This window comes from Giraffa tippelskirchi, chromosome 10, assembly GCF_054371585.1.
Source record: "Giraffa tippelskirchi isolate mGirTip1 chromosome 10, T2T-mGirTip1v1.2.pri, whole genome shotgun sequence".
Taxonomy (NCBI): Eukaryota; Metazoa; Chordata; class Mammalia; order Artiodactyla; family Giraffidae; genus Giraffa; species Giraffa tippelskirchi.
Window position 1 is genome coordinate 39,918,042 of NC_137284.1, and position 137,357 is coordinate 40,055,398.

The window sequence follows — 137,357 nt, forward strand, 5'->3', positions numbered from 1 at the left end:
CATTTCCTCCTCCCGGAACAGAACTCTTACGTCTCCTGCACTGACAGGCAGGTTCTTTACCACTAGCACCACCCAGGAAGACTTTATTTTTGAAAGCTCTTTGTATATTAGGGAGCTTAACCCTTAGTAATAAGTGGTGAATATTTTTTTCCCCACTTTGTCCTTTTGACTTTGAGATATACTCCTTTAGCTTGTCTATGAGATGAGGATTCAGCTCGCCATCTGGAGAACCTGAAAACAGTGTCATCCAAGAGAACTTTCTGTCATGGTAGTAATGTTTAATACGTGTGGTGTCCAAGAAGGTTGCCACTAGTCACATGTGGCTGTGGAGCGTTTGAAATATGACTAGAACAACTGAGAAATGGTATTTTTATTTAATCAATTTATATTTAAGTAGCCACTTACGGCTAATGGCTGCCCTTTTGAACAGTGCATTCCTAGAATGTATACAAAACAATATTACAAAATGTGTTGCCACAGTCTGTACTGTAATTATTGTTACATACCTTCCCAGAGTTAAAAATATACTCTCCCACCAAAGGGAACAGAATTACCATCTCAAGTCACCTAGGTGTGACTCAGCTGAAAACGGGTCAAAACACAGACTGCCAGCGAAAGCAAATTGAGACCGTAGGGTGGCTCAGTGGTCAAAATCCCCATGCCAATGCAGGATACACGGATTCAATCCCTGGGTCAGGAAGATACCCATGGAGGAGAACATGGCAACCCTCTCCTGTATTCTTGCCTGGAAAGTTCCTTGGACAGGGGAGCCTGGTGGGGTTCACTCCATGGAGCTGTAAAGAGCTGGACATGACTGGGGGACTGAGCATGCACCCCAGGTACACAAGTTTGGGCTGAGTTTTGAAGAATGGGTAGGAATTGAGCACACAAATAGGAAGGAGACAGTGACTCCAGGAAAAGGGACCCATATATGAGACAGCTTATTTTCCAGGGACCACAGAGGATTCTGCACCACCAGAAAATCAAAGGGCCAGGGGTCCTAGAAGTGCAAGCCATGAAGCTGGAGCACTCAGCTGAGGCCTGGACTCCAGATGGAGACCTCTGCAGGGTCTGGCAGGCAGAGTCAACCCGAGTTTGTCACAGGATTGCTGAAAGCTTCAAGGGGTGATAAACAGGAAATCCTTGATGCAGCGATACCTGGCACACAGTTTGCAAGCCCGAAAAAGGAGCAGTGGGGAGCAGGCAAAGCTTTTTAATAGGCAAGAGAGCTGCTCAGGTTTCCATTATAGTAAGATACCCTGCCCTTCAGTGTGGAGAAGAGTCCCTTTTCTGAGACCTGGGGGGCTGGGAGAAGGGCTGAAGTCCCTACTTTCTTGTTTTTTTCTTAGCAACTCTTGCTGCCACTGGAGAGAAATCTGGTGGCTCTGATCTGAAACCAAGCCTCAGATTTCTGACCTTAACTCAAGGGGAGATGTGAATAGAAACCCAACAAGAGGGAGGGGAACACTGCTCTCTAGAACTCTGTCCTCCCGGCTGTCTTCTTGGCCTTGCCCCACAGTGGCCTGAGGCACCAGGCTGCTGCTAGGGGGTGGTGGGCAGTGGGGATGGGGCAGAGGACAGACAGGGGTCACACTGGTGGTGAGTCCTGGCCTGAAGACTGCAGTGGCCTCCCACTGGGCTCCCAGTGGCCACTGTGTCTCCCCCAGAGGGCATTATTATTGATCCCCAAGGGATACGGAAGAGTCCCTTGGCTAGCAAGAAGATGAAACCAGTCAATCCTAAAGGAAATCAGCCCTGAAGATTCATTGGAAGGACTGATGCTGAAGCTGCAGCTCCAATACTTTGACCACCTGATGCGAAGAGCTGGCTCACTGGAAAAGACTCTGATGCTGGGAAAGACTGAGGTCAGGAGGAGAAAGGAGCGACAGAGGATGAGATGGTTGGATGGCATCACTGACTCAAGGGACATGAGTTTGATCAAACTCCAGGAGATGGTGATGGACAGGGAAGCCTGGCGTGCTGCAGTTCATGGGGTTGCAAAGAGTCAGACATGACTTGGCGACAGAACAACAACAGCAAAGGGATGTGACCCCTCAATAGGTCCTTTGCCAGAAGTCACAAATGCCAATCAAACAAAACCAGGCTCCATATGGCAGAGCAGAAACATAATCATTGAACTAGGATTGGAGAAGGGAAAGCTCTGCTCTAAAAACAACTTGTTCCCAAAGGGAGGGGAGAAAGGGAATTTTAAATGTGTAGGAGGCAGGGCTCAAGGAAAGGGGCAGAGATTTTCAGGGGCAGCCTGGGACAGCTGGGGCATGCACAGTCTTCGAGGCTTCTTTGCACACAGCATGGATTGTGCCTCAGTTCAGTTCAGTCACTCAGTTGTGTCCAACTCTTTGCACCCCCATGAACTGCAGCACACCAGACCTCTCTGTCCATCACCAACTCCCGGAGTCTGCCCAAACCCGTGTCCGTCGAGTCGGTGATGCCATCCAACCATCTCATCCTCTGTCGTCCCCTTCTCCTCCCGCCCCCAATCCTACCCAGCATTAGGGTCTTTTCCAATGAGTCAACCCTTTGCGTGAGGTGGCCAAAGGATTGGAATTTCAGCTTCAACATCAGACCTTCCAATGAACACCCAGGATTGATCTCTTTTAGGATGGATTGATTGGATCTCCTTGCAGTCTAAGGGACTCTCAAGAGTCTTCTCCAACACCACAGTTCAAAAGCATCAATTCTTCGGCACTCAGCTTTCTTCACCGTCCAACTCTCACAGCCATACATGACCACTGGAAAAACCATAGCCTTGACTAGACGGACTTTTGTTGGCAAAGTAATGTCTCTGCTTTTAAATATGCTATCTAGGTTGGCCATAACCTTCCTTCCAAGGAGTAAGCATCTTTTAATTTCATGGCTGCGGTCACCATCAGCAGTGATTCTGGAGCCCAAAAAACTAAAGTCTGACACTGTTTCCCCATCTATTTCCCATGAAGTGATGGGACCAGATGCCATGATCTTAGTTTTCTGAACGTTGAGCTTTAAGCCAACTTTTTCACTCTCCTCTTTCACCTTCATCAAGAGGCTCTTTAGTTCTTCTTCACTTTCTGCCATAAGGGTGGTGTCAATCGCATATCTGAGGTTATTGATATTTCTCCCGGCAATCTTGATTCCAGCTTGTGCTTCTTCCAGCCCAGCGTTTCTCATGATATACTCTGCATATAAGTTAAATAAGCAGGGTGACAATATACAGCCTTGACGTACTCCTTTTCCTATTTGGAACCAGTCTGTTGTTCCATGTCCAGTTCTAACTATTGCTTCCTGACCTGCATACAAGTTTCTCAAGAGACAGGTCAGATGGTCTGGTATTCCCATCTCTTTCAGAATTTTCCACAGTTTATTGTGATCCACACAGTCAAAGGCTTTGGCATAGTCAATAAAGCAGAAATAGATGTTTTTCTGGGACTCTCTTGCTTTTTTGATGATCCAGCGGATATTGGCAATTTGATCTCTGGTTCCTCTGCCTTTTCTAAAACCAGCTTGAACATCTGGAAGTTCACGGTTCACATATTGCTGAAGCCTGGCTTGGAGAATTTTGAGCATTACTTTACTAGCATGTGAGATGAGTGCAATTGTGCGGTAGTTTGAGCATTCTTTGCCATTGCCTTTCTTTGGGATTGGAACAACAACTGACCTTTTCCAGTCCTGTGGCCATGCTGAGTTTTCCAAATTTGCTGGCATATCGAGTGCAGCACTTTCACAGCATCATCTTTCAGGATTTGAAATAGCTCAACTGGAATTCCATCACCTCCACCAGCTTTGTTTGTAGTGATGCTTTCTAAGGCCCACTTGACTTCACATTCCAGGATGTCTGGCTCTAGGTGAGTGATCACACCATTGTGATTATCTGGGTTGTGAGGATCTTTTTTGTACAGTTCTTCTGTGTATTCTTGCCACCTCTTCTTAATATCTTCTGCTTCTGTTAGATCCATACCATTTCTGTCCTTTATTGAGCCCATCTTTGCATGAAATGTTCCCTCGGTATCTCTAATTTTCTTGAAGAGATCGCTAGTCTTTCCCATCCTGTTGTTTTCCTCTATTTCTTTGCTTTGATCACCGAGGAAGGCTTTCTTATCTGTTCTTGCTATTCTTTGGAACTCTGCATTCAGATGGGAATATCTTTCCTTTTCTCCTTTGCTTTTCGCTTCTCTTCTCTTCCCAGCTATCTGTAAGGCCTCCTCAGACAGGATTGTGCCTAAAAGAATACAAAATCCCACCTTGAGAGGAGATCCTAGCATGGTAGTCAGCAGAAGTAACTTGTAGACACCTCTAGGCCTTAGGTGTGCAGACAGTTCTACGGTCAAGTCAGAGCTGGGTCACGGATCACTGCATGTCTCTCTAAGAACAGCTGCAAAACATATCTGTCAAATAACAGGTGGTTTTGAAACAAACACAGAGATACATCAAGGCAAAGATCCTTTGGTTCAAAGAGGCTGATACAGGTGACAATGTCTACACTGATATTCTTCTTAAAATAAAAAAAAAACCTTTTATTTTGTAGGTTAACAAACAATGTTGTGACAGTTTCAGGTGAACAGCAGAGGGACTCAGCCATACATATACATGTATCCATTCTCCCCCAAACTTCCCTCCCACCCAGGCTGCCACATAACATTGAGCAGAGTTCCCTGTGCTATGCAGTAGGTCCTCGTTGGTTATCCATTTTAAATGTAGCATACACTGATATTCTTTAAAACAAACCAAAATATTTTATATTACACAGAAACACACACACACACAAAAGGGAAAGACACATTACATGGTTAGCTGTAGTCATTTATAAATAGTAAAAATGGATATTTTTTACTTTCTTTATTTCTATAACTTCAAAAATGTTCTTTGATGATAGTCTATTTGTTTCATAATAGGAAAATAAATGTTTTTTAAAAGAAGGAAAAATGGGAGAGAGAGGGAGGAAGCAAGGAAGTAGAAAAAGGCAGATATAGCAGCACTGCACACATTTCAGAATGCTAAGTAAATTATCCATCAGTTTACTGAGCTTGCCTTTTTTCTTGTGTAATAAAAGTCACCCATATGTCTCCCATTTATAGCCAAAGTCAGTTAATTACAGCATTGTTTGTGGTTGCTTCTGGCGAGGATCAATATGGGTAATTAGATCTTTTACAGTCTTTAGAAAGTTACGCTCATTCCTCGTGAAACATTGATGTCATATGCAAACGCACATTAAGAAGGAAACACGATGAGTATCGTGGACAAATAACATGATCCCAAGGTCAGTGGAGTGAATGACTGAGGCAATTAGATAACTCAGTCACAGTTCATCATCCCTGAATAACCAGGAACAATAACTTGTTTAGAATTATTTAGAAAAAAGTCTCAATTCTGAGGTCTAACAAAGCCAGGTGCAGTAAAGAATCATACACTCTTAGAGCTAGATGGACCTTTGTTGTTGTTGTTTAATTGCTAAGTCATGTCCGAGACTCTTTTGCAATCCCAGGGAGTGTAGCCCATCAAGCTCCTCTATCCATGGGATTTCCCAAGCAAGAATACTGGGTTGCCATTTCTTTCTCCAGGGGATCTTCCCAACCCAGGGATCAAACCCTCATCTTCTGCATTGCAGGCAGATTGTTTATCACTGAGCCACCACAGATACCCAGATGGACCCTTAGGAGTTGTCAGACTTTGCTCTAGTACTGAAAGCTTTTCTTAAGTCAACTCTCAAATAAAAGCTCAATACCATAACCTTTGGATAGTACGCAGAAAAAGCAGGAGTTAGTAAATAACCCCGGGCTTGAATTCCAGTTCCATCATTGGAACAAGTAACTTGACCTGAACATCTGCTTGCTTATGAATAAAATAAGGATGATTAATACTGACTTCAAAGATTGGTTGTGAGAACAAATGAAATCACAGCCTCAATATGGCAGGTGGTATTAGCAAGTGGGGAGGTGGTGTGGTTTGTTAGTCCTTTCAAAACCAAATACTATGGAAATGAATTTGCCCCTTGGAAATTAAAATTGGGGCTGACATATGCAAAATCACTGAACAAGTCTGAATAATTTACAGCCCAGCAGAACTGCTCCTGTCTGATTGAATTTATTAACATTTAAAGGAAGAATGTGAAGATCAGAAGGAGGTGTTGAGAATCTTAGAGGCATTCCACTTGTAAACATTTTTCAGAGGAGTTTTGCATTTAGCCAATAATCTCCTCTTTCGAAAAGACCGTGGGAAAGATTGATGGCAAGAGGAAAAGAGGATGGCAGAGGATGAGATGGTTGGATGGCATCATGGACTCAATGGACATGAGCTTGAGCAAACTCTGGGAGATAGTGAAGAACAAGGAAGCCTGGCGTGCTGCAGTTCATGAAATTGCAAGGAGTCAGACACGAGTTAGCGACTGAACAATGCACAACAACTCTGTGTCCTACACATAAGGAGATCTCCAGTGTGGAAAGGTTGGAGGGGTTTTCTGCCAAGGAGTTGGAGATTCTTGTTTTCACAGGCACTGTCACTCTTACTTGCGGATGTGGGTATCAGGGTGTCTGAGACTAATGCCTTTAGACCTGGGTGCCTCCGGCTCCCTTTGTCCTGATTCCATGCCATTCATGAAACCTCTGCTGCTTATTTGGAATCTCATGTGGGTCAGCCTCTGGCAACAGTTTGCAGTGGTCACATGGAGGTTGGGTATTCCAGTCCCTGTGGCCATTATTTCTAACGGTAAATTCATGAGTTGGTATTTAAGTTTTATCCATCCGTTCTATGAACGTACTAGATACGACCCTGCCCAAGAGATGAATCTGCTCTTTGTGCTGATAAGATCAACAAGGTCTTAGACTTGGGAAAATGCACCAAGGCAGTCAGTAAGTGGCCTCTAATGAGGGAGAGCCTAGCTGACAGCCTCCTTTGATGGGACAACCCAAAATCACTTTGTGGCTACATTAAATATTCTTCAGTTTTATTAATAGTTTCCGTATTAGTCACTCATGAAGTATTCATTACCTCCCTTTTCTATCCCAAGGAGTTGTCTGTGGTTGCATACTCCCTGAAGTAGTCTCTGAGACAAATACTTGTGTGCAAATAATTTATTTGGGGGGTGGTTCCGGGAAACCCCAGTAGCAAAGTGGGGCAGGAGACAGGAAATGGAAGAAAGCCAGTGAAGTTTACGATAATAAGCAAATCAATGTTGAGGGCAGCTGGGACCCACTCAATTCCAGTGGGAACTCAGGGAGACAGTGGAGGGTATGGCACAAGGTTACTCACCTCCTTGTTTCCGAGGGCACAGAAGAGGTGACTTTATCTTCTCCTTCCCCTCTCTCTTTGCCTGACTTTATTTCCTGGTGCATCAGCCCATGGCACTTCTGGTTGTTAGGGCCTGGAACCTAGAGAGTGCTTTCAAGTGGGAATCACAAAGGTTTCCAGTAGAACTGTGTAGGCATGTGCTAGAAAGGGGAGTGCCCAGAGGAGTGAGGGTGATGGATGGGGCAACCATTGGCATCTGCTACCGGAGGCAGGCCATGAAGGAATAAAACACAACTGGTAACTCTCACTCAGCATGCTGATACTAACTAGTAGTAGAAGCATGCATGCTCAGTCATGTCTCAGGCTTTGCCACCCCAAAGGCTATAGCCTGCCAGGCTTCTTTGTCCCTGGGATTCTCCAGGCAATAATACTAGAGTAGGTTGCCATTTCCTTCCCCGGGGGTCTTCCTGACCCAGGAATGGAACCCACATCTGCATTGGCAGGCAGATGCATTACCACTAAGCACCCAGGGAAGCACAATAATGATTAGACATCGTTCTAAATGATAATTCAGTTCACTCGGAGCGGTAAAAGCCACGCAAGACTCTTCTCTGTTGTTTAGGATCTGGCTCCCCAAAAGACACTGGAAGTAAGGAAGGAAGATTTGTGATTTGTTTCTTTGCATCTACTGATGAAAAGCTATTCTATCTGCATTGAGGTATCCAGAAAGTGAAGCTGCATTTGGGGCACATTATACATGAGGGATGATCCGTATGCAGTGAGTACAAAAATTAACTGCAGAATTATTCCCTAAGTCCTTACCAAGTGCTCCATTAGCAGTACCTAATTGAAAGTAAAACATGGTTTGCCACACTAAAAGGCTAAAAGTGAAATACGACAGAATTTAAACCAGCAGATATAAATGCAGCACCTAACTGTAAAAAACAGACAAAACAAAATAAAGACTGGAAAAATCAAATACTGAGGAAGAGCTGCCTCAAGCACATCTCACCTGAAGTGATGAGTGAAATGATGACTGTAGCAAGTTACTCCCGCAAGCAATGCTAAATCACCATGCTACAACCTCGCCTTCTATTAACATTCCGTTTCAGTGTCGGCAGAAATCAAAGCATGGGGGTCTGCCAGCTGACCCCAGTATCACTCAGGCAAGTTGATGGGTTTAGCACACACGTCCAAACTTCTCAGTATTCAAAGGACAAGTAACATCACGTTTGTTTAAATGTTTCTGTTTTATTTAAGATCTGCTAAAGACTTCCCCACCTACCCCAAGTCATAAGAAATCCAATACCAGTTATTTGTTGGCATGGGTCCCTTTCTCTCTTCTTGTGTGTGGTACAGAACACCTGCAGAACAGGAGGGAGGGAGGCAGGGCTCACGGAGATCTGAAACGGTGTCCACCAGACTTCATAGTCTTGAGCCAGGAAAAGCGAGATCGTTGTAGACCCGTCTCTCTGTCCTTGCTCCTTGCAGCTGTGTGATGCCTTGAAGGAGTAGAGGAGTCCCTACCTATTCTGACCCAAACAGTAGCGGAGTGTCCTTGTCCAGCTCTGGGCCCAGGAGGGCAGCTCTCTGGGGCCTCCAGGACCTCAAAGCTGAACCGAGCCCTGATGCTTCTTCACACAGTGGTCTCAGGTCACAATGCCCAGCCCTGCTTTCCCTCTAACCCTTTCTCCCAGATCCTTCTGGCTATGGGTTTCCCACCCCCACCCCACTCTCAGACTCAAAGTCAGAAGTGCCCTTCACTCACCTGTTTTGGACAAGATAGGCCAAAGGCACCATTAAGACTCGTTAGCCTCTTCCTTGGTTATTTCTACCTTCTCTTTTTTTTTGGTCTGTAAATATGCATATATATAAACATAAACTCAGGACGAGAGGAGAAGTAGAGAAAGTGACTTGGTGATTAGGCGGTTGGAAGGGTCACACATTTCCAAAGTTACTCACCACAACTAAAAAGCACAGCAGGTTAGCAGGGTTCAAAGGCATCTGAATTATTAAAAGCAACAGAAATAAAATTTCCAGCCTAGAATTCCACCAGAAAGTTTCAGGAGTTATTTCTGTGTATGCAAAGGGGTTTCTGAGAAAATTGCCCTTGCCTTGATCTCCTTGACTGTCACTCTCATTTCATAGGCATCTGATTTGAGTCAGTCTTTAAGTCCCAGACTGCCCCCCCAAACCTGATTCTCATCAGCAAAGATTACTTTAGTCAGACTATACCATTCATGTGATACTTAAAGACACAAAGAATTCACAGGGATTTTTCTTTTAGATGTCACGGCTTTGAAGTATGTATTGTATTCCCCCAAATCCTCTCGTTTTGATTTATATACAGTTGAGCTCATTTTGATTTATCTACAGTGCAGTGAGTGATACTTCTGTTGGTTCTAAGATCATCTGAAGATTCTCATTGGAGGCTTTTCTGGTTCTCCAAGATAATATATATGTGTGTATATATGAGTATATATATATATATATATATATATATATATGTCAGCAATATTTAACATTTGTCTAGTACAATTATTTTCAAATCTCAGGGAAGAATTGCTAGAGGAGTTTGTTAAAAATGTAGATCACAACCTAAGATTCTAATTCAGTAAGTCTGGTATGGGCCTCAGGAATCTATATTTATAAAAATGACTTTCAGATGCAGGGAGTTATAAAAAGATATACTTCCTGTAAAACACTTATTTGATACCATCTATGTGTCAGACAATTTGCTAAAAGCTTTACCAGCCTTATTTTATCAAACCATTACATCAATGCTGTGACAAAATATATTACTAGCCTCATTTTATAGATGAGTAAACAGGGGCTGAAAAAGAGAAATTGAAACTCAAGGTTATTAAACAAGTATGGGTTAGATCAGAGATTCAAATTAAATTATGTATCTACATGGTTGCAAAACCCAAACTCTTTCAATTATATCATATTATAAAGTAAATTCTAGTGTTAAAAGGATATTTCAATTCTAGCAAAAAATGGCAGTTCCCTACTAATTTAATACATTTTTTTTTTTTGCGGGGGGCGAGGGGAGCATACTGTACAGTTTGGGACCTTCTAGTTCCCCAACCAGGGATCAAACCTGGGCCCATGGCAGTGAAAGTACTGAGTCCTAACCACTAGACCACCAGGGGATTCCTCCTACTAATACTTCTTAAGTTAAAAATTAATCTGTTCTTTAGTCATAATTTATGAATTAGTCAAGTAAGGTTGCGTGCATGCGTGCTAAGTCGCTCCAGTCGTGTCTGACTCTTTTTGACCCTATGGACTGTAGCCCGCCAGGCTCCTCTGTCCATGGGGATTCTCCAGGCAAGAATACTGGAGTGGCTTGCCATTCCCTCCCTCAGAGGATCTTCCCAACCCAGGAATTGAACCTGCATCTCTTACATCTCCTGCATTGACAGGCAGGTTCTTTACCACTAGCACCACCTAGGAAGGCCCACATAAGGTTAGGCCATGATAACAAACAACCCCTGGAGAGTAGTGACTTAATGCAGATTCCTTTTCACTTACAATCCACGCTCATCTTGAGTTGTGCTGGGGGCTCTTTTCCATGTTGTCTTTACTCAGGGGCACAAGGTGGCAGAGCCACGAACATCTGGAATGTCACTGCTCCCTGTGGCAGGAGGGGGCAGTAAGGCAGAAAGGAGCCATCTCTTCTGCTTCCATTCCATTAGCCAAAGCAAGTGGCATGGCCATGCTTAACATCAGTTGGGTAGGAAAGTCTGTTCTGCTTTTTATTCAGAAGCCAGAGAGCTGGAAACACGTGTAAATAGCACAAAGCATCACAGATGGACTGGAAACTACCAGACTTGGAGAAAGAAGAACTGAGTTCAAATTGTGACTTCTTGATTTACTAACACTATGACTTTAACCAAGTGAGTAGCTTTTGGTTCTTCATTTCCTAAACAGGTAGAATAATACTTAGAATAATACTTATACACTATGCTGGTTGTGAGAATCAAAACTAAATATGTACATTCAAACAGTTTAGTGCCTGAACTGTAATAAATAGATGCTTTCACTAAAACAACTGAGCCATCAGGGCTTCCCTTGTGGCTCAGCTGGTAAAGAATCCTCCTGCAATGCGGGAGACCTGGGTTTGATCCCTGGAGTGGGAAGATCCCCTGGAGAAGGGAAAGGCTACCCACTCCAGTATTCTGGCCTAGAGAATTCCATGGACTGTATAGTCCATGGGGTCGCAAAGAGTCGGACACAACTGAGTGACTTTCACTCACTCGCTCACTAAAACTAGTTGAATTAGAAAAGATCACTTTTCTGCCTACAGTTACATATCCACATACCAATGATGTTTCTGATTCACAGAGTTGTTACCTTATTTGCATGTTTAAATTCAGAGATGGTGTCTAATGAAACTTGGGAAATCATTGCATAGGGCAAATTGAAGGCAATTAACTTGCTAGTGTGAGAAGCTATCATAGGCTGGGTTCCTCAGTACACAGATTCTGGGGTAAAGACTTGTTTGTAGGAATGGCACCCGAAAAGGGGTGAGAGAAGTTGGATTGGGTAAGAAGAAGGTTGACTTGTGATGCAGGAATTATGGAGTGTCTACCCAGTAGCTGGGGAGTTGAGATGGTCTTTCAAGGGCCTTCTGGATTATGGCAAGGGAGCCAGGTCTGACTTTGGCCCAGGTGGTGCCCTTAGAGGGAAGTTTCTGGAGAGGCACTTAAGTAAGATCCCTCACCAGGGGATGCTCACGGCAGCTGGGGAAACTAGAGAACTCAGGGCTTCAGGCCTGAATCAAGGGCCCTAAGTAACATGCCATGGGATTGACCTTTAAACGCCAACCTGGAAATGGAACAGGCTATAAAACTGGAAGATCCCGGACTATGATTTATTATTTCTCATTAAACTGTGCTTTTACTTGGATAGTGAGTTAGATGAGGTTTTTAATGTTTAATATTCTAATATATAAACAATGAAATTTATAGACATATATGTCATTGGCATAGAACCTGAATCATTTTCCTCTTGCCTCTCTGTCCTCATCCAGGAATAATTGGCCTCCCAGGGACCATCCCACCTGACATCAGAATGTTAGGTCTAATGTCAGAAAGGAGCTTATTCTCATGACAATCACCTCAGAAACAGTTCATAGAAGGCAAAAATTCTTGTTTGGTCTATTTCTACCTTGGCTGAAATACTTTTCAAACTTGTACTTCCTAGACTGAATATCAGATTTCCCCCAAAACTTCTTAGAGATGTTTCTATGAAGCATAGACATATATAAATATGATACACCTTTTGGAGCATGGACATGGCTGGATGACTTGAAAAGGTGACAGGTAGAGGAGTAGACTTAATAATTCTTTTTCAAATAAAACAGCATGTATACTAAGGGTTACAAAACTGCACATCTTAAAGATTAAATGATATTCTTTAAATAAGACGTAAAGGAGTGTTTAAATCTATACTAGAGCATTCAAACCACATAGATATATAAGTTCATTCTGCCACGACTTTAAGGGGACATCACTGGAAAAGCTTGAGAAGCCGACTCTAAACCTTTACTCTTTTCCCATTATTGGCTGATCACGCTTTTAAATTTCACAGTTTTTATACTGAAGAGACATGTTGACAGCAATTGTTTTCTTGGTAAATAGAACAAATAACGGAGGCCTATTATTTCCGTAGAACACCAAAGATGAATGACAACATATCGTACCCTTTGAAGGGGCTTTGTGTTAGCAAACCCAATGATACTGCAAAGAGGAAGAACGCTCCATCTCAAGGTGTCCTCCGAAATAGGATCACTGTGGAATGTAAGTGAGAATAAGATATGAAATCGTATTTGTCAAGCATTTTCCACAAGCTGAAAATCTTTTCACAGAGGTTATCCCATCATCCAATTTTCAAGAAATATTTCTCACCCTGATCTGATAAATGAAGAAACTGAGGCTTAGAGAAGTTAAGAAAATGGGAAAGAGTTTAAACTCAACTTTGCTTGTCTTCAAAGCAACTGTGCTTGTCTTCAGCTCATTAATCCCTGTAAGCAAGCTGTTGGCCAAATGTTAAATTCTTTTGACTAACACAGGAGAGGTGGGGAAAGTTGTCTGGGCTCTGGGATTAGACAGATGTTTAAGTCCTTGTTCTATTGTGTACTAAGTCTATGACATTTGTAAAGGACTTAATATTTTTGAACATCAGATTTTTTATCTAGAAAATGCAAAATAGCCATGTTGTTAGGATTAGAGTGTTATATAAGTGCACAGCAGAAATCAAACAAGTAATAGTAATTTTGTTATATATTATATTTGAGATACATAAATCAATCTTCTAGGAGATTCCACATGTAGTTTTATATAATTCCTTGAATGATGAATTCAGTGAATGTTTCTAAATGAATGTGCTACTCCTCCTTACCACTCTACTTAGAAAGAAATCTAGTGGAGCCTTGGCAGTCACTCGGGGACCCTGGGCAGGGGAGGGAAACATTCCGACTGAGAGACCCTGTGTCCATGGAATTCAACCCGGCCTGAAATGCCTATGCTTCTCTCAAGCAGTTGGTGAGAAACAGTTTATCAAATTTCCTCCTTTAGTTTTCCTAAAGAAGACTCAGTAATAATAGTCCCAGTATGATTCTGTTTCTTCCTCTTTTTTATTAAATCTTCCTTTTTCACCTGACCCATTTTTGTGTGGGATATTTTCTCCGCCAATTGAGCCAGTTTTAATTAAAGCTGATAATTCTGGGGTGCCTTCCACATGCTCCCTGATGAGTGTGATATAAATGGACACAATAAACAGACCATCTAATATTGATAGAGTCTACAGCTGCATCTGCTAATTAGGGCCAGTAAAGGCTTTGGGGGCAAGAGTTCCCATGTGACATTGTTTAATTAAAGCCTTTGTATGCCCTACTCAGAAGGGTGAAAAATATTCCACTTAAAATGTACTGAAAACAAACATAGCCTTTAGAATGCTGAACATTCCATAACAGTCTCTCCTGGGCTCCAAGAAGGAAACTTTTAAGTCAAAGTAATATTTTTTCTTGATAATGCATATCATGCTGTTGTTTTAATTAAACTAGATAATTTATTCCATTTCCCAATGCGCATGTTTACATAGAAGTAGGTCCAGCCAATAAGCTCTAAGTTGGGAATGGGTTCAGAAACAAGCCAGGAAGGATTGGGGCAAGGGTCATGGGGCCCGTTGGCACACTGAACGTCTTGTATATCACCCTGTGCATGATAAGCTGGCCTTGATCAACAATATACGATGTTTGCTCTCCATAACAGGCTGAGCTGTTTACTGTGGATTTTTAGTCATCTGTTGTAGGTCAAGGAATAAGATGCATTGTGCTAGGAGGACACAGGAAGTGTGAAATTGGAGATTAGGAGAGACAGGAAATGTGGATTTCAGTCCTGACTTTGCCTTGAATGTAGAAAATTATTCTTGAAATCTTAGTTGCTTTATCTTGAGGAATGGAAGTATGGCTATTTGGGGAGGACTTTAACTTACTTGATTTCAAGACTTCCTTGCTTCCGTTTCTTTGATTACACTTTCTTTGAGGGGATTTTTCCAAATGTGGCTCATACAGATTGTCGATTTTTAAGTAATCAAAGTACAAAAACTTACATTAACAATAAATTGGAAGATTGTGCTGTCACGATGTATTCTAAGGTTTTTATCAAGCTGCTTTTAATTCACTGTGAAGAATTTAGATTATCAATGAAATGTAGATATAGGGAATGAATAAATAGAAAGCATTGCCTATTAGAACCCTATACTAGGGGAAAAATGTTTTTTGCAGCATAGGTAGAAATCTCCTATCTCTACAGCTGTCCCCACCTCATGATTCCATTCTATATTTGGCTAAAAACAATAAATACCACAGTGTTTGGATTCTAAGGCCTTATTCCTTCTCCACATTTTAATGTTTCTAAAATCAAGACACTTCACAAATCAAATTCAAAAGGGCCAAGCCTAAATTGTAACATAGCTGTCATTATCTACAGGCCTTCCCATGTGGCACTCGTGGTAAAGAATCCTCCTGCCAAGGCAGGAGACAAGAGATACAGGTTTGATCCCTGAGTCGGGGAAATCTCCAGGAGCAGGAAATGGCAACTCACTCCAGTATTCTTGCCTGGAAAATCCCACAGACAGAGAAGCCTGGCAGGTCACAGTCCAAGGAGTGGCAAAGAGTCAGACACAAATGAGTGACTGAGCATATTATTTTCAGGTGCACAAATATAGCTCTGTGTGTGTACGTGAGTGACAGGAGATAACTTTTCATCTGACACTTATTTAAGTTTAGTTACTTGCACTATACCATGGACTACATTTCAACTTTTAAATTTGGAACCCAATTGTTACTAATGTGTGTGTATAGTCAGTGTGTCCATCTCTTTGCAGCCCCATGAACTGTAGTCCACCAGACTCCTCTGTCCATGGAATTTTCCAGGCAAGAATACTGGAATGGGTTGCCATTTCTTCCCCCAGGGATCTTCCTGACCCAAGAATTGAACCCACATCTCTTGCATCTCCTGCATTGGCAGGAGGATTTTTTATCACTAGTGTCATCTGGGAAGCTCTGCTAGTTAGATAAGGAGAACAAACAAATCTCCTCTGCAGAAGAATTCTAAATAATTTATGTACATACTTCACCCTCAAAAAAGTGAAACATAACTCTCAACTCTTACGTGTGGGTGGTGTATTTACTTCTCTCTGAAGAGCAAAGTATGAGAAGTGATGAAAAGAAGACCTTTACTGTGAAGAGAGCTGACAACCATGACCTCAGCCAGGTGGTTGAAGTTAACAGTGATCAGTCATGTTGACTGCGGATCCTCCGTATAACATGATGAATATGGCAATTTACCCTTGGGATCTTCCTCCCCCAAACCCATAACCCCAGTCTAACCAGGAAAATATATCAAATAAGTCCCAGCTGAGGGACATTCTATGAAATACCTACAGTATTCATCAAAATGGTCAAGGTCATCAAAACTAGGGAAGGCTGAGAAACTGTCAGAGCCAATGAGGGCCTAAGGAGATGTGATCACTTCATGTAACAGGAAAAGACATTGGGTAAAAATGAAGGAACTTTGACTAAGGAATTAAAGTATGAACTTCAGTTAGTAGTAATGATCAATATTGATAAATGTACCATACCAACATAAGATGATAATAATAGGGGAAACTGGCTGTGGGGGTAGATGACAATTCTCTGTATTATCTTCATGATTTTTCTATAAATCTGTAACTATTCTAAAGGGAAAAAGGTTAGTTTTAAAAACTAAGTGCATCAAGAGAATTATTGTATTTTTGAAGTCTTTTTATATCCCCAGAGGTATTTCCTAAAATATATTTCTACTTATTACATATACACTTAATGTTGAGATGTTAGAGTCACGTTTTTTAAAGTATTTTTTCAACTTCAGGATCTCTACTAACTGCCATCTTTAATAGGTGAAAAATTAGTACAATTATATATTATTTCTTCTTCCTTTCTTCAAGCCCATTTTTTTAATATTTATATTATTACACTTAAAATATTTTGGGAATTCCCTGGTGGTCCACTGGTTTGAACTACAACTTTCACTGCCAAGTTCACTCCCTGGTTGGGGAGCCAGGATCCCACAAGCTGCTCAGGACAGCCAAACAAATAAATAAATTATATAAAAAAATAAAAGTGAAATATTTTATGTTTATAATATATAAATTCTGTCCTGTAACAATAGCCTCTACAGATGTTTAACTATACTTCTGTATTTGAATAATTCAGTGCTAGCACTTTTATACTATTTTTTTCATTTCCGATATTTTTATTTTAAATACATCTGTACATACTCTAGATCTCATTTTCAAGTTGTTTTTTTGTTTGTTTTACAATAATAACTCATAGATTTCATATTTCCTGAAATCTGGGATGCTTGAAAACATCTCTGGGTAGTTTTATGTATCAAGAAATTATAGCTAGGGATGAGATTGTTGTGTTGCACTTTTTATCAGTGCTTTTTCTATATATTTTTAATGCAAACCATATATGCGTGTGTTGCATTAAAAAATAAGCTTAGATTGTTTTCTTAACTGACTCTGTTAGCCTATTTGTATCTATGTAGCTAAATAACATCACCTTTTTCAGTATCACAGAGTTTAAGGGTAAGACTTTTTACATTCAGAATTCAAAAATCCTACTGAATCAATTTATTTGGAGTTATGTATATATATGCAAAGAAAAGAAAGCTAGAATAAGGGAAGAGATAAAATAAAATAGGTGATATGAGGGGAAATGGAAAACTCAAAAGAGCATGCCTTTGTTTTAAGTCATCAACAATTATCGAAGAGACTAGTATTCAGTTTAAAATATGACTTTCCATATGGAAGTCTAGAAATTAACTCTTTTCCTGACATAAAATCTGAGAACACTTTGTATGGGGCCAAGCAGAACAAAGGTTTCTAATGGGAACTGGTGGATGAACACTGACAGAACATTTATAGTCACGATGCCCATTATCCCTGCCAACCTGGAGAACAGCCTCAGTGCCCCGGGACCCTGGCTTGTTCTAGCATTATTACGATTCTTTCTGAGACCTTATCAATTCTGTATACTCATCCCAGCATTTATCTCATCACTAGTATGTGGCCCACCTATTAGGCATATGAATTAGTCATGGAGCACAATATTCCAGGGAGATAGAAATAAAAACTCATGTCTAGAATTGGAGGCTGCAAGTCCACTTCGAGTAAGTTTTCAGTATTATGGACAGAAATTTTTTCAGTAGCAGCTGCTCTATGTGTAAATATAAACTGATCAGGCCTCTATCATCCATTGAATTAAGTGGTGAAAGATGAATAGGATCTCTTGAGGTTCAGAATAGGCTGTCCCTTTAAGTACCCTTTGGTATACGGAGCTGATATCTGTCTCTTGTCCTCTCCATTATAAAGCGAATTCCTTGTTCAAAGACCATCCATCACACCAAATCTGAGACTTTAATCCTCTGAATTCTCTCATACAGTAAGTTGGACTTTGTCCTTTACACAAAAAAACATCACTTTAGACAAAGTGGGAATGTGTTATAAGGACACAGGGTAAATTAAGAGAAATTTTAGTGCTGCTGTGTCTCTAGAAGATATTGGAACCAAGATTAGAAAACGAAATGGTCTGTCATCTCAGTTCCTATTAACAGATATTCTCATTCTTGTTTTCACTCTCTCTCTCTAGCTTAATGTCTTGTGTTTACATCATCAAGTTCATATGAAGGAATTACTTGCTGTATAGAATGGGAATAATATATGATGGAGAAGGATGATAATGAAGATGAATCTACTTTTTAATATCTGAAAATCAGGATAAGATCTCTCCATATGATTGTTATAAATACTGGACAAAATTACATGTGGAGAAATCCAGAAAAGCCCCTGGACTAACATACTAAATTGTTCATAAAAGTCAGATAAGGATCCAAGCATCTTTGGCAGCCATATTTTTTGGCCAAAGATTCTTCGCAGCCAAAGATAGAGAAGCTCTATACAGTCAGCAAAAATAAGACTGGGCTCAGACTGTGGCTCAGATCATGAAATCCTTATTTCCAAATTCAGATTTAAATTGCAAAAGTAGGGAAAATTAGTAGACCATCCAGGTATGACCTAAATCAAATCCCTTACAATTATACAGTAGAAGTGACAAACAGATTCAAGGGATTAGATGTGATAGACAGAGTGCCTGAAGAACTATGGACGGAGGTTCCTGACATTGTACAGGAGGCAGTGATCAAGACCATCCCCGAGAAAAAACATGAAAAAAGGCAAAATGGTTGTCTGAGGAGGTGTTAAAAATAGCTAAGAAAAAGAAGAGAAGCTACAGGCAAAGGAGAAAAGGAAGGATGTACCTACTTGAATGCAGAGTTCCAAAGAATAGCAGGGAGAGATAAGAAAGCCTTCCTCGGTGATCAATGCAAAGAAATAGAGGAAAACAACAGGATGGGAAAGACTAGAGATCTCTTCAAGAAAATTAGAGATACCAAGGGAACATTTCATGCAAAGATGGGCTCAATAAAGGACAGAAATGGTATGGACCTAACAGAAGCAGAAGATATTAAGAAAAGGTGGGAAGAATACACAGAAGAACTGTACAAAAAAGATCCTCATGACCCAGATAATCATGATGATGTGATCACTCACCTAGAGCCAGACATCCTGGAATGAGAAGTTAATGGGCCTTAGGAACAATCACTATGAACAAAGCTAGTGGACATGATGGAATTCCAGCTGAGCTATTTCAAAACCTAAAAAATGATACTGTTAAGGTGCTGAACTCAATATACCAGCAAATTTTGGAAACTCAGTAGGGGCCACAGGACTGGAAAAGGTCAGTTTTCATTCCAATCCCAAAGAAGGGCAATATCAAAGAATGTTCAAACTACAGCACAATTGCACTCATCTCAAGCTGGCAAAATAATGCTCAAAATTCTTCAAGCCATGCTTCAACAGTATGTGAACCATGAATTTCCAGATGTTCAAGCTGGATTTAGAAAAGACAGAGGAACCAGAGATCAAATTGCCAACATCCGCCGGATCATTGAAAAAGCAAGAGAGTTCCAGAAAAACATCTACTTCTGCTTTATTGACTATGCCAAAGCCTTTGAGTGTGTGGACCACAACAAACTCTGGAAAATTCTGAAAGAGATGGGAATACCAGACCACCTGACCTGCCTCTTGAATAATCTGTATGCAGGTCAGGAAGCAACAGTTAGAACTGGACATGGAACAACAGACTGGTTCCAAATCGGGAAAGGAGTACATCAAGGCTGTATATTGTCACCCTGCTTATTTAACTCATATGCAGAGTACATCATGCAAAATGCCAGGCTGGATGAACCACAAGCTGGAATCAAGATTGCCAGCTAAATATCAATAACCTCAGATACACAGATGACACCACCCTTATGGAAGAAAGTGAAGAAGAACTAAAGAGCCTCTTGATGCAAGTGAAGGAGGAGAGTGAAAAAGCTGGCTTAAAACTCAACATTCAGAAAACTAAGATCTTGGCATCCGGTCCCATCACTTCATAGCAAATAGATGGGGAAACAGTGGAAACAATGACAGACTTTATTTTCTTGGGCTCCCAAATCACTGCAGATGGTGACTGCAGCCATGAAATTAAAAGATGCTTGCTCCTTGGAAGAAAAACTATGACCAACTTAGACAGCATACTAAAAAGCAGAGACATTATTTTGCTGACAAAGGTCCGTCTAGTCAAAGCTATGGTTTTTCCAGTAGTCATGTATGGATGTGAGAGTTGGACTAGAAAGAAAGCTGAGTGCTGAAGAATTGATGCTTTTGAACTGTGATGTTGGAGAAGACTCTTGAGAGCCCCTTAGACTGCCAGGAGATCCAACCAGTCCATCCTAAAGGAAATCAGTCCTGAATATTCACTGGAAACTGATACTTTGGCCACCTGATGTGAAGAACTGACTCGTTGGAAAAGATTCTGATGCTGGGAAAGATTGAAGGCAGGAGGAGAAAGGGATGACAGAGGATGAGATGGTTGGATGGCATCACAGACTCGATGGACATGACTTTGAGTAAGCTCCAGGCGTTAGTGATGTACAGGGAAGCCTGGTGTGCTGCATTCCATGGGGTCACAAAGAGTCAGACATGACTGAGTGACTGAACTGAACTGAACTGAAGGATCCAACCACCAACTACCCTGTATCCTGGGTCAATGTTAAAGTCAGATACCATTCATTAAACATTTATTGTGTGCCAGGCACTTTTTGAACAGATGTAGGTAAATTAGCTTCTTTAATACTTTTGACATATGTATGAGATGGATGCTATCTTTATACTCATTTTCCAGATGAGGAAACTGAAATACAGACAGGTGAGTAAGCATGTAGAATCTAGAATTGAACCTAGCCAGTCTGACTTGAGAGTTTTTGGTTTTAACCTGGGTTACACTGACTCGACGGAGGAGCCTGATAGGCTGCAGTCCGCGGGGTCGCGAGGAGTCGGACAGGACTGAGCGACTTCACTTTCACTTTCCGCTTTCATGCATTGGAGAAGGAAATGGCAACCCACTCCAGTGTTCTTGCCTGGAGAATCCCAGGGACGGCGGAGCCTGGTGGGCTGCCGTCTATGGGGTCGCACAGAGTCGGACACGACTGAAGCGACTTAGCAGCAGCAGCAGCAGCACACTGACTCTTGCTTGAATTTTAACCCTAAGAGAGTGGTAATCTTGTAAAGGTTTTAAACAATGGAGGTTTAGAAACAATTTGAGACATATTTGGTTTTTATAAGAATCATTCAGATGATAAAATAGAAAAATAGTTCATGACACAAAGGTTAGCTTAGTATTGATAGTAAAGAATAAACTTTACTGTGGAAAAAAAAAAAAGGAAATAGATCTGGCTCAAAATAACCCAGGTGAATATATAACAGCCCTGAAATCATTTGATGATTTTAGAGTTTAGACCAAGGTCAACCTACATGCTGATTTTTCAAAAAGTCTAGTTCTCTCTCTTTTTTCTCTTGTGAGGCAAAATCTAGCTTAATGGCAGGGCTAAGAACTTTTGAGTTACAGATGGCATGCCAAGCCTTGGGATAAAACAGCTTCAGATGCATGAAGAGATCATTCACGTATCCAGAATTTCTAGGATCAGATGGCGAGAGAGCACTAGCAGGAAGCATCAGGACTGATTTTAATATCTCCAAGCCACAGGCATGTAAAGGAAATATCCACATGCTGCAAATTCTACACCCAAACTATTGTAACTGGAGGAATGCCTCATCAACTCAAAATGTTTCATCCTTCTCTCAGGCACAGCTTCAGTTTCCGTTTGTAAGTTAATGATAAAAACTTCAAATTTCTCTTGGCAATTGGCCTTTACTTCTCAATTTCTCTTCTCTCTCTCTGTCACACAAATATGTGCACCCCCACATATACATTAATGTATGTATACATTGTTGTTGTTTAGTTGCTAAGTCACTTCCAACTCTCTGCGACCCCATGGACTGTAGCCCACCAGGCTCCTCTGTCCATGAGATTTCCAAGGCAAGAGTACTGGAGTGAGTTGTCATTTCCTTCTCCAGGGGATCTTCCTGACCCAGGGATTGAATGTGCAGTTCCTGCATTGGCAGGTGGAGTCTTTACCACTGAGCCACCTGGGAACATGTACGTGTACACATGTATATATATCTGAATACACATACATGCATATTTTAGTTATTAATTTTCCTTTGACACACTATGTAAGTCTGCTCAGAATCTACCTCAATAAGTGGTAGATTCAGAACAATAAGAAATAATAGCCTTTTTGTTTCTAGTACCCCAGGTATGTTTCATAATATTTAGGACATGAAGGCATTGTTGTTCTGGTCACAAGAAAAAGAAGTCCATCTTCTCCCTCCTTGGCAATAAGCCTGTATTTTAGAGGTGGGCTGTGATCGGATCACTTCCCCTGCCTACTTCTGGATGTTATTTTGTAGAATATTAACATAATCTCTAGATGACCTCCAAATATATCCCAAACCTTCACACTTCAGAATGTCTGTGTAGTTATCAGAGCTCAACATGAGGTTACATGGCCATTATTCCCCACAGAGTCACTACCAAGACCTAGAAATAAAGCATGACTAAGGAACTTTAGTGAGGCAGGGTGGGAAGGTTTATTAGCCACGACAAAGGAAATGTGGAGATACTAGCATATTTGCTCTTTGTTAGATTTTGTAGTTCCATTTGGAACAAGTCATCCCAGAGTATGTTTGATTATCATAAAGACCTGCCTTGTAGAAGGTCTTCTCCTTCGACAAAGGAAATGTGGAGATACTAGCATATTTGCTCTTTGTTAGATTTTGTAGTTCCATTTGGAACAAGTCATCCCAGAGTATGTTTGATTATCATAAAGACCTGCCTTGTAGAAGGTCTTCTCCTTCTTTGCCCTTATTTACTGATGTCCAGCGAGTAGCTCAATAGGTCCACCTGCAATTCAGGGGACCCTGGTTAGACTCCTGGGTCGGGAAGATCCCCTGGAGAAGGGATAGGTTACCCATTCCAGTACTCTTGGGCTCCCCTGGTGGGTCGGCTGGTAACGAATCCACCTGCAATGCGGGAGACCTGGGTCCAATGCCTTGGTTAAGAAGATCCCCATAGGAGTGAACAGCTACCCACTTCAGTATTCTGGCCTGGAGAATTCCATGGACTGTATAGTCCATCGAGTCACTAGGAGTTGGACACGACTGAGCAACTTTCACTTTCAGCAAAATAAAAAAATTCTGTTTTCCCTTCATATTCAAGGACATGATATAACCGTGTGATTTTTTAGAATTTATTTCACTTTTTTCTCTCCAAAACAATATTTGAATTTAAGCACAGGTGAACTTAAACAATAATTTGAAGACTTATAATTAGCAGGTAGGACTATTCATATTGTAAAACTAGCAAATATTTTTTGAACGTCAATTTTGCGCCAACGATTGTGTTAAATATAGAAAATGTATCATCTGAGTCTGACGTTTTCTTAGGATGTAGAAAGTTGGGGAGAATGCATGTGAAGCAAGGTGGAGAGGTTTATTAGCCACAACAGAGGACATTGTGAGCTCTCAGTAAATCCATGAGAGAAACAGCAGGGATGTGGGGGGTGGATATGGAGATCTTTGTGCCACAGCATCTAAAGATAAATCAAAATTCCATCTACTTCCTGCTTTAAAAAAAACAAAAACAAACAAACAAAAAAAACTTTGACCTCACTGTGTCTTCATTGAGGTGCCCAGGCTCCCTGAGGCGGTGCATGGCCCAAAATTTAGACCATGTTTCGACTCCCATTGGGGCTTCCCTGATGACTCAGTGGTAAAGAATCCGTCTGCCAATGCAGGAGACATGGGTTTGATCCCTGGGTTGGGAAGTTCCCCTGGAGAAGGAAGTGGCAACCCACTGTGATATTCCTGCCTGGGAAATCCCCTGGACCGAGGAGCCTGGCCACCTACGGTCCCTGGGGTCGCAAAGAATTGGACACTACTCAGCAACTAACAAACAATAACGACCCCTAGGGAAAATGGAGTTGGCTTGAAAATCAAGGAATACTACCCCCAAACTACTCCCCCAGTGAATTCTGCCCCTTCATTTCTGTGCCCCTCATAAGTGCTTGCCAAAGCAAGTCAGGGCAGTAGATGGTCGCCAGTCTCCCTGCGCTCTCTCTCTGAGAGCATTATCCTTGTTTAAATAAATTTTAGTTTGCTTTCTTAACCTTTCTGCTTCTCTCCGAATTCTTTCACAATGAAGAAAGAACCTTAAATTTACTGACAACACCTAGCTCATATCATCATGTTTCATTGAAATTTACATATTGGACTGCTGCTTCCTTTTATTCCACACCAACCCACCTCAGAGGCCCTAGATTATTGGACAAGTGTTGGTTTACAAGGCTGCCCTTTTGACTCCTCCCTCATCAACTCCTGACCTCCCTTCTTTAAGAAAAAGGACATAGGGTGATAGGAAACAATATGCACAAGATTGAAATAACACAGAATTTCAATTATCTGATTAACTGAAAGACAGTGAATTAAAGCTATTGGGTTTTGACACAGAAGAGACAGGCTATGTTCCTGTCTCATAAAAAAGACCCTATTTGGAGGTCCCAAAGATTAAATGATATGTGGATATGGATTAGAGGATGGTGAATACAGGGAATCCTGGCAAAATAAATTTTCTAGGAAAAAAGAACATAGCTTATCCTAATTTATGGACCAGGACATATTCATTTATGGGCATGTTTGTAGACAACCAAGCGTATACCTGTTTTATAGTAATAGATCCATCATGGGTAGGATAATTACCTTCAAAAATAGTATAAAAGTACTAATGGTAAGGGAATGTGGCAAAATAGAGAACAGGCTTATGTCTAAGGTTGTGGACTCAAGTATTGGTTCAAGTACTGTGAGCCAGGCTTTTGGTGTCGCAGAACCTGCTGTTATACCTATAAAATAGACTGCTAAAACCTGTCTTATCTATCTGAGAGATTATTTTGCTTTGCCTGGTGGCTCTGGTGGTAAAGAATCCACCTGTAATGCAGGAAACCTGGGATCAATCCCTGGGTTGGGAAGATCCCCTGGAGGAGGAAAAGGCTACCCACTCTAGTATTCTAGCCTGGAGAATTCCATGAACAGAGGAGCCTGGTGGGATACAGTCCATAGGGTCACAAAGAGTCAGACACAACTGAGTGACTTAGCACACATGCATAGGAACAGTATACTTCCATTCAAACAATAGTTATTTTATTATTACAACCACTTGGACAGGCACAGTGACTCATAATCAGGTTAACATAATGATTCATTTTTGACATGTAAATGGTCATTAAGCATTTTAAATCCTTTTTTAACACAGGAGATTTGAAGATCAGCTTTTGAGGCCAGAGTTTTGGGCAGAGACCAAGATAATTCAGCTGCCAGCTGCAAAGTATTACAGGCAAGTGCCAGAAACACTACTCATTTTTGCATGGGAAAATATTTCTGCCAAACCAAGTCTTTGGGGTTTTTATAGTTTTTTTTCCCATATGTCCCAATGAAAATGTTATTTTTCATATCTCATTTTTGAATGGGGCTGTCGGGATAACAAGTGTCAACTGTTTTCCAGGCCTGGCAAATTGATCCAGCTAAACTGAATTTAAGGAGGATGAGTATTTTGGGGAATCCTGTGAGTTATGTCTCAAGGATAAGGACGATGCACTAAAATAAGCACAGGTGTTTAGCCTCCAGTTTATAGTTGGCTTATCAGGTCTGCTTCAGATAGACAACTTCATAGACAGCTCTCAGACAAACATTCCAGAACTGGTATCAGCACCTTCTGGGGACAACAATTAGGAAAATATTTAACAACCAATCAAGTTATAACTCCTGGAAAAGGAAATGGCAACCCACTCCAGTATTCTTGCTTAGAGAATCCTGTGGACAGAGGAGCCTGGTGGGCTGCTGTCCATGGGGTCGCACAGAGTTGGACACGACTGAAGTGACTTAGCATGCATGCATGCACTGGAGAAGGAAATGGCAACCCACTCCAGTATTCTTGCCTGGAGAATCCCAGGCACAGGGAAGCCTGGTGGACTGCCGTCTATGGGGTCGCACATAGTTGGACTCGACTGAGGTGACTTAGCAGCAGCAGCAGCAGGTTATAACTGATTAGGAAGTGCCATTTTCACTCTCAGCCATCCAATCCCGTGGGGCCAGAGTAGAACAAGAGGGAGATTTAAAAGCAGACAACAACATTGCTGAATTCCATGCAACTATAATCGGATATGGTCTGGGGAGGAATTAGAGTTTGATCTGTTATGTGCAGATCCTTGCCTTTGACCACAGAGGAACATTTTCCTGTCCTTATACTGTCATCCTGTGGGCTGGCAGAGACTCTGAGAGACTGAATCACTGGGATAGTTAGGGCTGAGTTTCTGAGAACTGTTCTGAAAGTTTTAATAGACAAAAATGCCTGGAAAGTTATATGATTGGACTTTGTCATTTGATAGAAAATAACTTCGAGGAATTCAGGCTTCCAAAAAAGTAATGTTTTAAAGAAAAATGATGGAGTTACCACATACAGACACAATTGTTTTGACTTTACATCTGCTGTATTTGAGACACCACACTAAACCACTAGAATTCTATTTAGGAGTTTCAAGTAGAAAGCTATTTTCCTCATAATATTTGTCCCTCAAATACCGTGTATCCCTACCAGCCAAGAAGATTTTGCTGAGTTTAAATTTCTGTAGTCTGCATTATGAAAACTGCAGGTTTACTGAATGTGCATTTTTATACTATGAGCCTGTCTACCTTGAAATATGCCTTAACTGGGAAGCCATTAAAGATTTTAAACAGAAGTGTGACATTGTCAACATTGCTGTTGGGGAGGGCAAGGCTGGAAGTAGAAAGGTACACTAGGAGGACATAGCAGTGACCCAAGTTACAGATCACGATGGTTTAAGGCAGGTATGCGGAGAGACAGATTTAATAGGCATTTAGAAATTAGAATTGGTAGGAGGTCACTCCCAGAGCCTGGTGGGCTATAGTCCATGGGATTGCAAAGATTCAGCCACAACTGAGCATGAACAGCTAACTGAATGTCATGGGTGAGGAAGAGGAATAAATCAATGAAATTCCTAGGTTTCTGATTTTGGAAACTGGGTGGATGAGGGTGCCAATAACCAGAAGGATGAAAGTGAGCTTGCTTTGGTGATGGGAAAAAGACAATATATTCAGATTTTTGCATTTTGCACTGGCTAATGGGGTTTGTACATCTAGGTACAAGTTGGAAAAGAGATATCTGGTTTAAAGCTATAGTAGGCATCATTACGACAGACCCAGTGATCTCTATCTCCTGGTAGTCAGGCTTTCTGAAATACTCTCTCCTTGAGTAATTTGCTTCTGACTAATAGAATATGGAAATACTGAGAAGGTATTTCTTCCATGATTACATTACAAAGATTGTGAATCCTACCTTGCTAGTACACTCCCTCTATTGCTGTCATAACTTGCACAGTTAGATGCACTCCATCATATTAGAGAAGCCCATATGGCAAGGCACCGAAGATGGTCTCTGGTCAATAGACAGCAAGGATCTAGTGCCTTTAATCCAAGAACCTGCAAGGAACTGAATACTGCCTACAGTGTCTGAGTGAGCTTTCCCTAGGTGATCTTTCAGATGAGATGGCAGACCGTAGGCTGACACCTTGATTGCAGCCTTGTGAGAGGCCACAACACACAGGATCCAGTGAGACTGCACCCACATTCCAGATCCACAGCAAATGTAAGATAATAAACCTGTGTTGACTTAAACCACTAAATCTTTGGGTAGTGTGTTATGCCACAGTAGCTAACTAATACATGAGCTCTGGAGATGGAGGCTAAATTTGGGTTCTGCCAGCACATAGATAATATATACTGACTGTAAAAAAGCTCAACTTGAGATATGATATAGTGATGGGGGGAAGAGGAATTGTACGGAAGCTGAGAAATAGTAAAATTAAGGACTGGGTAGAAGACAAGGAGCCTGAAAAGAAAACTGCAAAAAAATAGAGATCTGAAAGCTGAGAGGTGCAAAATTAAGGAAGGCATGGCTAAATATCAAATGCTGAGATAAATACTGAAAACTGCTTTTAGTAACACAAGGTGTTTTTTGCTTACCTTAATGTGAACAGTTTCAAAGAAGTGACCTGGTGGAAGGCAGATGTCATTAGATTAAGAAGAAAACACATAGCAAGAAGGTAAAAAAAGTTTCTTTGAAAAAGCTTAGGTGTTGAGAGAAGGAAAGAATAATGTGATGTTTTTTGTAGGATGAAAAATTGGTGGCTTTTTTATGAGGCGAAAAAGACTTGAGCGTATTTATGTGATGGGGGCTTCTTGGCCATGCAAATGTTGATTACATTTTCTGTTATTTATAACATAGCTGTTTTAACAAAACCAATAAAGGAAACAACTTAAGCCATTCATAATCCTTTTGCCCTTTTGAAGGTGCTTATATGCCCACCTGCATTTTATGTAACAAAACACAGTATCAAATTTTCTACATATTATAACAGACATTTCTTACAGTTGTTACATTGGTGGCATGAATATTTTTAATACTGTATAATATATTGTCAAGCTTGTGTACTATAAATGATCTATTTCCTATCTCCTGGATCTCTAGGTTGTTTCCAAATTCTTATAACTGTAAATAATGCTGTGATTAATTCTGCAAAGCTGCTCCAAAACAAAAACAGAGAGGCTTCCCCAAGAGATGTTTTCTGGACACTTGCCAAAGCCAGCACTCTTCATGCAAAAGGGCTCTGAGCTGAATTCAATAAAAATTTATGCAAAAATTGCAGGAACCATTTTTTCTTCTCTTGTTATTATCCCCAACTTCAAAAGCCCAACAGCTAGGCAGCTCAAATCTATAGAAAGAGTCCCAGACTGGCTTTAAACTTGCACAGAACACACAAATGTGTTCTGTGAACCTGTCCTGCATTGATATCTTTTCTACCAACATTCCAAGGTATGTGGAATACAGCAGAGAAGGCCTCAGTCATTTTTTGTCTTTAATTAATTAATTAATTTTACATTGGGAAGACGTTGTTACTCTTAATACCTTCCTTGCCATATGACTCCGAGTAATAGAATCCACTCTCCCTTGGAGGGCCAGATGCACTGCCAGAAAATATCTTCCATTTGAGCTTAGAGCTATTGTTGCAAATCTGCTAAACGTTAGGTTTGCCAAATCCTTCCAGAGACTAGCTATCACATTTCTGCTGAGACACGTGTTGAAAGGAGAAGCTTTCCCTGCTTGTGCAGTGGTCAGCTGAAATGCAACATGTCTAAGACAGAGCGTGTCATTCCTTTCCCACTGTTCCTCTCCTGACTTAATGTCTATCTCTGAGATCACCCTTCTTTTATTCATGCTTTAAGATGCTGAAGGCATATATTCTTAATCTCTTAGGGTTTGAGCAAGTATAATAGTTACCTACAGACCAGGACCTGAAAAATCAACACACCACAAGGAAAAACACAGGAAAGACATCTTGAGGGAGGAAGTATAAAGTAGTTAAGCGCCGTGGTTCTACCACGTAGAGACTTGGGTTCAAACAACCACTAAACGCTCTTTGTAAGCAAAAATACTACAACCTCTCTTGTCCTTATCTTGCTCAAAGGTCTGGTGGGTTGAAGTGATGTGTTCATCTTCTACAGCAGAATTTTCTCGCACACGAGGACCTCCAATTAGCATTCTATGTTCTCACTTGCTCCCCTCTTCCTTTTTTAGAATAAGGATGCATCCAATCTCTTCTCCATCAGTTAAGTTCCCATTGGAACCTATGGTTTCAGGGGGTTCCTATCAGGTAGGAGGTCCTGCAGAACAGGCTCAGCCTGTCATCTCAGAATTGAGGGGAAGAGCCCTTCTCTTGTCTCACGAGGTCAGTTAGCCTTCACTCCCTGGGCCTTGTCTTTTACTCCTCCTCTTGATTCTTCAAAGTTTAGCTTGAGTTCTGGAAGCTTCTGGGATAACGTTAGCCCTCAGAATTCTCTCCAATCTCCAGAGTCAGTAACGTTCATTTGGTGGCAGGGAAGAAAGCATAAAGGAGTTGGCATGTTGTAGCGCGGACTTTCTCAGCCTGGGGACTGATGACATCTGGGGCTGGGTCATTCTTCACTGTGGACTGCGTCTTCTCCCCCAGTGTGACAACCTGAACGTCTACAAACATTGCCAGATGCCCTCTGAGAAACAAAAATCACTTCTGGTTGAGAACCAGTGTTGGGGTGAGATCCCCACGTATCAGGTGTGGACTTACATTCACAACCTAGAAGTTGAGAGCTTTGTTTTATTCAGTGGGAATTTTTAGCACTTTGAGCCCAAGAGACAGCATCCTGAGTAACCATGAGAGAACTGCTCCAAGGAGGCGAGGAGAGGAACCAGCTTCTATAGCAGCTTTGCAACAAAGGGCAAGTAGTCAGAACATCAAAAGATTATTGTTAAAGAGAAACCAAACAGCCCAAGTTAAGGAATTTAGCACTTTTCTGTTTATGGGAAGGTTCAAGTGCCTGGGCCCACTGAAATTACCCCTTTGATATGTACCTCAGCTATCTAGGGCCAGTATCCTGTATTTTCATGACCTGAGTTTCCTCAGGGCTCACCCTAGAGAGTGGCTGCAGTATGATGGCTAGTAGATGGCAGGTGTTCTTTCCTTCCTGAGTTCCCTCAGGGTTCACCAGCTCACCACTGCTGGTGGCTGCAACTGCTGATGACTGTGATGTCCTTTGTTTATGACATGACAGGAAATATTCCATTTCTCACAGGTAATGTGCTAGACTCCACACAGACTTTATTCACAGCCACACCCTACTTTTCCACCTTAAACTTCTTTTGGCTTCAGTTTGCTCGCTTATTTTTAACTTATTTTGTACTGCATCTTTTCCTTTGTAAAGCACCTGAAACCTTAACACTTACTTTTTTTTTTTTTACACAAGGCAGGTAATATGTAAATACTCATAGCTTCTCTGAAACCTCGCCACAACCCTTGAATGTACACATTGGCATCACCTTTTGTTTATTTTTTTCTTTATATAGGCCATATCCCATGGCTTGTGGGATCTTAGTTCCCCAAGCACGGGTGGAACCTAGGCCACGGCAGTGAAAGTTCCGAGTCCTAACTACTGGGCCGCCAGGAAATTCCCTGGCATCACCTTTTAACACGTGAACACTGAAGACTATAGATCTCTGTTCAGTGATTGGACTAAGGTCTAAATAATAATCACTGGAGGACCCCAGGTTGTCTGATTCCAGAGTACATGATATTTTCAGGGCACAGTGTTATTTTGCTTTCTCTTTGTAGACCTATCCTTATTGTTCTGCTGAATTTTAGTCTGCAGAACTGGGATTGTGTCTACTATCTCTTGGGAATACTGTGCATTTCTTATGGTGGCATAAGAATAGTTATCTAGAGGGAAAACAAGCTTTTCTCTTAACTGTCCAGAAACCCCTCGAACGAGAGTAAGGGGGGTAGAAAAATCTGGTACTAAAAGCATTCATTTTCTATCATTTATCTTATACTTCACTTGAAACTATTCAATACTTTTGAAGCTGCAAGAAATAGCTTACAGGAAAAAAAAAAAAACAAATCATCTCAATGATTACTTTAATGCACAACCTTAGCTTCCTGGCATTTCCTTCATTTCCTCAGGGGAAGGTTATTTCTCCAACTTATTTCTTTCCAACTGATTGCTAGGATTTCAATCTCTTTAGACCTTTTGCATTAGAGGAAGAAACACATCTGCTTTTTTCCCCCTCAACTTGGGGAGTTCGGAGTTCATCACACAGTCTTTCCTTGTTTAACTACCTATAGAATCTGAATTTCAAAAAGCAAATTGCCTTTTAGGATATAAAGTTCAAAATCAAAACATATCAGCTTCACATCCTCAAAACTGGAAAAGGAGTTTAATTTCTTCTGCTTTCTCTTCATGTAGGAAAAAGGGACCTTGATAAACGACCTTCTGAAAGGAAAAAGAAAACACCAACAAAGGCATGCGTTGCATGTTCTGTCCGAGGGCTGTTTTACCTCCTGCAACTTTGGTTTGCTGTCATCAAGAGGACATTGTGCAGAGCAGCCATAACGCAGGCTGAGGATTCAATTATTTCACAGTGTAGGCGATTTCAGGCAAATCCACTTTTAATCAGAACTACAGTTCAATGAGGTCAGTAGTTTATAGCTGATGAAACTAAGGCCCAATCGCTAGCTAACCCATGACCAAATTCAAGTCCATTCACTTGCCATCGAGCTGAACAATTTATGTCTTAAACTCGCCTGTCTTGGTCAGGAAGTTTCTACTTAACTGTAGTCCAAAAATAAATCTTTATTGCAGTTAATAAATATAAATATTAACATCACTGTATTTAAAGGAAAACTGTTAAGATTAAACCTCCCAAGCCACCACACATGGATTAGAGCTTAGAGCACTTGCCATCAAGGATTCAGAATAGGATTTCTGAGAACTGGAAAGAACCTTAGAAATGATTTTACAGAACAAGGTCAGCTTGTCTCATAACATTTATATCTCCCCATTTTTCTTAATTGGGAGGCAGCAGGTACAGTAGAAAGTTTGTGACATACTGGGGTCTAAATTTATCTTTATTAGCTAGGCATGTCCAGCTCACTAAATCCATTTTAATGTTAATGACAGAGGTGGCATAGATGGCCTACCAGCTCTATTATTACGTGAATCTGTTGCTTATTCTAATAGGAAAATCCTGATTGGAAAAATCAAATTGTTACAACCTTAGCTTAACCTTTAGACTTTCTTGCTCCAAAGTTACTTGCTCTCAACCGGGGCCTGATTTTTATCTCTGCTGTAGCCATCTAAACCTGATCACTTGTCACACTTCTTTTCACCAAGGCAGCAATGTGGTGGGGAATGTAAAACCTCGGTACCAGAAAATCAAAATCATCCCCCTAATTCACAAAGTTTTTGAAGATTTTTTACTGTAGGTTTCTTTGTGCTATGTTCCTCTGTTTGTTCTTTACTCCCTTTAAAAAAACATCTTCGAAACCCCTCCTCTGCCCTCTCAGTAGAGTTGAGCTTGTTTAACAGAAATACACCTCAATTGCTTCCCCAAAGCAAAAGATTATTTGACAATCTGAACTGGGAAAAAGATGACTTAAACAGTAACTAATAATTACATACTCCTTACTGCATTCCAAGTACTATTGTACATACTTTCCATACATGAAGGCATTTAACCCCTGGAGCTCTGAGAAGTAGATACATATATCCTTTACTATCCAAATCTACTCAGTTCCTGAGATCAGGTTAGAAATCAGAGTTCAATAAGTCTGAAAGGTCAGAGAAACTTCATTATCTGAATTTATCTTAGTTTACCCACTTGGGATGGGGTAAGGCCTGACCTTAAATAAAGTAAATAATGTCATTCAAAAGTGCAAACTCATTTGGTTCCTTTATTTTAACAGCAAGGGTTTAAGAAGCATTCACACAGGGATAGATATTTATACCATTATCCCCATTTTACAGATGAGGAAATGGATGCACAGGCGGGTTGAGTAAGCTGCCCAAGGTTTCATGGCTCATGTGGCAGAGCCAGAAATCTTTCCTAGGCCTAAAGCACCAGGGTCAGTATCAAGTCTGTGCTAGATTGCCCAGCTAAACCTATTTTTTTCTTTGTGGCCAGTGGTATCATCAATGCACACTACCACTGGAGCTTTTTCTGGGAATGTTTTTGGGGAGGCTTACCAGAATTCTCAAACTCATTTTTTTTTCTTAGAGCTTACTTTCTCACCAGACTTTGATGATATGTTCTGTTAGCACCAGTATAAAGAAGTTTTAGAAAATGCAACTAGCTATTTTTTGTACAGTTTAATAGTTTGATGACATGGCTTGAGGAACCATGATGTTTCATTCAGTCAACATCTTGAATTAATTCCACCACTGCACATGAAATGGTGATCTTTCTCTTGTTGAGTCACAGGAAAAGCAGACATCCCACAGCAGAAAAATGCAAGTTGGAGGGCAGTGTAATTGGAGCTGTCTGGGAGATCCTGCTTATAATCTCTGAAAACTTGGGAACTCTTCAAACCATTGTTTGTCCTCAACTACTCATGCTTGTGAGACCAGACTATGGCTGTATTTAGTCCTTTAATATTTCCTCAAGTATTTAATGAATTATATGGGCAATAATTTTCCTTCAGAGCTCAGCCAGGGCTCTCGTGAGATTATGCAAAACTTGGACATGCTCTCCCATGTGTCAGCTGACTGATGTCGAAATAAAAACCAAAGGATAGGCTCATGTTTACAAGTTAAAGAAAATCTTAGGTATTAAGCTGATAGTGTCTTTATAAATTTTAGTGAAAAATGAATTCCTGCTTCATTGTGTCTATTTACACATTCATGTAGCAACAAGGCTAGGCATAATGTAGGATTATAATTGCATTCAATCAGTAACAAAGAAAATATACCTCCTTGGAGGTCTTCCAGATAATAAGGACTCTGGTTACACCTGCCATTCAGAGTGTCTGCCACTTTGTCATCATGCGGTAAAAAGGTCAAAGGTATGTGGCCATGTGCCAGGAGCCACCCTTTATACACAAGGCAAACTCCTGGAATATGCTTCAGTTTAAGAAGAGTAAAAATGTCATTGTAGTGAATTGCAATGCAAAAAGGACATGAGGTTTAAGACATAGCTTTGAGACTTAACATGTCAGTGTGAAATTTCCAAGTATGCACCTGGTATCCTTGGTGATTTTGGATCCTCTGGTGGAAGTGCAGAGATACAGTGTCTAAAGCACTGAAGGAGAGCCAGACTTCGAAAATTTATGTTCTAATCAAGACTCATCATTTGACCTTGGATGAGCCACTTGCCCACTGAATGAGCCTTAGTTTCTTTTTTTAATTAAAAGGAAGTGAGACTGCATGATCTCCATTACCTCTAGGGTTCCTGTAAGTTCTAAAAGGCTTGTGGTTCTTTTTTATGGGTTAGAGCTTTGACTAATTTGCCTAGTTTTGCCTAATCTATCATTTCTAGTGGATACTATCTGTTTACTCAGTGTGGAGGTTTCACATCTCTTTGAAATATCCCTTGGAGATCCCAAAGATATGACCAAATCTAAACTGCTAATATTCCACTTACTAGGCTATTAATGCTCAGCCAATGAAGCCTAACCAATACTTTCAAGGGCAAGATACACCGTAAAACATTTTAACCAATATCCAGACTCATCAAAACTTGAATTTCTTTTCTCTATAATCCCTGGCTCCTCAAAAATACCCAGGAGGTAATTTTTCAGGGTTCATGTGTGCATGCTCATTCACTAACTCGTGTCCAACTCTTTGCAACCCCATGGACTATAGCCCGCCAGGCTTCTCTGTCTATGGGATTTTCCAGGCAGTGATACTGGAATGAGTTGCCATTTCCTCCTCCAGGGGATCTTCTTGATCCAGGCATAGAAACTGCATCTCCTAAGTCTCCTGCATTGCATGTAGATTTTTTACCACTGAGCCATTGGGGAACAGTTCACTAGATTTTAATTGCATACACCCTCTATTGTAAATATTCATAATTTTGTTGTTTTTACTTGAAATGCCCTGAAATAAGTTTTCTTTTTCAAGTATTTATATACATGAAACAAATCAATATAACAGAAGGAGTCAAGAGTAAAAGTTCTCTTAAGCGCATACATAAATTCTATAATACATATCACTTGAATATTTATAAATTTTTTTTAAATTTAATAACCATTGTCATATTTTCTCATGATTTATACAATTTAAAAATAAGCTTGTGCATTCATGTCGATTTTTTTAAAATACAGCTTCTATTTGAATCACAAAATGATTAGCAAAAGCCATTACATCATTCACCATCCTCCATAAAAACCTCACTGAACAGAGTACTTAGGAAAAAGCAGACTGCTGTTCAGTGGGAAAGTATATTAAAATTAAAATCAAGGGCACTTTTAATTGTGAAGGCACAAATCTTGACAGGAAGCTATCTATAATCTTTTGAAACTGCAGGGGTAATACTGTAAACGTCTCCAGTCTGTGAATAAGGCACCTTCCCTTCCTGGCTGACGGTGGTCAGCATGAAACCCTGGGAGGTACGCCCTACAATTTAGGAATCGGGGTGGCCGCCAGCACTATGCTCTCAATCGCACACTCATCTGTTCCTCTGCGGATGCGGAAGTAGCCGTCCTCACCCCAGTTAGAGCCCCAGCTGTTTTTCACAATCCAGTAATCCAGCCCAGAGGCCGCGTCAGTGCCATAGCCCACCAGCAGCACGGCGTGATTGGTCAGCTCGAAGGGGTTGAAAGGGTCTCGCAGACCCGTGTGGTGGTAGACGCCCTTGCGGTAGTGGAGGAAGTCGTCGTAGACTTCAAAAGCAACGGCCATGGGCCCCTGATGGACCAGCTCGAGCTTCATCAGGGCTTCATTGCAGCCCCCGTAGAAACCGCCCACGTAGTGGTACTCGGAAGAATAGTACCGGAAGCAGCCCTCTTTCAGTCTGCATGGCGAGTCCGTGCCTGTGTAGGGGAAGCAGTCCTCCTCCACCAGCCCGAAGTCCTGGGCATACTTCCCTGCGATGAGGTAAGGGAAGCCCCCTTCACAGCCTGCGGGTGAAGAACACACAAAGTTACCACCGTCTGTGAGAAAGGGCGACAGGAGAAACTGTCCCATTTCACGTGTTTTCTTTTCTACTCCATTAAGTATTTTTCCAAGATTTATTTGATATTTGCCTGTGATGGGTCTTCGTTGCTGCGTGCAGGCCTTCTGCGGTTGTGGTGAGCAGGGTCTACGCTCCAGCTGTGGAGTGCGGGCCTCTTATCACAGCAGCCTCTCTGGTTGTGGACTTCCCTAGTTGTAGATCATGGTCTCGGCTGTCCTGTGGCATGTGGGATCTTCCTGGACCAGGGATAGAACCCGTGTCCCCTGCATTGGTAGGTGGACTCTTTATCACTGAGCTACCAAGGAAGCCCACTAATTATTCTTATGTCACCCCTGGAAGTTGCTCTTGGCTTAAATACCACTTCGTTCGCCCTTCCATCAGCCATCTAGCTAACTATCCTCTCATCCCCATCTATCTGACAGACATTTATTTGGGCCCTGATGTGGAAGGTAGGGTTAAGTGGGAGGCTCTGAAGCCTATGTAGATTCAAATCCAAAACTGTGTTAAGAATTTAATTTCTCTGTACCTCTGTTTACTTATCTGTAAAATATAGATAGCAATAGTACCTTCCTTGTAGGATTAAGTCACGTAAAAGCAATAAAAGCTTGCAATTATTGTCACTATTAAATAGGCAGACATTCCCTCAAGGAAGTCTTCTCTGACCATCTCTCCTGCAGAAAAGTCTGAATCAGATCCCCATAGCCTTCCCTCCAGTCCTGGCCCTATTATATCTCAGAGACACTGCAGGTTCAGTTCCAGACCACCACAATAATGCAAATATCACAATAAAGAAAGTCACACAAATGTTTTGTTTTCCCAGGGTATATAAATGTTATGTTTACAGCTTACTGTAGTCTATTAAGTGTTCATGTTTTCCAAAAGAAGCAATACACACAGCATAATTTTAAAAAGCTCTACTGCAAAAAAACAAAACCCACTAACCATCACCAGAGCATTCAGTGAGTCATAATGGTTTTGCTGAGGGGAGGGTTGGAAGTATTTTGAGAATTACCAAAATGTGACAAAGAAACAAGAACTGAGCAAATGCCGCTGGGAAAATGGCGCTGACAGCCTGCCTCAACACAGGGTCACCACAAACCTTCAATCTGTAAAAACACACTGTGTCTGAGAAGAGCAATACAACAAACTATGCCCATATACACATCCATAACCCTACATCCATAACCCTGTACTTTTTCTTCATTGTTTTTGTACTTATTGAATTTCTATTTTCCTCACTTCACTGTAAGCTTCATGAGGTTACTCTCTTGATACTTCAGAGTCTTCAGGGCCCAGAAGTCACAATGCGGGTGTTTAATAAGTATCTCAGGAAGAATAAAAGGCTCACTGACAAATAACTATACACCAGCAGTTGCACTGGTGAACTGAGAAACTTTCAAGCAGCCAAATCTGGGGATGACAGCAGCAAACTTCAAAATGAGACAATTTCTCCCTGAATCCACTGGCTTTCTACATACCTTATATATGCCCTGTTCCGAAAGCTTATGTACAAAACTTTTAAATCCTTCTAGAGAGAAACCAGTGTTCATAAGCTTTCAATAAGAATTAGGTTTCAGAGTGAGACCTTATTTGGAAGTGAAACTCACAGTTAGAAGCTGGGAGGTCTTCAAAATCCTATAGAACAGCTTCAGGTCTGTTCCTTGTCTCTATGTAGCTTAACAGCTGCTCCTTCAGGGTTCTGAGCACTGTTGGGTAATGTATGTAAGAGGCTCCAAAGAGCCTGTCCTTACTCACATTATAGCAATTGCTGACATTTTGCTGGATGCTACAGTGAATTCCATGAGAAACCACTAAGTAGTAAGTGACAGGGCCCCAGAACTTGCACCCAGGCTTTCTGAGAGCAGACACGATGCTCTCTCTACTCCCCCATCCTTATGGTTTTGCCAACAATGGCAAACCACACACAGCTCAACAGTGCCTGAAACACAACACTTACCTTGAGCATACTGACTGCAAGACACAACCTCCTGAGGACTCAAGATTGGGGTCTGAGTATTGTTGGTTAGTATGCGGATTCTTGATTCCATCATCCCCATAGAAGCAAATGAGTAGCAGCTTCCACAAGACCCTGGTGATGGAAAAGGAAGATATATAACCTAAGAGACTTTGATGTCCTCAAGAAAAGCCAAAGAAAACCTGAGTGGATGATATACATTAATATAGCTACATTGAGTGTTGCTGCTTTTGCTCATAGGGATTAGAACAATAAAAGAGATTCAATCAACAAATGCCACTGACCTTACAGGCAAATATTAAGATTTCAGCTTTTTCACCAAAAGGCAAACATTACTACATGGGACTTTCCTTGAGAATGCTTTGGGAGGGAAAAAACCTAACTTCTGCAAAGCACTTGACAGTATTCTTAATAATGAAGAAATGATGTATTGATACATCTGCAACATTCTGAGTCATCAAGTTAAAAGAAAATTAGGGAGGAATATATACAAACTGAGCTTCTAAATATCTCCAGAGAGGTATTTTCTAAAGCAACTCGGTGGGTGATATTAACTCTAAGAATGGCTCAAGTATAGGTGTATTATTATAGAGAGTTGGATTCAATCAGGGAAAGTATAACAAAAAGAGTAATTATTATATAATGGCCAGTATAGTATTTAAGGTATTCAATAAGGAAGTAAAGATTATTAAAGCAGATGGAGGTAGTGAAATTGAAAATAAATTGAAAAGTAGTTGGATGGAAGTAGGGGAGAAGGAAAAAGAAAACAGCTTAGTTTAATACCTGAATGCTCTGGCAAAGACAAAATAAATTTACTTACAAAGCATATGCTAGGAATATAGTTGCTACTTCAAGAGAAGAAAAAATACTGTATTATGAGGTAATTTATATAAAGATATTTTTTATCTGCTTCTTCAATATGTGAGTAGAAGAAATATATACACAGAATAAAATATGGCATGTATGTAATAAAACTAATTTCCACTTATTACAATTCCAGAAAGAAATGAACATAATTTTAATATCTCTATTATAACATAGCCTCTTTTACCTCTGCCACTGATGTAAATTCTACATGGAAATATACTTGTACCAAACCCCCCAAAAGTGAAAGCTAGTCACTCAGTCGACCCAGGGATTGAACCCAGGTACCCTGCATCCAAGATATCCTGCACCCAAGACATTGGAAATTAAATGAAGTTGATATATTATTCAATTTAATAATAACTTAAAAAACCCAAAAAAACTACTACATAAAGAGAATGCTGCCTTTGTTCTCTTTAATAAATCTGAATTTAGTAATTTAGGGACTGCCTTCCTCAGAAAAATATTCATAACATTATACATTAAAAATATGAGGGGCATCGTTTTTCTCTTCTCCAAGTAAATGTTCATTCATGTCCTTCCCTGAGAACAAAGGAACACCAGGATATTCTAAGTTCAGTCTCTGGCGTGCTATGAAAGAAAGTCAAAGTGTTAGTCGCTCAGTCGTGTCTGACTCTTTCTGGCCCCATGGACTGGAACCCTGCCAGGCTCCTCTGTCCATGGAATTCTCCAAGCAAAAATACTGGAGGGGGTAACCATTCCCTTGTCCAGGGGAGCTTCCCAACCCAGGGATTGAACCCAGGTCTCCCGCATTGCAGGCGGATTCTTTACCATCTGAGCCACCAGGGAACATTCTAAACTCTACTTGAATTACTTAATACTGTTTTCCTCAAACTAAACTATGAATTTCCTTGAGTGTATACAGGAAATGTCTTTTTCACCTTGATGCAATGAAGGAACTCAGGGCGTCTCTGTAGAAAGAAGTCAAATTATGAACAAGCAGACACATATTTATAGCCAGGAAAGAAAGTTATTTCAATGGAAACAGTCAGTATTTACTTTTAGTCTATTAGTGCCCTGTCACCCTTTAACTGCTACCATTTCTGACGGTTCCCAAAATTCTCCCCATAAACATCTCATATTTATCCATACTGCTTTTGCTACTGAGGGATCACCTAAATTGTGACAATTAGAAGAGAAATGTTTGGAAGGGGGCCTTGGAATCCATCTAGTGTACAATCCACTCACTTGACGATGCCTACACTGAGACTCAGAGCCAATGACCTGGCCAAAGTCCCAAAACTAAAAAAGAGCAGATGCCAGCACCTAACTGCCTCCTAACACAGGAATGCTGTTTTCTTCCATTTACAGATCCATATCTACTTTAAAGAGTTCTCAAATTTCCTTTCCCCATCTTCCAATTACTAGGCAGACCAAAATTAACTCGTCCATTTTGTTTTGGAAGCCATCTAAATAATACTACCCTTAGGACTCCTCTTTCACATGACAGAATATCAAAGAACTAGATGAGTGACAATAAATGGCAAAGCCAATGTTCCTTTCATGAGACATCAGTAATATCACAAGAGAGTCTAGAAACAATCCCAATTTGGCCATTTAGCAGTCTTGGTCCATGGCAGCCACAGAAATTACTCTCTTGGTTTTAAGTATTAAACCTTCATTATCAGCCCATCCAGCATCGTGGGAGGGACAGGCCACATGTCCATTCCAGGACTCAGAATGTGCTATTACTAGAGAAATTAGAAGGAGGGAAGGAAATAATCTTCCTCAAGCCTCTGATGTTTCCAGAAGGTCAGCTGCCAAAGTAATTAACAGCTCTTCAAAAGTCAAGGCCAAAGTCTAGCTTCCAAAAGGACCCTTTTCTCTTAAGAAGATTACAGGGCAACAAAGAATAGGAGGGCTTTCCTGGTGGATCAGTGATTAAGAATCAGCTCGGCAATGCAGGGGATAAGAGTTCAATTCTTGGGTTGGTACGATCCTCTGGAGGAGGAAATGGCAACCCACTCCAGTATTCTTGCCTGGGAAATCCCATGGACAGAGAAGCCTGGCAGACAACAGTACATGGGGTCGCAAAAGAGTCAGACACGACTTAGCAACTAAACAACAACAACAACAAAAAGAAAAGAGTGAGGAAGGCAGTTGGCCCAGGCAGAGTTTTGCAGTAATCAAACTTCCACAACTCAAATAGATAATGTGATTGCCACATGGCTTAACTGCATTCAGCCTTCACCTTCTAACAGTGGTGAACACACTGAACTGGTAGTAAGGAGTCAGGATTCTTTTTTGCCCTTCCCAATCAGTCAGCTATGTGACTGGGCAATTCACTTGACCTTTCTGACATTTCTTTTCATCTTGGGTGTGAAAGGAATAGGGTGGAATAGTTTAAGGCCCCTGCCTTCCAGCTTTAGTATAAACAATCGTTAGAACAAGACTAAAATGAACTAGATTTTTAAAGTTAGGAAACCACTCTGCATTTCCTAATTAACGTGACCTGAAAGACACTCCCCTTCTCTCTTGAAGACACAATAATAAAGACAGTACAACTGGGAGATGAGCAAGGAAAGTCCGTCTCTTCCAATTTCTTAGCCCTCTTCCCTCTCACACGCCAAGTAAACCTTAGCTATAAGGCCGGTGCTTAAACTTACCCTAACAACTTTAGGGTAAAAGTTTATCCCCCCACCCAGGACTTTTTTTGTTTTTTTCATTACTCTTAATTTGTTCTCTGAATAGAGAAAAGTTGTGAATTCCCTGAACTGTGGGTGATTTTGAATTCTATAGGACACTGGTGTATTTAAGTTAGTGGAAACTTCCAAGTAGCCCAGTTAGTAGGAAGAGAAAATAATTTTTTTCATAACCTAAGGTACAGAACACCACAAAGAAGTCAAAAGAGGAACCACTTAGTACATTATTTTCTCAGATACCTGACAAGATACCACAGATGAGGGATCAATTTGAAAGCAATGAATCACTCAAAGCCCTCTGTTTTTAAATTGCTCATGTCTATACAAACCATATTTATAACACTCAAAGAATATGGAATATTACAGATAACAATAGCTTTTACTGAGCTGCAAGAGAGACACTGTCAAAGAATCTGGGGTTAGAAAGTCTGACTTCCTTTGAATTATTATCTCATCACTAGTTAATCAAACCTTTTTGGGAAGTGAGCTGAACTAAATTTTTCTTCCAAACTTCTCTTAATGAATTTTTTAAATGCCCTACTTAAAGCAGTTATACTGTATCTTAACATTTTGTTTGTAAGTCTTGCTAAGCTGTAGTCTCTAGGACAAAGGACTGCATCATATTAGTCTTCATATCCTCAGCCTTTAAACAAAAATTCCTGACATGTTAGATACTCTATAAATACAACACAGTGGAAACAACCATGTGCTAAGCCCTCAACAGTCAATATGTAGTATTTACTTAATCCTCTCCAGTGAGGACAGGAAACCTATTTGATGATAGAATAAATTTTAATCCTCTCTTAACATCAAATCTTTTTAACTGACTTTCCATTCATTTCTCAATTACCTTTCAATTTCTCTCATTTCCAATCCCTCCTTTTCAAAGAAGCTGTCCCCAGGAAAGGTAGGGATGGATTTCAGGACCCACACTTTCTCTGGAGCCAAAGAATAACTGGCACAAAGGAAAGACAAAGAGATGAGACCTCCAGTGTCAGATAAAGGACAGGAACCCTGTTGCTGTAAGACTTGCCCAAAGCCCCATACATTTCAGAACCGTCTCCAAGAATAAAGTGGGGATGAGTTGAAGGGGTCATGGTGAATACTGAGAACTGGGAGAGGCTGATTACTGAGTTTTTAGGAAAGGGGAAGGAAAATTTATCTTTGGGTGTTATTAATTTATAATCCTTTCAGGAGACACCAATCAGAATGTTTCCAGACAGCAAAGACTACACCCACTTTACAGTAACAAAACAGTCCTGCTTACTACAATTGTCTTCAAAATGAGCTTAGAAGTAATAAACCTGAGCATTATATAAATGATTCTCCAATCATTGTTGCTAAAATTTAGGATAAGATAATTTGCTCTCAAGTGCTATTAGAGGCAATGGTATTAAATCTACTCATACTGTATCTAATTTAAGAAACAATTGACAAAATGCAATTATAGTCATAATGCTGGTAAATGTTCCACCAGGAAGCTGAGTTAATGCTTACTATTATATGTCATATCCTGATGTAAAGTTAATTGAAAGATCCTTACACAATTAAAAAAATCTACTTCATCAGCAAAAAAATATTAAGGATTCATTTTCTGGGCTCCTATAATTAGACTAATGATGGGGAGGGGTGGGGAGAGAGTGGGTGGACACTTAAAGAAGGATTCCAGAATAAAGAAGATATGGTGTGTATGTGTATATATATATATATACACACACACACACACACAATGGAATATTATTCAGCCATAAGGAAAGAATGAAATAATGCAATTTGTAGCAACATGTATGAACCTAGAGATTATCATACTAAGTAAATCAGCCCTCCAGGCTCCTCTTTCATTGGGATTCTCCAGGCATGAATACTGAAGTGGGTTGCCATGCCCTACTCCAGGGGATCTTCCCAAACCAGGGATCAAGCCCAGGTCTCCCACACTGCAGGCTTTCTTTACAGACTGAGCCACCAGGGAAGCCCAAGAATACTGAGCAGGTAGCCTATCCCTTCTCCAAGGGATCTTCCCAACCCAGGAATCATACCAGGGTCTCCTATATTGCAGGTGGATTCTTTACCAGCTGAGCTACAGGGGAAGCCCAAGTGAACCAGAGAGAAAGACAAATAACATATGATATCACTTATTCATATCACATATTCAGTATCTTAAACCGAATCACTTTGCTATACACCTGAAACTAATATGACATTCTAAGTCAACTATATTTCAGTTAAAAAAAATGAAAGATTCCAACAAACCACCTGCAGAAGGAAGACAAGAAAGACTAATTTTAGCTGCAATTCTTTGTTTCGATACCAGTCTCCATAACTTGGAGCGCAGATGAGTTTGGCTTATCTACCACTCTGATAAATTTCACTAGCTATCTGGAACACAGACTGAGAAGGACACTGAAGGAATGCTGAGCTCGGCTGGAGAGATTATGTGTTACCGGTGTCTGTCAAGGATCCAAAAAGAAGAAGTGAGTATTCATTAGCTATAGATTTTCTATTTCTTTACTAAAGTAGACCATACCAGTTTCATCTCTGTATCCGCAGAATGTGAGAGCCTGGTACATAGTAAATGTTCAATAAATATTTCAGAATGAATTAATAAAAAAAAAAATCGACATTTTTTTACCTTGGTTTCGAACAGGAGTAACAAAATTGATACCATGAACATTTCTCCAATCCCAGGATTCTGGCAAATGCAAAATCTTTTTCTGTATTTCAGCAGTTATTGATGCAGGTTTGGGCCTAGGATGGAAACAGACACTTGACATCAATACATAGTCTTTCCTTTGAGGATGATTTCCTAACCTTTAATCCCATAACTTCAACCACCTGGCTGGCTAGGAGGTAGATTCAGATCCAAAGAACACTTGTCCATCAGTGTTTCAATGTGTCTATTATACAAAAATGTGTCTATTATACAATGTGTCAATTATACAACTAAGTTATATAGATTGCCCATTCTTTTAATTTTTTTAACTGTTACAATTATTTATTTTTCTATTTATTTATTTGGCTATGACTGGTCTTAGTTATGGCATGCGGGATCTTTAGTTGCAACATGTAGGGTCTAGTTCCTTGACCAGGGATTGAACCCAGGCCTCCTGCATTGGGATTACAGTGTCGCAGCCACTAGACTACTGGGGAAGTCTCAAAATTACCCATCTGATTTTCAGGATCTAGTAATTTTCCCCTGTGAAACAATATTGGTTTTACATATTGCCATTGCTAGTTTTAGTATGCCTAAATAACAGCATTCTCTTACTTTTCATAGATTTTGACCCAAAAGAGTCGATATAGGAAATTGAAGATGGCCTATAAAGGATTTAGAGGAAACAGAGGAATTACTGATGTTTGACTCTACAGAGGGTAGTGATAGTAGTCACAAAAGTGAAAGGCAGAGAAATACAGGATGTAAGTAGAAGAAAGCAAACCAGGTCAATAAACAGATAAAATTAAGACACAAAGACACCTACAATGGCTTCACCACTTCTAGCTGCTGGTCAAAGAACTTAACATCATAAAACTATGATCACCTCCTATTAAGATGTGCATAGTCATACCTGCCTCTAAGCATTGTTATGATAATTCAATGTAATAATGATTAACCTGCTTAAAACATTACCTAGTCTTGAACGTCTTTAATAAGCTATTAAGCTATTATGGTGATTAACACCACCATCAACATCCATGTCTTTAAGACTAAATATGCTGCTGATACACTTAAGTAACTATCTTAAATGTGAACAAAACACTCAATTGAAGTGTTAACTTCCTTCTTACTAACATCCTATACTGCACTGTGTTTATCCATCAATGCACATACAGAACAGAAGCAACGTGACAAATGAAGCTCAATAGTATGAAAATGAAGTGAGTGAGAGAGGAAGCCGGGTGACACAGAAATGAGAATTACAAACATCATAGGCACACTAGACATTGTTGGCTCTTCATCACTTGGGTCCAGATTCTTTTAAGAATTCAGAGAAAGCTCTGGACTCACTCAGAGAGATGTCCATAAATGGTACGTTTTTCTACAATTTCAGCAGCTTTAGTTTCAGAGATTCAGGTTGAGAATCTCTGAGAGTTTCTATTATGTCATTGGATTCTTTCAGCAGATCTAACATACATACAAAAATGCTCCTGAAAACCAGGCAGCTAGACCACATGTCTGGCTTCAACATTTCCCACTTCTATCTCTTTATCTTAAACCTGCTATGGAGACTTATTAGCCTTAAAAACAGGGCTTCATAAATCTACCTCTTCTCTAAAACCAAGGTGGTTGGGTGGAAGGAGAAAAATTAAAGTACAGGAGTTCTTCAGAAACATGGCACCTGACACGTGGCAATGCAGTTGTGTATAGGAGCCCTGGTCTCCACCCTAAGGCTCCAACACTGATCGCACCTCCTCTTGGGGCTCCTCTGGATTGCTACTGAACAGCTCTCAACTTCTGTCTCACACAGACACAGGATGGCTCTTTCACTTTAGTGAATCTGAGAAGAGATACAATATACTGCCTTTCTGAATTTTGACTAACCAGAACATCTCGTAGGCTAGTTACTCCTTAGAATATGCTATGAGAAACATTATACAAGATTTCCTTTTTTTTTTTTGAGACAGGGTAGAATTATGAAAGAATGCCATCAGTCGGACAGGAAAAAACTCCATACAGTCTCAGAGTAGAAAAATGCCAGATTATGATTATTAGTCTGCAGAATAAAAACTTAGCAATGAATTTTATTGTTGATGTTCATTTGCCAAGTTGTGTCCTACTCTTTGTGACCCTATGGACTGCAGCACGCCAGGCTCCTGTGTCCTCACTATCTCCTGGAATTTGCTCAAATTCATGTCCACTGAGTCGGTGATGCCATTCAACCATCTCATCCTCTCTTGTCCCCTCCTCCTCCTGCCTTCAATCTTTCCCAGCATCAGGGACTTTTCCAATGAATTGGCTGTTAGCATCAGGTGGCCAAACTACCGGAGGTTCAGCAACAGTCTTTCCAATGAATTTTTAGGGTTGATCTCCTTGCAGTCCAAGAGACTCTCGAGAGTCTTCCCTAGCACCACAATTCAAAAGCACCAGTTCTTCGGCATTCAGCCTTCTTTATCATCCAACTCTCACATCTCTACATGACTATTGGAAAAACCATAGCTTTGTCTATACAGACCTTTGTTGGCAAAGTGATATCTCTATTTTTCAATACACTGTCTAGATTTATCGTAACTTTCCTTCCAAGGAGCAAGCATCTTTTAATTTCACGGCTGCAGTCACCATCCTCAGTGATTGTGGAGCCCAAGAAAACAGTCACTGCTTCCACTTTTTCCCCTTCTATTTGTCATGAAATGGTAGGACCGTATGACATGATCTTAGTTTTCTAAACGTTGAGTTTTAAGCCAGCTTTTTCACTCTCCTCTTTCACCTTCATCAAGAGGCTCTCTAGTTCCTCTTCACTTTCTGCCATTAGAGTGGTATCATCTGCACATCTGAAGTTGTTGATACTTCTCCCGGTGATCTTGATTCCAGCTTGTGATTCATCCAGTCCAGCATTCATCCAGCAATGTATTTTAGTTAACCATTAATCTATCAGTGCTCTGTTTCAACAGTAAAACTTGAACAAAGGTCTCTATAGCTATTAAGGAAATAATCATTATATTCTCTGAATATTAGAGAATGCTTCAATATACTCAAAGAAAATAACCTATCTACACAATTTATTGACTCCCATTAGTTTTTCCAATTGGTTTTCCTACCCTTCAGTTACATCAGTTTCTCCTGCAGCAAGGTATGGCATTATAAGAATATCGTCGGTCATTTAATAAATGTTAAGGGACCACATATTAAGGGACTACATGGGCTTCCCTGATAGCTCAGTTGGTAAAGAATCCGCCTGCAATGCAGGAGACCCCGGTTTGATTCCTGGGTTGGTAAGATCCACTGGAGAAGGGATAGGCTACCCACTCCAGTATTCTTGGGCTTCCCTTGTGGCTCAGCTGGTAAAGAATCCGCCTGCAGTGTGGGAGACCTGGGTTCGATCCCTGTGTTGGGATGATCTCCTGGGGAAGGGAAAGGCTACCCACTCTAGTATTTGGCCTAGAGAATTCCATGGACTGTATAGTCCATGGGGTCACAAAGAGTCGCACAAGACTGAGTGACTTTCACTTTCACTTCAAGGGACTACATATGCTAAACTCAGCTACAGTTTTCAGGGAATAAAAGAAATCTACCAAACTCTTGACTATATGAATTCAAAGAATGATATAATTTCCCATCAGATACATATCATGGGGTATGTAAAGTAAGATGAAAAATGGCCACTTCGGGCTGAAGGCAGAAGTATATTGATAAATATGGAACATTTTTTTGCTGGACCTCAAAACTGAGGTCACAGGTGACAAATTTGATAGTTTTTATAGGCAAGTTCAGGAGTATTTGAGGCAAAGGGAGTTTCATGAATGGATGTAGATGAAAGTTTTCAGTAATTTTTTGTCATATTGTTTGAAAGCAGGTCAAGGTGGTAAATAGAGTTATGGTCAGATTCAGATGGTTTTGATTACCAGGCTAAATTTATTCCTTAGACAACAGGTAGCAACCCAGTCACAGCTGAATACAGGAAGATGTAACTGGCAGTATTTCATAGGATGGCTGAGAATGGGGACAGGGAGGGAAAGAGATCAAAAGGACAGAAGACAGGAAGCTGATCCATCATACAGGCAAGAAACGACAAAGCCTTCGAGCCAAAGTGGAGAAATGGAAAGAGAGCAAAGGAAGCAGCAGATGCTGTGAAAGCAAAGCCCATGACCAGGACCTGGAGGACATCAGAATATGGATGAACACGAGAGGGGCGCGTCAGAGAAAAGCTAATATAAACATCTAAGTTGGGGCGAGCAACCCAAGGAAGGCTGGTTAGAAGGGAAGATATCAATCAACACATATATTTATTAGTGATAAAGAGATGAGCTTTATTACCTTGGAATTCTCCGGCTGTGGCCACCACCTCTCCTAATCATCTCTTTTAGGGTAAGAGTCTCATATTCCATGTATGGGGCTGCAGTCCAAGACTTTTGAATGGCATTGATAGCTTTCACAAAGTCGTGGTTATACCTGTAGAGCCTATTAGAATACCTGCCAACAAAAGTAAGATGGCTTCAGATACATTCTTTACTGATTTAAATAGATCCCATTAAAATAGGCACTCATACTCTGGGCCTGAATGCAAAGTGGTATAATCTTTTAGGAAGGCAACTGGGTATATCAGTCTCTATAACTCTACATTTATATCCACAGCCTAGAACTGGAATGTGTCCTATGAAAATAAAATTTAAGTGAACTAAGATAACTGTATAAGGATGTTCAGTGAAACACTTTTATACTAGTAATAGGTTATAAACATAAATTCTAAAACAAAGAATGGATTAAATAAATAACGGTACTTCATTTGCTATACAGTGTATTCAGTAAAAATGTCTGGAAGATTATTTAGTGATATGGAAGAATGTTCACACTATATTAGACAAAAAAGCAGACTATCAAAGAAGTTGACACAGTATGAATCAATTTTTGTGAAAGTGTACATTTATACTGATACTATAAAGTAAATACAACCAAGGTTATCTCTGAGTGGTAACATAGAATCATCACCTCTATTAATACAATTTCTACAATGTACCTTTTAAACTTGGCAATAATAAAAAAAGGTGGGGGAGACAGCAAAACTGTATTCAATGTGTATATGTGGCACAGTGGAAAAGAATCTGCCTGCTAATGCAGGAGGCAAAAGAAACTCAGGTTTGGTCCCTGGGTTGGGTCGGGAAAATCCCCTGGAGAAGGAAATGGCAACCCACTCTAGCATTCTTGCCTGGAAAATTCCATGGACAGAAGACCTGGTGGGATACAGTTCATGGGGCTACAAAGAGTTGGACACAACTGAGCACACAAATATCACCTTTTAAACTTTGCAATAATAAAAAAGGGGGTGGGGTGAAGTACAGCAAAACTGTATTCAATGTATATATAGCAAGGCAAGTATTATAACCACATGATGAAAAACAAGTTGTTCTATATGGACAAGGTTTATATCCTTGTCACTCAGATTTGATGGAGAAGACACTGGTGACCCACTCCAGTACTCTTGCCTGGAAAATCCCATGGACGGAGGAGCCTGGTAGGCTGCAGTCCATGGGGTCATGAAGAGTCGGACATGACCGAGTGACTTCACTTTCACTTTTCCCTTTCATGCATTGGAGAAGGAAATGGCAACCCACTCCAGTGTTCTTGCCTGGAGAATCCCAGGGATGGAGGAGCCTGGTGGGCTGCCGTCTATGGGGTTGCACAGAGTCAGACCTGACTGACGTGACTTAGCAGCAGTAGCAGCAGCAGCAGCAGCACTCAGATTTAGTTCTTGAGCCAGTATCAGCAGAAGCACCTGGAAGCTTGCTAGAAATGCAGACTCTAAATGTCAATCCAGGCCACCTGAATTCGAATCTACATTTTAACAGGATTCCCAGATGATTCACAGCAACATTAAAGACTGAGAGGCACTGGTTTAACTGATGTCAAATGCTTGGACAGAGATGTAAGCAAATGTAATACATAAAGAGCATGTTTACAAAGGCAAAAGACTGATGGCGTTGATTATTCATTTTACTCAAACATGTATTACAACTATGTAACAGGTGCAAGGAATTACAGAATTCACCATGTTATTTCTACTAAAAAAAGATTCTGTGACTTAAGTATGACTCACTATCTAAGACTTCTATTAACATTCAGTTATACAAAGCAAGATATACCTAACCTGAGTAACTTTTTAGGCATACCGTGAACTTTTCTTTCTCTTTTAATTCAGATGTTCACCTAGAGTATTTAGATATAGCCAAACAACCTGGAAGCACTGGAAACAATAACAAAAATGTGCAACCACATTGATAATGTTTTAATGTTTTTATCAAAAGTACTTTCCCACTTTTTGCAAAGTGTGAAACCAGAGAGGTACATTTATTAAACATAAAACTCTCTGTATTCTATTTCTGACTAACAAACAACAAAAACCAGTTACAGTTGTTTTTACTTAAGGCACAGGTTCAGTTCAGTTCAGTTGCCCAGTCGTGTCTGACTCTTTGCAACACCATGGACTGCAGCACACCAGGCCTCCCTGTCCATCACCAACTCCTGGAGCTTACTCAAACTCATGTCCATTGAGTCGGTGATGCCATCCAACCATCTCATCCTCTGTCGTTCCCTTCTCCTCCCGCCGTCAATCCTTTCCACCATCAGGGTCTTTTCTAACAAGTCATTTCTTCCCATCAGGTGGCCAAAGTATTGGAGTTTCAGCTTCAGCATCAGTCCTTCCAATGAATATTCACGACTGATTTCCTTTAGGATGGACTGGTTGGATCTCCTTGCAGTCCAAGGGACTCTCAAGAGTCTTCTCCAACACCAAAAGGAACACGTTTTAAATTGTAAATATCTATCTTGAGATCTGATCATTAAGAGCTGAAAGAGACCTTGATGGTAACTTAGTCCTAAATGTTTATTTTACAAGTGAGGCAACATAGATTCTGAGCACTCTGGTTGTAGCTTCTTCACTAGATGAGGCAATGCTTGAAATATTCAAAAAGAACATAGTACACAGTATATCCTAAATGGTAGGGTGAAAAGTGAGCAGCTTCACAGGAAATGTGTCACTCAAGGGTCAAGCCAAGCAAAGCAACTTAAAAGCTATGTTCAAAATGGAGAGGATGAATTGGTCTAAATCTTGGGGGTTGCCTCCCCAGACAAGAGCAATCTGTCCTCTTTGAACTCACGTCCCCCTTTTCTGCTGCAGAGCCCTTCACTGCCTGTGTGGCCTGGCTTTGGGTGATCTACTCATACACACTTTCAGGGGATTTCACATCAAATAAAACAGAAAATCTGCTACCAATAATATTTATCTTTTCTTTCCAAACTAATAAAGTCTGAAATCTCTTTGTGGTTCACAGTGACTTACACTGAACCTGACTTAAGAAAAATAAAAACTGTCTGTTATAAGCTAAATTCATGTGTTCATGTCCTAACCTTCAGTATATCAGAATGTGACTATATTGAGAGACATGGCCTTTAAAGGGGACATCAGGGTTAAATGAGGTCACATGTGTGGGCTCTATTCCAATATGACTAGTATGTATGTGTGTGTTTGCTCAGTCATGTCCGACTCTTTGTGACCCCATGGACTAAAGGCTGCCAGGATCCTCTGTCCCTGGGATTTCCCAGGCAAGAATACTGGAGCAGGTTGCCATTTCCTTCTCCAAGGGATTTTCCCGACCCAGGATCAAAGCCAAGTCTCTTGTATCTCCTGCATTAGCAGATTATTCTTTAGCACTGAGCCACCTGGGAAGCTCACATGACTGGTATATTTATAAGAAATGGAGATTAGAACACAGACAGGCTGACTGTGTAGGGACAATGGTTAGCAGCCATCTGCAAGCCAGGGACAGAGCCATTAGAAGAAATCAAACCTGCTGACACCGTGACCTTGGACTTACAGCCTCAAGAACTATGAGAAAATAAATCTCTGTTGCTTAACCCAGTCTGTGTAATCTGTTATGTTAGCCTCAGCAAACTAATACATTATATAAATGCTAAGAACTTTAAACTCAGTTATTTATTGCCTTGTTTAAGATTTATGTTCAACTGGTATCACCTATATTTGATGCAAAATAAACGTATGTATCTGCAAGGATTCTGGAACATCTTATTGTGCTGTACTGTGCTAAGTCACTTGAGTCTTGTCCAACTCTTTGCAATCCCAAGGACTGTAGCCCACCAGGCTCCTCTGTCCACGGGATTTTCCAGGAAAGAATACTGGAATGGGTTGCCATTCCTGCTCCAAGGGATCAAACCCCTGTCCCTTATGTCTCCCTCACTGGCAGGCAGGTTCTTTACCACTAGGGCCATCTGGGAAGCCTGCAACATCTTATTATGTGGCAATAATAAAATGATTTTTCTGTATTAGGATTGGTTCAGTCACTCAGTCATGTCCGACTCTTTGTGACTCCATGGACTGCAGCAAGCCAGGCTTCCCTGTCCATCACCAACTCCTGGAGTTTACTCAAACTCATGTCCATTGAGTCAGTGATGGCATCCAACCATCTCATCCTCTGTCATCCCCTTCTCCTCCTGCCTTTAATCCTTCCCGGCATCAGGGTCTTTTCAAATGAGTCAGTTCTTCACATCAGATGGCCAAAATATTGGAGTTTCAGCTTCCAGTGAATATTCAGGACTGATTTCCTTTACGATGGACTGGTTGGATCTCCTTGCAGTCCAAGGGACTCACAAGAGTCTTCTCCAACACCATAGTTTCAAAGCATCAATTCTTTGGCACTCAGCTTTCTTTCTAGTCCAACTCTCACATCCATACATGACTACTGGAAAAATCATAGCTTTGACTAGACTGACCTTTGTTGGTAAAGTAATGTCTCTGCTTTTAATATGCTGACTAGGTTGGTCATAGCTTTTCTTCCAAGGAGCAAGTGTCTTTTAATTTCATGGCTGCAGTCACCATCTGCAGTGATTTTGGAGCCCCCCCAAAATAAAGTCTGTGACTGTTTCCATTGTTTCCCCATCTATTTGCCATGAAGTGATAGGACCAGATGCCATGATCTTAGTTTTCTTTTTTTTTTTTTTTATAAATTTATTTATTTTAGTTGGGGGCTAATTACTTTACAATATTATAATAGTTTTTGCCATACATTGACATGAATCAGCCATGGGTTTACATGTGTTCCCCTCCCTGGACCCCCTACCCACCTCCCTCCCCATCCCATCCCTCTGGGTCATCCCATTGCCCCGGCCCTGAGCCCTTGTCTCATGCATCGAACATGGAATGGTGTTCTGTTTCACATATGATAATATACATGTTTCAATGCTATTCTCCCAGAACGTCCCACCCTCACCTTCTCCCTCAGAGTCCATAAAATTGTTCTATGCATCTGTGTCTCTTATTCTGTCTAGCATATAGGGTTATCGTTACCATCTTTCAAATTCCATATATATGCATTAGTATACTGTATTGTTGTTTTTCTTTCTGGCTTACTTCACTCTGTATAATGGGCTCAAGTTTCATCCATCTCAGTAGAACCGATTCAAATGTATTTTTTTAATGGCTGAGTAATATTCCATTGTGTATATGTACCACAGCTTCCTTATTAGTTTTCTGAATGTTAAGTTTTAAGCCAACTTTTTCACTCTCCTCTTTCACCTTCATCAAGAGGCTCTTTAGTTCTTCTTCACTTTCTGCCATAAGGGTGGTGTCATCTGCATATCTGACATTATTGATATTTCTCCCGGCAATCTTGATTTCAGCTTGTGCTTCATCCAGCCCAGCATTTTGTATGATGTGCTCTGCATACGAGTTAAATAAGCAGGGTGACAATATACAGCCTTGATGTAGTCCTTTCCCGATTTGGAACCCATCTGTTGCTCCATTTGCCTGTATAAGTCACTGCAATTCTGTGGTCCTTTATATAAATATTCTTTAAAGCCATCATTGGTTCATTACTTTTGAAGTATTTTGAAAAAATACTTTCTTCTCTCAGTTAAATCACTCAACATATTTTTCCAGTAAAGTTGTACATAACATGGCTTATGTTTCTAAGTCAAATAAAATTAATACAATCAAATTAAAATTTCCAAGAATTAATATAGACACATCCTTATAAACACCATAAAAAACTAAATGGATCTTTCACTGATGACAACTCACATTTCCTCGAGACCCGCGAGGAGTGCAGTGTTCGTGTTCACGTTCTTGGACGTATTTCCTGTCTTCCTTCCAGTGAAACAAGCCCAGTTCCGGCCCAGCACGTCATGGACCCAGCCAGTCATGGTCTCGTGGCAGTAACTGGTTACCTTGCCGCCCTCTTCTTTATACTGCAATCAAACAAGAGAAGGAAAAGCCCCATGAACCTGTTCTCTCTCATGTCCCTTTCCTTGTCTCTTGTTCACAGTAAAGATGTCTCGTTTTCGTTTCACCTGAGGGACCAGCCTCTGTCAGCCAAAACAAAAACTGAGAGGTCTCAGTCTGAGAACTATTCTAAAAGAGGAAGAGAAAGAAACATTTCTAGGATTAGCATCACTGACCACCAAGCAAAATTTACACAACCAACACTTCAAGAGAATGAAAGGCAGGTAAAGAAAATAATATGTTTAAAGCAGCTGCTTTCCAAGGCACTCTACCAAAGTTACCTCATTTAATCTTCACGGCAAGCCCATGAGGAGACCGGCACTAATAACCCCAACTGACCAGTGAGTAAGTGGGGCTTCATCTCAGAGACAGTAAGTAGTCCCTACCTATGGTAACAGAGTTGTGACGGGGCAGAAACAACAAAATCCTGCTCACTTCCTCAGACCAGTCCACTCAGAGAAGAGGCATTCCTGCAAAATACAAAAACCTTCCAAAGAATTCAAATTTTTTCTTCTGTCAACCTCCCAACCTCTTAGCAAATTCTAATCATGAGGGAGTTAAAAAATCCTAATTATTAAATATTCTCTCCAGTTTATTTCACTAACACAGGCTGTCGTTTTATACCAGTGTTTATACTGAAAAATAACTGCAGCTGATCCCTGAATAATGCAGGGGCACCAACACACCACGGTCAAAAATCCACATATTTTTCAGTCATCCATCTGTATCCTGGGTGCTGCTTCCAAGGAATCAACCAACCTTGGCTCATGTAGTACTGTAGAATATATTTATTTTTTAAAAATCTGAATACAAGTGGACCTGTGCAGTTTAAACCTATGTCGTTCAAGGGTTAACTGTATAAAGTGATAGATCTATAACTCAGATACTTTGGCTCCAGAGCCTTAAAAAAAAACCCTCATGTTTTAATATATCCATATGGAGGAAGGATATATAATCCTGAATGAAAGTAGAAAGCATGGGAAGAGGAAAGAAAAAAAAAATGCACGGTAAACTTTTTTAAGAAGGGACTTGCACACAGTTTCAGGCACTGACTTAATGGAACAGAAGCACAAAAGCAGTCAAAGGCAACACAAACACATCAGCACAGGTAGCTGTCTTTCAATGCTTTTCTTTACAAAGGCACACAGTAGGTTGGTTTCGGCCCACAGGATGTAGTTTGTGGACTCTTAATCTAACATAATGGATACTACTTTACCTGTGCTAGGTAGCTTGAGTAGGGGCCAACAGTAAATATATTAACGTTTGCAGGTTATAAGGCTTCTGTCATTATCACTCAACCCTGCCCTTGCAGTGTGAGAGGTACACCAGAAATCCATAAAGGAATGAACCACCATCTGTTCCAATTAAACTTCATTTACAAAAACAGACCCACGGTTTGCAAACCCCAAGTATAAAGGAATGTATAAGATGAACTACACTTAAAGGTAAAACTACCTTACTGCATCTGAGTCTCTGAATTTAAATTATATTTAGGCGTAGAGTAAAAAGGGCTTCCCTGGTAGCTCAGTAGTAAGGAATCTGCCTGCCAATGCAGGAGACATGGGTTTGATCCCTGGTATGGGAAGAAGAAAATGTCAACCCACTCCAGTATTCTTGCCTGGAGAACTCCATGAACAGAGAGAACTGGTGGGCTACAGTCTGTGGGATTGTAAAGTCAGACATGACTTCGTGACTGTATAACAACAACACGGAATTAAAAATGCATGGTCTTAGAATCCAAAAGAGCTAGGTCTGGATCCTGGGATTCACCACCCAGTAGGCTACACTGGGTTAGTGACTGCAGGCTACTCACGTGTACATTTTGCTTCTGTCTTGGTGCTTCATGATACTGTGAAGCTCGCGTCCCTACCCCGAGCTAAGAATATCTCCACAAGCAAAGGTATGACTCACCATTCCTCATGTCCCTGCTAAAGTCCCAACTTAGGACAAAGGAACACTGAAACAAAGGTCTAGGATATGATCGGGCTGCAACACTAGACGGTATGTCACGTGAAAAAGTTAATAAAGTTCATATTTATTATGCTGAACTACCTGAAACTATTTTCATTGATCAAAACTGTCTAACATTGGTAACTTCATATGATGAGGACAGGCCAGGCAGGGTTAGGCCACAGCTCCCCGCACCACTGCTGTACAATTCAAAAAGACATGTACCCCAATGTTCATTGCAACACTATTCACAACAGCCAGGACATGGAAGCAACCTAGATGTCCATCAACAGATGAATAAAGAAGAGGTGTTACATATATACAAAGGAATATTACTCAGCCATAAAAAGGAACACATTTGAGTCCATTCTAGTGAGGTGGCAGAGAAGGCAATGGCACCCCACTCCAGTACTCTTGCCTGGAAAATCCCATGGATGGAGGACCCTGGTAGGCTGCAGTCCATGGGATCGTGAAGAGTCGGACATGACTGAGCGACTTCACTCACTCACTCACTCACTCACAGTAGAAACCAATAACACTGTAAAGCAATTTTCCTCCAATTAAACAAAAAAGTAATCTGACAAGGCTTTAAGAGTTTTTCAGAGCTACCTCATTGAAAGTGTCATATACACATAAATGAAAAAAAAAAAAGCTAAACACGGGAGGATGTTCATCACAGAGGAAGAGGCTGGAGAAGGCTGCTTGCTTTTATAAACAGTGTTGCTGGAACTCAGCCAGGCCCACTTGTTTATGGTATCTTGACTCTGGCTGCTTTGGCGCAACAGCAGCAGGAATGAGGTGCTGCAACAGAGACTATAAGGCTCATAAAGCCTAAAATATTTACTATCTACCCTGCAAGAAAATGTGCCGACCTCTCTGTATAGGACAATTAAAAAAAAAAAGAAGCTGGGAATTCCCTGGCGGTTCAGTGGTTAGGACTCCACACGCTCACCGCCTAGGGCCCAGGTTTGAGTCCTGCTGCAGTTCACGGGGTTGCAGAGAGTCGGACACGACTGGGTGACTGAGCAACAACAGGGAAACAAAATCCTACAACTTCGCAGTGTGTCCAAAGAAAAAACAAGCGAAACAACCCAAGACCTATTAACAGGAAAAAAATGACAAGATGGTACTTAAGTGAAATGTAAATATCTAAAATTTTTTATTAATATGAAATACGGCTTTTAAAAAATGAAAGGTGAAAACAGCCTTTGGGTGCGATTTTCTTGGTTATTTATTTAAAAAAAAGTTATATAAAAAGTTATATAAAAACTTTTTAACTTTAAAAAGTTATATTTATAAAAAGACAGATTTTTGTAAAGCTCATCACTTTAAAAAAATATTCCTATTGCCTAAGAATGAGAAACATGCCAACAAAGTCCTAGAAAAGAACATTTATGAGGAATGGTCCAGATATTGCTAGAATAACTTTGCTCTGTCTGGGATTATGGTTAAGTTTCTTGAAAAAAAAACCCAACAACAACAGTAACATTATTTATATATCCTATTGGACTGCAAGGAGAGCAAACCAATCAATCCTAAAGGAAATCAACCCTGAATATTCATTGGAATGACTGATGCTGAAGCTGAAGCTCCAATACTTTGGCCACCTGATGTGAAGAGTTGACTCACTGGAAAAGTGAGCACTCACCCTGATGCTGGGAAAGACTGAAGGCAAAAGGAGAAGAGGGCATCTCCAACTCAACAGACATGAATTTGAACAAACTCCAGGCGATAGTGGAGGACAGGAAAGCCTGGCGTGCTATAGTCCATGGGATCGTAAAGAGACAAAAATGACCTAGCAACTGAACAACAACAAGCCCTTTCACTTATATATCAAATACTTATTGGTCACATGATATTTCCCAGGCATCACATTAAGTGCTAGCCATGCACACACTGTATACTGATGTAGCTCCAGATCTTAAGACAATGGGAACTCAGTGAAATATGCAAACATGTAATTAATGCAGTTATTTATCTGAACCAAAACCATGTGGTTCTGAAAGTTAACCATGCTTGGAAAAGCCTGGGAAATTTCCCCAGAAATTTAGATCATAGATGAAATGACTTTCCCAACATACCAAAAATTCAAGGCATTCAAGTTAGAAGAAATGGGCCCCATGTATTTCATCAGCGTGGCTTTGTTTGCCTAGTTGGCATAGTTAGTCATAGTTATAAACATGATCGCTAATACGAAATGAATTTCCCTTTGAGGGAAAGGCTGAGTTGTTACTTTGACTGGAGAAGAAAAAAAAAAAATCCTTGAAACATGATCAAGTGTGCTAAAGATCCTTACCATTCACATTGATCAATGACTCTATACCCTTCATCATCAATATTATGGAACTACAGGATCTTAACATTTACCTATCACATCATACTTTATATGCATTTTACAGATTACTCATAAATCTTAGAGGTTCAAAAGAACATAAAGGTATAGACTCGGGGGACAGAAAAGAGACCTAAAAGAGGTGGCTGAACTAGAATTTAGAACTAAGGACTCTAGAACCAAGTGTTCTTCCCAAATACCATGCACCATTTCTTTATAGACTCCGTCTTCTCACAGAGTGTCAGAGAAGTAAACATACAAATCAACGGCCAAAAACACTGAGAGGAGACACCTAGAAATCATACAGGAAAGGCTTAAGCAATCTGCAAAGGGTTTTCATCTATATTATGTGAGTTTCAAAATGATTCTTTGGGATACTGTTCTCATGGGGAGAAAAAAAAAGGAGACTTTGCAAAGTTAAATAGAGAAGATATAATTAAAGTTTGAGTTCAATGTTGTAAGAATCATTGCTTTATTCATTATTTCCTTTAATAAAAAAGTTAGAAATTAACTGGCTCTCATGAGTCAGATTCAAATTGTTGCCCAACACATCTGAAGGGTCACCTAAATTCTCCATCTAAGGAGAGACCCACATGGCTAAAGGTCATCTAATTTCACCTAAATTTTTACCTAATTTTTAAATTTTTGTTTCACCTAAATGTTTGTTTCATCTAATTTCATCTAAGACCCACACAGCTAAAGGTCATCTAATTTCACCTAAATTTTTGTCAAAGATTTTTGATTCAGGGCAGAGGTAAAGGACATGGTCTGCAGGCTTGACTCCTTAGATAGCATCCAGTTCTGCCTCTTACTGACTGTGAGATCCTGAGCAAGTGACTTACCCTCTCTGTCCTTTCAGTGTCCTCATCTGTAAAATCAGGATGCTATAACAGACTCAGCCTCACAGGCTGCATTTTATAAACACTAACCCATTTAATTATACAGTAGCCAGTGAGGGTTATTCTTTCCCCATAAGCACTGTTCTCACAGTGAACAGGATTTTTTTTTGCTTATTTGGTAACTAGGACACTAGCAGTAGAAAGCAATTAGTTACTGGATGAGTGAATAAATAAATGAATAACAGAAAGAACAACAAATGCCAAATTCTACTTAAAACAGTAACATGAGAAATTCAGAAAAGTTTATAATTAAAAGTGTGATACTTTTATAATTAAAAAGGGGTCACAGAGACCCAAGTTCTGACTCCTAGTATGACTTCAGGAATGTCAATTTTTCCTCTCCAAACCTGTTTCCTTACCTGTAAACTTAAGCTGAACTGAAAGTTCCAAACTATCCCTTCAAGTTTCCTAACTTCACAGTCTTTACATCTATGGTTTTCTTATTATTCACGAAGTAGGTAAATAATTTAGACTCCCTACTTATATAGAGCATCTGTACATTCTCTAAATGTGCTTGTTAGTCGCTCAGTCGTGTCTGACTCTCTGCAACCCCATGAACCGTAGCCCACCAGGCTCCTCTGTCCATGGGATTCTCCAGGCAAGAATACTGGAGTAGGTAGCCACTCCCTTCTCCAGGGCATACTCCTGACCCAAGGATCAAACCTGAGTCACCTGCATTGCAGGCAGATTCTTTACCATCTGAGCCACCAAGGAATCCCCATCTAAACATTCTAAGTGATCCAAAATAATCCTAAAAAACTATAACTGTTTTCATTCAAGCAAATTACAAAGAGATGCTATATCCATTTATGTACCATTTTTTATACATTAATTTGATGGAATTATTTCCCATTTAAAATTTTTATTTTATATTATTCTGTAGTTTTCCCAATCTAAAATAATATGATCTGCTTTTAGAACCTGAAATTACCTTATGAAGGGTAGGAGAGGACTGTAATACCACTATTCAGGACAGCTGTAACTTAGTAGAAAAGAGACATTTAACCCACCCCAGAAGCCAAGTACTCAGTACCTTGAGAGGACCATGCACTGTGCCCCCATTATTTTCTTGATTTGAATATTCTCAGTATTGCTGTCATTTTTTCTGCTACTGTAAAATACATCTTATGTGATTTCTGAAATTATTACCAAGTAGGAAATTGAAGTTTTGGCCACACTAGCCAGCTTGAACTGTAGTCAAAATTTTTTCTAACCATTTTCATTTATTTTGTTTATATAAACAGTCTCTGAATACTGACTTGCACAAATGAGATAATTTAAGTTTCTATTCATTGATGCCAATTTCTACTGCAACAAATAGATAATCACATAAAATTTGAAGAAATTACAAATCCTAGCACTTAAGTTTAGAAAACTACCAGCATTCAGCAACTATTCATTTGCTTCTTCAAAATTATCGTTGAGTTGCCATTCTGAAAGCCGCCCTTCTTCAGTTTCCTATTCATTTTATCAACTATTCAATTCCACCCAATTACCTAGCAATATTAACCAATTGAAAAAGAAAAGGTTGGGATATTTTAGAACTTAAGTTATTTATCCTGGATCTCTTTCTCAACTGCTTTTTGACACTAAGCATGAGAAAATCACTTATACCTTTTGTTCCACTGTTTTCCCAATTACATGTGCAAATATTTGAATACTTCCTTTATGTAATGCACTGGTGATGAGAAAAAATGCTCTTTAGGAAGACTTTGCCCTTTAAATTCCCATTCTTCCACTTATCATTTATGTAACATTGGACAAGTCGCAACTAAGGAACCTCAGTTTCGCCAGCTGGTAACAGGTATGAGATCTACTTCATTGGATTCCTATCAAGGATAAAGATGACAATGACATCAAGAGTTTAAACACTTATAAAACACTAAACAAGTAACAATATAAACACTACCATCTGTTACCATGGGGGATATGAAGCTGTTAAGACTTTATTCATGTCATCAAAGAACCTATACTCTCAAACCCAACTCTCAACTGAGCAGCTGATAAAAGTTTTATTTTGTCAACCAGTGGTTTTCCAAAATGAGAAGATAATCCACTAAAATATTAGAAAGAAAAATGTATAATTTCTATTTATATTTGTAATATAGAAATAAAACTGAAAACCAACTTCCACTATTATTTTATATACAAAGTAACACTGATATGCTCACACAGTTCCAGTGTCAGATGTTCACTTGTTAAATGCAGTGTGCTGCCTATAAGATGGCTAGAACACGATGGCATATTCCCATTCATGGTGTGCCTGCTTAAATTCATGCACATTTGATGTAGTTAAACTAACTCACACAAAATGAACAAGTGGTTTAAAATAACACTTACAAGGAAAACAGGATTTGCAAATACTAACGATGTAAATATAAGAAAACATAAGAAAATAACAATGCTTACATTTGCCCTGTTCCTGGAATGAGTTTTATCAGCCACACAGAAATAAGTTTTTGAAAACAGATGTTTTGAAATGGTTACATCACTCTGATATTAACTTTTCAATCTGTTTTTCAATAAATCAAATGTCTCAGTTTTAACATGTCCATTAAATTGCTATCATTTAACACTAAACATCATTTAAACACCAAACAGTAATTCTTCTAAACTCTACCTGTGACATTTTCATACTTTTAACAATGTGTCAAAGCTAAAATTCTTTACTTAAAAGACTTTAATTAGAAAATTGTTTCCAAATGTTGAAAACTGGGAGTAATAAAAATAATTGGTAACAGAAATCCTTACACTGCTTTTGGCAACAAACTCATAATGAAACCTACTTCTACATTGTTTCCAGAGAATATCATCAGGCAGGACAGGTTTTTATAACAATAAATAAATCAAATATTATTTAATCATTTAATATTACTTCATATGTTTGATAGCAAACATATTAGTATGGTAGTGCAGGTGTATAGTTTTTTAAATATATGTATTCATACTGTGGGGGCTTCCCCAGTGACTCAGTGATAAAGAATCCGCCTGCCAATGCAGGAGACATGGGTTCAAGCCCTGAGTCGGGAATATCCCCTGAGGAAGGAAATGGCAACCCACTACAGTATTCTTGCCTGGAAAATTCCATGGACAGAGGAGCCTGGCAGGCTCTAGTCCATGGGGTCACAAAAAAGAGTCAGACACATCTTAGTGACTAAACAATACATACTGTGGACTAAACACCACCACATACTGTGGAATATATAAGAAAAAAAATCTGGACATGTAGGTCTAATCCATCAAGCACCATTTCAGAAAAAAATACTTTGTATGAAGTTAAATGATTTGATGATACACCGTACAAAGTAGAGAGATTTCCTTCCAACAATACCAAAGAACAGTGTTTACTCCATTTTCTGCCCTTTGTGTACGGTGTCTGTCTCCGTAAGTGTAGATTAATTGTTTGCACATGCTGTCAGTCTGGAGTGTGAATAAAGCCTTTAGATGGCAACAAAGAGAAAAAGGCACATCTTCCTAAACAGTTTTGCCAACCTATCCAGGACAGTCACATCTTTCATCAGAAACAAACTTCCCTATGTCATTTCAAGGATTACTTCTAGTTTTCTGCCCACTGTTTCAGCTTGGCCATTCGTTTTAAAAGTTGAATTTTAATGAATTGTGAAACTGATAGCAAATTGTGGCAGTGGTTGCAACCAAATAATTTCTAGCATTTCACTTAAGGAATTGGCAATTAGATTTAATGTGAAAATGGAGGGTCACAGATTAATTTCCAGAGCTGAAAAGATGTCCCCTTTAAACCAAAATGTAGGTTCCAGGACTAGTTAAGAAAACAGCATTTGATCCTTAGCAAGGTAACCAAAGTCCCTTGGCTCATTCCTCAATTACTTGCTCATAAACTCTTAAGATGTAAGGTTGGAAGAAATCTCAGAATTCATTGACTCTAGTACTGATGCTGAAGCTGAAGTTCCAATACTCTGGCCACCTGATGCAAAGAGCCAATCCACTGGAAAAGACCCTTATGCTGGGAAGGATTGAGGGCAGGAGAAGAAGGGGGCAACAGAGGATGAGATGGTTGGATGGCATCACCGACTCGATGGACGTGAGTCTGAGCAAACTCCGGGAGATAGTGAAGGACAAGGAAGCCTGGCGTGCTGCCGTTCATTAAGTCGAGAAGAGTCAGACACAACTGAGCAACTGGACTACAATAACAACCTTTAGCTGGTGCTTCTCAAGGGGTGGGGCACAGATAACCCACAGCATCTTAAGCAAATATGAGTCCTTGGTTATCTAGGCTTTGGGGAACCACTGTAGACACAAATAAAGCTCAGTACTTCCCCTGACAGCTAATTTGCGTGCATGCTGAGTCACTCAGCTGTGTCTGACTCTCTGAGATCCCATGTACTAGAGCCCGCCAGGCCCCTCTGTCCATGGGATTCTCCAGGCAGGAATACTGGAGTGGGTTGCCATTTCCTTCTCCAGGGGATCTCCCTGACACAGGGATCAAACCTGCGTCTCCTGCATCGCATTCTTTACTACTGAGCCACCTGGGAAGCCCAACAGATAATTTAGTTTTCAGTAATTCTGAAAGTTAGAAGTTTATTATTTTTAACTCTGAGTTTCATCTTAGCCTCTATAGTCTCACACAAAAAATAAAAAAAGACAAATAAGCAGAATAAAATTTTAAGAGTCTCATCCCTTTTCTACAAAGTCATTCAACAAATACGTCTTGAGGGTCCACCATAGCTTCTAAAGGACACAAAGGCAAAAATCCTTTCAGAAACACAACAATGAAACGGGAGAACAGCACAATGATATATTATTCAATTTTCTTTCTTTTACAAATATTTATTGAAGGCCTATTATTTATCACATAGTGTGCCCTACATACAGAATAAAAAGGTCAGTAATACAGTGTTGATCACTGCCCTCAAGGAGTTTAAAAATCAGAGAAAAGGACAAACAGGCAATTATAACAGAGAATGTTAAGCAGTAATCTATGAGTACTTCTAACACATATACCTGCAATTTTGTACCCAAGTCTTCTCTTCTATAATCAAAACAAACATTAGATGCAAAGTTACTCAAAGAAACCAGTTGGGAAAAAAACACTTTGGTAGGGGTGATTTCAAATGCCTTCCTAAATATATACACATTTGTTGCTTAGTCAGTATTTACATCCAGACAGACAGTTTGAAAATACACAACTCTTACAAAACACTGGAGGCATGTAACATCATATATTTTTTAGAACAGAGGACCAAAAATATAAACATAGCACCATTCCTGATTTGTGTTTCTAGAACCCTAGAGAATGAATTTTTTGAAAGCTGGTATTACTTCTGAAGTCTTTGAAAAGACGAGAGAAATGTGGATAATTTTCCAAAGTTCCCAGATAAAGTTCTACATGCATTAGAATCTGAAGATATACAGGCTTTCAGTCTGGAAGCAGATGACACGCTCAAGTCATTCCTTTTACAGCAGAGTGAGTACTACCAGGTCAGTGATCCCTGCAAAGTACAACTGGAACCAACATAATGGCATTCCTCCCAGTAATGGAGAGCATTGGGGACCTGCACAGATGTGGCACCAAGAACCTGAGTGATAAAGAATTTTTAGGATGGAAGAAAGTATCCAGGTAGCAGTTGGATGTACTGTTCCTTAGTTTTTATAAGATACAACCTTCCCAGAACAGCAGACCAGTGCCTCTCAAACGACATAATTATCTGAACCAATAAAGTAATGATGATAACCTACCATCTAGAGAAAGATTTCTCCACTCAAGGAGTAATTCAAGGGATGCAGAAAAGTCCTCCCAGGAAATATGAACTGGGTGGAGCCTCACATTTTTGGTTTGCCAAGGCTGATGCTTAATCAGCTCTCAGTAACTGAGGAGGAAACCAGTCTACTGTGCAGCAGGAAAGAACTAAAGGCAGCAATGGCTCTGAACAACTTAATTAAGAGAAGTAAGCTTGGCAAGCGTACTTAATTTGAAGCTTATAAAACTCTCCTTCAATTTGGAGAACTATAAAAGGAAGGAGAAAGTAAATTTTTGTCTTGAATAAAGGGACCCAGGCTTAGGAAAGAAAATGAGTACCCTCATTTGGTAAGGAAATCTAAGCTTCAGGCCAGTTCTTCTAAAATTTTAACAAGAGCAATGCAGTACATTGAACTAACATTTGGGATTCACCAGAAAATCTGCCCAAATGTGACTTGCAGTACCAATATTTTTTTTTCTGAAACAAACTTGATGAATAGCCCATATTACTTTACAATTAGAAGTTGTGTGGGACTTCCCTGGTGGTCCGGTGATGAAGACTCCACACTTCCAGTACAGGAGTGTGAGTTCCATTCCTGGTTGGGAAACTAAGATGCCAAATGCATAGCCAAAGAAATGAAAAAAAAAAAAGAAGCTGTGTGAGCTTAAGCACTGTATGAGAGTAACTCTCCCTATCTGAAAACTGAAGCTAGTAATATCTACTTCACAGGACATTTGTAAGGTAAAGCATGTTAAGCTCTTAGCACAAGACTGGCATCTAAGTAAAAAAATACAGCCCTACCCCCACAGGGGCACTGCAGATTTATGATTTGGAAAAAGAGACCCTTCAGCAGTTTGGCTTATCTCAGAAAGCCCCCTCCCCCAAACATGTCTTCTCTGGGACCATCTTCCCTCCCATAATGCATCTGTGCATCTCAAGATATTCTGAAGCTTGATTTTCTTCTTATAACACGTGTTGGGGCTCCTCAAGGTCATTAGAAAAAGAAAAGGAACATAGGAAGATCATTTTAACTGTGAGTAAAATCTGCACAAAATACAACAAATAATTCAAGTCCTAAGCAGTTTGGAAAAAAAAAAAATCACTTCAACAAAAGAACATTCAAAAGAGAAAAAAATACAAAAAAAGAAAAAAACCCTTGTGTTGCATATCATTCCTTTCATTCAAAGGCTGAAGGATAAAGCCACCTAAGACTTGCAGAACTTTTTCCTTTTTCCTGCTTGGTCTTTGGTTGCTCACATTCCAAAATGGTGGTGGCTGCTTTCCAAGGAAACGTTCGGAGGGCAGCTGCCTCGGAGGTAGGTACCAGGACTCCTCTGCATGTTATGTGCCCTTAGAGACTCCAGAGGGACTGTAGCTGCTAGAGGCCTCTGCTAGCTGTTAGAGGGAGGCAGGTCCACTGTCGTGCGCTGTTCTGCCTCTTAGCCCAAAAGTCTGTTTTTGGCTGAGGTTTTAAAAGAGCCGCTCAACAGACGCTCTATTTAATAACTAAAAGACAATGAAAACTAGAGTTACAAGCCAACAAGGATCATACTGTCTCTTTAAAAAATGCTTAAATATATTCATTTCTTTAAGTGGAAAAAAAAAAAAATACCAGTACTTAGTATTTCAAATGCTGGTATTTTTTTTTTAATGTTATTTAAGACATTCACAAAAAAGCCACTGTTCTCAAAAGCTGAATGCTTAAGCAACAAGTACTGTGCGTGCAGCCAACATGCTCCAGAAGCACATGCAGATGCATTTCAAATTAAATGCTACCAAATAAGCCTAATATAGCTTTTGAATATAGATAAGAAACAGCCTAATCTAGCAACCTAGACATAATAACATGTATATCTTACAAATTCCAAACGTAGGTTTAATGCTACTTTGACCAATATTTCCAGGTTCAAGGCTATTTATCCCATTTACAAAGTAAATACTAGGATCTATCTTTGCTACTGGTAGAAGCATCTCCCCAGTTAGGAGAAAGAATGAGAACTTTCAGACAGAATTTTACAAACCACATTCTGAGAATACCTTATTTTTAGTGAGGAAAACGTGGTAAACTTTGAAAAATTTTTCTATTACATCTCCCTCCTCAGCTACAGTGTAATAAAGATTCTGAGCAGTTCTGAAAGGAAACTATTTAACACAGTCTACACTTACTCAACTTCCAGAAATAAATTCAGAAGAAAGAGCCTATTGGTTCCAGCTCTAATTTTCACTTTGATCTGTTATTAGCGGCTGCCTGGAACCTCTAGAGCTTAACAAAATGAAGTGACACATCTTAGGAACAGTTTTTTCCTGGCAGATGTGTGGCCCAGTGTTGGCCCATTAAACAGCCCGAAAAACGCTGACACAGGATAAAGCTATGGTGCTTTCAACACCTGCCCCAGTTCCCTTTTTCATATCTCATTTCCTTACTTAGGAGCTAAGTAAAAGAGGAAGAGAAAGGGGAAAGACTGCTATATAAAACACAACGGAGGGCAAGTCCCCATCAGCTTTTCTCTCTCACTGCCTACTTCTCCATCAAAATTTTAGCCATCTAAATTTATGGATCCAGGGAAAGCACTAATTTAAACATCTATTCTGAAAGTATGAGGAGCATGTACACAGTAAAAAAAGATCCTCTTCTCCCTAGCCAATAGTCTGTTTGGAGAAGGAACCAGTTTAACAAGACACAGGTGGTGTCTCATAGGGATGAGTAACAAATATGTTAATTTCTCGGGAACAGCCACCTTTTCTATTGGGAAGACACATCTAAAATGCCATGGTCTCACACAGGTCCCTCTTGAGTCATTTTAGGAAAAGAATGAGTAATCTCAGGCAGCACAGCTACTTCAAGGATGTGAACTGAATTTGGGCCATCCTCTCCTTCACTGGGTCTTTACCTTTTTGGTTTCATGTCCACTTATGAGCATCATGTTTGAGAAAGCTAATTTTATGTGTGTAAACAAAGCATACTAAAGTGAAAATACTGCCGACAGGTAAGAAGCAGCAAATAAGCAGGCTCAAGCAAGAAATCTGTAAGAAAACCATAATCTACCTATCTCCAACTCCCTTTCCCTGATGAAGAAACAAACATTAACTTGCATAAGCCACCAGGGAGGAGGGAAGCTTGCATTTAATGAGAAAGTTAAAAGTATTTCAATGGAGCTCACCCAGTTTGTTCCTCAGATGTGGAATATCATACATCCCCACAGTTCCCAGTTGCATGAAAAACTGAGTCATAAGATCAGTGACATCCTATGAAAGGTTTACAATGGAAAACTCAGTCATTAAGTTGAGATAAAGCATCATCATGAAAGAAAACAAATGGCTAGGCATCTTCTGATTCTTTTCCTCAACTGAAACACTTCTAAAAGTAAACATCAAATTATTTAAAAGAAAGACAAACACCTCATTTTGGTGTATTCAATCTATACTAAAACAGGTAAATCTATCCCAATAATACTCTGAAAGCTGAATTGTTACATCTTAAAAATAAACCCAGAAGGCACAATGGAAAAGACCACACAAGACTCCCAAATCCTTTGCTGTAGAAAGCACATGATTCTGGCTGTTGTGATAAGCTTGAAATTTACAAGTCACTAGCACACAAAACAGGCAAATAAATCCTCTGGTGTGGATTTCCCAACATACTGTCTTTGTTTTGAGTACCAAGCTGCTTTAGAAATACTCACGGTAGAATTTTTAGCTTACAGTTCTACTAAGACTGGTAGGTCTCAAACAAAAACTTAATTAGAAATCAGTGAACTTTGTTTAACTATCACCAAATAAGTTTTTCAGCCATTATGAGTCTAGCTTCTCTATGTACTTTCTTCAGCCCTTGAGTAGTTTAATCTCCAAAATATAAACTGAGTTCATTCTCTACTGCTCCCTTTTACAGCCTCAGAAAGTAAAAGGAGAAACAGCAAAAAGGTTAGAAAGCCTATTCAACTTAAAGGTATCCTTTGGAGCTGAGTCTGTTTCATACCACTTCCTTTCTTGGCAATCTGGTAGAGGACAGCGGAGAGGAGCGTTACACATGTTCATGGAAAAAATGAACAGAGTACACAAAAGCATAAAGAAGAAAAAATAATCACTTACCTACCCATCACAAAGTCAGTCATAATGAAACACCCTTTATATTGTTTTGTTACACTGTGTGTTTTCATAAAAGAAGTTGGTTGTTTTTCATCTGCAGGTACTTTTCATTTGCAGATGTGTTGAACTTACAACCAAATGGCAATGCTATTAAAAGTTGATAGTCTTAGAAACTGGCCTGTGGCCAGCACATTATTTTAAGGGAAAACTGAATTCGAATGTCTCTAGGAAAGTTTTCATTTCATAGGCCATAAATCAAGTTACTCCTTACTGCTTTACATAAAGTTGTCACAGATGCTTAGGTATCTGCCTGGGTGAGCCCGAAATTCACTTGAGTTTGTAACCCCCCCAGAGTGTTCTAATAACTGAATCTACAGTGAAAGTTGAGTAGGAAAAAGTGTCTTTCAAAAATATAAACCTAGTGCTTCCTGCCTGACTCACACAGTACATAAACTTTCAGCGTCAAGATTTCCTTCCAAACTTTTTTCTAGCTTGAGATCATACATTAAAAAAAAAAAAAGATCATCCTACTCCACTGCCGATTTCTTAAGCAGTTAAAACCAAGGGAAAAAAGGCCTAAGAACAAATCATGAAAAATTCTGCTTATTCTCTAGATGAGGCCTGAATAAGGAGAACTTAATACAGCAAGTTCCTGGCAGTAAAAGTGGTACCACATGGCTCCAAAGTTGGAATGTAGGGAGAATGATGTGGAAGCTGTCTGTTCTGAACTGCAGGCTGATCTAGGGGGTGAGGAGTAGGAACCTAACAGGATACCTTGCCCGTATCACCTGCTCAACAAACTCGAGCAGGAACAACCCTATGAAACAATTTCATGAAAGCATATCTGAAACAGGGCAAAAGGAAACAAGTGGGAGAGTCTGTTATCAGTCAGTGGAGAGACCTGAAATCCAACTGAGTCGTAGACTAACAATGGAGGGTGTAAATGACAAAAGTTTGTCAGATGTTTCTGCAATAGCAGTTAGTTTATATATGACAGTTGAACTTGAATAGTAAAATACTGCTTATATTTTGATAATTATTCTTTTTTTTTTTGATAATTATTCTTTTTAAAAAATAATTTTCATCTAAGAGTTACTTCTAAAATCGGTAGGAAAAAAAAATCTCGCATGCCTATTCATAAATAGGTGTGCTTTGTCGAGTCACACACTCAGCATGGTTTCCCCAGCACCACTGCAGGAAATACCCTAAGGCTTCGGGTAAAGTCCAGCAAGACTTTTATGTTAAAAAGTGTCCCCCCAAAAGTATTTGTCCTATTATGTAAAGTCAACCTCACTTTATCATTTTTCCTAAATTTGTTAAACTTTGCTGCTCTCCATCACTTTTCCAGTTGGATTTGCTAAGAGAACATGGCATTTTATCACTCCAGAAAGCATGTTTATCTGGAACTACTCCATTACGTTAAGAGAAATTTTAAAACCATATATCTTGTTAATGTTTGTTCTGCTTACTGAAATTATGATACTTATCACATGACCTAACCACAGACTAGAGTGTCTGATTTTTCAGCAGGAAAAGAAAACCCAGTCTTGATAACGGTTCTGGTCAAATGGACACTTTAAAAAATATACTGAAATCAGTAGCAGGAGAACCCTCTTGTTATTTTTATTCCTAATGAGAGAATGCCATTCAGAAGCACATGATCAGGTAGGGTTCTACCCTACAACAGAGTATACAATGACTTCCCATTTATGGTTGAAAACACTTATAATCTTATTTGGCTTTAAAAAGCCTTTATTTACCAGTAAATAATGTTTTGAGGCTACAGAAAGGTGCAAAATCTGCTTGCACCTTTGATCTAAAGAGAAATAGAGTTGACCCTTGAACAAAGGAACAACGCAGGGTGTGGGGCACCAATCCTGCAAGTAGCTGAAAATCCACCAATAATTAACAGTCAGCCCTCCACATACAGGGTTCCACATCTAAGGTATCAACCAACCTTGGATTCTCATCTGCAGATTCAACTAACCTCAGATAGTGTAGTACTGCAGTATTTACTACGGAAAAAAAAATCTCTGTGTAAGTGGACCCATGAAGTTCAAACCTGTTCTTGTTCAAGGGTCAACTGCACAGAGAAGTGTTCTGATTCCTCAGCTACCAGCCATACCCTCTGTCCCCACCACCTCCGGACTCCTATTCAAGCTGAGAGCAGACAAACCGATAGGAAAATATTAATGGAGGGAAATGGCCTTTGCCTATTTCTGATTACATCTCGGGTAATTGACGGTTGTCATTAGAAGTTCCACTACCAGTTTCTCCAAGTCTACAGAAGTGAAGAATGAAAAGTCTTCCAAGCTAAATGGGTAAGACTATTTTTTCATCTATTTATATACTACACCCTATCTTGTACTTAAATAATTCAGGCAACCTATTTCTCAACTGAATTCTACTTCACTTTCATGTTTTAAACAAATATCGATTACCTATTTTGTATCCACAGAAGAAAAAAGGAAAGGGAGAAAAGGGGAAAAGGAGGGGCAAGAGGGTACATAGTAAGAATTGATTTGAATCTCTCTTTCATTGTGCATCAAGTCCACAGGCAATTGACTCCCAACCTAAAAGCAAAGAACTTTTAAAGGACTGTAACAGAGTACCTATAAGAGGTCTAAAAAGCCCTAGGCCTATCAAAATGTAGATCAAGAATTATATTCAGATGGAATCACATTTACACACTACCATTTTAAAAACTCATACAGATACTCTTAACAATTTTTAAAAATACATATTATCTATGGAGTGATAGTATCTAGGGGTGATAATAAAAGATATTTAATAAATGGTCAAGCATGGGCTTCAACTAATAAAGCAGACCGCTGGCCCAACAGTGGCCAGCACAGATGGACTGGTTCCCACCAGCTGAAAAGCAGATAGCCAATCCAGGTGAGAGCAGACAACTTTTCCAGTCTCTCTTTTCTTTTTTCATATTAAGAAAGGGTCCTTATAGTTTAAAAAAAAAAAGTATTGGGCATTATGATTTTAAGAAATTTGACTCAGATTACATCACAACCCACATGAGGAATCACAGTAAATTTAGAAACTTGTCTTTTGCTAGTTCTTTGTCTTTCCTCATCTTTAACAGACTCATTCCCTCATGTTCCCATAAAATCCTGTAATTGGTTAATGCTTACCATTTAATTGGTTAACTCTTTTTTAAAGGCTATCGTCACTACCCCTTGAAAGAGTCTGTCTTTATTTATTAACCTTTATTTATAATAAGAAACAGCTAGTCTCAGGCTTGTGGATTCAACTTAGTTAAACCATTTAACACTCTGCAAACAGGAAAGATATCTTGGATGGATTGCAGTTTGTGCTCAACTGTTTTACCCTAGAGTGTGTCTGCAATTAGAAGTAGTGTGTAAGACTATAGGAATGGAATCAGTTCTTCCCCAGTGAGAGAAGAAAAGCAACTGGGCTGTGGGGGCTACCTTTTACTTTAGCCCAAGGGGCAACTCCAAGGTGCTCCATCTCTTTGTCTGAGCTTACTCAAATAAATTATTCACATTAATATATTTAGTACATGACATTATTTCAATGAGTCATTCAGGTCAATTTCTCAGAGCTAACAATAAGAGGCACAGTATGATAACCTCAAGAAAAATTTATAAAATCCCTATCTTTCCTACAGATTCAGCATGAAGCCAAGTAACTAAAGCAACACTTAGAAATAAAGGTGGAGTAATAAAGAAAATAAATTAAGAATTTAGTCGTACTTACCAAAATGTAAATTTAAATACAGATGGATTGCACACATTCAAATAGATTCAGTGTGCTTTTTTTAAACCAAAGTCATAACTTTAAATAAAGTGGAAAAATTACATCATCTAATTTTTCTTGGGAAAATGGTACAATTCTGGTTATCTTCCTAATCTAAAGTTAAAATACTGAGGGTCTCCTCATTAGAAGAGGCTTCAGATATCAGACCATTGGAAATAATGAATGCATATTCCAACAAAACTTACCTTAAAAAAGGCGAACCACTTGTAGTCATTCAACACAATCTCAAAACCTTGATTGTAAATGATGGTGAAATGGCCAGAATTGCCAAAGTCATCATATGCTGTATCCAATTTTTTGAGGTGCACCACTACTTTTTTTTCTGGTGGTCCTAAAGAAAAGAATATACACAACAAAGGAAAGTTATTTGGACTTCAATGGGAGGTAGTCTCATCTATTTTTAAGCAGTTTTCCTTTCATGCTACTGAATTTAAGTGGATCTGGCTTATGAAGATTATCAGAGTCCCTGTGTTGTAGCCTCTTTCTGTATAATCCCAGAGGGGTCTAAGGCAAGTCTGTGAAGTGAAGGCTCAAAAGATATATTAAGTAACCCATCAGGTACAGACCCCCAAAAGTACAGCCACTACCTTCCCAGAGGATCCAAACACTGAAGAAGTTTTTCCACTGAAGAAAAGGAGAAATAGGGAATGTTGAAAATGACAGACAGAAATGGGGAGAAGACAAAATGGTAGTCAAAAAGTGGAAATATAAAAACATAAAAACATCTGCTATCAGGTCATAAGAACAAAGGAAATGATCTCTCCACAGAAGAAATGGGGTATCTTTCTCCTAGACGGCTACAAAGCTCAGAATCTCAGAATCTAAATCCTTCCAGTCTTCGGCAAACTCAAGGTTTTTATCCTACATAGTTAATTTATACTGATAGGAACTAAACTTTTAATCTTCAGAAAACTTTTAACCTTCAGATATGTCTTTAATGATTAGATTAAGGTCAAGGTATAGTATATGGACAGAGGCTGCCTGAAAAGGATTCTGCTTGTCCACTTTGGAAGTTTCCACACTCTGCACAATTTTCCATGTTTCCTATTAATGCTCTGAAATAGGAGATTCCAAGGGCTTCCCAGGTGGCACTAGTGGTAAAGGCCAATGCAGGAGACACAAGAGAAGCGGGTTCGATCCCTGAGTAGGGAAGATTCCCTGGAATACGAAATGGCAACCCACACCAGTATTCTTGCCTGGGAAATTCCAAGGACAGAGGAGCCTGGCGGGCTACAATCTCCATGGGAGGCTGCAAAAAGTCAAACATCATTGAGTGACTGAGCACACACATACATAGGAGATTCCATGTGACAATACAAATCCTGATCTCCCTTCTGCTTTGGACCTCCAAGTTCAACTTTTAAAAGAGAAAATGATTATAATGCCCCATATTATGAAGTGCCACACAGTCATTTGGAGTTGGACAGCTGAGTAACTCTGTTTAGTGACAAATGACCTGGCAATCTTTGTTCTGTTAACAAGGAAATTGTGGCCAAGAGCTTCGCTCATTCTGCAGAAGCGACAGTGTGGTAAGGGTCTGAGTAGAACAAGAGTGCCTCTCCTGACCCAAGACTGTGTTTTTCCTCTCCCTTCACTAAATTTTGTCCTCGGGATAGCAGTGTTATCTGAGAGCATATGAAATGTTCCAGTGTGTTCAAATGTTGCTGTTCAGTGGCTCAGTCGTGTCCGACTCTTTGTGACCCCGTGGACTGCAGCAAGCCAGGCTTCCCTGTCCTTTTCTCCCTGAGTTTGCTCAAATACTAGATACTTACTGAGAGCCTTCTGTGAGCTACGCATTGTGCTTGGCTCCCGGCATTTCAAATTACTGGCTAAAGAGATATTAAAAAAAAAAAAAAAAAACTTTTTTATACTACCTGCTCTGCAATACATGAATCTGTCCTGCAATACATGAAACTGTCCTACAATACATGAAACTGTGGAGGGGTACCATACCAGAAGCTTTCTCAGACTAGCAGCACCAACACAAGTCTAAATCAAAACCGAGGGGCATAAGGGCTCTTTTCCACAAGCAAACAAAAGGAGAAAAAGTTAACAGCTCTATTCTCAAGAGTCTTTGAGCTCATTGTTCACTGGCACAATGAAATACTGAGGACTGGATGGGGCGATAAAATTGCCCGGTCTCAACTCTCTTCCAAACCAAAAACAAAAAAACAAGAAACAAAACTCAAGGGAGAAAAAAAAGTTCTTGCAGAAAGTGTTGAGGGCCCAGGAAATAATCAAGACCACGTGAAGTTAGAAGTGCTCAGCTTCCCCACTCTGACAGCGCCGCCCTGGAGCGAAAGGGGGCGCCTTGAGGGACCCCAAGTCCAGCCAGGACAACCCAGGCTCGCGTCAACCGGGGGGGGGGGGCGCTGCGGGAACAAGGGCACAGGGATCGAAGCGCAGGAGCCCCGGGCAGACCCCAGGGAGGAAGCGGGTGCCCGGGCGCCAGCGGCTTACCCATCACCGAGCAGTTGACATCGCGCTGGGAGCCGCTAGGGCCCACCTGGAAGACCCAGGTGCCCAGCAGGTCGGGGTAGGTGCAGTTGGCAGGCGTGTCCCCGCGCACGGAGCCAGCGCCGCAGACGACCAGCAGGAGCGCGGCGAGCCAAGAGCCGGGCCGTGGACCCATGCCGGCAGGGCCCGGAGGTAGCGTGACCGTGAGGGAGCCGCGGCGCCGGGCGGGACTGCAGCCACCGCGCCCGCGCGCGCTTTAAAGTTGGCGGAGGGGCCGGAAACGCGGCCCGGCGGGGGCGGGGTCTCGGGCGGGGCTGGGGGGGTCGCGCCCAGGAGTCGCTCCGCCTCTCATGTGGGGCGCGGGGCGCGCGGGTCGCCCGGCGGTCGCCGGGCCTGGGGTTCGGGGGCCCGAGGACAGCTCTCCACGGGACGGGAGAGCCACCGCCGCTCCGTGCGCGCCCCGTACGCGCTCCTTCTCTCCTGGAGGAGTAACGGAGGGAGGGAGACTGAGAATAAAAAAGAAAAAAAGGGGGCGTACAGAGGCAGGCCTGCGAGCGAGGGGAGACTGAAGGTCAGAGAGAGGCCGGAGCAGGTGCGGAGGCGGCGGTGAGAGGCTGGGGGCATCCAGGGTGGGGAAGAGGTACAGAGCGTGCGGTCTAACAGGGGCAGCTTTCCTTAGTTGCTCGTCGTCCCCACTTAGTCCTCACTCAGTTAACTTTTTTTTCCCTCAGAACTGTTTTACGTGCGACCACCAGCACACTCCACCACCCCCCAGCTGTTTGAAAACTGCTCTTCCTTCCTTTTCCCAAAACTTTCACTGCCGTTTTTTTTTTGCTGGATTTTGTCGGTTTCCTGTTAATGTTCTTGGCCTGTTGTCTACAGAATTCAGTTGTAGCGCAAACTTGCAGTTTTTGTGTATTCGTGTTTTGTCCTCCTGCTAATTTTATAGAGTTTAGTTGCGCCCACGTGCTCACACAAACGCCTACAGGCACTGAAGCTCTTGTTTTACAATTGAAAAGCTTAAGGCCCAGAGAGAGGAAGTAACTTGCCCTGGATGAGGAAGGTAGCTGGTGGGAGAAAGCTGGTCTGGTGATCAGGTTTCAGAGGTGATCAGGTTTCAGAGTGCCAGTCTGATCGCTGGTAGTTATTAAGTAGCACGATTTCCAGATGCTTCCTTGTTCAGTTTAATTATCACCCTTTTCTATGAGAGCTGCTTTGTCTTTCCTGTCTGTTGTTGGAAGTCGGGGCTCCTTTCGTGCACATAGTGTTTTAGGTGTCAGGCTTCGAGTATCATCGAGAACAAGTGATGAAGAAGGCAGACTTTCCTGTGATTCTGCTACGGCACGTTCATTTTGCCCTCATTACACTGGTGTCAAATAAATATTTGTATGTCCACCTTTTCCACCAGATTGAAGGAAGCAAGTCCAGATTATTCACCTTTGTCTCCCTAGATTCTGGCTTGAAAAAACTAAGGAAGTGTCCTGAGGTGTTAAAATAAATTCACTTAACCTTATCTTGGTTTCTAGGCCCGAAAGCCTATTTCAATTTGGCAGAAGGCGTTGCCCTTGAAAGCTCAGAAACGAAAATGCTCTCTACTGTAGTCACAAACTGCAAAGGCATGGGTGGGGCTAACACTCTTCTAGGTTTTATTGCCCTTTACTTAGGGTAGAAAGCTGACAGCATGAATTAAACTAGCACATTTACTGCTCGGAGATGCACACTGACAAGAGAAACACAGCATTCCTCATCTCTGAGAAAACGTGCCATTGGTTGTTAAAAACACTAAAACTTTTACTAGATCGTCGATTATGATGAGTTGAATAATCAAGTTGAAAATTTCTTTGATCATGTAATCAAAGTAGCACAAACAATTGTGAAAAAAAGTTGAAAACGCATCTCTAGTCAATGAATAAATAGGAAAGAATCTTGAAGACTTCTTAACCTAATGGATTTGTTTTGCTATTTGGAAATGAAGATCCAGAGATAATAACTTGATGAATGTCACTTTGCCAGTTACTAAGATCTAGGGATAAACCTCAGGTACTTTGACTTTCAATTTAGTTTATTTCCACTAATCTAATAATTCTCAAACTAGTCCTCTTTCCATTAGCAGGGAGAAAAACTAGTGATTCTCAAACTGATCAGATGCAAAGTTTTATTTTTACAACAAATATTTTATAGAGACCTTTTGCTAATTTGAAATGAAATTCGTATATAAGCTACTTACTTGAAAAGTACTGATGATACAAAAGACAAAAAGATATTTTAAAAAATTAAAATGAAAACAGAGGGAAAAAATCTCACTGATATGACCACAGAAAGTAAGGGGGAAAAGTGTAAATATTGAGGAAAAGATATTTTAGATAAAGTTTACTACAAACACCTGTATTTCATTATCTAAAATGCTCATGTATGAATGTACTGGAGAATAGAATGAGATATTCAGATACTTGCATTTTATGTCTCTATGTAGAATTGTAAAATCACAGTAAAATTGACAGTACCTTTTTTCTAAGAATAGAAATTATTTCAGTGAGTTTATAACTCAAGTACCCCTTAATCTAGTGGATGTATTTTACTATTGGGAAATGATCTAGAGATAATAGTATCTTGATGAATGTTACAGTTGCCTTATCAGATACCATTCAAATTTGTCATTCAAATATCATACCTCCATTATTAATGCTAGAAAACTCTTGATCAAGTTCCCAGTAGAACAAAGTGCATTCCTATTGATTTATCTAAAAGTTGCATTCCTGAAAATTTAGTATATTTCAAATGATATGAAGTAAAAGTCAATTTATGTGCAAACCACAGTTTGGTACTAGGCTCAGATCACTTTAGCTAGGTTTATAAGGAAGTAGCATTGCTTATTGGACTTCCCTGGTGACTCAGATGGTAAAGAATCCACCTGCAATGCGGGAGACCTGGGTTGGATCCCTGGCTTGGGAAGATCCTCTGGAGGAGGGCATGGCAACCCACTCCAGTCTTCTTGCCTGGAGATCTCATGGACAGAGGAGTCCAGCAGGCTGCAGTCCATGGGGTCACAAAGAGTGGGACACGACTGAGCGACTAAGCATAACACAGCATTACTTAACAGTAATTCTCAAACTGCTGGATGAAAATGACCAGGTGCATATGCATCTCTTTGGAATTTGCTAGAAATGTAGATTCCTGACCCCCACCCATACCTACTGAATCAGTTCTCCACTGTCTTATGTTTTAACCCTTTCAAAGGTTCCTCAGATAGTTGCAGCTTGAGAATCACTTAGATTCTCAGAGATGAACTTAGATTCTCAGAGATGACTTAGAGATGAACAGGGACTTGTATCACACTGCCTAAGTTTTAAGCATGGTTCTGCCACTCATCAACTATTAATATTTTGATCTTGAAGAAGTTATTTGACTTCTTTTTGTGTCTTAGTTTTCTCATCTATAAGTTGTGCTTAATTGGTATAGACCTATGACTACCTCATCTAGTTTTGAGAAGACTGAATGAGTTCACACAGATTCTACAGAGAACTGACTGCATTTATTACTGTATATATTACTACTAGAAAGCTATCTTTATTAATTAGACAGTAGACTGCAAATGCTGTTTCTCTGGTGTAATCCTAGCACTCTGAATAATTTCTGGCACATAGTACTCACATATTTTTTGAATGAATGAATAGTATCATGGACATAAATGTATCTATATTTCATGTATTTGGCAAACAACATCTTGATTCCCATATTTCTGGCCTTGTAAGTAAGTTTGAAAGTCACTGTTCAGGAATGCATATCAAAACAGAGAAGAATCAAAGAAATGGAGAAAAAATTTGACATATCAGTGTAGAATACCATTTGGCATTCTACCTATCTGGCATTGGTAGTCAGAGTAAAAACCATGATAATTTCATTTATTTAGGACTTTAGTGTGTTAGTCACTCAGTTGTGTCTGACTCATTGCGACCCCAGGGACCCTGTAGCCCACCAGGGTCTTCTGTATCCATGCGATTTTCCAGGCAAGAATACTGGAGTGGGTTGCCATTTCCTTCTCTAGGGCTCTTCCCAACCCAGGAATTGAACCTGGGTCTCCTGCATTGCAGGCAGGTTCTTTACTCTCTGAGCCACCAAGGAAGCCCACTTGGGACTGTACTTTTTATCAAGATAATTCACATATGTCATCTCATTTAATTACTACACAATTGTGTGAGCAAGATATTACCTGATTTCAATTTCACTGTAGACAGAACTGAGGTTCAGAGAATTTATTAGGGGGTAATGCCTGTGAAAGAGAACTTAGAGAGGGAAGAGGAATAGGAAGGGAAAGTCTCAGACTCCAATGTAGTTCTGACCTCTGTGAAAATGAAGGTGGATCAATCTGAGAGAAAGAGACTTGGGATACTACTCTGAGATAGTGTCAGCCGGTCCAACGGGGAACTCTTGTGCAATGACACCCATGCAGGAGCTTGTCTTGGGGAAAATGCCCAGGTCTAATGATCAATTCATGGTGCACTTAGTCATTGTCCTGGACTGGAAAACTGAGGTGGTTCCTGAAGTCACTGCAACTGGAGTCTGTCAGCAAACCACACTCCTGTGACACGTCCTCTCTTGAAGAGAAATAGGAGTAAAGTACCACCTTGGTGGCTACAGTGGGCCACTTCTATTTAAGAGGTTGAGCCACAAGAGTAAAAAGAGAGCTGAATTATTTGTTCAGATCTTGTGATGCTCCAAGTACCATACTCTGTTTTTCTCCTTCTGATCTCCTAGGCAGATGTCAAAACTCTCTCTTCTGTGACCTTATGTTCCTGTGTTCACAGTTCACTATCATCATTCGATTGACTGCCTTTCCCACTAGAGTCCATGCTCTATATGGACTCTATGGACTATATTATTTTTGTATCTCAAGATTTTTGTCAGTTAGCCAACTCATTTATCCTCTCAATAAAATTCATGAAAGAAAGAGGAAGATAAGCAAGAAGGAAGGCAGAAGGTTTTACACTTTTACAGATGGTTTTACACCTTTACAGAAGGCAGAAGGATTAGCTTTCTGTGCATGAAAACTCAGCTGATGAGAGCTTATCTGGGAAAGATCACAGGGTTGCTTAATAATGCTGCCTAGGTTGGTTGATTGCACTCTGCCAATATTTCACAGACTTTTTGTTCTTGGCATCTCTTTGCATTCTTAAAGATTATGAGGACTCCAAAGAGCTTCATATGGATTATATCTGGCAGTGTTTACTCCATTGGGATGAAAGGAAAAAAAAAATTAACAACTGACTTACTCATTTAATAATAATAAAATGAAAGTAGCACTTTAAAATATAGCAAGAAAAAAATTAGAAGAGTTACATTGTTTTACAGTTTTGCAAACTGTAATGCATGGCTTAATTGATGAATGCTATATCATCTGTTCCTGTACTCCATTCTTTATGATACATTGTTTTGGTTGGAGTATGTGAACAAAATACAGTATTATACAGACTTAATACTTGAAAAAGGAATAACCTGTCAACCCATGAAGGAGTCTCATGAATCCCCTGGCTCCTTGGACCACATTCTGAGAACTTCTTCACCAGAATAATTTTACATTCTGAGATTCTTTCACTGTCAACTATTGAAAAGTGTGTGCCCTTGGTTATGAGGCGAATAGGGACAAGCAGAGATGTGGTTATGTGACCATGAACACAATTCCAACCATGGAAAAAACCCACTCAAGCACATTCCAGTGTCATTTGCCAGGAGTAGGAATATACTAGGTTTACTTAGTTAAGATACAGAAATAGAAGGAGGTTACCTTGAATTTGATGCAATGTGAAGATAGAAAAATAACAGTTATGCTTTCTCTTTGAATAGTTCATCATCGTTTGCACGGTACATTCACATATTGTATCAATATGATAGTAATCTCCGAGATAGTATTACTCCCATTTTACAGATAAGAAAACTGGAGCTTAGAAAGGATAAGTGACTTTTCTGTGGTCAAACTGCCAGTGAGTCTAGATCGGATACCCAACAAAAAGCCTCCATTTTTAAGTTAGAATGAAATTAAGCATGTGAAGCTTTTTCTGCTTTGATGAGAGTCAGATACAAAATCAAGAGAAAGAAAAATTCTACAGAAGATGCATGCTGATGCAGCTGTGAAACTAAGAATTACTGAGATAGTCTCTACTGTTGATCCTGTTCTCAGTTCACTATTTCCTTCTGTTAAATAAACCATGTTTTTGAAATGAAAATTTGAGAAGCTTTACTTTTTACTGATACACCAGGATTATCCCATAGGTCAGGGGTGCACAACCCACAGGCCACAGACCAGTACACACAGCAGGAAGTGAATGGCAGATGCACAAGCTGAACTTCATCTGTATTTACAACTGCTCTCCATAACTCACATTACCACCTGAGCTCAAGAAAACAAGCTCAGGGCTCCCACTGATTCTGTGCTATGGTGAGCTGTATAATTATTTCATCATCCATCACAATGTAATAATAATAGAAATAAAGTGCACAATAAATGTAATCTGCTTGAATCATCCCGAAACCACCCCTCACACCAGCACATACATATCCACACCACCACCCCTACATGGAAAATATTGTCTTCCACGAAACCCGCCCCTGGGGATGGCTGCTACACATCACACAGTAAGAGCAACCCTAGCGACCCAATAAATTCAGTGAATGTCTCCACTTTGCTCCTTTTCCACCAACACCACTCTGGGCCGGTAGGCTATCATTTCTTCCTGGTCGATCAAATTTACCTTCTAGTTTCATCCACTATTTCTTGGAACTTAAGTGTCATCCTTGACTCATCCTTCCCCCCAGGGCCCCCAGTCAAGCTGATCTGCCAATTTATCATACTAAGTTTGTTTTACTTGCACCATTATTTTTTATTGAAATGTAACCATATCAAGGTACTCCCAATATTGACAAGTAGAATACTTCACAATAGGTTACTGTTGTCATCTTTGAATAAAATTCTATAAGACCCTATACAATATGCCCAACTTATTCCTTCATCCCCCTAATTGTGTCAGGAAACTCTGCCTTCTATTAATCCTCAAACCTTCTAGATTTTCTGTCTCCATTATCTTTGTGCTTTATCGTCCTCTCTGCCTGAAATAATTTACTCAGCATTCCCCATGACCTGTCATTCTCACTCTATGAAATTCTCACTGATAAATATTTTATCTCCACAGGAAGGTATCCTCTAATCATGCTATCTGAAGTGGCTTTCTCTGGCTCTTCGTTTTATTGCTCTGTTTCTACGTAACAATGATAAATCCCTATAGGTATTGCACTTTCTTTTTTATTATGTATCTGCCCCCCTGGGACAGATACTCCATGAGGTTTGGGCCTTGTCTGTCTTGTTCACCACCGTGTCACCAGGACATAATAGATGCTCAGGACTAGACCTGATAGACAGAGTGCCTGATGAACTATGGACAGAGGTTTGTGACATTGTACAGGAGACAGGGATCAAGAAAATCCCCATGGAAAAGAAATGCAAAAAAGCAAAATGGCTGTCTGAGGAGGCCTTACAGATAGCTGGGAAGAGAAGAAAGTGAAAAGCAAAGGAGAAAAGGAAAGATTTTCCCATCTCAATGCAGAGTTCCAAACAATAGCAAGGAGAGATAAGAAAGCCTTCCTCAGCGATCAGTGTAAAGAAATAGAGGAAAACAACAGATTGGGAAAGACTAGAGATCTCTTCAAGAAAATTAGAGATACCAAAGGAACATTTCATGCAAAGATAGGCTCGATAAAGGACAGAAATGGTATGGACCTAACAGAAGCAGAAGATATTAAGAAGAGGTGGCAAGAATACACAGAAGAACTGTACGAAAAAGATCTTCATGACCCAGATAATCACGATGGTGTGATCACTCACCTAGAGCCAGACATCCTGGAATGTGAAGTCAAGTGGGCCTTAGAAAGCATAACTATGAACAAAGCTAGTGGAGGTGATGGAATTCCAGTTGAGCTATTTCAAATCCTCAAAGGTGATGCTGTGAAAGTGCTGCACTCAATATGCCAGCAAATCTGGAAAACTCAGCAGTGGCCACAGGACTGGAAAAGGTCAGTTTTCGTTCCAATCCCAAAGAAAGGCAATGCCAAAGAATGCTCAAACTACTGCACAATTGCACTCATCTCACACGCTAGTAAAGTAATGCTCAAAATTCTCCAAGCCAGGCTTCAGCAATACGTGAACCGTGAACTTCCAGATGTTCAAGCTGGTTTTAGAAAAGGCAGAGGAACCAGAGATCAAATTGCCAATATCCGCTGGATCATCGAAAAAGCAAGAGAGTCCCAGAAAAACATCCATTTCTGCTTTATTGACTATGCCAAAGCCTTTGACTGTGTGGATCACAATAAACTGTGGAAAATTCTGAAAGAGATGGGAGTTCTAGACCATCTGACCTGTCTCTTGAGAAACCTCTATGCAGGTCAGGAAGCGACAGTTAGAACTGGACATGGAACAACAGACTGGTTCCAAATAGGAAAAGGAGTACGTCAAGGCTGTATATTGTCCCCCTGCTTGTTTAACTTATATGCAGAGTACATCATGAGAAATGCTGGGCTGGAAGAAACACAAGCTGGAATCAAGATTGCCGGGAGAAATATCAATAACCTCAGATATGCGGATGACACCACCCTTATGGCAGAGAGTGAAGAAGAACTAAAGAGCCTCTTGATGAAGGAAGAGAGTGAAAAAGTTGGCTTAAAGCTCAACGTTCAGAAAACTAAGATCATGGCATCTGGTCCCATCACTCCATGGGAAATAGATGGGGAAACAGTGGAAACAGTGTCAGACTTTACTTTTTTGGGCTCCAGAATCACTGCTGATGGTGACTGCAGCCATGAAATTAAAAGACGCTTACTCCTTGGAAGGAAGGTTATGGCCAACCTAGATAGCATATTTAAAAGCAGAGACATTACTTTGCCAACAAAAGTCCGTCTAGTCAAGGCTATGGTTTTTCCAGTGGTCATGTATGGATGTGAGAGTTGGACAGTGAAGAAAGCTGAGTGCCGAAGAATTGATGCTTTTGAGCTGTGGTGTTGGAGAAGACTCTTGAGAGTCCCTTGGACTGCAAGGAGATCCAATCAATCCATCCTAAAAGAGATCAATCCTGGGTGTTCATTGGAAGGTCTGATGTTGAAGCTGAAACTCCAATACTTTGGCCACCTCATGTGAAGGGTTGACTCATTGGAAAAGACCCTAATGCTGGGTAGGAAATGGGGCAGGAGGAGAAGGGGACGACAGAGGATGAGATGGTTGGATGGCATCACCGACTCGATGAACATGGGTTTGCGTAGACTCCGGGAGTTGGTGATGGACAGGGAGGCCTGGTGTGCTGCAATTCATGGGGTCGCAAAGAGTCGGACACGACTGAGCGACTAAACTGAACTGAAATATTTATTAAATGTTGATTGAAACCACTTACTCTACAACTTTAACAATCAGGTTTATGATGTCAGCTTATTTTCAGCTTATTATGGTGAAAGTCGCTCAGTCATTTCTGACTCTTTGCGGGCCCATGGACTATCTAGTCCATGGCCTTCTCCAGGCCAGAATACTGGAATGGGTAGCCTTTCCCTTCTCCAGGGGATCTTCCCAACTCAGAGATCAAACCCAGGTCTCCCACATTACAGGTGGATTCTTTACCAGCTGAGCTATCAGGGAAGCCCTTTCAACTTATTAAAATGAAGTATTTTAAACATCCCCATATCATTACCAGGGTTAGTAATGTGATTCTTGGGAAATGAATGCAGTTTCTCAGCTTGGAGAATAGTCTTGACCTTTAGTCTTGACCTTTAAATCAGTCTCAAATTTTCATGGGGCAAATGTTATGTCATTTGATAAATGTTTATATTTCTCATCTCATACTGTTCACATTTAGAGATATTCAGCTTGTAAGGGACCCACTTTGCAGCCCCAGCAATATCTGAAATTTTAAGTTTATAGGCCTGTGTGGATTAGCTTTGAAGTTGTAGATGCTGACCTAGAACTATTTCATATGCTATCAGCAAGTCAAGGTGTAAGCACATGTAGGACAAGAGGACCATGTCTTGCTGTTCAGTTACTCAGTCGTGTCCGACTCTGCAACCCCATGGACTGCAGCCCGCCAGGCCTCCCTGTCTATCACCAACTCCCGGAGTTTACTCAAACTCATGTTCATTGAGTCAGTGATGCCACCCAACCATCTCATCCTCTGTCACCCCCTTCTTCTCTTGGCACTTTATTTCCAAAGTTTTGCAGTTCAGTTTGACTCCCCTTCTTTCTCTAGGTTATTGCTGAAAGGGAAACGTGAAGTCAAGGTAAATTCTAAAATAGCAAACTGAAGAGAGTTTTGGCATGAAGACAGCAAAACCAGCACAGGGTGGCTGATTTAAAGGTCAAGACTATCAGTTTATTCAAATTGAGAAAGTGCATTCCTTTACCAAGAATCACATTACTTACCCAGGTAATGATATGGGAATGTTTAAAATATTTCATTTTAATAAGTTGAAAATAAGCTGACATTATTACTTTTTACTTATTTAATTGACAAGATCAAACTGATTTATGCATTTCTCTCATTTTTTTAAATAATACTTAGTACTTCTTAGCATTTAAAAATAGTTAAATATTTAAATAAATAACTTAAGTTCAGATATGTTTAATGTAACAACTTGAGCAAAGAAGCCCTCAAATTTATCATCATTTTCATTTATTCCCATTCTTTCTTTTTAAAAAATCCCTTCTTCTTAACCATATTTGTGATTTTATTATATGATGAGATAGTAAAACTCAATAAATTACATTAAATATATTTTGTCATTTGCTACAGATTTTCCCCCTACTTCCCGTTTTTCTTTCCATCTGTACTCTGCCAAGAAAGGCAACTTTTGTTCCCTCCCTGGTGTGAATGCTTCCAAATTTTCTACTAAAATTACCCAGTCACTTACAGATATGCATAAGAAGCAGGGCACATATGTTCAAGGGTACAGATTCTAGATACAGAATGCCATGATTTCAATATTAATATCACTTCTTACTATGTTTAGAAAAGCTGCTTATATTCTCTGACTCAGTTTCCTTGTTAGCAAAACTGGGATAATAATAGGCCCTACCTCATAAGGATGTAGTGAAGCTTTGACTGAGTTAATATGTGAAATGCTTAGAACAATGCCATCAACTAGCTTTCATTCTTTCTTTCATTCTCATCAACCTCATTTCATTCTTAATGAAATTCTTTCATTCTTAAAAATACATTAGAGAGATTGCTTCACAGCAAAAAATTGAATTCATTTTAAGGGAAAGAGCTGCATGGTACTTTCCAGGTGGCACAGTGGTAAAGAATCTGTCTGCCAGTGCAGGAGATGCAAGAGATGTGGATTTGATCCCTGGGTCAGTAAGATCTCCTAGAGAAGAAAATGGCAACCCCCTCCAGTGTTCTTGCCTGGAAAATTTTGTGGACATAGGAGGTTGGCAGGCTACAGTTCATGGGGTTGCTAAGAGTCGTACATGACTGAGCGTGCACGCGCACACACGCGCGCGCACACACACACACACACACACTGCTAAACATGGTCCACAGACCCAAAACGGCATCACATGTGCTCAAAACTCACGGTACCAAACCTAGATTTAATACCTAACTTAACTGCAGTTTTGACCTTACTTCCAAATAAAACTGTAATCAACCAGTTTGGAAATTTCTGGTTAGAACCAATGAGTTATTCTGGGCCTTCTCCAATCTACACCTCAGAGGAAGAAGAGGCAACCTTGTATTTATTTATATATTATTTATTGCTGATGACTTATTTTGAGGGGGCCCCAAAATCACTGCAGATGGTGACTGCAGCCATGAAATTAAAAGACAGACACTTGCTCCTTGGAAGAAAAGCTATGACCAACCTAGACAGCATATTAAAAAGCAGAGACATTACTTTGCCAACAAAGGTCCATCTAGTCAAAACTATGGTTTTTCCAGTAGTCATGTATGAATGTGAGAATTGGACTATAAAGAAAGCTGAGTGCTGAAGAATTGATACGTTTGAACTGTGGTGTTGGAGAAGACTGTTGAGAGTCCCTTGGACTGCAAGGAGATCCAACCAGTTCATCCTAAAGGAGATCAGTCCTGAACATTCATTGGAAGGACTGATGCTGAAACTGAAACTCCAACACTTGGCCACTTGATGTGAAGAACTGAATCATTTGAAAAGACCCCAATGATGGGAAAGATGAAAGGCAGGAGGAGACAGGGACGACAGAGGGTGAGATGGTTGAATGGCATCACAGAATTGATGGACATGAGTTTGAGCATCTGGGAGTTGGTGATGGACAGGGAAGCCTGGTGTACAGCAGTCCATGGGGTCACAAAGAGTCAGACACGACTGAGTGACTGAACTGAACTGAACTCCTTGCCCCCACCCTCTTTTCTATATAAGCCTTCCATTTTGTGGCATTTATCAGAGATCTCTTCTATTTATTAGATTCATGGGCTTCCCTGGTGACTCAGAGGGGAAAGAATCTGCCTGCATTGCGGAAGACCTGGGTTTGGTCCCTGGGTTGGGAAGATCCCCTGGAGGAGGGCATGGCAACCCACTCCAGTCTTCTTGCCTGGAGAATTCAATGGACAGAGGAGCCTGGCAGGCTACAGTCCATGGGGTCACAACGAGTTAGACACGACTGAGTGACTAAGCAGAGAAGGCAATGGCAGCCCACTCCAGTGTTCTTGCCTGGAGAATCCCAGGGATGGGGGAGCCTGGAGGGCTGCCATCTCTGGGGTTGCACAGAGTCGGACACAACTGAAGCGACTTAGCAGCAGCAGCAGCAGCAGCAGGGTGACTAAGCACACACATACACCCTTGAATAACACCAATCATGTCTTCAAATTTACTCAATTGAATTTTGTTTTTAACCAATACTTCAGTTGCTTAGTCGTGTCTGACTTCTTGCGAAGCCATGGACTGCAGCACGCCAGGCTTCCCTGCCCATCACCAACTTCCGGAGCTTGCTCAAACTCATGTCCATCTGGTCAGTGATGCTAGTGCAGGTGAGAGAATTCCAGTTGAGCTATTTCAAATCCTAAAAGATGATGCTGTTGAAATGCTACACTCAATATGCCAGCAAATTTGGAAAACTCAGCAGTGGCCACAGGACTGGAAAATGTCACTTTTCATTCCAATCCCAAAGAAAGGCAATGCCAAAGAATGTTCAATGCTTAAAGCATTGAATACTAAGGCATGTAACAAATCTATTTAACTATTGTTAAATGGTCATTTGAGCTGTTTCTAGGTATTTAGCATTATTTTTTGCCAGTGCAAACAATATCGCAATAAGAAATTTTGAATACACATCCTTTCTATAGCTCCTTTTATTTCCATAGGAAAGTGACAACCATATCCCTTCCTTATTAACAACCTTTCCTGAGTTGTTTTAAATGCTGAAAGTTGTTGTAAATTTTAATATTTTAAGTTGTTTTAAATTGAAATCTTTTAAATTATTACCATTTAATTTTAAATTTGTATTTTGGAAGCACCTAAGGCCTACTTTTGTATATGGTATCATATTTTTATTTAAGGCAATGATGACAGTGCTGTTTATAAAATAAACCTTATTTTCCCTCTAAATTAAACACCAAATATGAATATATTCAGTCTTTAAATACTAGAATATTTTGTTTTGTTTCACTGAACGATTTTAAAGCTAGTTTGCTTCCTATTCTTTTTCATATTTTTCTCAGCTCCCACTCTGTATAAATATTATGATTGCTCTATTTGTTTTAAAATTTTTTATCACTTTCAAAATTGTATGCTTTTGCTGCCCCCTCTACTATGTTTTTAACTCAATGGAGCATTCAATGAAATTAAATTTGGGATATTACTTTCAAGTAACCAATTTTGGGTATTTTTTTGTTTGTTTATTTTTTAACCAATTTCATCTTTTATTTGGAATAATTTTTTTTCCTACTTTATTTGGTTTGTTTTCCTTAATTTGTTAATATGAGTACTTAGCACATATTTTTAGTCTTTTCCTTTAATAATAAAGGTGTATTAGGCTCAAAGTTTTTTTTGAAACAAGTTTTAACTGTATCCCACAAGATATTACATGACATACTTATTTTTCTTTGTAATTTAAAAAGTTTATAACTAAGGTTTAACTCCCAGTTGATTCCATAGGTTATTTAGGATTCCATTTCTTATTTTAACTAGTTATATTTAATTTCTTTTCTTTTTTTAAAATTAGATTATGTTCTAAGAATGTAGCATATATGATATTAGCATTTAAAATTTTAATAATCATTTCTTTATGGCTAAATTTATGGCTTAATTTTTATGAGATTAAACAGTAAAAATTATATTTTCTCTACTCAAAAGAACTTTGATATACACTCAAAGTGATTACGTCTCTTATGACCATGCTTAATTTTTTGTCTATTTCTTCTTTCAGTTGTAAAAGCTTGAAGTATCTCAAAGTAACTTTATTCTAATACATTTCTTAGTTATCTCATCATTTGTTCTTAGTATTTTAATTGCTTTTTTATTTAGTACATTTCCATGTAACCATATTATGTATACTTTGAAAATAGGCTTTTTGCGTATTCATAGATCTCCCACAATAACCCTCTCCTCTAGAATTTCTACCTAAACCTGCAATCTCAAAAGTAGTTCTAAGACTTGCCTCTCCTGAGTGTTGTCTTGTTCCAAGACCTAGTTAAGGTTGGGTTTAGAGGGAAAGAATGATTGACATGCAAATTCACACTGCTATTAGGTGCTTTAGGCTTTTAATGTCTAATATATTTTTTTCTTCCTGATTTTTATGATTTTAACAGGTCTTCTCAACAATGTAGAGTACAGAATACTGACAAGAATATTAGTAGTAAACTAAGAAGAACAGAGAAATTGAATTAAAAGTGAGAAAATGGAGAGAGGCAAAGTACACAGCTATAATTGCTTTTTATGATAACAGTTATCAATTATTGAATGTCTACTATGTGTAGACACTATGTAAATGTGCTCACTCTCTTTTCCCTACAGCTGCACTATAAGGTAGGTATTTTTCACTTTAGTTTAGAAATGAAAAAGTGTTTAGAACAGAGATTAAGTATCATGCTAAGTGTCATACAACTTAACTGACTGAGCTACAGAATTTGGCTGATTCCCAAAGTGTGTCTGAGTTCCAGTGCCTGGTTTTTTCCACCATACCACACTCCCTTACTTGTATGCAGACTTAAGGAGATATTCTGAATAAATAGTTGTCCATAAATAAAAAGCACAATACTTCTTTAGCCACAAAACTGTATTTATTTAATACATATTTATTCAACATGGTATAGTGTTGTAGCCACTAAGAGGAAGTGATGGTAGAGTAGGTGTTTCTGGAAGAAAGGAAAGACAAATGGAGGTTTCCCTGGTGGCTCAGCAGTAAAGAACTAGCTGCTGTTGCAGGAGACAAGGGCTCAGTCCTGGGTGGGTAAGATCCCCTGAAGAAGGAAAAAGGCAACCCACTCCAGTATTCTTGCCTGGGGAATTCCAAGGACAGAGGAGCCCAGCGCACTAGAGTCCATGGGGTTGAAAAAGAGTCGGACGCAACCTAGCAACTAAACAACTACCACCACCACAACAAAACAAATGGAGACATCTATTTCAAGTACCTGTGGGATATCAGAATGAAGGTATCTAATGATAAGCTGGATATATTGCTGTAGGACTCAAGAAGGAGCCATTTAGTCATTCAGGTCAATACAGATATTTATCGAGCATCTCCTCTACTCAGGAATAGACAGGCAATGAGAATACCTGCAGGGTATTCAGACTACTTTAGGTATTGACTGAATGCAGTTTTTATTAATTCTTACCAAATAAGTAAGAGTTGAGATAGCAGTAGAGATCACCCAAAGCAAGCCCATAGAACATAGAGGAAGTGGAGGGAAGAGGCTGAAGACAGCCTGACAATTACCAAAGTGTAAGGGCTAAGCTAAAGAACAGGAGCTCATGAAGGAAAAATTAAGAGACTCAGAAGGAGGACCGAGAAAGTTAATGATACGTTGAAAACAAGGAAGAGGAAATATTGAGTCTAAAATCTAATGAATTGAGTTTTTGCTTCAACCATCACCAAGTCAGGACCAATTTTAGCTTCTGCTTCTAGAACCACATACCAAATTGGTGTTCTATTTCTTTTGTTCAGGGCAAAGACCCCTGTTCTTTGTGAAACTGATTCAGAAAGCTGGAGTTGATAGTCCTGAAATCCTCTAGAGAACTGACAGCTCCCTGAAACTACAGCAGGGCCATTCCTGATGGACATGACTACAAGCACTGGCTCATATTCTGTGACTCAGGATGGTTGAATGACATCACTGACTCAATGGACATGAGTTTGAGCAAGCTCCAGGAGATGGTGAAGGACATGGAAGCCTGGCATGCTGCAGTCCATGGGGTCACAAAGAGTCGGACATGAATGAGAGACTGAACAACAACAAGATATAGATTGAATAGTATCTTGAACCTGTCCTGTTCCATTATACCTTTTTACTAAAATGTGGCCATGCTGAGAGTTGCTTTAAAAAATAAATTTTTCATATCAAGCCATCATCTGTGTATCTTTATAAAAGGATGCAGACACATTACCATAATTTGAACTTGCATAATTCTAGTCACTTAGAACCTGAATAAATAGGAATAAACAGGAATTATTGATCCTTGTTGAATTTCCTTATTAATTTTTCTTTGAAAAACTTTGGCTGTAGGCAACAGATGTTGCATAATTGCAAGAGATAATGAAAAAAGCTCATTTGCACATGATTCACATGACATGTCTCAAAGTCAAAAAGAAGTGTAATTTTATTTCCCATACAGTGTTAAGTTCAACATTCTTGCTCCCTAGAAGACCGGGAAAACAATTGTCCACTCTACAGTTATAATACCCGGTTTGGTTCAACTGAATCCATTAATTGGGAAATAATTAAATCAGAGACATTATGATATATCTCTACAGAGACAGTAATGTATCTCTAATTGAGATCTCAATTTGCCTGAGATATGTTATTTCTAATGATAAAAATATTCAAATATTTCTTAAAGCATTGATTGAACTTTTTCTAGAATATCTGTGAGAAGTCAGGAAAGCTGGGTTGTGATAATGTCTGTGCCACTAACTCACATAGTGATATTGAGGAAATGAGTTCAAACTATGCCTGTGAGTCTTCCTTGAAACTTCACTGGATTGCTATAAAATTTGAAAAAGATTAAATGATTCAAGAAATATGTATTAAGTAACTACTGTATGTCAAGATCTGTTTCAGCACCAGGGATTCAATGAAGAACATGCCAAATGAGATTGCTGCTTTCCTGGGGCTTAAATTCAAGCCAAGAATAAAATTATTTAGAAGTTACATGTGGATAAATAACACAAAGGAAAGTATTAGAGGTAATGGGAATGTGTGTTAGTTTGGGAGTCAGGAAAGAATTCTTTGAGAAGATAACATGTAAGCTGAGATCTGCAGGGTAAGAATTGTACATGTCAACACCATTCGATGTAGAAGGAAAAATGTATAGAAAGGCTGGAAAAATCTGAGGACGTATGAAAAGTTCAGAATAGCTATCATGATAAGTGATGGGGAAGAAGTGAAAGGTAGTTATGAAAACGCATTGTGATGTGGCTATAGTGAGAACGTAAATTGGTTTGAACATTTTGGAAATTATTTTGGTAACATGAAATAAAAATCTCAAAAAATAGTTCTAGTCTTTGATTCAACAATTTGATATCTGGATGTCCATTCTGCTAAAAATCATATGAAATACAGAAAAAATTTTCAAGAACAAAGATTTTACAGTGCATTTGTAACAGGAAAATCAGGAAAATAAATGACTATACAGAGATGAGCAAAAATATAGCATGTGAAAATCAAGAAATACATACAGCTAACAAAAGTCTGTTTATGAAGAGTTTGTAATAATATTAAAAATTACATTATAAATTATAATACTTAAAGAAAGAAACTGGCACAGTGCAGGCATGGATCCAGGTAAACAATGCTCACACTGTGGTCTGGCTCCCAACTTAGGAATTCTCAGATGAGGATATCCTAATCTCTGCAGGAGTTACTGGCAAATTAGTCTCACCTCTCATCTGCAGAGAGATACTATCTTTGTTGCCTGGATTGTCTCCAGGAAGAAGAGGAAATCATCTCGTGTTTACTATCCTGGTCACCAAACAAATCTGTTCTTTGACCTCTGGCATGGTGTGTGCATGCTCAGTCATGTCCAACTGTTTGCAACCCCATGGACTGTAGCCCACCAGGCTCCTCTGTCCATGGAATTTTCCAGGCAAGAATATTGGAATGGGTTGCTGGTTGCCATTTTTTCCTCCAGCGGATCTTCCCAACCCAGGGATCTAACCCATGTCTCTTGCATCTCCTGTACTGGCAGGCAGATTCTTTACCGCTTTTGCCACCTGGGAAGCCCCCTCTTTGACCTCTAGAGAGACACCATTTCTAGCTTCCAAGGCCTTCTGCTAAGAGAACAATCTTGAAAAGATAATCTCTCACAAGGTGTGTAGAAATGCCATGGAGAACTGGCTCCTTAAAGCCCTTACTATTATTTTTATCATTTTAACTGACGATAATTCTTAATGTTGTTTTAGCCAGGATTATTATAACAAGCATATAATATTCATAATTGTTTGAAAAATGGAAAGTTGGCTACATATGACCCAGGTTTCCCTCCCCAGAAGTGTTAGCCAATCTAGGAAACTTTTTGCCACTAAATTAGCTGTAACAACTTCTCTGAGCTCCAGTTTCTATTAAATGACAGTTTAAGACTTGTTGGCTGTCTAATCTCTAGTCTACTTTAAATTCTGTCTTTTTATTATTCCATATGTGGAGGAGGGGACACCGATTACAGTGAATACAAACAACAAGTCACTTTATTTGAAGGAATTTGTCCAGTTGTAATCTCAACTCAAGTATATAGTTAAATTAATCAAATCAAGGATCTGGTACATCTGTGTGCAGAAAGGCCTCTATATATAGAATTTAAAATCAAATTCAAGTAGTTTTCAATGCACATATTAAATCTACAGGCTATTTCTATAGCAAAAACAGAGTTGTGATTTCAGAGATAGATATTAACAAGATGTGATAAATAAACTTAAACATATAAGGAGAAGCAAGGAAACTAGAAAGCTGAAAAATATGCCACTTATTATTTTCTCCATTCACACCCAAGTATGATTTTCTCAATTTGTAAGGTGTTATATAAAGAATTTGGTCTCATTGTTCTATTGTGGAAAGAACACTAGCATCAGAAGACAATTTTGGCATCCACTTACTAGGTGTATTATCTTGGGAAATTTCTCTGAGGTCTAGATATTCTTAATATAAAACAAAAACAGGTTTTACCATAAAGAGCTGCTATTAAGATCACGTGTGTTGATATATGTGAAAGTGCTTTGTAAACTCTAAGATCTACAGTAGGAATGTAAAGGTGTATTTCTATTAAATTGGGTGGTGATGGTGATAATACACAGAATTATCTGAAAAGGGATCTGTGGTGGGGAGAGAGGGTGACTGACTTAAGGAGTGTGCATTGGGCAGAGGGAAAAAATAGGCAAAGAGGTGTGAAAGTTTCTATTTTGTTTGTAAAAAGTTTTGATAAGAAAACAGAGCTTAGCTTCTTGGTAGCGATTTCACTACTAGTTTATCACTGATGTCTGAAAGTTCACCTTTTTTCACTTGTATGATTGATTCCAAGCCTTTCCTATTATACCAACTATGCTTAACCGTTCTTTCTTCTGTAAACTGCTCTGTAACCTACCTGCTTCCACCAACAGTTTCATTGTATGCATGCTCGCTCAGTCATGTCCAGCTTTTTGCGACCCAAATGGCAACCCACTCCAGTATCCTTGCCTGGAGAATCTCAGGGACGTGGGAGCCTGGTGGGCTGCTGTGTAAGGGGTCGCACAGAGTCGGACACGACTGAAGCGACTTAGCAGCAGCAGCAACTGTAGCCCACCAGGCTCCTCTGTCCATGGGATTTTCCGGGCAAGAATACTGGAGTGGGTTGCCATTTCTTTCTCCACAAGATCTTCCCAATTCAGAGACTGAACTCACGTCTCCTTCATTAGCAGGAGGGTTCTTACCATACTGAGTCACCTGGAAAGCCCCACAAACTTCATTTAATTCATCTATTTGTCTGTGTTTCTGAGCATGCTCCAAGGGGCGGGCCTGGGGTGGAGGAGGGGCTTCAACTAGTACTATACAGGCTTGAACTCGGCTTTAACAAAAGGTTGTTGAATTGAATTGCCCCAGTTAACATGCAAGCCCTTTGGAGCACTATGACAAAATGTGCCTAAATCATGATCTCTCCACTAATAAAACTGAAAAACCACTTATAATTTCACTGTTGACTAAGATCCTGTTTGCTACACAAGCCCTTAATGATACTAGAAAAAGGGGTGGATTCAGACTTGAGTAAAGCTCAGAGAGAGCATCATAGCAGGGGACCCCTCAAGTGGGAGAGGTTTCCTGAGAGCTAGATGGAAGAAAGGGGAAATGGAGCAATAGAAACAACACTAACCTTCCTCATATTTCTTCCAAGAATTGCCCCTCCCTGCCTTCAGCAAACTCATGTTCTTAAAAAAGAAGAAGAACTGTACTTCCACAATTTCCAAACATGGATCATATGAAGTTATTTTGTAGGATGTTAGGAGCAAAATGTATCAACATGTATGTAAATAGATAATATGTCTCATATTCATATGCATGGCTTTTTTCATAGATATGTGTTAGTAGGTCCTGTTGGATTAAGATACAAATGTGTGTAAGGCAATCCATAGAATTATGTAGTTAAAATGTGTGTTCTTTAAGAACTAACTTTAAAGGTAGAGCCATTAAGATAGTAGTGAAATGGAGATAGTGATGTTTCAAAAATTATTTTAAGTGATGATTTTATATTTGAAAAGGCGGAAAGGACTACCGCATACCATCTTTGAGAAGCAGCTTTTGGTATTCTCTGCCCAAATGTCAGGAAACTAGATTTCAGATCAAACTTAATCATTGAATACTATCTAGCTGGTGATCTTGGACAAGTCACTCTGCCTCAATGGGTCTGCCTGGACTTCTCTGTTTTGTGTTAGTCAGATATGTCTTAGGATAATCAGGAGAGCTGGAGAAGGAAATGGCAACCCACGCCAATATTCTTGCCTGGAGAACCCCATGGACAGAGGAGCCTGGTGGGCTATACAGTCCATGGGGTCGCAGAGAGTCAGACATGACTGAGCAACTAAACAACAACAACAATCAGGAGAGTATTTTGTAGTCATGAAAGTTCCTGAATTAGATTTAGGAATGATAATTCCCTGTGTAAAGACTTATCAAAATTCTAGTCATTTGAAATTTGGTTACTTGAATGTCAGCACAAATAGGATAGTACCCTAATTCAGATATTTTGCTTTAATTTTTAAAAGAGGCAACCCTCATAAAAGCATGAAATAAGTGTAACAATGTACGGGTGACCACCTTGCAGACAGCCCCCAGCTTATAAATCATGGTAAACATTCAGCCCAGGTCAATGTCTAATCCCCATGCTCTCTAGTTGTATCACATGCCTTATGCACCCACATTTTTATTGTATAAAAATAAAAGTAAACTTTCCTATCTTCCAAAACCCCAAAAATCAAACATTGTCTAACATTATTGTGAGCTTCTGTTTCACTCTGTGTATTATCCCTTGAGAAATTGTAACAGTTTAAGAAACATTTCTATTATTTAACAAGTATCTCATTCGTAGAGAAAACTTCAAAATCAGTCTGGCAGAGCTCCCCAAACCACAAGATCTCTCACTTTTGGGTGAGTTAGAGTCATTTTTAACTTCCTTTGTTTCAAAATGAGAGCAACTACCACCCTAATGGGGGTTTCCCGGATGGCTTACTGATAAATAATCCTCCTGCCAATGCAGGAGATGAAGGAGACATGAGTTTGATCTGCCCGTCAGGAAGATACCCTGGAGGAGGAAATAGCAACCCACTCTAGTATTCTTGCCTGGGAAATTCCATGGACAGAGGAACCTGGCAGGCTACAGTCCATGAGGTTGCAGAGAGTTGGACGTGACTTAGCAACTGAAACAACCGCCACCCTAATAGCCCCTGTGGCTCACAGGGGTGTACTGTGGCCATGAGAGGCGCGGAGCAGCCCTGGAAGGTGTGTAACGATCCAGAGGAAGAACTAACTGTGACCGCGGTGGCTTTAAGAAAGGAGGAAATGGTTTCTGTAGACGCTGACGAAGCTCTCACATGTCCAGTCGGAATATGCATGCCACCCAAACCTAGGATGCTGCTTGGTCACTGCTAAGTCGCTTCAGTCGTGTCCGACTCTGTGCAACCCCATAGACAGCAGCCCACCAGGCTCCCCCGTCCCTGGGATTCTCCAGGCAAGAACACTGGAGTGGGTTGCCATTTCCTTCTCCAATGCGTGAAAGTGAAAAGTGAAAGTGAAGTCGCTCAGTCGTGTCCGACTCTTAGCGACCCCATGAACTGCAGCCCACCAGGCTCCTCTGTCCATGGGATTCTACAGGCAAGTGTACTGGAGTGGGATGCCATTGCCTTCTCCGAAACCTAGGATGAGTTTCCCTTTATTTTTCTCTTTTGCTTCATCTTTTCTTATACAAAGTAAAAGTTTGAAAGAAAGAAGTAGGATGTTTTTATATGGGAGAAGATTTTAAATTTTTTGTCTTACTTTCTTATCTCTAAAAGGAGAAGATTGGACTAAGTTTATTCTTTTAGTTTTGGTATGCTGAAATCACAGTTTTAAATTTAGAAACTTATTTTAGTTAGCAATTTATAAAACATTTAAAATTTTTAGGAATAGGCAGAAATAGGCTTATTTCTTCCAAATATAGAAAGGACCAAGCATTTATTGTGTATTTATGACAAATTAATACACCCACGTACATCGATACTGTTTTAACAGTAGTCAACTTCTTGAATGCAAACCAGCATCTCTGGAAAGGAGTGAGGGAAAGAGGAAGGTTTAACCCAAAGAAAACGTAACCAGAAAAGAGAAAAGCAATGCATGAAGTGTTTTCTATTAACTTTGCTAGATATTAATAAAAAATAACTAGATAATATAATATATAGTTTAGGAGCTATTTTTACCATCGTTATGTTTGTTAATAACCCAAACATGTTCACCAGCTTTGCACCTTGTCTCCCTATTCTGCCAAGTTTTGCAAATTTTATCAGTCTGTATATTTAGCTTTGTCATTCATCCACCTGCCTTATGCCCCTACCTCTACTGAAGAAAAGGGGAAAGAAGAATTCTAACTGTCTCTCCCCCCAACTTTTGGGAATTAAGTCACAACCGTTTTATCTTACAGTGTCCCTATTAACTAGCAATTACCTAATGAATAGATGAACTGACCCCTCTTGAACCTGAAGAGGTGAAGAAGTATCTGAGACACTGACAGGAGCCTCCCTCTCCAGCAGAAAACAGAGCCCAGTCTAACTCCTAACCTCATGCTTTGGGGGCTTAGATACTTGTTTTCAAGCACAGAGGATTTTCTTGGCTTCTAGGGAAGGAATAAGAGCAAAGCTAGCTCTTGCTGTAATTGCCAAATTGAATCTTTCCTGCTCCCCTTCGGACTTTTCTTTACTCCCCAGCTATAAATGATTTATTTCTCCCGGGGAAAAAGACTTAAATTTAGCAAGGCTCTTTAGTGATTTCATTTCAATCTTCCTTTTGAACAGATACATATTCTTCATTAATAATGAAAGAAAATTCAATAGAAAAATGAACCAGAAATATGATTTAGCAGTTTAAATGAAATAAAAATATTTTAATTTTTTCCAATTAATTCAAAATGTGTATTAAAGTGTGATATTAATTTTTGCCTATTACAGTGATAAAAATGTAATAAATAGACTGATTATATCCACTTTAACTGAAGATGTGGGAAAATAGGTACCTTGCTACATTATTGATGAGCACAATAATGGAAATAGCCTTTCAGAAGAGCAATTGATGATATTGATAAAAAGTTTAAGTACATGTAGTGCTTTGACTCTGCAGTTCCATGGGTTATGGGTTCATTATAGCATTGCTTACAATAGTGAAATGATGAGTAATAAAAGAGAGGTAAACTAAATTAAGGAAAATGCATACTATGACGTTTTTGGAGATGTTCAAACAAAGAATAAGGTAGAAGTTTACATATAGACATGGAAAAGTAGACATAATGCATGATATGAAAACAAATTACCTGATAAAAGAATATGAGTAATTTCATGTTTGTATATACAAGAAAGAAATTGAGATAATCAGAACACTCTTAACAATGGTTGCTTTGTGGTGCAGGGCTAGGGGAAGCAGTGGGACACATTCACTGCAGTCTTCTCAATGAGCGCTTACCCTAATACTCTGCAAGGCAGTGGTATTTATCACCCCAATTTTTATGTTGTAAACTCAAAGAAATTGTTTAAAGCAAAATTTCAACCTTAATACATTTAAAGTAACATGAAAATTTTCTCTATTTCTTTATTCCCAGCACGGATATTATTTGAATACTTTATCTATGCCATGGATTTTGCCAAACAACTATAATATATATGCAAATACACATTGTGCACACACACACACACACACACACACACACACACATCTCTGCTCTCATAGAGCTAACAGACTGTGTGCGTACATGCTTTTCTTTACTCTTTCTTAGAACTCATACCTGCTATTATTTTTCCTATTTTATTATCTAATTTAGTAATTATTATTTTGAATATTCCATCAAAGAGAAGTCCCCAAATGGACATAATTATTGCCCTATAGATGAGCACTTAGGATTACATATATCCTGTCTCGGTAAGTGGCCTAACACAGGGGTCCCTAGAAGGAAAACAGTTACATTAATGCCTTCACTTCCTCTGTACCTCTACTACCCAAGCACCTTATATATATACCACTTTCACTCTCACAATAGCAATATAGTATTAGTGTCCTGATTTTACCAATGAGAAGTTCAGAGAAATTTTCTAAGGAAAATATGATTCACTGCAACTTTAAAGAAAAAAAATCTTCTAAATTGCCTATTTCAGTTCAGGAGCTTGATTGATGGTTACATAATCATTATGTTTAATCCATGAAAAGCTCCAACTGGATGCATATCTCAAATTTATATATATTTGAGGAAATTCAGAGAAAATAAAGTCTTAGTTCACATCAGGGACTAATTTACCAGGCTGTTAGGAAGGGTGTCAAGCAACACTAGTGAGTGATCCCTCTCACCGTGAGAACAGACTCATGCCCACCCAAGTACAGGTGTCAGGTGAGGAGGAATTCTCCGTTTCAAGTCTTCCTTGCTTGTTGTTACCACCACACTGGACATCCTCAGCTAGTGCTCCTTAGGTGAAATTAAGTTGTTCTTCCTCCTTCAACTGTCCTCAAATTCCCCTTGACATTTTGGTGGAAACCAGAAGAATTAAAAGAACAGAGGACCGGACTGCCCTGGTGGTATAGCGGATGAGAATCTGCCCATCAAGGCAGGTGACATGGGATTGATCCCTGGTCTGGGAAGATTCCACCTGCTGAGGAGCAGCTGAGCCCGCAAGCCCCAAGTACTGAGCCTGCACGCCACGAGTACTGAAGCCCATGTCCTAGAGTCTGTGCTCCACAGCAAGAGAAGCACCGCAAGGAGAAGCCGTTCACTACAGTAAAGAGTATGCCCCACTAGCCGCAATGAGAAATCCATGAGCAACAAGGAAGGCTCAGTGCAACCATAGATAAATAAATGGATTTTTTTTTTTTTAAAGTGCAGGGCCAGGCGCTGCTGAGGTACTTGATATGAGGGGAGCAAAGGCAAAGAGGAGGCATGAGTTTAATGGAAAGGCTGAGAATAAGCTTTAACACTTCACGCTGGGAAGATCACCCTACACAGAAGCTTCCTTTTCTTACACAAAGTACGACACCTTCTGCCTTTGAAGGACTCCTGATTGAAAGAGGTTTCCCCCTCTCCAGAGGTCATAGCCTGGAATGCATGGTCTTTCCCCTTCTCTTCTGCAGAACTCACGGGTTTTTTTCAGTCTACCGAAGAGGGTTCAAAGCTGCTTCCCTACACCATCTGGAATCTTGGAGTTGAAACTCTGCATATTCACTTATTAAAGGACAGACTTGTCATGCATTTCAGTTGTGCCTAAGGATATTAATACTAAATTATGCCAACCTACTTTACTCCTCCAGAGGCAGGAGAGTAGTGGTTATGGGCATAGAACTTCAAATTAAAAGGTTTTCATTACAATCACCAGTCTGCTCCTGATTAAATTTTGGCTAGCTCTGAGCCACCTTTATACACACAGTTCATGGGGTTCTCACGGCAAGAATACTGGAGTGGTTTGCCATTCCCTCCTCCAGTTGGCTGGTTGGATGGCATTACCGATTCAATAGACATGAACTTGGGCAAATTCCCAGAGATGGTGAGGGACAGAGAGGCCTGGCATCCATGGGGTTGCAAAGAGTCAGACACAACTTGGCAACTGAACAACAACAACAAGCTAGCTTTAATAAAATGACAGAACTGTTATTATATCTTTCATAGAATTGTAAATATTAAGTGTGGCTGGCCAGCATAGGAAGCTCTCATCGTCATCACTGTCATTAATATTTTATAGGTCTAAAAACCTTAACAACTTCCACGTGGGGTTATACTGTCCATTCTTTCTGACCCCAGGCTTGAACTTTTCTTTAACTGTGACTCATTTCTCATCTCCCCTGACTTCCCTGGGCGTGCTCTCAGTTCACCTGATGCTTGTTTAGCCTTTGGAACTATTAGGATGGCCAAAAAGTTTGTTCATTTTTTTTCTGTACAATAGCTCTAGTAGCGCTTAGCTGTCTTTAATTCCATTTGAAACATTTTTGTTAGATTGTATTGTGACAGCTATCATGTTATTTTAGTCACCAGCTGTCATATCAATGTGCATTTAATAAAAAAACTTACCAAAATTGGTAAATTTTTGTGTAGCCAATTTAAGATTGAGGGTGGAAGGAAAAAGCAACACTTTCATCATATTATATTTTATTATTTCAAGAAAGGTAAAAATGAAGCTGAAATGCAAAAAAGATTTGTATGGAGAAAGTGCTGTAACTGATCGAATGTGTCAAAAGTAGTTCGTGAAGTTTTGTCTGGAGGTTTCTCACTGGACAATGCTCCACAATTGGATACACTAGCTGAAGTTGATGGTGATCAAATCAAGACATTAACTGAGAACAATAAATTTTATACCACATAAGAGATAGCTGAAATACTCAAAATATCCAAATCAAGCATTGAAAATCATTGCACCAGCATGGTTATTTAATCACTTTATGTTTGGGTTCCATAGAAGTTAGAAAAAAAATCCTTTTGGACCTATTTCCACATGTGATTCTCTACCTAAATATAAAGAAAACATTTCATTTTTAAAACAATTGTGACAGGCAATGAAAAGTGAATATTGTACAGTAATGTTGATCGGGATTCCCTGGTGGCTCAGACAGTAAAGAGTCTACCTGCAGTGCAGGAGACCCAGGTTCAATTCCTGGATTGGGAAGATCCCCTGGAGGAGTAAAGGGCTACCCACTCCCGTATCCCTGCCTGGAGAATTCCATGGACAGAGAGCCTGACGGGCTACAGTCCATGGGATCACGAAGAGTCAGACATGATTGAGTGGCTAACACTTTGACTTGGGCTTCCCCAATGGCTCAGTGGGTAAAGAATCCACGTGCAGTGCAGCAGACACAGGAAATGCAGGTTCAATCCCTGGGTTAGAAAGATCCCCTGGAGTAGGAAATGGCAACCCACTCCAGTATTCCTGCCTGGAAAATTCCATGGAGAGAGGAGCCTGACAGGTCTCAAGGAGTCGGACGTGAATGAACACATGATACACAACGTGGAATGAAAGAGATTGTGGGGCAAGCGAAATGAGCCACAACCAACCACACCAAAGACAGTCTTCATTCAAAGGTGATGTGTGTATAGTGGAGTTAGGAGGGAATCCTCTATTATGAGCTCCTCCCAGGAAACCAAATGATTAACTCCAACAAGTACAGCCCCCAATTAGGCCAACTGAAGCTACAGCTCGAGGAAAAGTGTCTGGAATTAGTCAACAGGAAATGCGTCATCTTCCAACAGGATAACTCAAGACCACATGTTTCTTTGATAACCAGGCGAAAGCTGTTATAGCTTGGCTGGGAAGTTCTGATTCATTTGCTATATTCACCAGACATTGCACCTTCGGATGTCCATTTATTTAGGCCTTTACAAGATTCTCTTCATGAAAAAATTTCAGTTCCCTGGAAGTCTTTAAAAAAGCACCTAGAACAGTCCTTTTCTCAAAAAGATTAAAAGTTTTGGGAAGATGGAATTATGAAGTTGCCTGAAAAATGGCAGAAGGTAGTGGAACAAAACGTTGAAGACGTTGTTCAACAAAGTTCTTGCAGAAAATGAAAAATGTATCTTTTAGTTTTACTTTTAAAACCGCAGGAACTTTTTGGCCAGCCCATAGAAGGTTCTGTTGCTCCTTCACAACCTGGATCACAGTGCCCCGGTTGAGCTCCTGTCAGGACCAATCAGAACAGGCCGCTGTTTCTTGCACGTTGGCTAGGATAAGATTCCAAGAGAAGCTTTTCTATTTTCTGTCACTCAAAGTTTCAACCTTCTCACTCTGCATTTCCAAGCTTTCCCAAAACTTTAGTTGTTGTCCTTAGTCTAATCTGGCTCAAGAGTGATTTATGTGAAATTCTTTGAAAATTATAAAGTGCTGTAGAAATGTTGAAATTGTTATTGCTTCTGTCTTCTGCTTAGCTGTCAGTAACTCTTATCACAAAATTCTGATGATTATACCTAAAACGCTGGGACTTTCCTGGCCGCCCGGTGGTTAACACTCTATGCTTCCAGCGTAGGGGGTGTGGGTTCAATACCTGGTTGGGGCAGTAAGAGTCCCACATGCTGTGCAGCCAAAAGGAAAACTACAAAAATCCCCCCAAATAAAACTAGAGCATCAAAAATCTTATTCACATTTTGATGTTTTCTGTACTTGTACATCTACAACAAATTTACACATTTACTTATATGCTGAGGGAGAAGGTTTTCCAACATCCTTTTTTTTGTAGGATACTTTTCCAGATATTTGAGGGCTTATATAGCTTCTCGGTCTTTCAATTCAATAAAGCCTCTGTAGTTATGGAAAACTGGGAATAAAGTTAAGCTTATTTAAGATGTATTTAATTCTTTAAGAAAAACAGTTTAATTAGTTTCTATTCATAATCATAAGTCTATTAATCAAGCCATGGTCTAAGGTCTTTAGAAAATTACTTTGATGAATATATATATATTTTACAACTCATGAAGCAAAACCCTTTTATGGGACAAATGTCACTATAATATTATTTAAATCGCTCTTGTTCTGATATAGTGTCATTCAATAACTATCTTGCATATTAATGATAAAAGACAAACAATCCTATAGAAAAATGGAGAATGACTGTGAACAGCCATTTACTAAAAGAAATATAATCAATAACAATTTTAAATGGTTACAATTTGAATTAAAACATAAAATTTAAGATGAGGCCTTATTAAATTTATTTTATTTCCCAAAATATAAAAGATGTATAATATCCAATGTTAGCTGTTTTGAGTGGCACTATCCAGTAGAACTTTCAGGAGGAACAGATATCTTAGTTATTTTTCTGAATATGGAAAGATGCAAGAAATTAGGCTCATAAAATTTTCCCCTGAAAATATCCACCTGTCAGAGCCACATCTTTCAGTTTCTCAGAGCACAGGGGTCTCATCTTGACTTTGCTCTGGATTCCTTTCAGGTTGTAGTGTCAGTGACAGCAGGGGCTAGTGGCTTGGTCCTTATAGAATTGGATGGTGTCAGCATTCATTATTTTATAATTCTCTCCCTTTCAGTCTTAACTTTGACCCAGATTTGGCAGACATTTCATGACCAATTTGTCCCTAAGAATGCTCATTCCAAGATGGAGAGACAATTTCATTAATACGTTACTCAATTTACTATTATTGGATGAGGCCCTCTTAACAGGAACTAAAAGCTTCTGGATCACCTGTCTCATTGGTCTGTTATAGTCCAGAAAGTGATTCCATCTTATTCTTTTTTCCATCATCTTAGAGTTACACTGTTATAATTATTGATCTTATAGAACAATATATTTGTTCAGTCATTTAAAGTATCCAATCATCATTAATTTTTTTCTGAGGCTCAGGCACACATTTGGTAATGCAGGCAACAATAATCTTATAAAATAGGCAGAATAGCATTGAAACATATACAGGACCACATGTAAAGTAGATACTCAGCGCAAATTTGATGCATGAAGCAGGGCACCCAAAGCCGGTGCTCTGGGACAACCTAGAGGGGTAGGGTGGGGAGGGATGAGGGAGGGGGTTTCAGGATGGGAGGGGACACATGTATACCTTTAGCCGATTCATGCTGATGTATGGCAAAAACCATCACAATACTGTAAAGTAGTTATCTTCCAATTAAAATAAATTCATTAATTTAAAAAGTAAAATAAAATAAGCAGAATACAAGTAATAGAGCTAGCAACAAAAGACCATATGTAAGTATTTAAACTAAGAAGTTTCATTAGATACAGCCTGGATCTTCTCAAGTTGTCTGACCAGTCTGTTCAACCCCAATTGCTGTCTTCAAGGGAAATGATCTATTGGCATTGTACATAAAGTTTTCCAAAGATGTCTGCACGTACCAGATGAGTGATGGATCACTGTGACTACTTATAGGATTGAGAAAGAAATGTTATCTTTTAAGGAGTTGTGTGGCTGATGTCAGAAGAGGAAAAATTGATCTTTATGCTTGAGCAAGTATTTCTGCCATTGAGGAGGCTTGATTAATGCCTTATGCAGATGGAAAATGCACACTAGTGGGGAGGGAGGAGTTCAGACAGGCAGAGGAAATTTCATGTTTAATCTTTTCTTTTCCTACCTTAGAATATGAATTTTTATTTCATCAAGAAGAAACTCAAAGAAGTATATCCTGTTTTATAGAGTCAAATTGTTCTATAATGAGCATAACTCCAGTTCTCATTGGTGGTGAGATTCCTGGCCTTTTCTCAGTATTCTTGGACTCCAATCCTCCTTTCCAAACACGCCGATGAATATTTTCTTTCAAATATGCCTCAGCCCCTGAGCCATGCTATGACTCATATTCTTCCCTATATTCAGAATGTCCTGCTCTCTCTCTTCATGTTCAAATCCTCCCCTTCCTTCAAGAGCCAATTCACATTCTGAGGTTCTTCTTTATCCAGCTCCACTGACAGCAATGATCAGATTTCTTTTTCTCCATCATTTCAATGAATTTATTCTTCTCCATCACTTCCTTTACCTGCACCTGCTATATGTAAATATATTTAATTTCTATATCTCTCTCAAATGAAGTCTAATATAATGCCTTGTACAAGGTCCAGATTTCATATATTTTTCTTGAATAAAATAACTTTTAATGTGACTTTTACTGAGTCATGCTTGAGACTGATGAAATAATTAGGATGGGACCTCAAAGGTCTATAGAGTCCCAAAGCAAAACTCTTTAGTAAAACTTTAGTTTAGTCAGAGGTTGGTGTACTTTTATTATGTATATCATGTTTGCTTGCAATCTCTCCTAGCAAGGAATTGTGAAGAAATCAATAGACTTCCTATAACCACTCTTGGAGATTAAAAGAATAAACCTTATAACCTAGTATTTCCGTACTTCCCTACCACTATATGTACATACATACATGATGACAAAGACATTTATTTACATTATTTTTTAAATTAAAATCCTAAAATTAACTTTTTAGTTTTCCCTCACTTGGTGTCTTCAGAAGTCTGTTTGTTGAAGCTGTAACTCTGCTCTTTCCTTGTACCAGCTTCACATAATTTTAAGGAATAAATAAAATTTGGCTCTGAGGTCCAAGGAGGCATGGGTTATGAAACCTACCTATTTTTTCTGCATCTCCTTGAAAAGAAGTCTTGAAAGAGCTGATTCAATCATGGTCTTCTCCTTAAAGCATCAGTACCTTCCCTCTGACACAAAACTTTATTTTTTTAAAACTTAATTTTTCTTTTGACAAATTGGAGGGCTTACATAATTCCTGATTTCAAAGCTGTGGAGATAAAGTATGTAGTTCAGGGGCCTGGATAGTTAATTATGATCCTGTCCAGTAAAGACATGATGCTGTCAAGGTTTGGTGTCTGCAGAAGTCCCGCTGCTATGCATAGAAAGAAAAACTAATCTGTGGTCATGGAATGAACTGCTAAATTTTGCTGGCCACCTTGTGAATGTATTTAATCACCAGACTGCAAAATAGGAAAACCATTGATCGTGGATCAGTAGTTTCACTTTCATGAGCGAGGAATGAAGACCATTTGAAGTTAGGAAGAGCCTTCCTCCCCAACTTTATTTCTCACTGACAGCAAAGTGCCAAGATATTTCCATCTCCCTTTGAGTACAGTGAAGTCAACAAACGGAGAATGAAAAGAGTATGCTTGAGTCAAGCAGGACTGAAGTATTAATAGTTCCACTGAATTTGTGAAACAGCCACCACAAGCAGTCCAGCTGATGAATGTAATTCCTTAGGGATTCAGTCAGCAGAGTCGTGGGAGTGCCTCAGAAAACAAAACAAAGCAATCACCTCATCTACACCAGGGAGGATACTTCATATAATCATGAGAACAGGAAATATGTTGGCCTGAGGTCCACATTATATGAGTTGGTTTAGAGTGCCATCTAAACTGATTCTGCACCAGTCAGCTTTTCGCTCTCCTGCCTCCAAGTTCTGTCTCTTTCTCTGCAGGATTAGTCACATTGACTTTTCCAGTTCTGCAGTTTTTTCTTGAACCAGAACCAGGGATTTCTTAGTGCCAGATAAGAGAGAGATGATTTCACTGTAATGTTGTCCCCCCCTTTTTTTTAATTTCCAAGAATTTCATATGCATTGTCAAATGTGACTGAAATGTGAGGTTTGCTCGTGTTTTACTGGTGGTGTTTGTTCAGAGGTGGAAGCATGGAGGAAGAAGGGCCTGGAATCCATAGCACTCTGAAAGAACATCTATTCATTTGTCTGTTGTTGTTTAGTTGCTAAGTCACATCCGACTCTTGTGATCCCATGGACTGTAGCTGGTCAGGTTCCTTTTTCCATGGGATTTTCCAGGAGAAAAGACTGGAGTGGGTTGCCATTTCCTTCTCCAGGGTATCTTCCCAACCCAAGGATCGAACCCAAGTCTCCTGAGCAAGAGGCATCTCCTGCATTGCAGGCAGAGTCTTTACCACTGAGCCACGGGGGAAGGCCAGTTCATTTGTCTGACTTCTCCCTAGTCTGTACTCTTCCCCCAGAGCAGGATATATATTCCCACTTGCTGCTGTATTCCCAGTGTCTTTCTTAGTGTCTGGTATACCAGTGAATGTTACTAGAAAAAATAAGCTGTACAGAAGAGGAAGATAAGTGATAGACTTTGAGATGTTTTGCAGAACATAAAATACCTAAAGGGGTCATGAATCCCCTCTATTGGTTTCTTAAGAGTGGGCATTTGGAGTGGACCTGGGAGTGGTCTTCTCTGTGTTAACCATAACAGCAGAGTCCAGAGTCAGGACCAACAAGAATTTGTTCATGAGAAAGATTTGTTTCAAGGGTCTAATGCTTTTTAAAACTATCATCAAGCCTTCTATAGCACCTACATCTGTGAATGTGAATGAAGAGGAAGCCAGCATGAGAATGTGATTTTTATCCCTCATTTCAAGTAGACAGATTAGGTCATGCTTTTCTAGTACTGCAGGCTCATTTGTTCTGGGTAGCTTTCTCCAACCTTCTCCCCAGTTGGGACGAAATAACTCCTCGGTGTTAGGATAGGACTTCATACATCTCTTAGCACTGCTACTCTTACACATATTTCACTTGCAATAAATCAAGATCCTTGGTGCAAAGGGAAATGGAAAGGAAACTAAGGGTTAATTGAGTCATTATTCCTTCAGATACAATACTAGATTTTTAAAATATTCTGTGCCTCATTTTTTAAAATAGCTTTATTTATGTATTTATTTTCGGCCAGGCTGGGTCATGGCTGCCGCACAGGCTTTTCTCTAGTTGTGGAGGGGGGCTCCTCTTTAGTTGCAGCACGCGGGCCTCTCACTGCGGGGGCTGCTCTTGTTGTGGAGCATGGGCTCTGGGGTGTGCAGACTTCAGTGGTGGCGGCCCGTGGGCTCAGTAGTTGTGACTCTCAAGCTCTCGAGCATGGGCTCACTAGTTCTGGCACATGGCATATGTTGCTCTGTGGCATGTGGGATCGTCCTGCATTGGCAGGCAGATTCTTTACCACTGAGCCACCAGGGAAGCCCTGTACTTTGTTTTAATCACTTAATTGTATAGGTACTATTTGCATATTTTTCAGATGAAAAACTAAAGCGAGATGAACAGAACCTAACCAGGAGTCAGTAGTGTTTCCCAGATCCCTAAACTTTGCTGACAGCAGTCCCTATTTTTTCTTCATAGTTCATGTATCTCAGGAAAGTTAATGTGGGGTGCCCTCCTTGTTACTCACTGACGCTCAACAACCCTTTCCACCTGTTTTTTCCCCAAAACACAAGCTCTCAAGTGTCAATTAATAAATGTGAAAGGGATGATGAATTTAGAAAAATTTACAATAGTAGTAACAATTTCAGGCAAGAGTCATCAAATGATGCAAAAACTAGTAAATGAGCATTTCCATTTCTGCTTAGGATGTAGGAAGTGGCAAGCAAATGTCAGTACTGTCTTAACAATGAGAAAAAGTTAGGTAATTTATAAAATCATAAATTTTCTTGAAACTGTTAGGTAGTTAGAATAGGAAAAAGGAGTCCAAAATGGCTGTAGCTAAAAGACAAAGAAGGGGAAAACCCGTGAAAATAGAACAAAGGAAGGCCCAAGGACCAGAGTGAGAACCTCAGGTAGAACAAACAGCCCTCCTGGCTAGCCCAGTTTACATAGGGCAGGCTCGGGGGGAGGAGGAAAAAAACGTATAAAAAGAGGAACCAAAATTGAGCTGGAGGCTTCTCTTCTCTTCTTATCTTTTGCCTTCCCTCACGCCTCGAGGATGTATTTTCCTTTGTTTTCTAAATAAAACAGCTGTAACGCGGAGCTCTAACACTGGAGCTCTAACACTGGCCCATGCAAGGAAATTACACGGGGATGTAACACTGGTCCAGCCATGGCTTCATATTTTTGTTGCGACAAGACAAAACCGAGGAAATTACAAACTCCCCTGACAAAACCATAGGAGAGTTGAGATTTCAAGGCAAAGCAACTTAATTTCAATGAATGGCATACACCTCTGAGAAGAGATGAGACTAAAGAACTATTTTATCTTTGACAGAACAGTAGAGGACAGTTTTGCTGTCATCAAAGCAGTTGAAGAGGAAATCAGCTACCAAATGCTGAAAATCAGTGTGTAGGATAGCTTATCAGCTTAGAATGACTTCAAGAACCTGGCCTGTGGAACAGAACTTGTGTGTTAGCATGAACTCCCTGTGTCCAGGCCACCAGAACTGGTCCTATGTAAGACCGGGTGCAGGGCTGAAGTTAGCACAGAGACTCCCCCTCAGTGAGACTAGTGTGCAGGTCATTAGTTAGTGACTGGTTATCACTGGGACAAAGTTGCGAATTACCTCTCACTTGCCTGGAAACGTGTCTCATATAAAACACAATTCTTAAGCCGATTGGGGGAGGGGTAGTACCCTCTCTGATATGTAAGGCCCAGAGAAAGGTCCTCTACTTGTGTGAAAGTGATAATGTGAAAACCATCCATTCCCAAGGAAAAATAGGAAACTCTCCCAGTCCTGGGACCCAGGGGGAAAAAGTCCTCTCCTCCTGGGAGAAGTGTAGCATTAAAAGACCTCTGCCTCTAGGAAAGGTGAAAGAAAAGCTCCTGGACCCTGGTTGCTGGACTGACGCAGCAGAGTTCAGTTACTACTGGGAGATGGTTAGGAAACTCCTTCCTGCCCAAGACCTGACACTGATAGGAAAAACAAAACAAAACACAACATCTTGGAAAGGAGCAGGAATGCAGAAAAATTATGACTCCAAGGCCAGACATATAGGGCCGGCCTAAGATGGAGGCATGAATTTTATTTATGATAATTAACTATAGTAATGACATTCTATGTTATGGTTCTTTTCTAATCACTTAATTCACATGATGTCCATACTGCCAAGTTGAAAGCCTTGATTGTGATTTTTAGAATCCATTAGACATGCAGAAGTTACATCCAGCATCTGTAATCACACTGACCCACCCTCAATCATCTTATTTACATTCCACTCTGGAGAAGGAAATGATAACCTACTCCAGTATTCTTGCCTGGAGAATCCCATGGATAGAGGAGCCTGGAGTGCTACAGTCCATGGGATCACAAGAATCGGACATCACTAAGTGACTAAACCACCACCTACTCTATATGGGCTTCCTCCTGGTGGCTCAGTGGTAAAGAATCCTCCTGCAATGCAGGAGACGATCCCTAGGTTGGGAAGATCCCCTAGAGGAGGGCATGGAAACCCACTCCAGTATTCTTGCCTGGAGAATCCCATGGACAGAGGACCCTGGTGGTCTACAGTCCATAGAGTTGCAAAGAATTGGACATGACGGAAGTGACTTAGCATACATGCTTGCCCTACACTATGTAACACAAGTTCTAATAAGCTTCCAGACATCAAACATCACATCTTCTGTGAAGAAGTCTTTCCTAGCAGTCTAGGCTAAATTAATTTTTCCATCTATTCTAGAAAATAAGACTGTTTATCACAGTTCATGAAAATGTCATTAATTTTGCAAAGCTAAGGCTAATCCAAAGCCTATACATTTATAAGCTTTAGTATTCAAATACTACCCCACCACAAATACTTATCTGACTCTTGTAAAATTCTCATCTGCATTGAACTCATTTGGAACCACACATAAGCTAAGAAATAAAGGCAAGATATATTTATCTTCCTAGTGTTTTCACTTTGATTTCTTTGAGATCATACAGTAAGCTGGGCATCCTTTTGTGTCTGGTTTTTGCTCTTCTAGACAAACTGAAATAACTCTGTCCAAATAAATAATTCTGTCAACTTATAAAATAAGACTATATACTTTTTATACTGGTTGGACATTGATAGCCCTAGCCAGAAAACTGCCTACTGCAGCATGACAACAAGACATATGGAAACAAAAAGTCAAATAACAGAGCGCTTAGAACAAATAGACTTGGAACAAAAGCAAAGGTTTTTGGCTCAGAGTGCTGGGTATTTTTCTTAGGCCGATGTTTCACAAACTCTGTCTGTGTTTCTCAAGCTGATAATACGTTTCCCCTGAAATGAATAATTTCCTGGTGAAATACATTGGGGAAATGATGTACAGTGTGATTTACAACACAAATATAGTACTTAAAGTTTTTGAGAAGTCCTGCGGAAAAGAAATCTATTATACTTAAACACCTATTTAGCTATCTCTCAGATCACTAACATTTTCAGATCAGTTTGGGAGATTTTGACTTTGACTATTATCACCGCTCTTTCAAGGCACATTTTCCTTTTGTTACTCGCTATTGTGTCTGTTTGATTGCATAGTACTGAATCCACTGTAGCTAATGCAAAGAGAAAGAAATTTACTAATCTGTGTTAAATGACCTTGAAAAATCTGGGGATAAATAATGTAACAGACTTTAGGCTGAATTTTCATCAATGACCCCCAAAGCTTCAGCATAGAACTGAACTTCAGGACTTCCCTGGTTGTCCAGTGATTAGGGCTCTGCGCTTCCACTGAAGGGGGTGAGGGTTCAACCCCTAGTCAGGAAACAGATCCCACATACCACCAAGGTGCATCCAAAAAATTAAAAAAAAAAAAAGAACTGTACATCTATAGGTGCTGCTTTTACCATTGTAGTCAGGAATCTTCCTGTTAAATCAAGATGATGCTGGTAGAGTCAGATCTATAAACTCTCTATTCACTGCAAGTTAAATCAGCAGAACATATCCATCACACCTGGCCCTTCTCTCTATTTTATTGCGTGTGTATGTGTGTGCATGTGTGTGTGTGTCCAGTTGCTCAGTCAGGTCCGACTCTTTGTGACCCTATGGACTGTAGTCTACCAGGCTCCTCTGTTCATGAGATTTTCTAGGCAAGAATACTGCAGTGGATTGTCACTTCCTTCTCCAGGGGATCTTCCAGACTCAGAGATTGAACCTGTGTTTCTTGCATCTCCTGCATTGGCAGGGAGATTCCTTACCACTGAGCCACCAGGGAAGCCCCTCCATTATATTAACCCAGTTTAAATTCAGGTTTCAAGCTTGTGCATCTGGTTGGTAAAACATAAACATATGCAGAATCTTAGTGTCAAAGGAATATGGAAAAAGTGATTTTTCAGTTTTCCAGTCTCAACAATACTAGAAAGTGATAGAAGTAGATATGGAGATCATCAATCCACAGTATCCTACACACCATTGCTATTTTCTCCTAGCACACATGACATTGCAAAGTAATGAGGTTTCTGATGATGCTATGAGATGAAATAATAATTTAAAAAATTTAAGAGTTAGTTTTATAAAGGAAGGAACTACTATTATTACCAGTCTCTAGTTTCTTGGTTGTCTGCCACATTTCTCTGCTGAAAATTATACTCTTGTCCTTTGTACATAATTTACCATGCAGAAGTACTGTGTGTCTATGTAAATATTTTATTTTTCCTCAAACTGTACCTGCTAGCTTTAGGATCTAGTGATATGCTTTGCCCAAATCAATTATTATTATGATGCTTGACAAGTTGTAATCTTTAATTCCATCATTCCTTATATATTCGTTCGGTGGCTTTCTACTGTTAGGAAGAACTTTCATTATTCCTTTAAATATTTATCTATTTTATTTATATCAGGGAAGACTCATAGATTCTTTATTCAAGCTTTATAATCCTTTGCTATCATTGTTTTGATGTTTCAGTTTTTCCTGATTTGGCCAGGAGGAGCCACTTAAAGCAGACCCCTGGCCCTTTTGACATGACTGATCATTGGTGGCTCAGAGGTAAAGAATCTATAGTCAGTGCACGAGACACAGGAGATGTGGGTTTGATCCCCAGGTTAGGAAAATCCTTTGGAGGAGAAAACAGCAACCCCCTCCAATATTCTTGCCTGGGAAATCCCATAGACAGAGAAGCCTGCTGGACTAGTCCATGGGGTTGCAATGAGTTGGCCTGACTTCTTGACAGAGCGCGCGCGCGCACACACACAGACACACATCATTCTTTAGCAACCTTACTTTCTGTTACCAGTAGATGTTCTAGGAACATCTTTTCTCTTTCCTTGTCTGATTCTACAGCTAGTTATTTCTCCCTTGAGCACTTGTTCCATTTAGTGAAGTATGGTGTTTGGAGACCAAGATATAGGCTATTGTTTTTAATCTTAAAAATAATACCTACAAACTAGCAGATGACATGAAAACAAATTGATATTACATTGTTCCTGGAGCATCACATGTCCTCAATAAAAAATCTATTGAATGAATAAGAGAACAATTTTTAAAGTAGATTTTAATAAGTAATTTAAGTTTGACAATTTCGTCCATTATTTCTGCTCTCCTTAAGTCATTTTGCAACTCTTGATGGGACAAGTTTAATTCTCCTGAATTTTATATCTAGATCTATCACTCATCTATTCAAATACACTATCTCCTGTATTTAATATAAACCTCTTGTTCTGATGATAAGGCCTGAGACTCTAGGTCATGTGTAAGCATCCATGCATCTATTTCCTCTGTTAATCATGTTCCAGTGAAAATTTGCCAACAACCAAGGATGTGTTTCTCTATCTCTCTTTCTTTCATATACTGTACCAATGCTTGAAAACTTACCTACCCTACCAAACAAATATTACTCATTCATGAAGCTTTCCCTGGTTTCCCTCGCTTCAAGTGATTTATACTTTTTTCGGATTCATCGAATTCTGATTGATTTACCTCAATTGTCTCATCTCTCACAATCATTTTATCTCAGAAGCATACTAAATAGATTTGTCTGGAGAAGGACATGGCAACCCACTCCAGTATTCTTGCCTGGAGAATACCATGGACACAGGAGCCTGGTGGGCTATGGTCCATAGTGTCACAGAGTCAGACAATTCATTAAATTAATGTCCTTGTGATGTAAAAAGATATATATATATATGTGTATATACACATATATATATACACACATATATACATACACACACACACATATATATATACACATCAGTATGTATACATCACTGTACTTCACCTGCTTAGTGATTTAAAAATAACCATAGCTATAATGTTTGCCATGATTTAGGTAGCAGATATTTTTCTAAGCATCGTTTCCAAAATATTAGATTTGTTTTAGAAAGAATGCATTTGTAAAAATGTACCCTTTGTATGAAAGGATGAAGCCTGTTAAACTATGTACAAAATATTATGAAAAGTTATGTATTACTAGATACAATATTAAATGAGATTGGCAAGTCAAGTAATTTTTGTTAGAAGAATGCTTGTATCTCTAAAAGAATCCTTGAGTGTTTCCGGAATTTGTCTTGATCATAGAAAAGGTGAAATGCAATGATTAAAAGAAGGCAAATATTGTAATACAATGCTTTATCATCATTTTAAAGCCAAAAAAAGCCTTTTAAAGGAATACTGAATAGAGGCCAAATGCAGAGGATTTATTTATAGCTCCATTCTTCCCAGGTTGAATGGGAAGTGCGGAAAGTTTCTTTAGAAGAATCCCCTTCCACCTCTTTTCCATTTACACACAGACACGCACACACACATTCCCCTGAAGCTCAAGGAAACTTCAGGGCCCTGTGTGAGACAGAATGAAAACATCTGTGCCCTAGAAGGAATCATTAACAGGGCATCAGGGGACCTGGATAAATAACAGTCTTCTTACCAGGACATTCATGACCTTAATTTTTAAAAGTTCTCCAAGTGATTCCAATATTTGGCTAGACTTAGGATCACTGGCCTCTAGATGAAAGTGAAAGAGGAGAGTGAAAAAGTTGGCTTAAAGCTCAACATTCAGAAAACTAAGATCATGGCATCTGGTCCCATCACTTCATGGCAAATAGATGGCGAAACAGTGGAAACAGTGGCTGACTTTACTTTTGGGGGCTCCAAAATCACTGCAGATGGTGATTGCAGCCATGAAATAAAAAGAGGCTTACTCCTTGGAAGAAAAGTTATGACACCTAGACAGCATATTAAAAAGCAGAGACATTGCTTTGCCAACAAAGGTCCGTCTAGTCAAGGCTATGGTTTTTCCAGGAGGCATGTATGGATGTGAGAGTTGGACTATAAAGAAAGCTGAGTGCCGAAGAATTGATGCTTTTGAACTGTGGTGTTGGAGAAGACTCTTGAGAGTCCCTTGGACTGCAAGGAGATCCAACAAGTCCATCCTAAAGGAGATCAGTCCTGGGTGTTCATTGGAAGGACTGATGTTGAAGCTGAAACTCCAATACTTTGGCCACCCGATGCGAAGAGCTGACTCATTTGAAAAGACCCTGATGCTGGGAAAAATTGAAGACAGGAGGAGAAGGGGACAACAGAGGATGAGATGGTTGGATGACATCACTGACTCTATGGACATGAGTTTGAGTAAACTCCAGGAGTTGGTGATGGACAGGGAAGCCTGGCATGCTGCAGTCCATGGGGTCACAAAGAGTCGGACACGACTGAGCGACTGAACTGAACTGAATTGAGGATCACTGGATACATACCCTTAAGATCTCCTTAAATTGTATGGCTCTATTATTTTTTTTCCCCAAATCTTTCATTTTTCTTCCTCTTTAGCTTCTTTCTTACTCTTCTCCCCACTTTATTTCTTTTCTCTTTTCTTCTCTTTCTTTTCTTTTTCTTCCTTTGCCTTCCTGAATAATTTAGGCCAGAAACCATGAGGTGGAGCCAATAGAGGGAAGAAAGCCATTGTGGCACAGAGCGAGGAGACAGAACTCGGGGTCGGGGTGGGGACAAGGAGGGCATCATTATGGGGGCATGCTATAGTGATGATACCAGAACCAAAGAGGGGGGAACACGGCCCCCCACAGGGTGCTGACACCAGAGCAGGGTGAAGAGGGCATCTGCATGCTGGGGACTGGAAGCAACAGTTCTCAGGTCAACCTGGGAACCCCAGCCTCCTGCACACCCTTCCTTGCCAAGTAGGTGCCTAATTCCTGTCACTGTGCAACATAGCACAAGGTATGTGGTCCACAGGGAATGAGACTCCTTGGGGAAATAGCTGGTTCCAGGTCTGACGAAGGGAAAGTACAAAATGATGCTGGAATAAATATTCTGATAGAAAGAAAGAAGCATTCAAGGAGTGAGGGAGACATGTCAAAATGATGCAGTTAAATGGGCTCCCACAGGCCAAACGTGGGACAGTGTGAGCATCAGAATAAAAAAATAACAGTAATGGATGAAAACCCATTGAATGAAATAGGAACCTATGAGTGTAGTGTAAACACTGATAGTTGTGGGGGTTTTTTCTCTCTTTTTTGTGATCCACAAACTTGACTAAAGCTATAATTTCTGAGGTATCTTTTCCAAGAGGCATTCTCTTCAATGGGTACAGTAAATGTTAATTGATTGTGAAAGATTTCCTTTTGGTGCATATTGTTTTATTTTACTGTTTTGTAAAATATAGGATTGTTAATGCTTTGCCAAGTTCTTCCTATATGTTTTACTTCTTCCTAAAAACTTCTGCTGTATTTAGATATTTCATGATATAAACATTCTTTCCTTCAATTTTGGTCAGTTTAATGTTGATTTTCTGTTCTACAATTATTTTTTTCCTATGTAACATCTGAATCATCAGTATGCCTTATCTGTAAACCATTTGTCTTGGGAAACAGGTATTGTTGAGTTGGAGGCCATTAAGTCAAGTGAGGTCAAAGCACAGGTGTATCTGCATCGAAACAGCTCTTTTCTCAGGTCACCTCCTTCACTGAGGACTGTGGGTTGGATTACCATCTAGGAACTTGACAAATGACCTAAACCCAGAAACAAAGTTTCTGTGTCTCTACTCCACTGGTATTCCCGGTAGTGAACCATTGTTCTTACATCTCATGAGGTGCTACTCAAGGATCACTATCACTTCGTTCCTTCTCAAAACTGAGTGAATCGTGCTGGGCTAACAGAGAAGATTGAAGATTCCTAACCAATAACACTGGGGCTCCCAGGTGACGCTAGTGGTAAAGAATCCACCTGCCAATGCAGGAGAACCTGGTCCCATCCCCAGGTTGGGGAGATCCCCTGGAAAAGGAAATGGCAACCCATCCCAGTATTCTTGCCTTTGAAAAGCCCACAGACAGAGGAGCCTGGTGGGCTACAGTCCATGGGATGGCAAAGAGTCATATATGACTGAGCGACTGAGCACACAGCACAACAGATAATGTATCCCAGGTCAGACTTGTTACTTATCATTCTCAAGTGATATCTACTATTCAGGCTGGGCTGTAACTCTCATAGCACTCTCCTGCTTTCTTTGTATCCTTAGGAGATCCTGATTTTCTAGGACCACCCTCTCAGAGCTCAACTGGTAGGAAGAGTGAAGGCATTTAATAGAATACTGGTGGTAACGTAATTCAATCCCGATAAATTCAGTCAAACAAACTTCTGGAATGTCTATTATAAATAAGGCACTCTGGAGGATTATAAAGATGAAAAAGACATGAGCACTTTTACTAAACACAACTGAATGCCTTATCACTTTTAGCATCCCCTATCCTTAGCCCAGTAACTGGCAGGGTGCTCAATAAATGTTGTTTTTTTTTTAAATTAATTAAACAAAAAGCACACTGAAAAATAGCAAGAGGCAGAGCTCTTTTTTATAAATGTGTTCCTCAAGAAATGAGGCAAAGTTTTTCATAATTCTTTTAAATAAAATGCAACAAAAATGTCAAAATACAAAAAACAAGTCAAATAATTTTTTTATTTAAATGCCTCATTGAAAACATACTTATCAATGTTTAAATATCATGTACATTGCTTTCAGTTCTCTGCTGAAGGTAGGTTTATTTTGCACCCTTGAGCCATCTAGACACTTGAACTGGCATATCTCCTTTGGAAAGGGAAGCAGAAATTAAATTTGCCCAAAAATCAAAGTCCACAGGCAAGACTACAGGACGCTCAAAGTTAAGTACACTTGATCTTCTGCAACCACAGGTCCCACCTCTACCAGTTCAACCAACAGAACCAACAGATGTGGTTGGTTGAATCCAAGCAGTCAAACCAACAGATATTGAGGGCCAAGTGTTCTATGCCATTATATATAAAGGACTTGAGAATCCAGATTTTGATATCCACAGGGAGGATGGGAGCATGTCCTGAAACTAATTCCCCACAGATACCAATGGACAACCGTAATCAGATCACTTTTAATCACCTCTCCTAAAGGCTGAGCACCAAAGGATTGATGCCATTGAACTGTGGTGCTGGAGAAGACTCTCGAGAGTCCCTTGGATGGCAAGGAGATCAAACCAGTCCATCCTAAAGGAAATTAACCCTGAATATTCATTGGAAGGACTGATACTGAAACTGAAGCTCCAATATTTTGGCCACCTGATGCAAAGAGCTGACTCATTGGAAAAGACCCTGAAGCTGGGAAAGATCGAAGGCAGGAGGAGAAGGGGACGACAGAGGATGAGATGGCTGGATGGCATCACCGACTCAATGGACATGAGTTTGAGCAAACTCTGGGAGATGGTGAGGGACAGGGAAGCCTGGCTGCTGCATTCCATGGGGTCACTAAGAGTCAGACATGACTGAGTGACTGAACAACAAGAAAGGCAGCAATATTGATGTTCAAACTCTGTTCATTTGGGATGGTGTCTATATTCTCTGAAGGAATCATTCAAAAGCAACCAAAGACAATTTTTAGACAAGAAGAATTTCCCTTGGAATTTTTCAAATGTCTCTATCCCTGTCTCTCTCTCTCTCTCTATCTACCTTGTTTCATGTAGAGTGTGTAAGATGGGGGTAGTCTTCAAGCCCATAAACTGAAAGGTGTTCATCATGTCCACTCTGTCATAGACTTCTGGTTGCTTCCTTTTGCCATTTCCTGAGGGAGACACAGCTTTCTCAACGATTTTCCAGGACAAGAGAATAATTTAATTCCCTGAATCTCCCTAAATTCCTCTGAACAGATGTTCAAACTTGTAATACTAGAATAACAACTTTACAATAATCATATGTATCTTCACAAGACTCTTCAACTTCCCACAAAGCATGAATCAACTTTTACAGTGGTGGGTACAATATTCATAGTTTCTCAAGTAATTGCAGTGACCTGATATTAATCAAATGCACTGGGAAGAGAGATACAGAGAAACAGTTAGCAAGATACATACATATACACACATGTGTGCATGTGTGCTAAGTCACTTCAGACGTGTCTGACTCTTTGTGACCCCATGGACTGTAGCCCACCAGGCTCCTCTGACCATGGGATTCTCCAGGCAAGAATATTGGAGTGGGTTGCCACGCCCTCCTCCAGGGGATCTTCCTGACCCAGAGATCAAGCCTGCCTCTCTTATGTCTCCTGCATTGCAGGCGGGTTCTTTACCACTAGTGCCACCTGGGAACCCCTATACACACATACCTAAATGTAAACATATATATACAGAAATGGAGTGAGATCAAGAGTGAGAGAAAGAGAAATTCAAGAATCCATATCTTCTACTTACTGAGAGAGCAAGAGGAATGTTGGCTCCTTCACATAGTCTCTTTCCACATGCCCAGGATGATCATCTTATTGAACTGGAATGATTTCAAGATTTAAGAATTTTCTTGCTTTGATACAGCATGGTCACTAATGTAAGCCAATTATTAGGCTGAATCATATAAACTTTTCATTTTTGCAGGTCAAATTTTAGCAATTTTCTATTGCTCCACTGTTTAGATCACCTCCTACTCATTCTGTTGGTGAAGGAGGGATTCCCCTACCCTAAGTAATACAAGGTAATCAAACACAGGACACCCAACTCTGGACAAATAAGACTGATAGCTGTTTATTAGTCACATACACTCACAGCAGGGGGAGGAGGACATTACTGGCCCTGTAGGGCCATAAGAATTGCACTTGGGAGGAGAGTGAATATGTAGGGGTGGTGGGAGGCAGGCTTTAGAGGATGAAGATAGGTGCCCTTGGTTCCTGCAGGAGAACGTAACTGACTAGGCTGAATAATTTCACAGATTACAGGAAGCAGAGCAGCAAGGGTGAGGTAGCGTGCAGCTGGTCCAGCTGCGGGGGGATCCAGCTAAGTGAGGAGAGTTTCCTGCTCGGCGGGAGGCATATTGGGTAAGCGACGAACTGCTAGACCCTGGGGACCCTCTGAGCCATGTCAAGGCAGCGAGTGAAATTGTCAGTATTGTAATACTTCAACCTCACTTCAACAGGCGTTCAACTGACAGAGAAAAGGGTGCTCTATTCTACTGGTGTAGAAAATTTTGTTCTGTTGTATTCATATATCTAATAAAGAATCTTCTCAATGATAATTTTTCAATCTGTGATTTTCTGATTATGTGCTGAGATAGTTGCTGCTAGTTGTGTGCCCAGTATTGGTTCTTCCCTTTTTCATTACCAGCATAACCTCAATTTTATTTAGGATGACCATGTCCTCAGAAAATTTGATGTCACAATCTCCGTTTTAATGCTGGTAGCCTGGCCAAGAAGATATTATTAGGAGGCTACAGGGAGGATCTTTCCAGAAAGTAGTTTTCCTTAATATAATGTAGCATACTTATCTAGCATACATCTTTGGTTCTTGGCATCTTCCTGTTTCCTTCCTTGCACCTTGACATGAAGGTGCAATGCCTGGAAATGAAGAATCATGACCATGAGAATGATGTAATGCATAAGTACTTGTGAAAATTTTCAGGAGTTAGTGTAGAATAATTTGAATCTTGGTTTCCACTCACAGCTATGTGAAAACATTATGTAAACTTTATGAGTCTCAGTTTTCTCTCCATGTACTTTTCAAGGTCCCTGTGAAAATTGTATCAATACCGTAAAACATTGGTACATTTATTTAAAAATATTTATTGTTTCAACCCCTTAGATCATAAAAGTTATGAACAACAAAATGAACATGGGAATGCCCCCTAAAGAATTTCTAGTGAGGGAAGTCAGTACCTTAAAGGAAGAGCATTGTCCTGGGTTATAAATTATTATGAAGTATAAGGTATGACTGGCAGTATGTTATTATTGGAGACAGAAGAGGCAGTCAAGAAAGCTTTGCTACTTTCCTTCATCATTAAACTTTTAAAAATAGTTATTTATACTTGTCTTCATTCTTTGCCCCCTCCCCCAGTCACTTTCCAATCTACTCTAATCTGTCTTTCCTGTTTCTACCCTGTCACTGCCTGAAAACAGCACTATTATACTCACCAGTAACTTCTTTGTAATAAATGTACATTTTTTGGCACCTGGTTTTAATTATCTTTTGACATCATCTGACCCAATTAAATCCCCCCTCTTTCTTGAAGGACCCCCTTATCTTCTGTGACACCCCCTACTCCTCTATTTTCCCTCCTGGCCTCCCGGTCAGCCTGCCAGCTCATCCTTGTTTACTCTCTATCATATGTTGACATTCCTCAGAGCCAGACCTGAAATCTCTTTCTCTTATCTTTCTATATTCTTGATGATATGATTCATCCCTTGGGGTCAATAATAGTTATGTGTCAGTAATTTCAAATTTTTATCTCCAGCCAAGATTTCTCCTTCAAGTTACAGACTCAAATCCTGACAAATCCCTGCTACCACATGACAAATTATAGTTAAAATCTGATTCACTTTTAACTTCCTAGTATGGGAACCCTCTTTTCTTACTTGAGAAAATTAAAAGAGATAGCCCTTGTCCTGCAATGAAAGTTTAAAGTTCCAAATCCTTGTTTTTCCGTATTTCCTGGTAGTGAGAAAATGGGGACATGTCATAGGATCCATCAATCTGATGTATCTGTCACAGACTTTGAATGGAGAACTGGTGACATAAGGAATCGAAATTTGTGAGACATTTTCTCTGGCCGTGGTGTCAAGGGGAAAAATGATCTAGCAGCTATGGTGGGGTTGGTGACAGGACTCAGTGTTCAGAGTTCACAAGGTCAAGGGTGCCCTCAACGGTGTCTATAGCCGGATTCTCATGGACCAGTTCTACGGCACAGTTTTGGCCATTGTTCTTGAATCTGTATTCATGGACCTGACTCTGTACCAGAGTGGTGGTTCTGTGAGCCACTAGATAACGTTTCCTTTGCTTATTGAAACTCTAATCCTCAACATGCTGGTATTTGGGGATGTGGCCTTTGGGAGGCGATTGGGTCATTAGGGTGAAGCCTTCCTTATGGCATTAGCATCCTCATAAAGAGAGACCTTGCTTCCTCTCTCTTAACCATGTGAGGATAGAGAGAGAAAGTGGCTGTCTATAAGCCAGGAAGTGGGCCCTCCCCAAACACTGGATCTGCAAACTCTTTACCGAAACATAACACTGATACAGACAAGTGACCAAATTCTAAGTGTATAGGCTTAATGAAATGAGTACAAACTAAAAAATAATGAATATGTAATTGACACCCCCGAAAGCATCCTTTATGCCTACTTCCTTTCACAGCCTCTCTGACAAAGGTAACCGTAACCATGACTTGTGAAACCACAGATTTGAGCTCTGTGTGAATAGTGTCATACAATATACAGTCCTTGGCATCTGACTTCTTTCACATAACCTTATATACTTGGGATTCACCCACATTTCTGCAGGTGGTTGTCCATTCCTTCATTCTTATTGGTTTATATTTTATCATCAGGTGAAAATACACAGTTTATTAATCCATTTTCCTATATACATCTGAGTAGTTGCCAGAAAGGGACTATGTCCACCATTATTTACAACAGTATTGTTTGAAACTTTCCTGTATTTATCTTTTGGTGAAAATATGTATGCAATTCAATTGGATACATATTTGTGAGTGGAATTGCTGGATCATAGGGTTTCTGAATGTTCAGTTAGACATTTCCAAACAGTTCTCTAAAGTGATTATTACAATTCACTCTTTTGGTAAAGCATATAAGCACCCCAGTTCCTGTGTATGCTCATTAACATTGGGTGTTTTCTGGCATTAACATTTTAGCCACTTTGGTGACTAGGTAGTTTTGTTGAATGAATTTATTTCAGATTTCCCTTATAAACAATTGTCTTAGTTCCAACTGCTATAACAAAAACACCATACACAGGGTGGGTGGCTTAAATGAAAATCACTTATTTCTCATAGTTCTGAAGGGTAAGTCTAAGATTATGGTTTTCGCAGATCCAGTGTTTGGTGAGGGCCCACTTCCTGGCTTATAGACAGCCACTTTCTCTCTCTTTCCTCACATGGTTGAGAGAGAGGAAGAAAGGTCTCTCTTTCTTTATGAGGATGCTAATGCCATACTGAAGGCTTCACCCTAATGGCCCAATCGCCTCCCAAAGGCCACATCTCCAAATACCAGCATGTTGAGGATTAGAGTTTCAATAAACAAATTTGGAGGGGAGATATAAACATTCAATTTTTAGCAACAATGAAATTGAGCATCTCTTCATGTGTATATTTTCTATTTGGATAGCCTGTAATCATTTCTCTCTTGAGAGCTCTGCCTTACCCATTAATGCGTAGGTTTTCTTGTATATTCTGCATCTATTGCTTTGTTAACATATGTATGTAACTATTTGTAGGTTTTTTAATGCTTTCTGAATATGATTCCTTTGAGATATATAATATTTTGTCTCAATTTGTGGGTTGCTTTTATCTTTTCATTCTCTTAATGATGTCTTTATAAAAAAACTTTTTTAAAGAAGAGAATTTTCAAGTTATTCTGTATGTTCAGTGCTTTTTTGTTTTATTTAAGAAATAATTGAGTTCATGTAGATGTTTTTCCGTATTTCCTTCCAAAGATTTTTTTCCCAGCAAGTTATTTTCTCTATAAACCAGACAAAGCTTGCTTACTTGGTTGAAACTAAGAATCCTGATATTTAAAATTACTAGATGTCCCAAAGGTACCCCAGATCCATAAAAAAATAAAGCAGAATTTGTTCTACCTTCAAAAATAGGTCATTCCCTCTATTATCTGTAAAAAAGCATGTCAAACCAGCTGTGCAAGCCAGAAATCTATGAATTATCCTTGATAGCTCCATCTTTCTCAGTTAAAATATTTAATCTCTCACTCTATTAATTATCTATTGCAGTGTAACAAATTAGTAGTTTAAAACAACAATAACCATATTTTATCTCACAATTTCTGTCATTCAATAATTCAGACGTAGCTTGGCTGGGCAATTCTGGCTTGGGAATTCTCTTAAAGTCATAGTCAGATGTCAGCTGAGACTGCACTGATCTGAAAGCTTGACTGGGGCAGAAAAATCTAATTTGAAGTTGGTTCATTCACATGGTTTGCAAGTTGGTTCTAATTGTTGATGTGAAGCCCAATTCTTCTCCACATGGACTTCTTCAAAGGACTGCTTGAGTGTACTCATGACACAGTTGCTAGCTTTCCCCAGAAAGAGTGATCTAAGACACCAAGGCAGAGATCGCAATGCCTTTTATGGTCTAACCTCAGTAGTCATACACTGTCACTTTTGTAATATTCTATTGGTCATGCTGGCCAATCTGACTCAATGTGGAAGTAGCTTATAGAAGAGCATGACTATCAGGAGGTGAGGTTCATTGGGAATCATTTTGGAGGTGAAGTCTTCCCTAGCTTCATTTGTTGTTATTAGAATCAAAATACAGGAAGCCTTATTGAACATTCTGATTATAAAAGTTATATATTCTGATGATAAAGCATTCAAACAATACAAAAACATTTAAAGAAGTAGTTACGAATCATTGGAAATTTCATCTTCTACAGGTTATGGCCAATTTTTTAGGTATCTCTTTATGCAAACCCTCTTAGTTTGACCTTCATAACATACACAGGCTCATAGTACGCACCTGTCTTGTTTGCACTCAACATGTTATAGACATATGTCCAGTTAATAAATATAGATTTATATTATTATCTTTAATCACTTCCTAGTAATCTACTGTAAGAATTATTAAATTTAACACTATAGATGGTCCTTTAAGTAATTTCCAGATTACTTTCTGTTTTATACAGTACTGTATTAAGCAACATTATACATAGATCAAATCTTCTCTATTTTCAGTGAGAAATATCTCTCAACTCTGCCACTACTGTTGTTCAAGAGACTATCATTTATCTCTTGTTTAATATACAGCCTTTCTGGACACACTCATCTGCCTTCATCTCACCAGCAACCAGAGTGATTTTTTTCAAAAGATAAATCTGAACTTTTTAGTCTTCAGTAGTTTTAAGAAAACGTCTAAAACGTCTCTGAAAGATGTATTGAGTCTTTCATGATCTGGCTCTTCCTCTATTTGCTGTACTATTTCCTCACTAGTCCCCTTTCACTTTCTCAGTGCCTAGACACATTCAACTTGGGAGCTTCCTCCCAGAATACTGTAGTCTCTACTCCCATTTCTTACTTGACTAACTCCTAATCATTCTTAAATACCCAATTTAAATGCTATTTTCTTAAAGTTCTTTTTTTCCCCTAAGTTCCCAAACTAAATTAAACCTCACTGTTATTCTCTCTCATAGGATATGATACCTTTCTACCATACTTTTTATTTCAGTCAACAACTCTTTGGGTATTTAAGCAACTATTTATTTACTATCTCTTCTACTGAAGTACTATGAGAATAGGATTCATATCTCTTTTGCCTCCCTTAAAGAAATGCCTAACTTAGAGTAAGTCAATGCATACTTTTCAATAGTTTTAAACAAGCAGATGGATGGATGAGAGTGACTGAGTATCTAAAAGGCCAGATGAGCAGGTTGGTAGATTTAGTTGGCCATATCATTTCCCCAAATGACTGGTTCTGGAATGTCTTTTATGAAATTGTCTGTGTCTGGTGAGTGGTGGAGGGGGTGGGGGATTACACTCTGGTCAACAGGCACAATTTGTAAAGCAACTCTTAGCAGATTTGATTCAGAGTAGGAGCTTAATATGTCATTGTTGTTATCGAAGGAATGCCAGTGCATGCATATAAAAGAGTGAGCACTCTGCAGACACATTTTGCCCTACATGTGTTACTGCTAATTATCATACTCTACTTTAGCTGAATTATATAAACATTTCTGATACTCTTGCATTTTGTATAACTACAAAAGTCCCTAGCGTTGGCAGGAGATCTCTAAATCTGGAAAGTCTCTGTTTCCTCCAATCTTTATTTAATCATAAGCAACCTAGATTCCATGTTAGTTTAATGCTCTATGGAATAAAATGGGAATGAAAGAAGTATTTTCAACTAGGGCCATAACTTGAACTCAAATAAAATGCTTCAAGGCTTCAAAAAATGAGGGCATGAAATATTTTTAGTTATTATTCTTTATTTGAGGCTCAGCTTTTAATTCTATGGGCTAACTTGATAACTTTTAGTTTCTTAGAAATACACAAGGAACAGCAATTTCACAGCTATAAATCAACTTCCTAAAAAGCAAATTTGGAAACAAGATCTATACAAAGATGAACATTACATACAATGCATACAATGCAAGGGTTTGGTATATTTATTTTTTTCAGCTTCATGTATGGTGGAAAAAAATCTATGTAGTTGAAAAATACAACATATGTTAAAGACCACTTGTTTTGCTGTGGACCCTCAATTTCTGAATCTTTTGTCAAGTTTCTCTCCTGTTTACAGGCATAATTTGTCTTATGCTGAAGTTTCTATTTGCTTAAACCAGATGTACATGGGGCTTTCATGCAGTATTTAGGAAAGAGGAGTAGTAGAAGAATTTTATTTGCCTCCATCAAGGAATTTTTTGGTGGGAAATAACCAACAAGTTCAATTTCTCCCAAGAGGGAATCATTCTGCCTCACTTCCTGGGATGGAAAGCAATAAAATAGCAGTTATAAGCTGGATTCTTAATGGCAACTGGAAAATACAAACTTCAATTTTATTCTACTTTGTAATAATAATCCTTTGTAATTTGTGTAACATTATAGAGTTTTTATAGTATTTCCACGTTTACTGAAATATATTTTGTGCTTGCTCGTACTTTCTTATTTAAGAATTTCTGTGTTTCTTATACTTAACATGTTAGCTTAAGTCTTTTTATCATCTCCTTTTGGGAAGACAATCCCAGAACTTCTTTGATGAAAACACATTTATTGGATCTGTGCCATGAATATATGTGCTCAGTACATTTAAGAATTCTCTCACACACACACACACACACACACACACACACACACACACAAGAAAAAACATGTGCTTAAGATCCAGAATCCAATACAAAGCAAGGACAAGTACCTAGACACCAATAACACAAGAGAAATGTGGTAATATGTGAAAGGATTGATAAAATAAAAATGCCAAAATAGTTCTGAGCAGAAAAACTATCATTTAGGATATTTGAGTATCTATTATACACTAGATATTTTGTACTTTTATATACTAGGTCTGAATAGTTAACCATTTTTATGTAAAACAGCTCACTTTGTATGAATGAATGAAAAAAGATCCTTAAAGTTCTTGAGTTCACAAACCAAGAATAAAATAAATAAAGGGATGATTTAGAATCAAAAAACGTGTCTCTAGCCCAGGTATTTGTTTACAGAAAAGCTTCATAAAGGAGTGTCCTTTGAACTAAACTGAGTCTTGAAGGAATAGTGAATAGAATTTTGAAAAGGCAAAGAAAACAGCAGAGGAAGCCAACTACCTGAGTACAGGTGTGGAATAGATCTCTGTGGAGGGAGTGAACTTAAGCACAAAAGTGAGTTTTGGCGCCGAGCTGAGAGCTGATGGAGGAACATGAACGCTAATGTACAACTGAGAATGAGGACAGAAATAAGATAAAAGGGGAGACTGGGCATTAAGTGAGAAGGAAGTTAAGAAGGTAGAGGCATGAATCAGCTTTTAGGAGAAGAAATGAGAGATTAAGATGTAAAAATGCATCATGTCACTATATGAACTGAGCTTGAAAAATTCCCGTGTCTCTATTTTTATCTTATATTGAAAAACATTCTGGTACCTCACTTTTGCCTTGTATGTCAGAGACTTAAAATAGTCACCAGTAGCTTTATTATCCTCATCTCCAGGACATATGATTTCTTTGTTCATTTCCCCTGGCACTTAGATAAAACCAGTGATAAAGTTCTGGCCAGTGAAGTTTGAGTGGAAGAGATAAGCAGTAAGTACATCCAAACCTAGTTCATTAAAGCCCCCCATGTCTAATCCTAGCATTTTTACTGCATCACTGGATAAATAAAGAGAACTGAAAGACCTGCATGAGAGACAAGATGATAGTATCTGGGTGCCCGAGTGACTTTATGGAGCAGAGACCATCCATGGACCTACACTTCCATGTCAAGCTAGAAGCAAATTCTATTTTGAGGTAAGTCACTAGAATTTGGGGACTATTTCTTTCAGCAGTTATTCCACTCTGATACCCCTTGCTGAATAATTTGCAATAATCATTATCACTGACTTGGTCTCTGATTGTCCACTGTTATTCCCAAGAGACTGAACAGTGTGGGAAAAATTGTTTCAACCCTGTTGAATACTGCCTCAAGAGGACTCTCACTGTTGCCATGGAACCCGGCTTTCTACTGGTTACAAACTTTTCTCATTCCTTTCATGGCTTAGTTTAAATATTCATCTTTCTCCTTAGGATCTTCCTGCTCCTACTTCCAGCAGGTGAATTGGCTGTTTTCTTTTTAGTTAAGTGCTTATTCACGAATCATGACCATCTTTGGTTTTTTTCTTATTAAATAATTCTTTAGGTACTAGAGATATAAGATCATTATAGATGTAATATATAAAATGGCTACAACTTTAAAAGACTGACTATACCAAAAGTTGAAAAAGATGTGGAAAAACCAAAACTCTCATGTACTCTAGATGGGAATGTAAAATGGTACAATCACTTTGTAAAATTGTTTGGCAATTTTTTAAAAAGTTCATCTATCATATAATCCAGTCATTCTACTCCTGGGTAGTTATTCAAAGATCAGAGAGGAAATCCCCAGTAGTATATGGCCAAGAAGAGGTCTTCCACTGAGGATTTTCTGTGGTTTGTAGTTGGAGTGACATGTAAACTCTTTTTTCTATTTTTCCCTTGAAACCTTCAGTAAGGTCCGTGTAAGTCACTGGTTATTGTGGGTCAGTTGTTTTTTTTATGGAAAGACTGCTGATGATTTGGTTAGAATAGCAACATCTGTTGACCCTTTAACTTCGTTCAGGTACTCTACTGTGCACAGTCACATATGTTATCTATTTCAAATCATACAGGCATTTTGAACAGTAATTATTATTACCCTTTTAGAGATTAAAAAACATATGCCCCGTACTAAATCCAGAATGAAACAGATAGCAACAGAAAACTTGCTAAGAATAACATACTGGAAGGTCCCAACGTTTGCCCTCCACATTCCGATTAAAGATAAAGCTGGGACTTCCCTGGTGCTCCAGTGGCTAAGACTACTCACTGCCCATACACGGGGCCTGAATTCAATCTCTCGTCAGGGAACTGGACCTCACATGCCACAACTAAATGTTCACATGCCTCAACTAAAGGTCCCGAATGCTGCAACTGAGACCTGGCACAGCTGAGTAAATGAATAAAATAAATAAGAGGTTAAATAAATAAATTAAATAAATTTAAAGATAAAGCTGCTTGTGGACTTCCTTGGCAGTCCGGTGGTTAAGGCTCCAAGCTGTCGATACAGGGGGCATGGATTCAATGCGTGGTTGGGGAACTAAGATCCCGCATGGTGTGGCAAAAAACAAACAAACAAACAGCAATAACAGTGACAAAGTGGTAAGTCTGCTTATTTTATCTCTACTTGGAATTTTTATCATATTTCTATTTTTGACCAGTCTCCAGTTAAGTATTAGTGAGAACCTATTGTGCGCTGGGTTTGAGATTAAAAAGAAAAAAAAGGGGAGGGGGCAGAATAAGAAATGGTACCTACATTCAGTGTTTGAAAGAAGATAGAAATAACAAGATATTCCCTAGATGTCTACAGTGAAAGTCAAGACAGAGTCCAAAGAAACCCAGAGGCAGGGTCTTGATGGTATGAGAGAGGCAAGTCTTTTCAGAGGAAGTGACCCTTAGCTGAGTCTTAAAGATAGGCAGATGCAGAAGAAAGGTAGGGGAAAGGGGCACGAGCCGCTTCTGGGGGAGGGACTAGATGGTACTAAGGCATTAAAATGAGGAATCACAGAATCATCAGAGAACTGCAGGTAGTTCCAAATGGTTACAGCCTGCTGCAGGTCAATGCATGGGCCCCGGGATGAGCCTGGGGAACAACAACAGCTGATGCAATCTGCAATGCAAGCTCCTGAGAAACTACTCTCATGCCTGGCAACCAACTGAACCCCAAATTGGACTCAAGCTCCTGGACTCTACCCACAGGGATTTTCCAACCATTTTTTTTTTCTCCTCTTAGATGTATAACATGGAACTCAGGACTTTGATTTTCATTTCTTTTTCAATATGGTTATACTCATTTTAAATGAGAGAACAAATGATTTAATGGGGCAGGACTTCTTATGTGGACAAAGGTTGGTAAAATAACCTGATTTTGTCCACAATTTTGCAGGTTCTTTAATGTGACCTGATCACCTTCTCCAGGGATGAGCAGGCCTTAGAGGCCCTAGAGGACCACCTCATACTAAAAATACTTAACTACTGAACTAACAAATTAAATGGCAACTTATTCATTTGTAACACAGAGATGACTCTCCATTATCCAGAATACCAGATCTGGACGTGCTGAGTAAGGAGAATATCATTTAGTGAAGAACAACTCCGTGTAATAGTGGGAACTTCCTTGTATTGTTTCAATCACTTGTCAGCACAACTCTGTGATATAGTTCTTATTTTGTCCCAATTTTATATATGAGGAACTTAAGTGAGAAACATTAAAAGATCTACTTTGATACCATAGCCTGTATGTTTTGTAGCTAAGATTCAAGTGTTTTGATTTCTACCCCATGAAATGAGCTGAGTGCACTCACCATGGCTGAAAAAAAATTATAATGATAATTATTTAATTAAAATAATTATAATTTATTGGATATTTTCTGCATGCATGCTTGCTAAGTCTCTTCAGTCATGTCCAACTTTCTGACCCTTTGGACAGTCATGTCCAACTCTCTGACCCTTTGGACTGTAGCCCGCCAGCCTCCTCTGTCCATGGGATTCTCCAGGCAAGAATACTAGAGTGGGTTACCATTACCTTAAATACTTTGACATGCATTATCTTATGTAACCTTAACAGCTCTACTAAGTGAGAAACTGTTTCCACTGAACAATGAGGAAACAGATGCTCAAAAGTTTAAATAACTTTCTTAACCTGGTTGATCGATGGGGCAGATATTCAAACCAGGTCTCTCTGCCCACAAAGTAATTTTTACTGCCAGTCAGTGTTAAGGCTATTCGATGAATAAGAGTCAGAATGGAGAGAATTTGTCATGACAGAATATTTCATCAGGGTGTGTTAGAGGATAGAAAATCACTGAAGTTCTCCTAGGAGGGACTGATCATGTACCTTCATGCCATGATGCAACAGACATTGAATACCAAATACTATTATTTTTCATTCTTACTAATAATTCTTATTAGTCACAAAAACTCATCACTATCTTTTTTCATGATAGAGAGTATGCATTATAATTTTCAGTCTATATTGTCTCACCTTTTTCTGAGGATAAATTTTTGGAATTAAAAAAGAAATGAAATGTCCCAAACCTGAGGAAAAACGTGATTACTTTTTGATGACACACTTGAGCAATCTTTCTTTACTAAATTGGTGGTATATATGATTAACTTCTGGGTCAGTGAAATTAGAATTTCGCCTGCAAAATGGATGTACATATGATAGTTTTACAGATTTAAACCCTTTAAGAAATCTTGAGAGTAGATCAATAAATTTTAACAGATACTTCCTTATAGCACCTCGACTTACAAACTTATTAAGACAGTGTTTTTGTTTTGGTTTGCTTCTCTTTGTGGAAGTAAGATTTGAATGGGCTTTCCCTGAAGTGGTACCCTTGTGGCAAGTTTGAAGTAAACCTTGACCTTTGCTCAAAACCAATGCATCTGAGAACCTTCCTTTAACATCCCTTTGTTTCTTGAACCTGGACTCCTTGGGAAAGGGTTTGTTTCTTTCCACTGCAGCCCAGTCATCTGGTAGGAGGTTGGGTACGAAAGAACGTGCTTTCTAAATGTCAGTTGAATAAATGAATATTTGAATAAATTCACCAACTATGAACTTTGTTTCATTTTTACATTGCTCACTTTTTTTGGAAAGATACTCAATTGAGTTGTCTCATCCATTTATTTTTATTCCTTTGCAAAACGTATCCTTTGGGACGTCTTTGCCAGATGTGTGTGCTCTAGCCTGTCTGGCTTGGTATGTCCTTGACAGTCTGGGAGGACCCTGCCCCTCCCCCGGAGCCACCCCTCCCCCAGATCAGTTCACATCATCTTTGAGGATGGAGTTTCCAAACCACTTTCTACTATGCATGGTTTCCCCCTCCTAAACTTGAACAGGATGGTGAAAATTTAGGCAACGTAGAGAATATTTAAAACAAAAGAGAAGTAATAGAAGATTGAGGAAAGGTCACTACAGTTAGCGAGAAGGGTGTGACTCACTAAAAAACAAAACCACATTAAATGACAAAAAGCAAACCAGAAGAAAAATCAGGAGAACATTTTGGGTGGCTGACTGAAACAATACCAGAGCTGCAAGTGATGAGAGTGGGAAAGTCAATCAGAAAAGACTATGATGTGAAGAAATTTGCATGACTCTTGGAGGGAGGTCTATGCCTGGCTTTCCCCGGGCTGACTCTGTGACTTTTCTGTGCATATGACTCTCATTTTTTAAATAAGGATATTAGATACCAAATGATATATAGGATCCTTTCCAATTCTAACATTTTATAGAGGGCTAGAATTTTTAGCAGGTTAAATGGATCGTTTTTTTTTGTTGTTGTTGTTGCGCTGGGTCTTTCGTTGCCGTATGCGGGTTTTCTCTAGCCATGGAGAGCAGCAGCTCCTCTCTAGTTGTGCTGCGTGGGCTTATTGCAGTGGCTTCTCTTGCTGCAGAGCACAGGCTCTAGGCACATCAGCTCCAGTAGTTGCAGCATGTGAGCTCAGTAGTTGTGAAACACTGATTTAGTTGCTTGCCCCTTCCCCCACCCCCATGTGGAATCTTCCCGGACCAGGGATTGAACTTGTGCCCCCTGCATTGGCAGGCGGACTCTTATCCACTGAGCCACCAGGGAAGCCCTAAATGGATTCTTGTTTCAAGTCCCATATATATGTTTAGTCTCACATAATTTGATTGCTCTTTGTATTTTCTTCCTTATCTAATCCACATTTATTGAGTGGCTGCCTGGTATTTGACCAGTATTTTAGGCAGTGGGCATACAAGATGGGAAAGATATTATCACTGCCATCTACCACCTCGCAAGCTGGGTGGCCACAGCTTTGTAAACAGCAACAAGGCAACTGCAGCAGAAGCAAGGGCTGGTAGAGGAGGCAGGGATGGAGATGAAATGGAAAGGACAAGGGCAAGAGAAAACATTTGATAATTTCCTGAGATACAAATGGGGCCACCACTTTCACAAAATACAGTAAAAGATGGTTATGATTTTTACTCTTACTCCTTCATTTTATGAGGATGGATAGCACCTACAGTATGACCGTGGCTACTTAGAAGGTTAGTGAGGGATTCACTGGACTTTCCACACTGCCTGTGAAGGAGATGGTTGGTTTCTGTTCTATTGATGTAGCCACTACCAAGCCTGTGTGTTTGTGTTAACTGCACAGTAGGCTGCTTGTAGGTATTAAAGGTTGCTCAGTGATTCCTTGTGGAGCTTGATGCTGACATTCAAATTCAAATTGCAGGTGGCAGTCCTGAGAATAGAAGAGCCTAGCACTGATGGGGGCCCTGCAAGTGGGCACCAGTGTGTGAAGCAGGTGGCACATGGTGCTGGCAAGTGGTGTGGTTAGCAATTAACCAGAAAGCACAGGCTTCACTCCAAAATTGTGACTTTTGATCTCCAGTGCCTGGCACACTGTCGTATTTAACCAAAGAAGCTATTTTTGTTGTTATTGCTTATTTGTCTTTATCCCCCCTTGTTGGACAAAAGTATTTAAGTTGGTGAAATGTTTAATATTATTAGGATGATTATTAGAAACAATACTGAATTTAGAGCTGAATATAGTATGAAATGGGAGAAGGACATGGCACCCCACTCCAGTACCCTTGCCTGGAAAATCCCATGGATGGAGGAGCCTGGTAGGCTACAGTCCATGGGGTCTGGAAGAGTCAGACATGACTGAATGACTTGACTTTCGCTTTTTACTTTCATGCATTGGAGACAGAAATGGCAACCCACTCCAGTGTTCTTGCCTGCAGAATCCCAGGGACGGGGGAACCTGGTGGGCTGCTGTCTATGGGGTCACACAGGGTCGGACACAACTGAAGCAACTTAGCAGCAGCGGCAGTGTAGTATGAAATGGTTGGATGTCATCACTAACTCAACAGACATGAGTTTGAGCAAGCTCCAGGAGATAGTGAAGGACAGGGAAGCCTGGCGTGCTGCAGTCCATGGGGTCGCAAAGAGTAGGACACAACTAAATGACTGAACAACAATAACAACAATATGCAATTAGTTGAAGGGGATTTTAAACATTTTTGAATTAAAATAGTAGATATA

The 137,357-nt window shown here is 39.7% G+C and overlaps 1 protein-coding gene and 2 long non-coding RNA genes across 5 annotated transcripts; 2 read left to right on the plus strand and 1 right to left on the minus strand.

The window, feature by feature from the left end:
- Positions 1-33,648: 33,648 nt before the first annotated feature.
- On the minus strand, positions 33,649-76,794 carry CTSC (cathepsin C). 2 transcript variants are annotated; one of them, XM_081533340.1, is made up of 7 exons: positions 76,566-76,794; positions 74,291-74,436; positions 55,129-55,295; positions 49,356-49,511; positions 45,018-45,133; positions 38,844-38,975; positions 33,649-36,830 (listed from the first exon to the last, which is right to left on the minus strand). In XM_081533340.1, exons 1-7 carry the CDS (start codon positions 76,735-76,737, stop codon positions 36,328-36,330), a joined length of 1,392 nt encoding a protein of 463 aa, XP_081389466.1. In that variant the 5' UTR covers positions 76,738-76,794; the 3' UTR covers positions 33,649-36,327. The 2 variants fall into 2 exon arrangements, with proteins under 2 accessions (XP_081389466.1, XP_081389467.1); XM_081533341.1 differs by lacking the exons at positions 33,649-36,830; positions 38,844-38,975; positions 45,018-45,133; positions 49,356-49,511; positions 55,129-55,295 and adding exons at positions 65,296-67,733; positions 69,389-69,473.
- On the plus strand, positions 44,700-52,421 carry LOC145523306 (uncharacterized). Its single transcript, XR_014066479.1, has 2 exons — positions 44,700-44,859; positions 51,696-52,421. It is a non-coding gene; the product is annotated as an uncharacterized LOC145523306 (long non-coding RNA).
- Positions 76,795-76,916: 122 nt separating the features above from the next.
- Positions 76,917-93,122, plus strand: LOC145523305 (uncharacterized). Of its 2 annotated transcripts, XR_014066478.1 has the most exons (4): positions 76,917-77,154; positions 86,834-87,010; positions 91,367-92,209; positions 92,722-93,122. It is a non-coding gene; the product is annotated as an uncharacterized LOC145523305 (long non-coding RNA). The 2 variants fall into 2 exon arrangements; XR_014066477.1 differs by lacking the exon at positions 86,834-87,010 and having other exon boundaries at positions 76,917-77,168.
- The last annotated feature ends 44,235 nt before the right edge of the window (positions 93,123-137,357 follow it).

Excerpts from the sequence above, each read along its gene's own strand:
- CTSC (XM_081533340.1), bottom strand. The coding sequence starts at position 76,737 with ATGGGTCCACGGCCCGGCTCTTGGCTCGCCGCGCTCCTGCTGGTCGTC. Across the intron at positions 49,512-55,128 it reads CTCGCGGGTCTCGAGGAAAT|GTATTCTAATAGGCTCTACA; the intron begins GTGAGTTGTCAT and ends TTTTGTTGGCAG. Across the intron at positions 45,134-49,355 it reads CACAGCCGGAGAATTCCAAG|GCCCAAACCTGCATCAATAA; the intron begins GTAATAAAGCTC and ends TTTCCATCCTAG.